General features: G+C 41.4%; 1 protein-coding gene and 1 long non-coding RNA gene across 3 annotated transcripts in view; one reads left to right on the forward strand and one right to left on the reverse strand.

The window, feature by feature from the left end:
- Nucleotides 1-3,545: 3,545 nt before the first annotated feature.
- LOC132406975 (TSC22 domain family protein 2-like) lies at nt 3,546-94,332 on the reverse strand. Of its 2 annotated transcripts, XM_059993152.1 has the most exons (4): nt 91,149-94,332; nt 58,424-58,495; nt 11,116-11,167; nt 3,546-5,221 (listed from the first exon to the last, which is right to left on the reverse strand). In XM_059993152.1, exons 1-4 carry the CDS (start codon nt 93,014-93,016, stop codon nt 4,946-4,948), a joined length of 2,268 nt encoding a protein of 755 aa, XP_059849135.1. In that variant the 5' UTR covers nt 93,017-94,332; the 3' UTR covers nt 3,546-4,945. The 2 variants fall into 2 exon arrangements, with proteins under 2 accessions (XP_059849135.1, XP_059849142.1); XM_059993159.1 differs by lacking the exon at nt 58,424-58,495 and having other exon boundaries at nt 91,149-94,330.
- Nucleotides 94,333-141,009: 46,677 nt separating this feature from the next.
- The window catches only part of LOC132404412 (uncharacterized), a 44,530-nt gene continuing 41,360 nt past the window's right edge, over nt 141,010-144,179 (forward strand). Inside the window, exon 1 of the long non-coding RNA XR_009515529.1 lies at nt 141,010-141,053. This is a non-coding gene — a long non-coding RNA (uncharacterized LOC132404412). The remainder of the gene's footprint in view (nt 141,054-144,179) is intronic.

The following is a 144,179-nucleotide window of genomic DNA, read 5'->3' on the forward strand; positions in this document are numbered from 1 at the left end:
ATGTTCTAGGGAATAGAACACTGAGGGGAGATTTGATAGATGTATACAAAATTATGAGGGCTAAGGTAAATGCAAGCAGACTTTTCCCGCTGAGATTGGGAGAGACTACAACTAGAGGTCATGGCTTAAGGGTGAAAGATGAAATGTTTAAGGGGAACATGAGTGGGAAACCTTCACTGATAGGGTGGTGGGAGGGAGCAATTGCAAAAATTTAAGAGTACATGGTACATGGATGGGAGGGGTGCAGGTCAATGAGACTAGGCAGATTAATGGTTCAGCATGGAGTAGTGTTCTATGACTCTAAATAAAACAAATAAAATGAAATACAACCATAAAAAGTTTTGTCAAAATGGCTTAACAAGGATAGACTATAGGGAATCTTGTGATGTATTTGAACTTTCAGAAGGCCTTCAATTAATGTGACGAACAAGTTCCTCAAACATAATTAGAGCACATAGAATTGGGAATAACATTGACAAGAGGACTGGTTAATGGACAACAAGCAGTAGTCAGGGTAATTAGTGAGGTGCTGCAGAGATCAGTGCAGAAGCCCCAGCTGTTTGCAATCAATAATGTTGACATGGGCAACCAACCAACATAATACATTCTAGTTCAGAATCAGAATCACGATTTAATATCACTAGCATATATCGTGAAATTTGCTGTTCTCTGCACCAGTATAGTGCAATACATAAAAATGTATACATTACAATAAGAAATATATATTTACCAAATATGCACACATATATAATTAAGTAATGATCATGGGGGTGGGAAGGGGGAGAAAAATTTGATGGCGGGGGAAGCAGTTCTGAAAATGATAAGTGTGTCTTCAGGCTGCTGTACTATCTCACTGATGGAAGCAATGAGAAACAGGCACGTCCTGGGTGATGGGGGCCCTTAAAGATGGATGCTGCCTTTTGAAGACGTCTCCTTGATGCTGGGGAGGCTGGTGCCCATGATGGATTTGGCGGAGGACAAGTTTGCTGATGAGACAAAGTGAGTATTTAGTGCAAGTTCAGGCCCTGGAGAGGGTCCAGAGGAGATTCATAAGAATAATCCCAGGAATGAAACAAACAAGATGATAAGTGTTTAATTACTCTGGGCTTGTACTCAGTGTACATCAGGATATGGGTGGATCTTGTAACCTACCGAGTACTGAAAGGTCTGGATAGTGTGATCATGGAGAAAATGTTCCCATTAGTAGTTCGGTCTAGGATCCAAGGGCACAGCCTCAGAATAAAGGGATGTCCCTTGGAAACTGAGGTGAGGGGGAATTTCCTCAGAGGGTGGCGAATCTATGTAATTTGTTGCCACAGAGGATAGTGGAGGCCACGTCATTGTGTGTACTTAAGGCAGATATTAATAGGTTCTTGATTAGTAAGCAGGTTGAGTGTGACAGGGAGAAGGCAGGAGAATGGGGTTGAAGAAAAAAATGACCTAGTTCATGGCCTAGTTCTGTTCCAAAATCTTTTAGTTTTTGTCACCTAGAGAGTACCTTAGAAATTCTCTACCCAATAGGGCATGGAGGTTCACTTAGAAGCATCTTCAACTTAATTTGGTATGGTTCTGCATATTACAGAGCTCGAGGGATTATGGGGTAAGATATTAGTGATGAATGGTGCAGGCACAAAAAGCCAAATACTATATTTCTTCTATTTCTAAGTATGACAAGCACTTACCCTGCAATATTTCCAGTACAGGTATCTGCTGGGAGATCGATGTACTGATCCTGGATGGATTGTTCCTCCTGCCCTCACCCACCCCCATGTAAAACTTAAATCAAAAGGACTGAACGTGGCTATGCTATAATTAGCGAAACGCAGGTGAACACAGAATGTTGTGTCTAGTTTCAATTCAGATAGTAGGAGATTCTACAGATGTTTAAAGAAATAAGAGTATGGAAAGAGACTGGCAAATTAATGACAAAAACACAATTAACTATATAAAATTGCATGTTAGTGCGAGTTAACGATGCAGAGAGGCTTTGGGGAATGTCTGGCTAAATTATGAAGTAGGTGTCATGTACTATAAGGAATTTGAAAGGCAGTTCACTTGCAGAAACTTTAAAAGAGCACAGCATTTATGAATGGTGAGGTGTTGGTATTCAGAAGGACTTTGACGCCATTTGTTCACAACTCTCTTCACATTCAGAAATTGGGAAGGGAAATGTATCGCACCCAGTAAAGGCCAGAGTATTAAGTTAACAAACGAATCTTACAGATATTATGTAGGGTCCTAATGAGAGCACCTGAAGAACATTATATTAACCAAGTGCACAGGTAAACACTATGTTGTGTCTAGTTACTATTCAAATAATAAGAGTTTCAACAAAACACAGAGTCAGCAACACACACAAAATGCTGGAGAAACTCAGCATGTCAGGCAGCATCTATGGCAATGAATAAACCAATCAACTTTTCCAGCCAAGACCCTTCTGCAGGACTGAAAAGGAAGGTGGAAGATGCCAAAATAAAAAGGTTGGGGGGGGGGGGGTAAAGGAGGATAGCTAGGTGATAAGTGAAGCCAGGTGGGTTGGAAAGATAAGGGGCTGGAGAGGAAGGAATCTGATAGGAGAGTAGAGTGGACTATGGAAGAAAGGAAGCAGGTAAAAAGTAAGAGGTAGAGTGAGAAATAGAAGAAGAGCGGAAGGGGAGTGCCTTTATTTTAAACCGGAGATTTCAATATCCATGCCACCAGGTTGGATCCAGATGGAATACAAGGTTGTTGCTCCTCTACCCTGAGAGTGGCCTCATCTTGGCACAAGAGAGACCATGTACCAATATTTCAGAATGGGAATGAAAATGTTTGGCTGCCAGGAAGTTTGTGCTCGACGAAGCGGCCCCCCAATTTACGATGGGTCTCATCAATGTAGAGGACCTCGACAGAGAGCCAGGCAAATAAATAACTAAAATCAAAACAACAGCAATTAACCAGGAGTCTTGCACCAGAGTTCATTATAAGGCTATAAGCAACTTCTCAGAAGTGGCCCAAATTAGAAATTAGAAGTGGGGGGTGGGGGTGGAAATCAGGACAGTGGTGCTGAGCAAATTGTTGAAGCTAAACTGAAAAATGCTGAGAGTACTCAGAGGGTCAGGCAGCATCCGTAGAAAGAGAGCCTGAGGTAATATTTTGATTGATAATCAGGAACTATGTGACAGAACTCACTTCCTTAGTTAATGGTGGAAGCAGAGTTTTGATTTTTTTTAAGGCGGATATATAGATTTTGATAAACAAGCGGGTGTAAGGTTACTACTTTAAACAGTAATATTGAGGTGAGGTTACAGCGAGTTCAGCCATCACTTATTAGATGTCAGACTTCAGGAGCCGGGTACCTAAATCTACATGTTCATATCCCTTTCCCACTTTACAGCCCAAAGACAGTCTACAAAAGCCCAAATACCACCTTGCAATCTCATTTTACAGGCAGTCAAGTTCCAGTAGTCAATTTTGAAGTTAGACACAAGGAGAGATTTGATTTTTTTTTAAAAACTACTGTTGCAATTTTGTACATTTTAATTTAACCACTCAGGACAAATTGCACATCTGAATCGGCACGTTGCATTTATTAAATACAATAAAATCTGCAATGTAACAAAACTTTATGCATATGAAATTCAAAACACCATTTAAACAAAAGATGGCTCACTCCAATTTTTTTCTGACTAGCACTTTTAACACTAGTTCGAATCCAACAGCTGTTTTTTATAGTTTTCATTGGACATTGTTCACAGACTAAACTCGTTACAGTAAGAGTGCTCAGTAAAAACATGAGGTAAGAAACTGGTTTGACAAAGGGGTCATGCAGAACATGCTGAAGATTAAAAAGAAAATAAAGGATGCACATTATAGGTCAAGGAAAATAAAAATATAAACTAAAATATGTTCAGAATAGGCGTACAAAATAAATGAATTCAGACACGGCTTTGCTTCTTTGGTTACAAAGTAGGTTGAACAATTTCACAGCTTATTATTCCCCCCAAACATACTGAGGAAAGGAGAAAAAAAAATGTAGAACTATCATGGCAATTCCCCCCTCCCTCCTTAGCTTCAGATAGAAAATCAGCAACAGAAATGAGCACAGTTTATTTTTCTTTTATCAAAAAAAAGCCCAAATATCCTTTCAAGGTCTTAAGTCACAATGTCTGGTGCCTACTTGTACACATCTGCTATGGTCTTCCTTACAATACTTACACACTATACAAAATTTACATTCAAAACTTGGGATTCAACTATTACAGAAGAAAATCCCCGCGGTAAAACTGCCATTAGTGTTAGAACTCAGGCCAGGATATTTTTTTTGAATTTTATTATTGCCTATATTTTTTTAAACTAATATATGCAATCCCAACTATCGCTTGCTTTTACCAGTAATCTTATCTTTTAATTTCAAACTTACAAAAAAAAGATTCTGTGACATTGTTCATTTACATATGAAAATAGCAGCCCTGTAATAAATAAAAACAAACAGTAAATGAAAATTCATGTATGCAAAAAGTTACTAGAACAGTGGCTCTTTTCGAACAGAGCTGCTAACAGGATCTTGATGTTAGACAGGAAAAGGCTCGTAGCCTGCAGATTCCTATATGTTTTATATATATATTTATTTATTTATATATATATATAAAAACCTTGGTAAGCCAGAAAGACTAGGTACCCACTTGTCTGTAAACCTGGTGAAAATCAGCTTTCCTCCAAGAAGTTACAGATCCTTCAGCCACCTCTCACTGTGCAGTCACACGCTTGATGCCGGCTGGGACATCACACGCAGAAAGCTCTTGCAGATGATTGTCTAATACTGAAAAGGCCAAGGAGCAAAAAACACATTGAAGCATGGCTATTTGCTGCATCAAGGTAGAGTGGTAAGAACACCAGTGGCACACAGAGACAGGATTTTTCTTTTGTTTTTTTTTTCTGAAGTATTTCCTATGCAGGCGAGCAGTTTTCATGCAGAAGGAACATTAGGTTGTGGAGGCGGCTGCGTCTGTTGTGTGCTTTGTTGAGGTTGTGCTCCTGCAGTCGGCTGCTGTGGTTGTGAAGTGCTACTGAGACTGGTCACCTGGGTTTGAAGCTGAGACAGCTGGTCATTGTTTGCTAGTGATTTTAATAGTGAATTCTCCCGTTCAAGTATGCAGTTCTTTTCAATCAGCTCTTTGATCTGCTCCTTTAAGACTTCCACTTCTTCTCTCACTGCATACATCAGGTGGCTTTTCACCAAATCCTGTGATAAAAACATGTAATCAATAAACATGCGTACAGTGAAACAGATTTCACACTGATCTGAAATCCTTCTGCAAAACAGAAATGGCCCAGCCTGCTATCAAGGTAAAGTGAAATCAAGGCAAAGTGAGGGCAATATTCTTTTTGTTTTTACACAACTTGCATCAAGAAAAATCAATATATTTAATTGAAAGAAAATAATTTTGTTGCCAAGACAGTTTTATAATGGACATCAATGATTACATCTCTTCCATAACCTCAGCTCCACTGCAGTAATCTGAGATCATGATTTCAGGCTGCCCTCTAGTCAGAAATAAATGGAATTTTTGAAGCCTGTAAGTATTTATAAATGTTCAGAGTAGAGTTCCTCCCATATTGCACCATCCAGTCTCACAACAGATAAGAAAGGCCAAGATGGTGTGGACGTGGAGAGGATGTTTCACATTGTGAGAGTCAAGCACCAGAGGGCACAGCCTCAAAACAGAAGGACATTCATTTAGAACAGAGATGAGGAATTTCTTTAACCAGAGGGTGGTAAATCTGTGGAATTCATTGCCATAGATGGCTGTGGAGACCAGGACATGTGTATATTTAATGTGTGGTGATTAGTCAAGGTGTGGAAGTTACAGGGAGAAAACAGGGAAATGGGGTTGAGAGGGAAAGTAAATCACCCATGATCAAATGGGTGAAGCATACCTGATGGGCTGAATGGCTTGGTTCTGTTCCTGTGTCATATGGACTTACGGAAATATTTTATCTTTATTTAGAACAATTATATTTCCTTAGTTTAGAGGGTTACCACAATTATACTTACAGATATTCTCAAATTTACCCATTTTAAAGACACTGTTTGAGATGATCCACAGGATGCATTCTGCACGGAAGCAGGTCTGCATCCAGCACTTGCAAGCATACAGTGGAGGACTTCTTACTAGTAAAGAAAACTCCCCTTGGTGGCAATATCTCAGACAACGTATGGAGTCAAGTATTAAATATCACAAAAGCATTCAAAATGACCCACCTGGACAGCAGTACTGCTGAATTATTAATTGTATTAATCTCAATATGACAAATTTATTCCTCAGTATCTGGGGTAATGTTGACGGGACCAGCAATCATAGCTTATCCCTAACTGCCCTGGAAAGGTAAACAACTTCTTTCAACCACTGCAGTTCCTTCTGGTGAAGGTACCCCCAGGGTATTGCTGGGGAAGAGAGGTCAAACTTTTAGAACTAAAAGATTGGCGATATTTTCAAAGCAGGGCAATGCACAACTTTGGAGGGGAACTTGCACGAGGTGGCATTCCCTTGTTCAGATCACAGATCTGAGCAGTGCTGTTAGAGAGAAGCCTGGGCAGCCGCCCTGTAGTCGAAGGAGAGAATGAATGCCCAGGGTGGTTCGGTTCATTGGATGCCAACATTGCAACTCTGCATGACGTTGATTTCTTGGAGGTGCACTCACTGAGACTAGTGGAGAATATAGCATACACCCCGAGCAACTACCCTGCCTACAGTTGTGGTTGACAGGCAGCATGTCACTTGCAACAGAGACCAGTCTCCTGACCTACCATAATTACCTATAGCTTGTCTACATTAGTTTCTGGCCAGCATTAAAGAACACATGAACAGGCCATTCTGCTCACAATGTTGTGCCAAACCGAATAAATCAGTAATCAAATGGCCACTAAACTAAATCCCTTCTGCCTACACGGTGTCCATATCCTTCACTTTTCCTCATGTTCATGTGTCTATCTAAACATCTCTTAAAAGTGCCTAATGTATCTTCCTCTACCACCTCCCCAGGCAGCACAATCCAGGCACCCACCACTCCCTGTGTAGAAAACTTGCCCCTCACATCTCCTTTGAACCTACCCCTCTCACCTTACATGCTATTAGACATTTCAATTCTGGGAGAGAGATACTATCTGTCTACTCTATCTATGCTTCTCACAATCTTATAAACTGTTTGTCCAACCTCTCATTATAGCACATCCACTCTAATCCCAGCAGCATCTTGGTAAACCCTTCTGCACCCTCTCCTAAGCCTCACCATCCTCCTAAAATGGGGCAACCAGAACTGTATGCATACTCCAAATGCTGCTCAACTTGAGCTTTATAAAGCTGCAACATAACTTCCAAACATTTGAACTCAATGCCTCAACTAATATGTCTTCTTAACTTCTTAATCACCCTATATGTTCACCCATAGGGAGCGATGAACTTGAACCCCAGGATTCCTCTGCTCATCAACACCTAACATACGGCCAGGCTAAATTACATCTGCCATTTCGCCGCCCATATCTGCAACTGATCTACATCCTGTTGTATTCTTCACCAGTCTTCTATACTCTCTACAACACCGCTAATCTTTCTATCATCTGCAAACTTACTAATCCACCCAGCTACATTTTCAGCCAGGTCACTTATATGTAACACAAGCAGCGGAGATCCCAGTACAGATCCCCGAGAAACACCACTAATCACAGACCTCCATTTGTGAAGATGACACTAGCGAGACATGGTGATGCTTTGCCAGGCAGCAAACAAAACTAGCGTTAATTCTACAAAATATACTTTTTCGAAACTATGATCATTGCAATTTGTAGTTTGTAGTTTCCTGCAGGGAGGTGTGCTTTTCAACTGACTCCACGACCTGCCATTTTTGTGGTGTCCTGAAATATTCAGAGAAATGGGCCTTTGAGGAGGTGTGCTCTCTAATCTAGTCAGCTCTAAATTGCACCCTCTCATTTCTGTCCTGTGAAAAATGAGCTGGCTGTTAATACCTCATCTTTCACACATTAGATACTTGGATGACAAGCTCGAACACATCTAGTCTCAGGAACGTCTCTAAGATAAGTAGGTTTTACAAGTCAAACTGACTGTCTTTACGATGGGCTACGAATGTTATGATAAAGAAGGTGAGAAAAAACAAGTCATTTTAGTTATCATTTTGTTTTGCAATTTCCAGCAGTAAATCAATTTGCCAGCAGGAACTCCTGTACCCCAAAAAAAACCTTTCCAGTACCACAGCATTTCAACTGAGTATCAAAAAGGGAATCTAATTTTGCCATATAATTGCCAGGAAATGCCTACTGCCAAGTGTCTCAGCACCTATCCTTGGTATTCACCACCATGTCCTGCATCCGTGTCTCCATGGTGATGGTGCAGGATGTAGTAGTAATGGACCTCCCTGACCAGAAACTTAACTGGGCCAGATATACAACAGCCACAAGCACAGCTCAGAAGGTAGGTAACCTCCAGTAACTGCCTGACTTCTACCAACCTAAAGGCATTCCATCAAGAATACTGCATGTCATAAATGTGTACAGTTAGCCTGCCCTCACAGTAGTGATGCCCAGTATGAAGGTCAAGAATTAACACTGCTGCAGTAAAACTTTAGTTAGGCCACATTTGGCATACTGCGTGCTGTCGTGGTTGCCTGAATTGGGAAGTATCTAAAGTACAAGGTTGGACAAACTTGGACTGCAGTCACTAAGGCCAACCTGAGAGAATCACATAACAGAACTGCAGTTAGTCAGAGATTTTCTAGTGTGGGAATGTCAAATACCAGAGGTCATAGCTTTAAAGTGAAGAGAAAGTTGAAGGGAGATTTACACTGATTGGGCACTTTATTAGGTACAACTGCACACCTGCTCAGTAATCAGCCAATCATGTGGTAGTAATGCAATGCATAAAAGCACGCAGACATGGTGAAGAGGTTCAGTTGTTGTTCAGACCAACATCCAAATGGGGAAAAAATGTGATCCAAGTGACTTTGACCGAAGAATGATTGTTGATGCCACACAGGGTTGTTTGAATATCTAAAAAAAAAACAGCAGATTTTCTGGGATTTTCATGCACAAGAGTCTCTAGATCAGGGGTTCCCAAACTGGGGTTCATGGCATTAAAAAAAAGGGTTGGGAACCCCCGCCCTGCTCTAAAGTTTACTGAGAATATTGCAAGAAACAAAACACATCCAGTGAGCGGTAGTTCAAATAACCACGGGTCACAACAGTGGTGTGCAGAATGATTGTTGGTTCCACACGGGCTGGCTTGAGCGTCACAGAACTGCCTGATATCCTGAGATTTTCACACACAACACTCTAGAGTTCACTGCGAATGGTGCGAAGAACAAAAACATCCAGTGAGCGACAGTTCCGTCGGCAAAATGCCTTGTTAACAAGAGAGGTCAGAGGAGAATGGACAGACTAGTTCAAGCTGACATGGCGATGGTAACTCAAATAACCACAAGTTGCAATGATGCTGTACAGGGAGAGCATCTCTGAATGCACATGTCAAACCATGAAAAGGATGGGCCTCAAACATAAACTCAGAGGTCACTTTATTAGGTATTCTAGGCACCAAATATAGTCACTGAGTATATATGGCAGGTCTACTTTTCAAACAAAGAGTGCTAGGTGTCTGGCACACACTACCAGGGAAGTGGTAGAATCAGATACTCTATGTATCTGAAAAAAGTTTTGGTACCCTCTTTAAAAAGCAAACACGAGGAAATCTGCAGATGCTGGAAATTCAAACAATGCACAAAAAATGCTGGTGGAACACAGGAACACAGCAGGCCGGGCAGCATCTATAGGGAGAAGCACAGTCGACGTTTTGGGCCGAGACCCTTCGTCAGGACTAACAAAGGAAAGATAGTAAGAGATTTGAAAGTAGTGGGGGGAAAGGGAAATGTGAAATGATAGGAGAAGATGGGGGGGGGGGGGGGAGAGGGTTGAAGCTGAGAGCCAGATAGGTGATTGGCAAAAGGGATACAGAACTGGAGAAGGGAAAGGATCATGGGATGGGAGGCCTAGGGAGAAAGAAAGGTGGAGGGGAGCACCAAAGGGAGATGGAGAACAGGCAGAGTGATGGGCAGAGAGAGAACAAAAAGGGGAGGGAAAAAAATAAATAAATCAGGGATGGGGTAAGAAGGGGAGGAGGGGCATTAATGGAAGTTAGAGAAGTCAATGTTCATGCCATCAGGTTGGAGGCTACCTAGCCAGTATATAAGGTGTTGTTCCTCCAACCTGAGTGTGGCTTCATCTTGACAGTTGAGACGGCCATGGATAGACACATCAGAATGGAAATGGGACGTGGAATTAAATTGTGTGGCCACTGGTCACATGGTCTCCCAGTCTGCGTCGGGTTTCAGTGAAACGGTGTCCCAGTCTGTGCAGACTTGGAGACCATTTCGCTGAACACCTACACTCTGTCCACCAGAGAAAGCAGGATCTCCCAGTGGCCACACATTTTAATGGCACACAAGGGCAACATCCTGATAAAGAATTCAGTGGCAGCACAAATACGAAAACAAAATCCAGGTGGGCAACTGGCGTGCAGAGACCTTTAATAAAGTGCAGCTGCACAATAAAGTGGCTTCTGCAAATTTGTCTGTTTATGTGTAGGCAGCATCTATGGAGGGGAATAAACAAGTCAACATTATGGGTTAGTATCCTTTATCAGATTAGAAAGGAAGGGGGCAGAAATCAAAATAAGGTTGTAGGAGGAGGAAGGGGGGATAGGAGTACAAGCTGGCAATTGAGGGGGAAGGTGGGTGTGTGGAAGGCGTGGAGATGAAGTCAGAAGCCGGTAGACTATAGGTGCAAAAGGTAAAGAGATGAAGCAGAAGGAAGCTGATATGAAAGGACAGTGGACCCTGGGAGAAAGGAAGAGGAGGAGAGGCATCAGGGAGCTAATGGGCAGGTGATGAGAAGAGAAAGGGCACGAGGATAACCAGATTGGGGAATGGAAAAAAGAGAGGAAGGAAGCAGAAAGAAATTACTGCAAGTTAGAGAAATCAATGTTTAATTGAATAAATTCAAACTTATTTGAATTTGAACTTGCATAATGCAAATTGGAAACAAATTGAATCTTTAGGGATAATTTGACTCACCATGGCCTGTTCTATTTTGTTGTCGATTGCAACCACATTAGCTCCTGAAGCACTGTAACAGAAAAAGTGCACCATGATTACAGAGTTCAGCATTTCCAGAAGCTTCTAAATGAGACCCCAACCCTTTACAGCATGCACTGTTACAAAATGAGACTAGTAAAACAATGCCTCGAACAGTCACTGTAGATGGTAAGCTACATAACTGTCCGTTTAAATGTGAAGTAAATCAAGCAAAGACTAGATATAGAAATGAGATTTGATGAGTCTCCCACCCCCCCCAATTCCAACAGCTTTATTCAAACTCCACTACAGCCACACTACATTTCTCAGTACACGAGACATCTGAACACCCTGCTACCATCAAGTATACATTACTTACGACAGTACCAGCAGCAGTATACCATTCTATATTTAACTATATTAATGAATTCAGGCCCTTCTGGCCCAACTAGCCACCTATTTAACACAAGCCTAATCACAGGACAATTTACAATGATCTAGCCCGCACATCTTTGGACTGTGGGAGGAAACTGGAACACCTGGAGGAGACAACACCTTACAGTCAGTGCTGGAATTGAACTCTGAACCCCAGAACAACCCGAGCTGTAAAACCGTTACACAACTGCTTCACTACTGTGGTAGTATAATGTATATTTAACTATGTACTTTATGGTGACCTGTACATGTACAGAATCTATTTATCAATTAATATTAGTGCGTTAATATTATTTTATGTGCTGTGTGTGATACATGTATTGTGTTTTGCACCTTGGTGCTGGAGGAACACTTTCATTTCGCTGCATACATGTGTACAGTTGAATGACAAACTTAATTTGATGTTTCAGCAAACTCTTACCATGTACTGTCGAATTTTATGGCAGTTTTTTAACAAAACTTACGCAAGAACAATACTTCAGCCCATTATATAGGATCTTGCAAATATTGTTTGACTTATTTACAATTCACCAATCTCAGTAAGATAACAAGTTTGTTTTTCAACTTGAGATATACATAGATAGAAGGCAATTGGCAGTAAGCTGTATTACAGCGACACCAGCACAAAGCAGTACGACACAACATTAAGACCTCAAAATAACATGAATAAATGTTTACTCCAACCATGTACCAGTTTAATTTTGATATAAAAAAGTGATACTGGTCAGATGCCAATATAGTAAATGTTTAACATCTGAGGTAAACTTATCATCAGTTTATCAAAGCTCACGGGAAACAATCTGCGTTTGAGCTGTCACGAGCTGTACATTTATACAAACAAATCATATAAAAGGCAGAAACATTGTTTTCCCCCCACTTTTACCCTCCGTAACGCAAAGTGCTAGAAAAGCTCAGCAGGTCAGGCAGCACCCATGGAGAGAAATAAACAGTTGATGTTTCAAGCCTGAGACCTTTCATCAGGACTGGAATGGAAGGTACACAAGGAGAGGAAGGAGTACAAGCTGCAAGTGATAGGTGGAACCAGGAGAGGGGAAGGTGGGTGAATGGGGAGGGGGATAAAGTAAAAAAGCTGGAAGTTGACAGATGGAAGAGGTAAAGGGATAGAATCTAGTAGGAGAGGACAATGGGCCATGGAAGAAAGGGTAGGAGGGACACCAGAGGGAGGTTGGATAAGTGGAGTTAGGTTATTTCAGATTTCCAGAATCTCCAATGTTTAAGATTAAACCTGGGAAAGCATCAAAAAATTTAGATCAGAGTGATTTTATCTCACACCAGATTAGTCAGCACAGTGCCACAGTGCCAGTCTCTATGATTAATGCAACTTAAATCTTCCACTCCATTGGAGGGTCACTCAAGCACACTTCCTTTAATTGAAAACAAGATTACTGAAAGATCTCAGCAGGTCAAGCATCTTCTACGGAGGCAAAGGGATGGCTGACATTTAAAATCAAGACCCCGCATCAGGTCCAGGAGTGTAAAGGAAAAGTAGACAGTATACAGAAGTGAGAGTGAGGAGGTGAGGCAGAGGTTGGTGGAATACGATGAGGAAGGTATGAAAAGGTTGAAAAAAAGGGAGAGGAAACCTAGGGTGGACTGGTAGGAATGGGGAAAATGAACAATGACTATGGTTTACTTGAAATTGGAAAATTCAGCATTCATATCGTTGGGTTACGGGCTACCTAAGCAGAACATAACATGCTGTTCTAACCCAAGGCAGTGGAGAAGGCAGAGGACAGTCCTGATGAAGGGTCTCAGCCTGAAGCATCGACTGTTTAGTAATCCCTCCATAGATGCTGCCCAATTTGCAGAGTTTCTCCAGCATATTGTGTCCTTATAATATTTCACTGATAGAGCTCATTTCGAGTTTTAAAAAAAAACCCAGAAGTTTAAAGAATCTAAATTCTTAGTCTCAAAACAGCATGGTGTGAAGAGTCACTATATAATCTTTGCTCTCCATCTCGACTCCTACTCGCCCTTAAGATCCCATCAGCACTGCTCCCAACCATTGGAAATCTAGAAGCAAGAACTATGGAACAAAAAAGCAAGCTCAAGCATGTTCTAATGTTTCGGAAAAAACTGAGTCACAACACCGAATATTCAAATCAAAAAGTCAAAATTTTATACACAATGTGGTGAATGTTACGCAGGCAATTACTCTACATAAACTAGGTTACTGAGTGATGGGCAAAAAAAATCAGAGTAATGAGAAAACTAAATTGTGGTTTCAAACTATCCTCCATTTTTCTTTCATCAATATGCGCACCCAAGAGATTTTGAAATGTCCCTAATGTATCTGCCCCTACAACCACCTGACAGTGCATTCCATGCACCCACAACTGTGGGAAAAATACTACCCCTGACATTCTCTATACACCTTCCTACAATCACCTTAAAATTATGCCCCCACATACAACATTTCCACCATGGAAAATATTCTGCCTGTTGTATTCTAACTACAACGCTAAATGTGGTCCAATTAGTCTTATAGAGATGTAACACTACCTCATCGATATTGAACTCAATCTCACAACTAATGAAGTTGAGCAGACCATGCACCTTTTTAACCACCCTATCAACTTGATAGTTGAAGTTATTCCAAATCTTCAATACCCTTCATATAATATGAGAACAAAGAATACTGAGGCTATAAAAGTGGAACCTATGTGTACTAAAGACATGCACTCCAAAACAAGTCCTGCTTCTGACCAAATTCTTCCAATACAACCAATTGCTTAATGTGTAAAATTCCTCACTATATCCCAAGCACAAAGGATAGGACAAATCCAACCTGGCTGCTTCTTGCAAAATTAGTCTACTCTCAGTTACCAATAAATTAATGAAGTCATCAAAGGCAGCATTACAAAACATGGAGGTGAAATCCTGAAGGGAACGGAAAATAATTTTGCTGTACTTAAACCAAGTATGACATCAAGGGGAAAACACCACAATGGCTGGAGTCATAGCTCACATAGGAAGTTGATTGTGATTATTGGAAGTCAATCATCCCTGCCCCACTAGCATTCTTTAGCATAGTTTTCTAAGCCAAACCACCTTTAGATGCTTTGTCAGAAGCGAGAATCTTCACCAATGAGTTTGTTGGGCAATGCCATTCACAGCTCCTCAGCAAATGAATCATTTCATGCAGGCATGCAGCAAGACATTCAGGTAGGAAATACTATATGGCAAGTAACCACAAAAGTGCTACTCAACCACCACCATCAACAACAGAATCTGACTCCCTAAGGGCCAACAATGGTGCCATTACCAATTAAAGTACTGCATTTACACGATTAGAAATTCAAGTGAATCAATGGCCACTAGAGTCCTTCAGTGGGCAGGTATCTGTCACAAACCCCTTATACCTAGTAGTTCAAACAAAAACTTTCCAAGTGCACAAGTGTGTTGGAACACTCTTCACTTGCCAGTATGAATCCAACAAGTAGTTCAGTACCACACAAGAAGACCTTAACACATAGGAGCATAGTCCACCCCGCCCAGAGTCTGCCCTGCCATACTATCATGGCTGATTTTAAATCCCTCAACCCCATTCTCCTGCTTTCTCCCTGTAACCTTTGAAACCCTGACTAACCTAGAGCCCATCAACCTCCTAATTAAATATTATTATACCCAATGACCTGGCTTTCAGAGTATCTGTGGCAATGAATCCCACAGATTCACCAGCCTCGGGATAAAGAAATCCATCCTCATCTCTGTTCTAAAGGGACGCCCTTTGATTCTGAGGCTATACCCTCTGGTCCTATACTCCTCCACTATAGGAAACATCCTCAACACACCCACTCTATCTAGACATTTCAATATTCAAAAGGTTTCAATGAAATTCCCCCCTCATTCTTTTACACTCCAGCACAAGCCCCGAGCCATCAAACCCTCATACATTAACCCTTTCATTCCCAGGATCATTCTCGTGAACCTACTCTGGACCCTCTCCAATGCCAGCACATCCTTTCTCAGATAAAGGGCCCAACGCTGCTCATGATATTCCAAGTGCAGTCTGACCAATACCTTAAAGTTTCAGCATTATTTTCTTTAATTTGCATGCCATTCACTACATTAAGATTGTTTCCTCCATCAACGCTTGTGGCATTTTGTAGACGGTGCAAACCTCATTACAGCTACTGGGCTAGACTGCTCTAGTAACAATTCCCAAACTGGATTCTTAACCACCAAAGGGCAATAGCAGAAAGCATATAGAAGTGGAAAGGTTCTCTTAATTCTCACAACATTCTGACCTGGAAATAACTGTTTCCTATTGCCAATGGGTTTAAATCCAGGAACTTCCTTGGCCAATGGCATTGTGGAAGTACTTTCATCAGGAAGACAATAATTAAAGGTGGCCCAAATCCACCTAGAGGAAGATGATTAATAAATGCTGGCTTTGCCAGTGATGCCTACATCTGTAGAAAGAATTAAACACAAACACCAGAGATAATGAGTTTCAAAATCCTGAGAAATGAAGCACTGGGAAGAATATGGAGCAGGTCCCTGGCTCGTGATGCGGTTTAAGGAAAGCCCAATGTAAAATAAAACAAGGAAGCGAGTCAGTGACTTTAATTCACAGGGACTGAAAAACTACCACAAAAAGCACTGAATGTACAACTAAAATATACAACTGTTATTCAAATATTATGCCTACGTATCTGAATACAGAAAGCTGCACAATTTGGAAATTCTATATTGTTTAAAATGATTTGCAGATCATTCAACCAGGCCAACAGCTGCAAGATTGTTTTAATACTGAAAATGAAATCGGAAGGGCAGAAAGTTTTCCATTCTTCATCAGCAGTGTAGTTGCAATGTACTGAGAAGACAGTTTCCTTTGGTGTAAGATTTCACTAGAAATCCAACTTGAAAACATTTACTAATCAGATGCACATCTAGTAACAAAACTGGGGATAATCTACTATCACTCAATCAATTGCACAGAACAACAACATATTTACAACAGTACAGAACTACAAACACAATTCCCCAGTACTAATGTAGACGCATGTGTAATGGCACACAAGGGCAACATCCTGATACAGAATTCAGTGGCAGCACAAATACGAAAACAAAATCCAGGTGGGCAACTGGCATGCAGAGACCTTTAATAAAGCACAGCTGCACTAAAGTGGCTTCTGCAAATTTGTCTGTTTCTGTCTAGGTACACTCATTTATATAAATATTCATAATTCCCTTTTCTTTCATAAAATGTTTGGAATTCTTGGCTACATGTCCCTATTCCCACTTCTCCTTCAAATGCAATTATTGCTACTCCACAACTCCTTCCTTTCTGCCTCCATCATGACCACTTTCAGTATACTAAGTGCTTAGACACATTTAAAATGAGCTCCTTAAGGTTGTGAAATGACTAGCTAGTGTCGCTTAAAACCAAAACACTCAAACGTGCAGAGCTCCTATAGTACTCCTCTCACATTGTGGAGAAGTTAGAACAAAATAATTCCATAAAATTTTAAAGCTCCCAAATCAAATCTGAGTCATTACACAACACCCAATCCAGATCTGCTTTCCTGACATCTTTCTTTGTCATCTCCTGTTCAATTCAGCACAGGGTCCTGGGCAGGTCTAGCTTAAGGAAACATTGCCATTTATAAAGCTTGTTTGAACTACTGAGTCCCTAACAAAACCAGTTCGGTGGACCCATCGGAGGAGACTGTGCAGGGCATTCCTCTGTCCTAAATAAATCATACTGTAATTTTAAAAATCGAGATTTTGAAGTACCAACTAGCTTAAAGGCTAGTGGAGAAAATAGATTGTAAATAGCATTTTCCTCAAGTTTAGTGGCACTCAACTTGTGGACTCAATGCTAAGCATTAAAACAGCACTTTCCTGGTCCCACCAGTGTAAGAAAAACTCACATCTGTTTTGAACTTGCCCCCTCGCACCTTAAATGCATGACCATATAATGAACACTTACCCCACAGAGTGACTGGTAATTCTGTAACAATTTTTTTGGCAAGTCATTTTCAGAAGCATGGATAATTCTACAGAACAAACTCGACGGAACTCTGAGAGAACAGCGAGTGCTGTCTGACAATTTATGCTATAGCCTTCCGGCTTCAGTAACAGGATGTATCATATGAAAAAAAACGGCAGAGTCACAATCATCAAAAGGCAAGTAGAGACAAAAATTAGCACAGCATTTGCATTGGCACTGATTGAAATCCACCACCTCTAGCTATCTACATCTAGAAACATAAGAAAGATGACACTTATCTAAATGCAAGAATGATTTCTGCCACCTTCACAGGAAACAGGTCAAACTGGACTGTTCAGAAGTAGTTTCAAGAGTTATTCCAAGTAAGTTTCCCATTACTTATATATTTTTAAAAGACGATGAATTCATATCCTCTGAAGTTTAAGCCTCCTGGTGACTCAGCCATCATCACTAATGCAGAGTAATTATTTGTCATCTTGTAACACGTAGCTGACATCTCCAGCTATGTAAAATCTTGGGAAGCATTAGTAATAACCTTTAGAAAAGGTAGAAGCCCACAGGTTAAACAAGGTGCAGTAAACTTCAACCCTTACATTTCCAGAATCATATTATCACTGACACACTCAGAGGCCACTTTATACCCAATGAAGTGGCAACTGAGTGTTTTTCTGCATGTTTGTGGTCTTCATCTGCTGTAGTCCATTCATTTCAAGTTCAAGCTCTTCTGCGCACCACCCTTGTAATGCGTGACTTTACTATCACCCAACTGTCAGCTTGAGCCAGTCTGGCCATTCTCCCTGATCTGTCTCATTAACAAAGTATTTTTGCCCACAGAACTGTCACTCACAGGATTTTTTTTGTTTCTCACACCATCCTCTATAAATTATAGAGACCGTTGTGTGCGGGAGTATTCAAGAACATTTTCAACCTATCACTGCTAGTTCCCACTTGCTTCAAAAAAGCAACAATTATACCAGTGCCCAAGAGTAGTGCGAGCTACCTTAATGACTATCACCCAGTAGCACTCACATCTACAGTGATGAAATGCTTTGAGGTTGGTTATGACTAGACTGAACTCCTGCCTTAGCAAGGACCTGGACCCACTGCAATTTGCCTATCGCCACAACAGGTCTATGACAGACATAATCAATTGCTCTTCACATGGCCTTAGACCACCTGGACAATACAAACACCTATGTCAGGCAAACACGAGGAAATCTGCAGATGCTGGAAATTCAAGCAACACACACAAAATGCTGGTGGAACACAGCAGGCCAGGCAGCATCTATAGGAGAAGCACAGTCGACATTTCGGGCCGAGACCCTTTGTCAGGACTAACCGAAAGGAAAGATGTCAGGATGCTGTTCGTTGACAATAGCTCAGCAATTAAAACCAACATTCCCACAATCCTGATCCTTAAGTTACAAAACCTAGGCCTCTGTACCTCCCTCTACAATTGGATCCTCAACTTCCTAACCAGAAGACCACAATCTGTGCACATTGGTGATAAGATTTCCTTCTCATTATCAACACTGGTACACCTCAGGGATGTGTGCTTACCCCACTGCTCTACCTCTACACCCATGACTGTGACTAGGTATAGCTCAAATACCATCTATAAATTTGCTCATGATACAACCATTGCCGGTAGAATGTCAGATGAAGATGAGAGGGCATATAAGATCAAGATATACCAGCTAGTTGAGTGGTGTCGCAGCAACAACCTGGCACTCAATGTAAGATGAAAGAGCTAATTGTGGACTTCAGGAAGGGCAAGATGAAGGAATATGAACTAATCTTCAGAGGAAACAGAAGTCAAGAAAATGAGCAATTTCAAGTTCCTGGGTGTCAAGATTGCTGAGGATCTACCCTGGTCCCAATATATCAATGCAGTTATAGAGAAGGCAAGACAGCAGCTATATTTTATCAGGAGTATGAAGAGATTTGGTTTTTCAACTAAAACACTCAAAAATATTATAGGGGCAGTGTGAAAAGCATTCTGACCAGCTGCATCACTGTCTGTTATGGGGGGGGGGGGGGGGTGGCTACTGTACAGGGCTGAAAGAAGCTACAGAAGATCATAAACTAGTCAGCTCCATCTTTGGTAATAGCCTTCGTAGTACCCAAGACATCTTCAAGGAGCGGTGCCTCAGAAAGACAACATCCATTACCAAAGACCCCCATCACCCAGGGCATTCCCTCTTCTCATCGTTCCCGTCAGGAAGGGGTACAGAAGCCTGAAGACACACTCAGTAATTCAGGATCAGTTTCTTCTCCTCTGCCATTTGATTCCTAAATGGACATTGAACCCATAAACACTACGTCACTTTTAAAAAATATATATATATTAATTGTTTTTGCACTCTTTAATCTATTCAATATTCATATACTTACTGTTATTTTTTTTCTATATAATCATGTATTACATTGAAATGTTGCTAAGTTAACAAATTTCACAACGCATACCAGTAATAATAAACTTGATTCTGAAAACCCCAGGAGATAAACAGTTTGAGATACTCAAACTGCCCCATCTGGCACCAATAATCTCTGCAAGATCAGTCACTTAGATCACATTTTTTCCCCATTCTGATGTTTGATCTGAACAACAACTGAACTTCTTAAGCACGTTGGCATGGTTTTATGCATTGAGCTGCTACCACATAATTGGCTGGTTAGAAACCTGCATTGACGATGTGTGCAGGTGTACCTAATAAAGTGGCCACTGAGTATGTTGGGAACTTTGTACACAGCAGCACAGTGCAATACTCAAGTTACTCTAGGATACAATAACAATTAAAAATAAATAATACACTAAAGTAGCACAATAGTGAGACAGCTTTCATGGACTGTTCAGAAATCTGCTGATAGAGTGGAAGAAGCTGTTCCTAAAGCAGTGAGTGTCCATCTTCAGGATTTTGCACCGCCATCCTGATGGTAGCAAAGAGAAGCGGTGATACAATCGTTGTTGGTAGAATCTCAGATGAAGATGAGAGGACATACAGGAACGAGATATGGCAAATAGTGGAGTGGTGTTGCAGTCAACTTCAGTAAGACAAAGGAACACATACCAATCCTCAGAGGGATCAGAAATGGAGAGAGTAAGCAGTTTCAAGTTCCTGGGTATCCAGATCTCTGAGGACCTAACCTGGACCCAAAATATTGATGCAGTTATAAAGAAGGCAAGAAAGTGACTATACTTAACTAGGAGTTTGAAGAGATTTGGTATGTCAACAAAAACACTAAAAACATCTATAGATGTACAATGGAGAGAGAGCATTCTAAAAGGCTGCATCACTATCTGGCATGAGGGTGAGGGCTACTGCAGAGGACCAAAAGAAGCTGCAGAAGGTTGTATATTTAGTCGTCTCCATCTCGGGTACTAGCCTACAAAGTACCTAGGACACCTTCAAGGAACTGTGTCTCAGAAAAGCAGCGTCTATTATTAAGGACCACCAGCACCCAGGGTATGCCCTTTTCTCACTGTTACCATCAGGTAGGAGATACAGAAGCCTGAAGGCACACACTCAGCGATTCAGGAACAGCTTCTTTGCCTCTGCCATCCAATTCCTAAATGGACAGTAAGCTCATGAACACTACCTCACTTTTGAAATATATATTATTTCTGCTTTTGCACGATTTTTAATCTATTCAATATTGTAACTAATTTACTTTTTTCCCCCCTCTTCTATATAACATATTGCATTGAACTGCTGCTGCTAAGTTAACAAATTTCGCGACACATGCTTGTTATAATACAGGCCATCCTCGGGTTACCTATGAGTTCCATTCCTGAGTCCGTCTTTAAGTCGGATTTGTACGCAAATCGGAACAAGTATATCCGGTATTATTTAGTGTCAATTAGTCAAATGTTTGTCTTAGTATATAGTATATATTTTACCTTTCTATGCATATAAAACACTTAAGAAACCTATGTATTCCAATAATTAAACTACTGTGTTGCTTAGTAATAATTGCAGTTTTCATCAGGGCAAGGCCTTTCACATGCTCCATTATTCTCACTTTATCCTTTAAAATTGTTCCAATTGTTGACCAACTGTAGCCTAATGCTTTTCCCATGACCGATGGCGTTTCACTTCTTTCCAAATGCTTTATTATTTCAACTTTATTTTCAATCGTGATCACTTCCTGTCAATGGAACAGAAACACTGTGGGCAGCGGGTCCCAAGCTCCGCTGGGTCCTAAGAACCACCGCACTGAGACAGACTAAATGGGACATGTGGGGGCTGTGCTGGGTTTGGATATTTGATCCTCCACAATATTCCGCGTGGAAATTTAAACTAGAGGTGGCAATGTTTTTTTTTAACGAGGTCAAGTTGCGAGCTCGACATCAACCCGGCACGGGAGCAGTCTGTCACTGGATCGAACTTGGAAACCTCCGTTCTTGAGCCCGGCACTGATCTCACTGCGCCACCAGCCGACAGGAACTGGGGGTGGGGGTTCAGGCTGAATCTTACTAAGAAAATTTAGGCCAAATACAAAGTTAAGCACTCAACAGTGTCAATGATTTAAAATGGCAGATGTCATCACGATCCTACTTAAAATGGCGGGCAGCGTTCTCCTTCCTTGGTTCGTAAGTACGAGTTGTCCGTAAGTCGGACGTTCGTAACTCGGGGACCACCTGTAAACCTAATTCTTATTCTGAGGTATCTAACTATCCAAGTACCCATGTCTCAAAAATAGTCAGGACCCCACTTTCAATGCTCTTCGAGGAGGTTCTAAAGACTCTACCCTCTCAGGGAGAATACAGTGATCAGTCTAGATTCTGCAGCCACTTTGTCGCAATCTTTCAGCAACTTCAATTCCCCTCTTCATTTTGTCTAACTCCAGCCTGTCAGGCGTGACTTCAGACAATCCACCAATTCCAAAGTCCAGTAAACCTTCTTTGAACTGATTTTCACACTTTTTTTAAACTAAAGATATTAATGCTATTCCAGAACTATTTCAACAATGGCCTATATAAATTTAGCACAATCAACCTCAGGACTTTTAATCTGATAACTGCTTACAATCCTCCAACTGCGCAAATGTGTTCTGACCAACGCCTTATAAAATCTAAGTGTTACATCCTTGCTTCTATACTAATCCTCTCAAAATGAATTAGCAATGGAGGTGCAGGTGAGCGGAGTTTGGACATTCTCCGTGACTGTGTGTATTTCCCCAGGTGTTCCATTTTCCTCCCCCAGTGTTTGTGGGGCTGCTAGGAAACTCAGAGATGTTAATGAGAACAGGGCAGGCGAGAGACTGGATTACTGGGGTGGGGCACAGAGAGCGGTGAGATTGCTCAGAACTGGCATACAACAGCCGTCTTGTAAATCAAGTAACAGGTTGAGTACCTCTTTTCCGAAATGCTTGGGGCTAGAAGTGTTTTGGATTTTGTATTTTGCAACATATAATGATACAGTTTGAAGTCTCAATCATTTTCAACTCTGAATTTGTATGCAATAGGTAAGTAGTCTTTGTCTTAGCAATACATACAATATGCTGGAGGAACTCAGCAGGCCACGCGGCATCTATGGGAAAGAGTAAACAGTCGACAGTTCAGGCCGAGGCCCTTCATGAGGACTGAAAAAAACAGATGAGAAGTCAGAACAAGAAGGTGGGGGGGGGGGGGAAAGAGGAGGAAGTAGCATAAGATACTAAGTGATGGGTGAAACTGGGAGGGGGAAAGGGTGAACAAGCTGGGAATTTGATAAGTGAAAGAGATAGAGAGGTGGAGAAGGGGGGAATCTGACAAGAGAGGACAGAAGATCATGGGAGAAACCAAAGGGGGAGGATCACTAGTAGGAGATGATGGCCAGGTAAGGAGATAAGGTGAGAAGGGAAACAGAAATGGTGGGGGGAAATGGTCCGGGGAGGGGAGAGAATTACCAGAAGTTCAAGATATTGATCCTTCATGCCATTGGGTTGGAGGTTACCCAAATGGAATACAAGGTGTTGCTCCTCCAACCTGAATGTATCCTCACTGCGGCAGTAGAGGAGGCCATGGACTGACATGTCCGAATGGGAATGAGAAGTAAAATTGAAATGGGTGGCCAACAGGAGAACCCTCTTTTTCTGGTGAACTTTGTCTTACATTTGTTCATCATACACTTAACAGTAAAAAAAATTACATATTATTAATTTAAATGAAAATATGTGTGCAGAGTAACAAAAACAACACAGCAGCGTCGAGAGAATACCTGACTCAGCTGTTGAACAACAACAATGGCAAGATTTCAGTCTCCACCTACGATGCCATGTTTTAATTAAAAGGCTACGACACATGGTATTTGTATTTCACACTTTTAGGTTTTATGTGAAGTATAAAATCAATCCAACACTGCAGAATTCTTCTGGTGCTAGATTTTTGTGATCAGAAGACGCCTTAAAAATTTAATGCTCTTCATTTTTTAAATTTCTGCAACCAGCCTGCGGAACATTCACAATTTCAGTGCCTATAACAAGTATTGACCCCTTGAAGTTTTTATGTTTTACCACATTGAATCACAGTGGATTTAATTTGGCTTTTTTTTGACACTGATCAACAGAAAAAGACTCTTCAGTGCCAAAATGAAACAGAACTTTACAAAGTGATCTAAATTAATTACAAATATAAAACACAAAATAACTGATTACACAAGTATTCACTCTCTTTGAGCGAGTATTTAATAGATGTACCTTTGGCAACAATTACAGCCTTGAGTCTGTGTGGATCGGTCTTTATCAGCTTTGCACATCTGGACACTGCAATTTTTCCCCATTCTTCTTTACAAAACTGCTCAAGCTCCGTCAGATTGCATGGGGATCGTGAGGGAACAGCCCTTCTCAAGTCCAGGCAGAAATTCTCAATTGGATTGAGGTCTTCTCTCCAGCCAGGCTATTCCAGGACATTAACTTTGTGGTTTTAAAGCCACTCCTGTGTAGATTTGGCTTTATTTTTAGGGTCGTTTTGCTGGAAAACACATCTTCTCCCAAGTTGCAGTTCTCCTGCAGACTGCATCAGGTTTTTCACCAGGATTTCCCTCTATGTTGCTGCACTTATTTTATCCTCTACCATTACGAGCCTTCCAGACCCTGCTGCATGATGCAGCCACCACCGTGCTCTCTCATAAAGCCGCAACTGGTGAAGCACCTGGTCAACAGTGTTATATGCGCAGTTTCTCCCATCTCAACCACCAAAGGTTATTACTCCTCCAGAGATGTCATAGTCTCTTGGTGGCCTCCCTCACTAGTCTCCTCCTTGTACAGTCCCTCAGTTTGAGAAGACGGCCTGCTCTAGGTAGATTTACAACGGTACCATACTCTTTCCATTTCATGATGATCACTTAACTGCACTCCACGGGATATTCAATGACTTGGAAGTTTTCTTGTATCCATCTCCAGACTTGTGTTTTTCACTAACCCTTTTGCAGAGCTGCTTGGAGTGTTCTTTTGTCTTCATGGTATATTTTTTGCCAGGATACTGACTCACCAACAGTTGGACCTTCTAGATCAGGCATGGGCAAACTACGGCCCGGGGGCCATATGCGGCCTGTTAAGCTTTTTAATCCGGCCTGCAGAACTTGATGAAATTATATTAATAAACCTTGTTAACGTTTTTTCCCCGCAATTCTGGCGTTTTCCCAATAGATGACGCACTCTATATACATTGACCTTTGTTGAGGTGCAGCGTATTACTCCACATTTGCGCTTTACTCTTTGTTCGGCTCGACCTATTTGTGTGAACAGGCGGTCAGTGTCATGAACATCAACAAAGCCAGCCACAGATCCAAGTTAACTGACCAACACCTCTGATCCATCCTGAGAATCGCCACAACAAAACTAAATCCAGACTTTGATGCGCTGGCTAGAAAGGGAGACCAACAACACTGTTCCCACTGAAATTAAAAATAAGTTTCTTCATTGTGTTATGTAAAAAGTGCATTTGAAAATATTTTTTTCAATAAGCCTTACATGTTACATGTCATTTCTTTTAAGTGATGGACATGAGTAGTGCACAGGTGCACGTACGTTACCAAAATAAAAAATGCGCTCCAGATCAAATAACGCGCTCCGCATACTGGCGCGCTGTCACTGTTCTGTCATTGTGCTGGTCGTTGTTGAGTTTTGGCACAGGGGACAATTGAATAAGAAGGAGCAGGACAAGTAGACCTGCATCCCCTACTGTTTTTGAAATAAAGACAGTCAGGAGGAGAGTGATGATGATAATATCTTGAAGGATAACAGAATTTTCAGTGCTTTAAAGTAATAACCGTTACTATTAAAAAAAGCTGTATTTTATTCATTTAATTTTCAGTGTTTTAAAAGTCATTTCAATAAATAGCTAAATACCATGGGACTTCAAAGACAGATATTTTGTTGTAATGCATTTGTTCATTTACAATTGAAATTAAAGCACATGTTTTCTACATATCCCATGACATTTTATTTTCTCTTATGAGGTGTATTACCAAAACACTCCGTCCATCTGCTCCTGGTCCGGCCCCCCTGTCAAATTTTAGAACCCTTTGTGGCCCACAAGTCAAAAAGTTTGCCCACCCGTTCTAGATACAGGTGAATTTTTACTGCAATCAATTGAAACACCTTGATTGCACAGGTCTCCAAAAACAGATCTCCATTTAGTTAATTATGTGACTTCTAAAACTAATTGGCTGCACCAGTGATTTGGTGTGACATATTAAAGGAAGATGGGGAATACTTACGCAATCAATTATATTGTGTTTTACACTTGTAATTAATTTAGATCACCTTGTAGTGATCCGTTTTCACTTTGACACGAAAGAGTCTTTTTCTGTTCATCAGTATCAAAAAAGCCAAATTAAATCCACTATAATACAATGCTGTAAAACAATAAAACATGAAAATTTCCATGGTGGGGTCAGGTGGGGAGTTGGGAGATTACTTTTTATAGGCATTGCACCTTCAATTTTCAGTTCGTCATGATAGATCTTTGCTTGTTTCATGATCAGCTCACTGTCAAGAGGTGTATGTTCAGTCTGACACAAATGATACATGATCAAGATGTTCATTTCTTACTTATGTAGTGTTTGTCTATTTTTCATTAACTTCTTCTCATTATGTAAATGAGACCACTTCTCAGAACTATCGGTGGTGCACAGAGACATGCACATCACTGTTGTCTATTGTCTCGTGGAATTTTCTATTTGTGACGTCATGTCAGTGCTCAAAAAAAAGAAAGTGGATTTTGGAGTTTTTGGATTTTGGAATTTCAGATAAGATGTACCCAACTTGCATATGTATCCGTTGTCTTTACCAGCAGCATGCATTACTTCTACTTTAACTCTCTGAGAATGTACCCTGAAAGGCCACACACTATAATACCACTACTTTCTGAAAAATCTTACTGTAATCGGTATTTTCAAGGCAGGGGAAAATAGTAGATAATAAGACCGTAAGACATAGGAGCAGAATGGGGTCATTTGGCCCATCAAGTCTATTCCGCCATTCCACCATGGCTGATTTATTATTTCCCTTAACCCAATTCTCTTGCCTTTTCTCCAAACTTTTGTTGGCCTTCCTAATCAAATACGTATCAACTTCGGCATTAAATGTACCCAATGACTTGCCTCCACAGCCATCTGTGGCAAAGAATTCCACACATTCACAATGCTCTTTTATTCAATGGGCTGCAATGAGATTCTTCACACCCCACCCCCCAATTCTTCTAAACTCCAGCGAGTACAGGCCAGATCCAGACCAACACCATGCACCCAAACTGAGGAATTCAGATGATGGCATTATATATTTGACAATTTCTAATAAACCTATAGACAACAGCTTTAAATTTAAAATTTCTCTAATAGTGACAGCTTAGTGTTCAAATTCTACCATGGTTGTAAAGAAACTGGTTAAATGACTAAGAAAAGTATTCAGAAAAGGAAAAACAAGATTAAGTTACATATTCCTCCATCAACTTTTAGTTTCTCCCAAAACTTAAAGCATTCTCTTAACTTTAATACTGTGAAAGGAAAATGTATCAAAAATAATTAGACAGACAGATGATACTTGAAGGTTAACAATTATGCAATGTGTAATGACAGTGGCCCCACTGAGAAGTAAATTACAGTAGGCATTTGAAACAGTGTGACCCTACCTTAGTGCCAATTCCACAAGTGTTCTGGCAATAGGGATTCATCTACCCTGAAAGCCCCACTCTTCATAGAACAGTCATTCCCTTATCAATCATGAGCTTATTATCATTCACATCAGCTCTTTAATTAAAATACCTGAGGTACATGCTCCCTTTAATTTCAGCCTTCTTGTCTAGTTATAATTTATACCACTTGCCCAGCCCAAAGTATGGTAGAAACAAGGCTATCAAACAAACAGCGCTGTCTCTATGGTGCTCTGGCAGTTTCTTATAAAATCAAAGTGTCAGTCCAGCCCTCTCACTTCATTTAAAGTCTCATCTTTGTTGCTCATCATAAAAAAATGCTTACCATTATTCCTTCTCAAAATCTCTGCATTAAGTGACAGTTCTCATTAACTTCAATAATTTCAATACAACATGTACCTCTCCTCAGCAAACTGTCAAATTTCATGGCCACCCTTTTAACTCATTCTCAGATATCTATCTCACCACTTTTCTACTGCTCCACATCCAAGTACCATTTCCTCTCACGACCTGTCTATTTTTGTAAGAGAAACCACAATTCACTTTCAAAATCCCAGGTTTCTAGTCTTTGACCTTGGGTTCTGCAAAATCCAAATAGGTTAATTTTCCACATACTTGATATCTAGCTCCAATTAAATTAGGCCTATACCTTGGCTTCTCCCATTTATCCCTCTTTTCCCTTAAATCAAAAGGAAGTTTGGGGGGGGGGGGTAGGTTAATTACTTTTACAGTCCAGCAGAACAGAAAAGATAAAGGACTATTGTGATTGAAACTATGGCATCATGGAATTTGCCATCAGAAGTCAAGAGCAAAGATACTAAGCTATGCAAACTAGAACAAATCCCCTCTGGTTTGAGTATAGTCCACAAATCTCAACCACTATCAGAATCTCACATTCTCCACCAGTCACAAGACTCTCAATCTCTGCATCACCCATAGTCTTTCACACTTACCATACTGTAACACTGAGTCCCATGTCTTTGTTCTTATGCTCCAAAATTTCCTCTAACCCTCCACCTTTTAGATAATCCTTGAATCCTAAATCACTCTTTCATTAAATGTTTGGATCACCTAGTGTGGTCTTCCATCGGGCCTATTGTGCTTCTTGGATTTATTGTCCATGCTCACAAAAAATCAATCTCAAGGTTGTATATATGGTGACAGGGACTTTCATAATAAATTTACTTTCAACTTTGCTGTCTTACCCTTACTTTGAGAACAATAATTTGGTATTAAATGAAATCCCTCTAACATTACCCTATTCCAAGAAGATAGTAACTTCCTTGTGCTAAGTTCGATAAGTTGGCAACTAAATCAAAGGAACTTAATTTGCAGCATGTGTACAAAACCCACAGAATACCCTTAACTTCAGTATTGATTTCTCCTCCTGGTAAAAATTCCCCTCCCCTCTCCCACTATTCCCTACTTTGGCCTCTCTGGGTCATCCTCCTCCTCTTCTTTCTCCTATGGTCCACCCTCCTCTATCAGTATCCTTTTTCTCCAGCCCTTTACCTTTCCTACGTACTTAGCTTCACCTATCACCTTCTAACTACCCTGACTCCCCCCCATTTTTTTTATTCTGTCTTCTTCCCCCTTCCTTTCCAGTCCTGAAGAGTTTCGGCCTGAAATGTCGACTGTTTATTCATTTTTATAGACGCTGCCTGATCTGCTGAGTTCCTCCAGCATTTTGTGAGTGTTGCTTTGGATTCCGCATCTGCAGATTTTCTTCTGTTTAACATACTGCAAGTTACCGATGCCAATTTTTTGGGATTGTTGCATTTAACCACACTAATATAGTCAAATCAGGATTTTCAGGATACTGGAACAATTAAGAAATGGTAGTTCTTATGAAACTAACATAGAAGTTGGATTATACTTAGCTAGAAATCAAGACCTAAAAATATAACACTGGTTCATCAAATACAGAAGACCTTAATTTTCCAATACGACTCAATCTCAATAAACTTATTCCTAATGTTATTTTACATTTTTACAATGCTCCCTCAATTTTTGAAATAAATATTAGGTGAAAGATACTGGACCACTGCTCTGGGAATTTGATTCTTCAGAGCTTGTAGGTCTTCAATCAAGCAATATTGGTTTTGATGTCAACCCTGAATTAAGTTAAAGAGATACCATGTCAAAATATCAGTGAATGAGGTTGTATAAGGCATTGGTGAGGCCGAATTTGGAGTATTGTGTGCAGTTTTGGTCACCGAATTACAGGAAGGATATTAATAAGGTTGAAAGAGTGCAGAGGTGGTTTACAAGGATGTTGCCAGGAAGGTTCAATAAGTTACGACTTTATTCCCTGGAGTGTAGAAGAATGAGGGGAAATTTGATGGAGGTAAATAAAATTATGATGGGTATAGAGAGTGAATGCAAGCAAGCTTTTTCCACTGAGGCTAGGGGAGAAAAAAACCAGAGGACATGGGTTAAGGGTGAAGGGGGAAAAGTTTAAAGGGAACATGGGGGGGGGGGGGCTTCTTCACACAGAGAGTGGTGGGAGTGTGGAATGAGCTGCCAGATGAAGTGGTAAATGTGAGCTCACTTTTAACACTTAAGAAAAACTTGGACAGGTACATGGATGAGAGGTGTATGGAGGGGATATGGTCCAGGTGCAGGTCAATGGGACTAGGCAGAAAAATGGTTCAGCACAGCCAAGTAGGGCCAAAAGGCCTGTTTCTGTGCTGTAATGTTCTATGGTTCTATGGATGGTTTAATTAAAAGCCTTGGAAGGAATCATAAAAAATACTGATAGTAAGGTGCATTTGGATTTTTAAGTATTAGTTTATTTTAAAAGTATATGGGAGCCTGCTAGAGCTTTCAACCAGAGACAGCAACATATTAATGCAAACGTATGCAAATATCACTCAATTTTTATATCATTCTGCAATTACAGCTGCAAGATGATCAAGAATAAGCTTGGTTGCGGTTAACAGCACAAATGCTCCACAGCTGAGTGGACAGTGTAAAGTGAAGAATGTGGCTACTGGTGAACAATGAATGCTGAAAAATAGCCCAGTTTTCAATGAACTACATTTAAAGCATAAGGTTTCAATCATCCAATTGTGGACAGCAGTTCTCAACACTGGGCAGAATGTAACAGGGAATTCTTAGTCCTGAGTCTTTGTGAGGCAAGACTATGCATCTACATTAAATACAATATTTTTTTTAAAGAATGACTTTGCATTAGTAGCAGCACTTGAATATGTAATGAATTGTCGGCACTAAGAACAAAAACTTATCACATCCACACTGCAGTATCTCCTCTGCACTGCAGATTGTGGCCAACTTATTCATATCTGAATCACTTCCAGGAATACTACCTCTGTATCTTCAGTATTAACCAACTCGAAGTTACTCTCGCATTAACCCCTGGCAACAGCACAGACCCACACACCATTCTGTCAACTTAATCAGAGTGCGCACTTGAGAAACTAAGAAATGGGGATGGGTCAAGTTCCCCATTTCTGTCAGTGGACCAAGGGGTAGGACAGGGGTAAGAAAGATGACAGGAACTTAAGAAAAGAATTAGCAGACCAGCAATTCCCTAGGTGCTCTCCTGAGCACCAAGGCCAGGAAATATTGAATAGCCGGTGAAGGATTAAGACACTATAATATTTGTCATATCCAGATTGCTATAGAATTTTAAATGCATGATTTGACAATTAATGTGTTAGTAGGGAGAAAAAACTCAGAATCCCATTAAAAATTTGCATTTGGAAACTCAATGCATTACTGACATACATTTTTAAGACAGACTGAACAATTTCCAAAGTTCAAAGTAAATTGATTATGAACGTATATATATGTCCATATACTATCCTGATATTCATTTTCTTGCAGCCATTCAAAATACAACAGAATTCATGAGAAACTACGCACAAACATGACTGACAAAATATCAAAGTGCAAAAGACAAACTGTGCAAGGACAAATAATAATACTGAGAATGAGTCGTAAAGTCCTTGAGATAACACCTGCAAAAAAAAACTCAAAAGTTTGATTAGATCAGGGGTTCCTAACCTTTTTACACCATGAGCCCCTAATCATTAGCCGAGGGGGCCTGTATACCTCAACCAGGTTGGGAACCCCTGGATCAGACCATATTCCTGATTTCTGAACTTGAATATAATTGCTGTTTTGGGCTGGGATTGGAACATGTCTGTGGATATGCAGAGAAATGCAGCTGTAATTCAAGAACTTAAAATGCCTGGATATAGCTTACATCAAAACCAACTCAAAATAGGCTATTATGTATAGGTGTAGGATGCATACTGCAAAGGCTGCATAACCAGAGGTGTATGAAAGCAAGCATTGAAGATCCTTTATTTTTGTTTTTTATGATAAATAAAATGCTCAGCACACTGACTCTTCTGCATCCGTTGATTATCCTTGAACTTGTGCACTGACTAAACCTGCAGTCTTCCAAGTACTTTATGTCATGATCACATGTACGAAACCCTCAAGTATTCCAGAATAGTTCCAAATGTGGTTAAGCTCCTATATACTGCATTAAGATCAGCTGGTTTAAGACCACCACTGCCCTCCAGTGGCTGCGGTACATAAACCTGGCATACCCAAACAGAATACATGCTGTGTTATAGGGAAGTCTGCATTCATAGAAAATGGCCCGGATTGTGATGTTTCACTACTTGAATAAAGCCCTTCAATGCATACGATTAGAGATGAGATTGTAGGCTTATTTACTCTATCCACTCCTGCACATAAATTTTAAAAGTGAATTTCTGTTCTGTGCTGTATTACTGTCTCTATCCTATGTCTTTATTTTTTTGGATAGTGAATGCTGAATTCTCCAGGGCAAACTTCCATAAACTAAATGACTGTAATGCAGAAAATGTAAAGAACTCCACACTCTTAATAGTTTATCCTCAATTAAAATGCAATAATTCTTTATTCAAATCTAAATTTATTCTATTATAAAATCCACTCAACTTCTACAAAGCAGATTTCCTTCGACAAAGAACTTAATTCAAATTCTAATGGACAACTTATAATGTGCTTAATCATTTCAAAAGGACTGCAGCAAATTTGCATTGCAGCAACTAATTACTTGTTATGTACATTAAAATTTTCACTTCATTAACCTGGCATGACAATGAGGCAACAAAGCAAAGCATATTTATCTCCAAGGATCTACCTATGGCTGAGAAAAAACTGTTAGCAGGATTTGTTAATTTGAGGCATAAAACACAAATCACATGAAGCTGAGCAGCTTCATATCTCACCTCCTTTAAATACTCCCAACCAATTCAGTTTCTTTGAACACTTTGGAATATTGCTAACAAACCACAAGGCCTAATCTTTGTATATTGTGGTACCATTATCCAAATCTGCACAGCAAACAAGATGCAGCAAAGGCCAAGACATACAAATACATCAAATATTGATGGACTTCAGTGCACCAATAAAAGGCGCAAGGACTTGAAAGCTTTTCCAGATGCATTTACATTAGTTGCCTGTCAAAAAGTAGCTCCCGTTTAGCATGAATTGCTTTTTCATAGTTCCTTTTCAGAAACAGCGAACTACTCAAAGTTGCGGTAGTTCAACTTTGCCTTACAAAAACCTGCTTTACAAATTCAGTTTCCTTCAATAATCATTTTGAATATTGCTAACAACATGCAACTCTTCATAAGACAGGATTAGAAGAATTAGGCCATCTGGCCCATTGAGTCTGCTCCACCATTCAATCATGGCTGATCTTTTTTCTCAATCAACCCATTCCCGGCCTTCTCCCTGTAACCTTTGATGTTATGTCCAATCAGGAACCTATCAATCTCTGCTTTAAATACAGCCAGCTGCATGTAAAAACAAATTCCACAAATTCACCACCCCTTGGCTAAAGAAATTTCTCCACATCTGTTCTGAAAGGGCACCCCTCTTTCCTGAGGCTATGCCCTCTTGTCCTCAACTCTCCCACCATGGGAAACATTTTTTCCATATCTACTCTATCCAGGCCTTTCAACATTCAAAAGATTTCAATGAGATCCCCCCTCATCCTTCTGAATTCTAGCAGGTACAGACCCAGAGACATCAAATGTTCCTCGTATGATAACCCTTTCATTCATGGAATCATCCTTGTGAACTTCCTCTGCACCTTCTCCAATGCCAGCTCATCTTTTCTAAGACGAGGGGCCCAAAATTGTTCACAATACTCAAGGTGAGGCCTCACTAGTGCCTAATAAAGCCTCAGCATCACTTCTTTGCTTTTGTACTCTAGACCTCTTGAAATGAATGCTTACACGGCATTTGCCTTCCTCACCACTGACTCAACCTGCATGTTAACCTTCAGGGTGTTCTGCCTAAGGACTCCCAAATCCCTTTGCATCTCAGATTCCTGGATTTTCTCCCTGTTTAGAAAATAGTCTGTACATTTATTTCACCCTATCTATGCCTCTCATAATCTTGTAGACCTCTATCAAGTCCCCTCTCATTCTTCTACACTCCAAAGAGAAAAGTCCCAGCTCTGCTAACCTTGCTTCGTATGACTTGTTCTCCAAACCAGGCAACATCCTGGTAATCTCCCCTGCACCCTCTCCATAGCTTCCACATCCTTCCAATAATGAGGTGACCAGAATTGAACACAATACTCTATAAGTATTTATTTTATTCCTACTCGCTGCCTCCTACCAATCAGCCAATGCTCTAACCATGTTAGTAACTTCCCTGTAATATCACGGGCTCTTAACTTGGTTAGCAGCCTCATGTGTGACACCTTGTCAAAGGCCTTCATGAAGGTTCTTGGCCCAAAACCTTGACTGTTTATTCCCTTCTCCTGACCCGCTGAGTTCCTCCAGCATTTTGTGCATGTTACTTTGCATTTCCAGCACCTGCATAATCTTGAGTCCACAAATGGAGGTTGTACCATCCTAAATATTGTTTTGGTGGAACTCCAACAGCAGCTTCTTACCGACGTATAGAGCTTTTAGGTTCCTCAACCAGCCTTCTGTATCCATGTGTAAATGGAGTTTGGAGGCAGCTTGCCCTGGGGTTGGGGGGGTGTGGGAGTATGTGTTTATTTGGGGGGAATGGGAGGAGGGTGGGAAAGGGCTTTGCTTTGTTGTTGTTTGTTGTATGTCAGCTGTGTGCTATTCTGCTGAATACTGTGGGCACACCCTCCGACTGTCAAAGTAAAATTTATTACTAAAGTATGCATATTTTACCATATACTGCCTTGGCATTCAATTTTTTTCAGGCATTTAAAGGGAAAAATAATGAATGTATTACTGAAAAACTACATAAACAAATACTGACGAACAACCAATGTGCAATGGCAGGGTAAGTTTTCTTTTTCTCCTCCAAAGGAATTTCACTGTTCCAATGTACATATGATTAAAATAAAATCTAATAACACCAATGAATGCAGGATCTTAATATGTACAAATGAATGGCAAAGAATGTACTCCAAAATGCATTGGATTCGTTGTAAAGTACTCCACAGTATTCTGGAAACCAGGAAAAGAACAATTCTCGTTTCTCAGAATTTCATGCAATGCAAAAGTACAAATTGGTTTCTGTGAATTGGCTGCTTGCTCTAGTGCAATTTTTTCTTTAGTCAGCATAGCAACATTTTCACATTGTTAAAATAGTAACTTTTTTTTACAGTTTAAAAATTTTTTAGTAACATTTCTATATTAAGAGCACCAAAAACTACCCAGTACTGCAAGCGAGCAATCATTTATCATCAGATCTGTGCAGCTAAAGTTCATATTTCCATTAGTTTCAAAGTCAAATTATGAAAATATGTATACTGTATGTTACCAAAGACCATCTTGAGATTCATTTCCTTGCATAAAGAAAATAAAGAAAAACAATTTATGAAAAAATATCCACGAGTAAAAACTGACAAGCAACCATTGCGCAAAGTTAGGGTAAACTGTCTTTTTTTTCCTCTCCAAAAGGGTTTGGCTTTGCTTTTCTTTTATACCTTGAATGTACATCAAAATATTCTGAAAGGATGTCAGTTAATTTCCTCAGAAGGGATAAACACTATAAAGAAAATTATGCACATTAAATATCAAAGGCTTGCTTCTTGGCAACACTAGATACCATTTAGAATGTACAAAAGAATTGGTTAAAAAGGGACCTACCTCACAGGTACACCCTAATTTGTAATAGCTTCCGGGGGGGGGGGGGGGGGGGGTGCTAATTCAAGAATTCAAGTCCGAGGGTCAACTACACAGTGGTCACTTTGTTAGGTACACCAGCTCATTAATGCAAATATATAATCAGTCTGACTGAGGAGCCGGTTTGGGTTTGTAGGAGCTGACTTGGCTGCAGACCATGTCGCTGCCTGCTACTCGGAAGCTATGGAGTTGGTGCAGTAAACTATGGGGGATTATCTAAGAGTTACTTCACTTGTGGTTGCAAGATTCTGTTGGACACTGATAATGTAAGTTATTACAGGCCCGTTACCCTTCTTTGATGGACGGGCAGTCGACATGGGAGTTGTAGAGGGAACTAGGCCTCAAGTCTCTTGGGCTTGCCTGCTGCTGCTGCTGACCAGGTGAGACGAGGAAGTGCTACAGCATAGGTTGAGCTCACCTGGGACCTGGCCTTACCCATTGGTGTTGGCCTCCAGTGTCTAAGCGGTGGAATGACAGGCTGGATGGTGTGTGTCTGCACACTGCCGAGGACTGTACCATTGATTGCTGATCATTGTTTTTTTTTGCGAATACGCTTCTTTACTCAATATTGTGAATTATGTTACTCTCTATTTTTGAATGTTTTGCATCTTGGCACCATAGGAGCGCTGTCTCGTTCAGCAGTATCTTTGTATGGTTTGAAAGATAACTAAATTTGATTTGAGTTTTTGATGGTTTTTCTTTGAAGAAATGCAATTTAAGTGACTTTGGACTGTGAAATGATTGTTGGTACCACACAGAAGTATCTTAAAAATTACTGATCTCCTGGGATTTTCTTGCAAAAGTCTCGAGTTTACAGGCAATGATGCGAGAAACAAAAACATCCAGTAGGTGGCAGTTCTGTGGGTGAAAGTGAGAGGTCAGAGGAGAACAGCCAAACTGGTTCATGCTGACAGGAAGGTGACAGTAACTCAAATAACCATGCATTGCAACAGTGGTGTGCAGAACATCATCTCCTTATGCACGTGACAATCCTTGAAATAGATGGGCTACAGCAGAAGACTATGAACATACGCTCAGTGACCACAGGATGTACCTAATAAAGGGCCACTGAGTCAACGTGGAATTCTTTCACAATGGTTTAGAAAAGCACTTTCAGATACATTCATAGAAAAATCGGTGAGTCATTAATTAAATGATTTCAATCAAATCCGGACAACTTATGCACAAAGTACAGGAAAAGGAAGGGTTAGAATGAATGTTTATGCAGTGAGTCAGTTTACAGATGCTTGGCAGTTCAACCTCCTTGCCTTCAGGTCCTTTAATAGTCACACTCATACTTGCACTTCAGTTTAACACCCAACTTCAACCATTTCTTAATTTACCAATTTTAAGATACGAGCCAGATTATTTTAATAGCAACTGTCACAGGGAAATATTTCAAAACAATATTTCACAAACTGGCACTGGCCACATTTTGGTACAAATATGGGAATTGTTTCAGCTTCAACAGCTGTAACAAGTACAATGTCATCTGACACAAACAGGAGAAACTGGTTATCTGAAATTGTTTAATTCAATATTGAATGAGGATTGCTGCATGCAGTGCTATCCCAAGCTTACATTGGCTTCATGTGAACAGTGAACGAGGCCAAACAGCAGAATTGAGTGGGATGGAGAATGAACATTCGCTTTATCTGCTTCAACTCTTACAAGTTTTCTCATTCTTTCACTCAGAGCAACTGTCCTTGACTTGAAGATGAGATTAATTCTCTTGCAGGCATTCTCATTTGAACAAAGAAAAATAAATGAATAAAAGAATCAATGAAAACTACACATATTGATTTATTGTATTTCTTTGTTCTACTAAGTGTGGCTAGCACTACCCTCATCACTCCCTTTTTCAGACTTCAAGCATCTGCAGGGATTTATTTTTGAGTTTCAATTACATAACTATGACTGTTGTAACCTGCACTGATATAAATTCATCCTCTTAATGCACTAGAGTGATGTCAGGAAGAAAATCAATGTGGCAGCATCACTGTAAATGGAGACTTAAAGTCCTGCTAACAAGATAAAGTAAAGACAGGTGCCCTCAACAAGATTTCAAATATTTTAACTTCAATAATTATAGGGGTCCATGGCATAAAAAATGTTGGGAACTACTGCTCCAGAGACAGTTGTGTGAAAATCCCAGGACATCAGCAATTTCACACCATCCAGAAACAACCATTTCAAGGTCAAGGTCATTTAGAACACATTTCTTTTTCATTCTAAAGATTGGTCCAAACAATTGAAGTTCTTGACTAAGTCTTCATGCTTTAATGCAGAGTTGCATTTTGGGTTTACCAAATAAAGCAGCCTTTCTTAGGAGTTTACGAAGATTCAGCATGACATCTAAAAGTTCAAAAAACGTCCATAGATGTGTAATTGGAGCGCATACTGACTGGCTGCATCACATCCTGGTATGGAAAAAGCAATGCCCTTAAATGGAAATTCCAACAAAAAGTATAAATATGGCCCAGTACATCACAGGTAAAGCTCAATTTACATGGAGGCTTGTCGCAGGAAAGTAGCATCCATCATCAGGGACCCTCACCACCTGGGTTGTGCTCTCTTCTTGGGGCTGCCATCAGGAAGGTATAGGAGCCTCAGGATTCACACCACCAGGTCCATAAGGTTATTATCCCTCAACCATCAGGCTCCTGAACCAGAGGAGATAACTTCACTCACTCCATCATTGAACTGTTCCCACAACTTATGGACTCACTTTCAAGGATTCTACATCTCATATTCTCTATTGATTGCTTATTTATTATTACTAATTCACTTTTTTTGTTTTTATATTTTTACAGTTTGTTGTCTTTTGCACTGTAAGTGTGGTCTTTCTTTGATTCTATTATGGTTATTGGGTTGATTCAGTATGCTGCAAGAAAATGAATCACAGTACATGACAGTGATAATAAATTTACTTTGAACTTCAAAGCATATTTCACAAGTCTAGGGAAACTGCTTCGCAACACAATGTATTTCTGCTCTTCTTGCCCTTCAGCAACTCCAAAAGTGCTGTTAATTGGACAACAGAAAACCATTTCCCTCTACCAATATTGCCAGATCTGCTGAGTTCCTCCTGGAGTTTTCTGCTCTAGATTCCAGAATCTATTCCTAGGATCTCGTCACCTTGTCATGGCGGAGAGGCTTGTTAATTCTTGAGGTCCCAAAAGCAATGCCACCTGGAGCTCAGTTTCTGGTAAGGTCATGGCCAGCAATCCAACTGAGACCTTAACAGGGGAGCTAGTGGAAGTGATAACTTATCACAATGGCAGAAAAGGCAGAGGAAGGCTGCAGCAGTGAAGGGTCCCCAGTCAACTTGCACACCATGCCACTGGACCCCGACCCCAATCTCTCAAGGACCATGTGGTGGCTGCCTGTGCATTGGCCTCCCCACGTTAAAGTCACTCACAAGCGTTCTCCATTAAGGGGATAGTCCCTTGGGAATGACTCGAGTGATCGCACTACTACTACCAGCATCTGCACTCTCGTGTCTAGATTCCTTTTATTCTCTCCATTTCTCATCCTCAAAGGCATTTATTTTATTACTTTTCCAGTTCTGATGGAAGGTTAGCTTAGTATCGTCAGCCATTTGGGTCCCATGCAAATGAGTCCTTTCCACTTTCATTTTAAAAACCTTTGCAAGCGTTTTGATTCAAGATCTATCAACATTGTATTAAACTCAAGTTGCTATATCTGACATAATTAAGCACCCCAGGAGCTGTTTTACTTCCTGAGTACACTATCAGTGGCTTCTCACAATAATTCCAGGAGCTCTGGAGCAATGATTAACAAAATTAAATCTCATTGTAGCAAATGGAGAATTTAATTTTAAACTAATTAAATAATTCTGGAATAAAAACCTCCCATCAGCTATGATGACCATAAAACCACTAGAATGTCATTTAAAGCTTACTCAGTTCATTGATACCATTAAGCATGGAATTCTGCCATCTTTACGAGGCCTGGCCAATTCCAAATGCACAGTAAAGGGGCCAGCATAAACGTCCTCTGAAATGACCGAGCACACTACTCGATATGAGCCTAAGTACAATAAATGCTGACTATAGCCGCAATGAAACATGATAAGTGATGTTTTTAAAATTCAAGGTATGAAGTAAATTATATTGGTAGAGATGGATATCTTTTTTTCCTAGTTGCCAACAGTGATCTAATCTCCAATTTAAGGCAAGTACAAATGGATTGACATTCTGGACTCTATGACAGGCATTACTGGTATCTGCTTGGGGCTGAGATGGAGAAGAGGACAATTTCAAATGAGTAACGATTCCAGCAGATGGGCAAGTAGCTAGAGCGCCCACATCTAAATACTATGGAGCAGGACTTGATGGAATTGCAATGGGTTTATTATTGCCACATACTGTTTGTAGAAATCAAATCATTACACAGTGTAGAGGTAGAACAAGAATAAAGTGCAATAGCTTCAGAGAAAGTACAGTGCAGGTATTCAATAAGGTGTAATTTGATAGCAGTGTAGACTGTGAGCTCAGTGCCTATCGTATGATTGGGTCTCGGCAGCACACCTCTGAATATCAAAGCCCCATATAACTGAAATCAACCACATCTGGTTACCTTGCCTGCTTTAAAGCAGATTACTTAGGCGAGTGGCTTTGGCGACATCACCTCCTAAACAAAGGCAGTGATTTGAAGTTAAAGGCACAACAGGGAAATGCACACCATAGTGTGGAGAAAAACAACATATTTATGTGTGGAGGTTCATGCAGCACAGATGTGGGTTTTGAAGGATAAAGGAAACGTGCCAGGGAATGCAAGAGACAAGGTATATTAAGGAATATTTAGGAATTCATTCAAGTTGAATGCTCATCCACACTTCTATCAACTTGAATGGCCAAATGAATCAAAACTGGGAATTGTGTTCTCTCAAACTACTATTAAGGATTGCAATGTTGGAAATTATTCAGAGCTGGATTACTTGAAGATAGCTCAGACAAGCAGGGCATGCAGCAACTACTTGGGGCATATAATGAGGAAAATAAATTATAAAATCAGTAACAGTACACCTACAATTGCAAGAAGTGTGATCACAATGTGCAACGCACTGTTGGTTTTGATGTTGCCCACATCCAGCTCTTGCACTTTAGCCATCAAACATTTTACCATTCATATTGTGATCAGAAATGGAATGTGTTCACAGAAGCACCATATACAACCTTCCAGAGAAAGTTAAGTACTAAACATGGCCCTAATCCAGCTTGCATAGACAAACAGCACATACCTTGTGGAATTTCCATCTATCCCAAGAGCTGGAAAGGAGGGTTCTAATCACATTGCATTCTGCTAGAGACATGCATATAGATTCACTGAAGGGCCCAGTTTAAGGGCATCGTATTGTCACTAAAGGGTAGGGAAGATGGGCAAAAACTCCCTGAAGCATCTGTTAATGAAATAAAACTAATGACACACCAAAGTAAATGAAAAAACTGCACTTTAATCTACATAGTTTTTGTTCTACCTAAATGCACTGTAATGATCTGATCTGTATAAAAGTATACAAGGCAAGCTTTTTACTGTATATTCGTACGTGATAATATTGTAGCCTAGTATTACCTTTGCAATTATATGATTGACGTACATTTTTGGAAAAAGTTTAGTGAAAAGGATAACTACAGTGTTTTATCTAAATCTGCACCATGGTCAACTTCTGTCCTTCAGTCTTGTTCAGAGCTAAATTTATACTAGAAATTTCACTCTCTGGCCTTTCGCTCAGATCTGTGTGCAGTGGTTCAAATATATACATGTCAGTAAGTCAATTCATTAGACCCATTTCTGTTCTCTCCCAGTAACACGAGATTCTGCATATGCAACACAAGTTCAAGCTTATTGTCATTCAACCAGATACATGTATACCGCCAAATGAAACAACGTTGCTTCAGACCAAGAAGCACAACACAGTACATACAACTCACAAACACAAAATAATATTGCCACGAACAAATTAACTATATATTCCAGAAGACTGACATTAGCAAAAGATGCATTTATGACACAAGTTGTAAAGTAAGCAGTGTGATGCTACTACTACATCCTACTACACACAAAATGGCAAAGCAACTCAAGTCAGACAGCATCTATGGAAAGGAATAAACAGTCAACATTTTGAGACACTTCATCAGTCCTAACTGACCTGCTGAGTTCCTCCAGCACTGTGTGTAACTCCGCCTTCACACTCCCTCAGACAATCTGTAAACTCTTCCATTAATCCTGTCAGACATTTTGAATCTAACTTTGTTTTTCAGATGGCTGTATGTTGCTTCCAAACAGGTTAGAGAAAAAAATGTTTTAAGTTCAGAAATACAAGTAATGGCTGATTTTTCTGAGTAATAAGGCTAGACAAATCAAAACCACTGGCTTAGAAACAATTTATTATTCAATGCCTGGAGCACAGATGATATAACAAAACTACGACAATATCATCCTGTAATCCCTGATGACAATTGCAATTTGTTTGTTCCCATGCTAATTAAAGGAAGGCATTGATAGAAGGCACTGTTACTATCAGCTTTTCCCCACCTGTGTAACTGAGTTTTCAGATCAAATTCTCAAACCTGGCACAAAGTTCACCGTCTACCAGTCAGGAGTGAGACTACTGAGTCACAATCTGCCAATGGCAACCATTCAACACACCAGAGAAATAGCTTCCACAAAACCCTGCTCACTTACTGAAGAATAATCAGAGCTGATGCCTTTCCCTCAGAGCACCATCTCCAGCAAAAAGCTCTGACTGCCTCTGTTAGACAGCCCATGCCAAAACCGAACACCAGAAGATACCACACTTCATCACAATAAGCATGACACTGCACTGACTCTTGGGAGTCCGTGGTCAAAATAAACAAGCTCTTGAGACCAGAGCCTGCTTATCAGATTCACATCGCAAAAGAAATAAGGTGCCAACAGGTTCCCACCACCCTGTCAAGCACTTTGTACCTCACGTGTTGGAGAGTCTGTCCTACCTGGTGCCTATCAACTGAGAAACCAGAAAACAGAAATGCTATTTACCCTCACACAAGGAACTGAGGAGGAAGGACACCTTAGAGGGAAAAGAATCTACTTTATTATTCATTTTCAGGTAAGACAATGCTTCATGAACTCTCTATAATTATGTTTAAACATTTTAAATAATAGTTATATCACTCAAAAAAAGAGCAGAAATGCAAGATTTCAATGAAGATCCCTAAAACGATTCAATAGACAATAGGTGCAGAAGTAGACCATTCGGCCCTTCGAGCCTACACCGCCATTCTGAGATCATGACTGACCATTTACTATCAATACCTGGTTCCTGCCTTGTCCCCATATCCCTTGATTCCCCTATCCATAAGATACCTATTTAGCTCCTTCCTGAAAGCATCCAGATTCAGCAAAATTCATTCAAGAACTTGAACACTGTTTAAGATCAACGTCAAAGTAAAGTTTATTATCAATGTATATAGTATGCTACTATATATTACCTTGAGATTCATGTTCTTGCAAGCAGTTACAGGAAAAGAAATGCAATAAAATATATATTTTAAATTATCAATATAAATAAGGCTCCTTACTACCGTGGAACCTGTATTAACTGGAATATAAAAGCTTACTATGTTGTAATCTTGGAGCAGCAGTGTTTGTCAGTAACTATCAACTAATTAAATTAATAAAAAACCCCTTCCATCTGACAATTCATTTTGCATACTTCATTGTTAACAATGTCCACAGTACTACTACCCAAGGCTTGCTGGTCAGGTCAACCACGGATATTGCACCCTAGCTGTCTACGTGATATGCAAGCCAAGACAGTATGACCTGGAGAAGTTGTTACCCATGCAACAGACTCTCCAAAGAAACAGCAGAGACGAATACAGATTGGCATCAGCAAAGTCACAGCAATTCCCCAGTCAGAATTGAACTCTACATAGGACTGTCTTAGGAACTCTGGCTCTGGATTTTTCACCTGTGGTTTATTACTAAAGCCTTCCTCGAGTCGCCACAAGGCAGCAGATTTAAGAGTTTTCCTTTTCCTAGATGAGCTGCCAACCACAGTTGGAGCCCCATCTGCCCAAAGTGACTGGTTTTAAGGCGTCAGTAATCCACTTTTGCCCCATTTTCTGTCAGAAACAAATCTGCCAGACTTAGTAGTTAGAGGCTATTTGAGACACGTTATTGGTAGCATTTAATTGAGAGTGGGAGCTTATTACCATCACCCCTCTCTCCACCCCAGCTATAAAAACATTAAGGATCTTAATTATTCTAAAACCACTATTCTAAAGTACAGTAAAGGGCAAATACTTTGTGCATTTGACAATTTATTACCTCAGTCACATTAAATCATTTATTAATGCATTTCACATTGTCCATACATGCTGGTATTAATACACATTTTATTAAACATTTGTACTTTAACTTCTAACTTTATTTTTATTTAATTCTTTATAATTGTTGAATGTTGGTATTTTTTGTTACATGTCATACCAATACCACAGCAAATTCCTAAAACATGTAAATATATATGTTGAATGAAGTTGACCATTGATACCTGGCAACTTGTTCAAGAGGAATTTTGTAACTGAATTAGGTAATAATTGTGGACCAGCTGCTTCCATGAGTATTACAATGGTGTCAAAGCTTTTTTTTTGACCCAAGTTCAATCCTGAACTCCAGGGCTATCCACATGGAACATATGCACATTCATTCTTCAGTGACCTTTTCTATGTTCACGGGCCCTTAGCATTAGCCAAGGGATCCGCAGACCCCACATTGGGAACCTCTGTCTCTAGACTACCGAGTTTTCCCCAAATACTTTGGTTTTCTAACATACCCCTAAGACATAGACTGGTAGCTTAATTGGGCAGTGTGAATTACTCTGGCTACGTAGATAACTGGCAAAAAATATTTTGGGAATAAAGTCAAATTCTCTATCTGGTATGGGAGCAGTCAAGCATCGGACCCAAAGTCCCTGTGAGAATAGATGAGAGGATTACAAGGGTCTCCCTACTATTCATCTGAGACATTTATCAGGAGTGCTGCATACACCCTTAGTATTATTAAGGATCCCACCAACCCATCCATCATCCTCTATCTTTCTACCATCAGGCAGGAGATTGCAATGCATAAAAACAAGTTTACACTTAGCTTCTGAACTCCCAGCTGCATCATATTTGAAGCGTTACTGGTTAACCCATTCCGTACCTTGCAATATTTAATATTAATTAGTGCACTTAAGTTTGTTATTTACACATGATTCATCTGTAGATTTTATCCTTACCTTCATAAGTTATGTGTTATATACTTTACACCCTGGTTTGAAGAAATGCTGTCTCATTTCTATATACATTATACACATGTGCAGTTAAATGACAATGAACTTCACTTGACACTTGAATTCATGCAGGGTTTGTACTAATGGATGCTAACAGTGCAGACCACATACAGGGAAATAGGAATGACTACATAACTGAATCACTGCTCAAACTGACATAGTTTACAATATTTAAGCTTCAATCAAGTGATACAATGTCTTTGTGTTAGAAACAAAATTTGTCAGTGAATTCCAGCTTGAGACACCAGACTAAACAGTTCACAGCCTCCTTCTTCCACAAAGCAAACTTGCTTCATAACTCAGCTTCTAAACAAGCAATGAAGCCTTCAATTCAGAATGGAAAGTTTAAGTGAAAATAAAACCAATGCCCAAAGTTTAACTATTAGCCTTTTTGGCAAAAACCAAAGTAATCTTGTATGTAATAAACTTTTGCTCGGTCTTATAAACAGAGGAATTTTACCCCTTAAAGATGAATAAGCTTGAGAGGGCACAGGCCAGGCTTAGCGTAAGGGATAGAAGGGATTTAGAAATCTGAGAAGGACTTATGCCCCGTCGCCACCCGACCCCCCCCCCCCAACAAGAAAAAGGCAAGTACCCAAAATGTACTGCCAGAGAGTGGTGGAACCAGAGGTGCCAAGAGCATTCAAGAGACGTCTGAACCAGCACCTGAATCACCTAGGCATTGAAAGCTATGGACCAAGTGCTGAAAGACGAGATTGTCTGCAGGTCAGTGCACATGTTAAGCTGAATGGCCTGTTTCAATGCTGTAGAGCTGACTATGACATTACACTCAGTGCAGTACAGGTGTGTACTTAAAGTGGTGACAGGAGTGGAACCCGGTGTGATTGTGCTTTTTGCTCACTGGTTGTTTGTCCGTCCTGTTGGGTGTGGTCTATTATTGATCCTGTTGTGTTTCTTGGACTTATTGAGTATGCCCACATGAAAACAAATCTCATATAGTGGCATATTTAACTTGGATAAGAAATTTACTTTGAACTTTGGTCTTGGGCTGCTGTAGCCCATCCACTTCAAAGTATGATGTTTTCTCAATTCAGTGATGCTCTTCTGCACATTACTGTTGTAGCACGTGGTTATTTGAGTTACTGCCACCTTCCTGTCAGCTTGAAGCAATCTGGCGATTCTCCTCTGACCTCTTTCATGAACAAGGGTTTTTTACCCACAGAACTGCCACTCACAGGACTTTTTTGTTTTCCACACCATTCTCTGTAAACTCTATAGAAACTCAAGCAAGGGAAAATCTGCAGATGCTGAAAATCCAAGCAACACACACAAAATGCTCAAGGAACACAGCAGGCCAGACAACATCTATGGAAAAGAGTACTGTTGAAGTTTCGGGCTGAGACCCAAGGTCAACTGTACTCTTTTCTATAGATGCTGTCTGGTCTGCTGAGTTCCTTGAGCATTTTGTGTGAAACTGCTGTGTATGTAAATCCCAAGAGATCAATAGTTTCTGAGATACTCAAAACATTGTCTGGCACCAACAATCATCCCGCAGTCAAAGTCACTTGGATTACATTTCTTTCCCATTCTGATACTTGGTCCGAACAACAACTGAACCTCTTGACCATGCCTGCATGCTTTTATGCATCGAGTTGCTGCCATGATTGGTTGATTGGATACTTGGATTAGCAAGGTGTGCAGATATACCTAATGAAGCGGCCACTTGGTGTATATCTGTATCCTAATGTACTTACAAAATTTCCTGCCTCTCGTCAACTCTGACCACCTGTGTATGTTGCACTTTATTTACAACAGAATGGAATCTAGTGTACTTAACAGTTTGAGCATCAAACTCCAGAATTCCTTAAGCAAGCTTTACCTTAGAGCCTTCCTCAATCATTTGTTCGTTATGTGCCGTGTGTCATACGAGAGCAATCGTGGTCTTTCCATGACCATAATTGTTCTTGGCAAATTTGTCCACAGAACAGCTTGCCATTGCTTTCTTCATGGCAGTGCCTTTAACAAGTTGCCGACCCCAGCCATTATCAATACTCTTCAGAGATTGCCCGCCTGGCGTCAGTGGTCTCATAACCAGGACTTGTGATATGCACCACCTGCTCCCGTGGCTTTACGTGGTCCTGATCGGAGGGGGCTAAGCAGGTGCTATACCTTGCCCAAGAGTGACCTCAAGGCTAGCAGAGGAAAGGAGTGCCTTACACCTCCTTTAGAAGAGAGGCCATCTCCACCCCTTAATACCGACCTTTAATTAGGTTTCAGACACCTGTAATAATTGACTAACTATTTTCACATGTTTTGGGATACAGTGAATTCAGATTCAGCATGTCATCCAGATGTATGATCCATACACAAGCATAGAAGTACTACCAAAGGAAACATACAACAGGATAGAAGCTGCCCTTGAATCTAATGGTATTTGTTATCAAACTTTTCTTCTTCTGCCTGAATGGGTGGGGATTAAGAGAGAAAGACTGGGTGGGAGGGGCTCTTGAATATGTTTAGCTACTTTTCAAGATAGCACAAAGTGCAGAGAGTAAATAGCGGAACTCAGTGTGGGTTGAGCAGCATCTATCAGGGAGGGTGAACTGTTTGTTGACGGTTCAGGTTGAAATTCTGCATCAGGAGTTTTGTTACTCTATTCTTGTGACTCAATGGAGGGGAGGCTGGTTTGTGGTAAAATGGCTTTGCTCACAACTCTCTGCAGTTTATTGCAGTCGTTTGCACAGCAGTTGTGATGCATCTGGATAGGATGCTTTCTGTGGTGTCATCTATAAACAGTGGCGAGGGTTATCTGGGACAAGCTAAATTTCTGTATCCCGAATGTTGTTGATAGCGCAACATCAATTTTACTGAACCATTACACCAACTGAAACATTACTTTCCTAATTTAAAAAAGTGACTCTCAAAGTGTTGTTTGAGTTCTTGCTGAACTTCACTCAGGCAAAATGAATCGCTTTGCACTAGGAATAATCTCCTTCACTCAGGAACAGAAACCAATGAGTGTGATGGCTGAAACAGTTCCAGGAAAATTCAGTCTTCAAAGTCCACTGAATCAGCCAAGAACTTTTTCCCCCAATTTGAAAAGACATCCCTTCTTCTCACGATGATAAAGAGGTACTAAGTTTACCTCACCATAATGCATTCATAATTTTAGAATAAAATATTCTGCTGCCCCAGCAACACCACAATGCCAATTAACCCTAACCTAATCATAGGTCAATTTACAAAGACCAATTAGTCTACCCAGTCACTCTTTGGACTGTGGGAAGAAACTGAAGCACCTGGGGAAAAGCCAAGCATTCCACAGAACTCCTTACAGAACAGCACCTGAACTGAATGGTAAAATGCCCCGAGCTATAATAGCATCAAGCTAACTGCTACACTATCATGGCACCCCAAATAAAACGGCATTCATGTAGGAATGCCCATTTCAAAATAAGAGGGCACAAGACTAAAAAAAACACACAAAAAAAACATGTGCACTGGTTTCAGTCAGTAGCACAGTACCTCCCAATGCAATGCAATTGGACAAGCTCCATAACTACTTTAGACTGGCAGAATTCTCAAGCAAACTCCTCTTACCCACTCCCACCTCAGCTGGTCATAAGAAATGGAGAATGTAACAAATACTGAATTATCCAGAAACACTGCTCTGCATTTACAGGAGGCAGAGAAGTTGCCAGAGTTGAATGACTTTCCCAGTCCACTCTGCCCATTCAATAAAAACAGCTGATACAACTGAATAAATGTAAGATTTCATCCCAGTATCAGGCACCCTAGAAATACTCCAGGACGGTAAGGGAATTCTGCATTTTGAGAATTAATTTCCATTTACTCCAAACAAAACTAGGCGGGGAGGAAAGAGGAAGGTGATAATGACTTTGTAAATGTCATGAAGGGCACAGAGTTATGCAAATTAGCTTAGATTGTGTTTTATTCAGTACCTGCCACTCCATTCTTTATAAACCTAGAAGACAAACACAGGAAGGTTATCACTTCCATTAAGAGTACAGTTTAATTGTCACTTTTAATATGTACAATTACTCAAGCTTCATTGTGGTTGGGAGTAGTGAGGCAGCAGGAAGAATTTTAAAATCTTGCAACATTGTTAAATATTCTCATGCCACATCTTATAGTGGTTTGCCCAAGTATTAACAATTGCCACAGATCATTAGTTATGCAACAGAAAGTTACAACAACACTTTATTGTAGAGCTTAGTGCAGCCATAAGTTTTCAGTAACAAAAGCTCTATGCAATACAGAATAGGATGTCCCTTTAGTTACAGAGATGAGGAGGAACATTTTTTAACCAGAGCACGGTGAACCTGTGTAATTCATTGACACAGACAGCTGGAGATCAAGCCTGGTGGGAACACAGTATTTCTGTGTGCCCTCTCTCCACACCCACATTTTGGGGTGGGTTGAACCAAATGAAGTTGGGAGTATTGACAATTGCACTCGCTCACCCAAGCCTGAGTGGCTGGCTCCTGCTTAATGGGGTCCTTCCATTAAGAAGTCCAAGATCCAGTTGCAGAGGAGTCCCAACGAGGAAGATTACCCGCCAGCTTCTGAGGGATGTTAGTGTTAAAAACTGATTGATGAACTGCATCCTGGGGTATGAGATACCATTTTCTAGCTGGGACACGACAGAGTGGAGGGCTAAGGCTATGGTATCATCAGTGCACCAGTCTATGCTGTAGAAAAACTGGAAAGAGTTCTATGTAGCTGGAAGATGCCATTTTATATGATCTATTACCAGCCACCCAAAGCACTTCATGAATGTTGAAGTCATTGCTACTAGGCAGTAATCGTTCAAGCCAGGGTGGACTTGTAATCTGTTGTGGTTCAAATACCCTGCCACATGTACTGCACGACCTGTTGTCATGGAGGTGCCTGAATTTTCTGTAACACATGAATTTTCTTAAAGCACAAGAGCAACCTACAGGTCTAAGTAAGCTTTGGTCTTGAAACTTGGGATAGCATATTTTTGGTAGGGAGAAGGGGATTTGCATATTACCTCGGAGAAGCAAAAGATTCTTGGAATATACATACAAAGACTAAATAGTGCACCACGGGTTAGCAAAATATTAGAATAATAAACAGAAATAAGGCACACTGGGGCTTATTTCTAGAGGGATACAATAGGAAAATTAAAACCTTTGGTGAACCATAAAGGAAGGGTACTGCGAACTTTTCTGGTTGCCACATTATATAAAGGAGCAAAAGACACAAAAGATGATACTGGGGACTTTCACAAAGATGCCAGAAATTGAATGATTTAAACATCAAGACAGTCAAACTACAAGAGAGAGAGTCAAAGGGCATGGGGAGAGAGGACAGGAAAGTGCCATTGTAGACAATATTACCCATGAATGACAGGAGAATCAAAGGATAACCTGCTACTCCGACTTCATTTCTGCTCTAACAGATACTTTTCTCTTGAACAAAGGTAGCTGAGGGGGAACCTAATAGGTCTATAAAATTACAAATGAATGTGTCCACTTGTGATAAGTGGAAAACTAGAGGTGAACAATACAAGATAGTAACCGAGTAATCCAAAGGCAGTTCATAAAGAAGCTTCAGAGTGCTGAGAAGATGGAACTCGTCACCGACAGAAAGCAAATAGTATAGACACACTTGAGGACAGGCTAGATGAGCTTGAAATAAAAGAGAACAGAGGGCTTAGATGAGGAAGATGAGCAGAATGCTAACACCAGCATGGACTTGTTAGGTCAAATGACCCTTTTCGATGCATACATTCTACATAACTTAGAAGCGTGCTGGATGGCCAAGTCATGACCTGGCTTTGCAGGTTGATTAAGCTAATATTTTTCAAAGCTTCCAAATGCCCTTGCTATAAAGATTTAAAGGCCAATAAATAGAAAAACAAAAGAAAATAATAAGTTATCTTTCTTCCCCACTGCTGTTACAAAGCTCACTTAAAGTTATATGTTAAGTGATATTTAAAAAGTTCAATGCCAACAGTTCCATGAGGAACAGTCGGCAAAGCACAAACTACAAAACATTATATTTATAGTTAGAGGTTTCCAAATGTGCACACCTACAGTATTATTCATACATTGTCATCTCAAACTGCAAATTTAAGCGTATTCAAAGGTAAAAATGCTCTAGTGTACAATTAATCACCATTGTTTGTTTCAGTGCATTTACCCACCCACTTTGCAAACCACACCTCCACCTGAAAAGAATCTCCCAAATGACTACATCTTGATGAAATATAAAGCAGTATTCAGAAATGCAATACAAGCAATGATAATTCCTAAAAGCTTACAACTACTAATTTAAAAGCAGACTTGAAAGAACACCAACAAAGGCAGTAAGAAACTATTGTGACCAAAGAAACAATTTACTTAGGTGAAGTAACAGTAAGAGTTGTAATGAATTTGCCTACTGCCACAACTTGATCTACCACAGATGCAATCTCACTGGCTCTCAACTTGGTCATGGACTACCTGACAACAGCAAAAACTACATCAAACTGCTGTTTATTGATTAGAACCAAGCCTTTAACACCATGGCCCTCTCAGTACTAATCAACAAGCTTCAAGACCTGGACCGCTATTCCTCTCTTTCCAACTGGGTCCATGACTTCCTCATCAGGAGACCAGTCAGTGTGTATCAGAAATAATATCTCCTCGCTGACCATCAACACCAGCACACCTCAAAGAAGTGTGCGTAGCCCACTGCTCAACTCTGTACACCATGATTAAGTGATTAGGCAAACACAAATGCCATCTAGAAATTGCTGATAACACAACTGCTGTGAGCAGAATTTCAGATGGAGATGAGAAATTGTACAGGAGTGAGATAAATCAGCTGGTTGATGGTGTCACAACAAGAATCTCATGCACAATGCCAGCAAAGCCAAAAAACTGATTGTGGACTTCAGAAAGAGGAAGTTGAGGGAACATACCCCAGTCCTCATCAAGGGATCAGTCATGGAAAGGGAGAACAGCTGAAAGTTCATGGGTGTCAACATCTCTGAATATCTATCCTGGGCAGAACATTATGACACAATTATGAAGATGGCATATCAATGGCTATATATTTCATTAAGAGTTTGTGATTTGGTATGTCAGAGCATTCTAACTGATTGTATCACACTATTGTACTGAGGTGCCAATGCAAAAGATTGGAAAAGTCTGCAGAGGGTTGTAAACTCAGCTAGTTACATCATAAGCACCAACCTTCTAACCTTTGAGGACATCTTCAAAAGACAATGCCACAAAAGGGCAGCATCCATCATTAAGGACCTCCATCACCCAGGACATGACCTTTTTTTGATCACTACCAGACAGGAGGTGCAGGAACCTGAGGACACACATCATTTTAGGAACAGTTTCCTCCCCCTTTGCTATCAGATTTCTGAATGATCCATGAATCTATAAACACCATTTCATGATTTCGCTCTCTTTTTGCACGTTAATATTTGTGTACAGCAGATTCCAGTTAATTCAGGGTAAGCTTCATATTTGAGACAACTCTTAAATACATATAGCCAAGATTCCCTTCCTTTACTTGGGGCACCATGTTGCTTAATTAGGACAGGAGAATGCTGCTGAACAGTTTCTAACTAGTGTACTAATGTGGCCATTAGACATTACAACATGCTTCAAGCGAAAAAAAATTCAAATTGGCGTCAGTTGCATGTGTTTGTGTTCAAAACCCAGTGATTTTTGCCATTGATAGTTGACGAGAAATAAGCAAGTCAATTCAGAACTATTTTGCTCACTACAATTCAAGCTTGGAGATGCCAGAAACATCCAGGAGTAAAATGGAACAACTTCACTACTTCAGCGAGTTAGGAACTATGAAGAACTAGAAGGTATCAACAATCATCTTGAATGTTACAGTGTAAGTGAAGATTTGGTGGACAGAATTGACGACACCGTATGAAGAGAGTTCATTATCTGCACTAGGTGTCCGTGCTGATTTTGTTTATTTACAGTCATCAAAAGTATGTGGCAGCATACACTGGATGAATTCCTCCATCAGTAACTTATGAACTAATAGTCTTATAGTACCGCAGCATTATTTTGTAGTCTTCTAATTTGCTCTGTATTTCATTTAAATACATAATTTGTTACTCAGTTAGATAGTAGTTTGTCTTTTTAATATTTTAACTATTTCCATGAAATGTCCCCTAATTGGGGCAGCTGCTTAATTGGGCTGAAGTGTACTGGCCCAGCTGTGTCCCAATTAACCGGTATCCACTGATTTTCTTCTTGTAACTTATAGTTTCTTTTATGTATTTTACTATACTGCTGCTGCAAAACAACAAATTTCACACGTCAGGAATAATAAAGCTGACACTGATTCCCACATAACTCAAGGCATGCAAAGGAAATATTCAAGTTACAATCTATTTAAATCCTTAGATATATAAATCTTTTATTCAAAACCAGTCACCTGGGAAGCAGATACCAACAATTTGCATTTATAAACACGAGATTCTGCAGATACTGAAAATCCCGAGCAATACACACAAAATGGTGAAGGAACTCAGGTCAGGGAACATCTATTGAAATGAACAAACTGCTGAGGTTTCAGGCAAAGACACTTTCTCCTCTTGCCAGGGAATAAAAAGGGATAAAGTAAAATAATTCTCATCAAATATTGAAAGGCCTAAATAGACTGGATGTGGCGAAGATGTTTCGGATAGTGAGGAGGTCTAGACCACAGTACAGCTTTAGAACAGAAATGAGGGATAATTTCTTCAGCCAGAAGGTGCTGAACCTGTTGAGTTCATTGGTCTACAGATGGCTGTGGGGGCCAGTCATTGGGTATATTTAAAGCAGATAGGTTCTTGATTAGTAGGGTGTCAAAGGTTACAGGGAGAAAGCAAGGGAATTGGTTTGAGAGGGATATTCAGCCTTGGAATGGTGGAATAGACTCCACGGGCCGAATCGCCTAGTTCTGCTCGTGTCTTATGGTCTAAAGGTACAGTCGGCCCTCCTTATCCGCGGGTTCTGCATGTGCGGATTCAACCAACCACGGATCGGGAAAACCCGGAAGTTCTCTCTCCAGCAGTTGTTGTTTGAGCATGTACAGACTTTTTTTTCTTGTCATTAATCCCTAAACAATGCAGTATAACAACTATTTACATAGCAGTAAACATTGTATTAGGTATTATAAGAAATCTAGAGATGATTTTAAGTATACAAGAGGATGTGTGTAGGTTACCGCAGATTGGGATCAGAAAAAAAATCCCGGAAGTTCTCTTATTAAAGTAAGTCGGAAAAGGTATATCCAGTATCATTTAGAGTCAGTTAGTCAAACATTATATTATATATAGTATATAATATATATTTTACCTTTCTATACATATAAAACACTTAAGAAAGGTATGTATTTCAATAATTAAACCACTGCGTTGCTTAGTAATAACTGCAGCTTTCATCGGGGCAGGGCCTTTCACATCCTCCATTATTCTCACTTTATCCTTTAAAATTGTTCCGATCTGTTGACCAACTATAGCCTAATGCTTTTCCAATGACCGATGGCATTTCAGTTTTTTCCGATTGCTTTATTATTTCTACTTTATTTTCAAACGTGATCATGATTATTTTCATGAACAGAAACACTGCGGATTCAGAGCTCTGCCGGGTCCTAAAGTCTACCACACCTAGACAGGTTAAATACGGTCTGGAGCTCTGCTGAGTCCTAAAGTCCATCACACTGAGACAGGTTAAATAAGGGGCTTAAGCATCCGTGTTTTGTTGTATCCACGGGGGGGGGGGCGGAACCAATCCCCCACAGATAAGGAGGGCCAACTGTAGTTAGAATTCAGGTTTAGTGATTGAACCACAATGCAAAATTTGTCCCCTTTAGCTTTCCAAAATGAAGTTCAAAGAATTACTTTTATTCTACTGTTAATTTCATGTCCTATTATGTAAAATTATGGTAACCATGGACAATATTATGTAGTATCATCGATGTTACAACTCAATTCATATAGATATCAATTGATAAACAAAATATTTAATGAACCAGAAAGATCAACTTCCAAAAGCATGCCCCCGGTATAAATAATTATGAAAACAGTCATGGAAGTATAAACTTGTAAATTTTAAACTACTTCACTACCTCACCCCTCCCAATTGCTGATCTCCTCTAACAAGAGCATCTTAACCATAATACCCTAATCACTCCACTGCTGGTGCTTATTGCCTCAGCTGTAATGGTATCAAGCTCAAAGCTCCCCTACATGTCCCCATTTCTTAATCCATACAACAGGTTGATCAAATGTTTGAGAATTGCCTAATATCCATACATGGTTCAATTTGAACAATTTGCAAAATTAAAGAAGCATGGAAAAAGGCATTCTAACAATGACCAACTATTTAGAGATACAGCTCAGTAACAGGCCCTTCTGGCCCCATGAGCCCCCAACAACCAATTGCATTCATATGAACAATTAACCTATTAACCTGTATGTCACTGGAATGGCGGAGGAAACCGGAGCAGTAAAGGAGAGAATGTACAAACTCCTTACAGACAGAGGCAGGAAATGAACCCAGGTCACTGGCACTGTAATAGTCTTATGCTAACCACTACACTACCGTTCCCCCAAGCACAATATCCTATTGTGTTTTAAAGCTATTGCATTTTGACTTGGTACAATTTGTAATTGGTTCTAGTTTCACTCCAGAAGCATGGAGAAATAATCTAGGCTAATATTCCAGTGCGGTGGCAAGAGAGCGCTGTCAGAAATGCTATCTTCCCTTTGAACTATTACCAAGGCCACGTCTTGTCTATCAGAGGGTAGGCAACATTATACAGTAATATTCCAAAAAATGGGGAGAATTAACTTGCTGTTTAATCTAGTATTAATTACTCAAAACAAGTAATCTGTCATTAACAGATTGATGTTTGTGGTAGCTTGCAATATTCAAATTGGTTGCAGTGTTTCCTCCATGATCATACTTCAAAGCGCTTCATTAGCTCACATCACATGGAGATCTCACTGATACCATCAAGGTGGTGGTACAGACACAAACTCAAAAGTTTTAACAACAGCTTCCCTTCTGCCATCAGATATAAATATACACACATTAAATGTACATCCGTTCAATCTTTTTTTTTACTGCCTCCTACCCAGGATCAAATATTTCACTGAACTTAATTGGTACTTTAATAAAATATAATAAATATCATACTTCAGCAATGTAAACATTTTCCCTCCATTATTGATGGTGCTGATATAAACTGTTACTTTGCCTCAAAATAAATGAAAATCAATCTTTTGCAAAAGGATTGTACAACTCTCCATTGAAATTGTTTTCACCTTACAGCACATGGTGCTCATGATAACATTTGTAAAAGTCAGACATGGCCAGCAATTTCAGAATAGTATTAATTGGATTGGCAATACTTTTGAGATGGCTGATAGGCTGGATGGTTTCCCTTGCTGGGGAACCAGGTTCTAGTCTGTCCAACAGGTCAGCCACTCAGGACAGAATTAAATCTACATTAAGAGGCAGCAAATCTTTTGATTTCTCTATCCAAGTATATATACTGAGAGATTTGTATTAAATAGAACCAAAGCTCATGGGTTCATAGAGTAAGGTGGTGCTCAGGCACTAAATTGTGGAACAGGCACCAGGGATCAAATTGCTTCTATTTATGTTCTTTCTTGATCTTAGACAACAGCAGCAAAACCACAGGAGAAAACGTTGCATTACTGAGGATACCAGGCTCGGAGCTGGATATCTAATATACCTTGCTTGCCTTAAGTGGTAATTACTCGCCTTCTTGAGAGGCAGCATCTATGCAGGGAGCAGCTAACATTCATGATCCATGAACCTGTTGCCCTGATATTTCCCAACATTTTCTCTTATTCTAGAATGTGAGTATTCACAATATTTTAACTGCAGTAACCTCTTGTGGCATGTTCATTTCTGTTGACGTCTACAGAAAGAGGCAAACGTTGAACTCCACACTCTTAGAATAGATCTTGAAAAATACTAAATCAATGCAGTTTCATTCATTCTAACTGCAAGGTGAAGACCTAAAATAAAATGGATCTAGTCATTTAGTTACACTCAAAAATCAACAACAAATACAAACAAGTGGAATGAAATATTATAGCTTTAACATCTTCCAGAAAATGATATTGTGGGGAAAAAAAAGATGGTGATAACTTTAAAAAGTAACAGATAACACTGCAGTGTTGCAACAGATTTTTAGTGGCATTTCAAGTTTGTGTGCTCTGTGCCTTAGACAAGCATTACCAGGCAGCAAGGAAAAGCAACATCCACATAAACATAATGTTATTTATCACAGTGCACCTTAGAAGCTGTAATGATGATGGCAAGAGAGAGAAGCTCAAATGTAAGAATTAGCAGTGCAGCTTTTCAACGGGTAACTCAAAACATCAGATTAGCTCATGTGAAAGTAACACTCATTAAGAATGTTTCTCGCCAAACTTTTGAAATAACGTTGAAGACAATTATAATTGAGGTTGGAGACTGTTTTTGTTTTAAAAAGGCCAAATGCTGGCTTTCCTAACAGAGTAGAAGCTAGTCCTCACAGAAGTTACTTGACAGATCAGCAGCCACAACAGAAGATAATTCCAGGCATCCTGACATGTAGGTTTTGAGCAAGAATATTCAGTATCGTATCTAATGAGCAGATGTGTCTCTCTAGCTTGGGGAGTTGGTGTCTGCTGTCTGAGGTGTATATTTTCCTAACAGCATCAGGTTTCTGCTTATAAGCACTTGGCTACTTTAACAGGCTGCCAGTTTATTAATGCAGTAACCATAAAATGGTCTGATCTCTGCTCATTTTTTTTCCCCACCAAATAAAATCATCCTAGCAGGACTTTAAATTGCAAGCTGTGCTTCTTGACCTTCCAGTAATCCTGCTTTTATTATTGCTTAAATGGTAGTTTTAAATGTAGTCTTATGATGGCATCGTATCTGTCAAAGATTATGGTACTAAAGAGGGCTGAAACAAAGTTTTTCCTCTCCTCCCATCCAAACACATTGTAATGTTCTATATAAACTCTCTCTTAATGAGCATTGCACCCCAGTGTGAAATTACCTTACCTGAAATGATTACTCAAGGTTGTGTGGAACTTCTACTAGTATTTTGAGGGTTCTTGAGGGTATATACCAATACACCCAAGATAATTGAAATGACTCCATGTGTGGCATAAATTGCACTTATTCTTTCTAAATGGTTGACGAGAAACCAGAACAGTGCGAAGCAAATACATGCATACTACTGCTTGTATGCATTTCCATGTACAGTCATACCTATCGTAGAGGGTCTTTGCATCCCGAGACTTGTTTACAGGAAAAGCTCGGTAGAAAGCAGCAGATGGATTCCTATGTTTCAACAATCAAAGATGGAGACAAAAGAGTAGTAAATAAACATTAGAATAAGCAGAAAATAGATCAGATATATCTTATCCAGAATTAAACTGAACAGCATATTTGTTGGAATAGAAAGTGTCATCAGAAACAGAACAACCTGCTTGACGGGAAGGGAGTGTTAGTTAAGGTGTTCACAGAGTAAGAAATTGGTCACTAAATTCTAAATTCATATTTTCACTCAGATGTCCATTTAGCTTAGAAGAACAAAGTATTTCAGCCATCTACATTTGTCAATTTAAAGGGTCAAACTTTAACGAAAATTCCATCTTCCTTGGGAAATAAAAGGAGCAATCTTTCAGCAAATATTGGAGCCAAGCTCAATGTGGAGTTGCTTGGTAGCATGAATCAGTGTCATACTTTAGACTAACAGAACACTTATCCTGACATGCCTTCGCCATATCATACCCCCCCCCCCCCAACAAGTAAAATGGCGCTTAGAAATCAAATGCCTCACTAGTTTTCTAAATTTCAGGTCTCCACCCCAAGATTAGAAGCAAACATGAATGAACTAGCACAAGAGTAAACTCGTGAAGGTTTATTATTCATATAACCAATGATCAGAATTATGTTAAACATCACCTTTGTTAAGGCAACTTCAACAAGCCCTACAGTCAAACAATCAGTGGTCACTTTACGAGGCACACCTCCTCCTTAATGCAAAAATCTAATCAGCAATTCACTGTAGAAAAGCATGCAGACATGGTCAAGAGGTTCAGATGTTGTTCAGACCAAACATCAGAATGGGGAAGAAATGTAATCTAAGTGACTTTGACCGTGGAGCTCTAGAGTTTACAGAAAATGGTGTGAAAAACAAAAAAAAATCCAGTTGAGGGGTAGTTCTATGGGCGAAAACACCTTGTTAATGAGAGAGATCAGAGGAGAATAGCGAGGCTGGTTCAAGCTGACAGGAAGGCGACAGTAACTGAAATAACTACACATTACAACAGTGGTGTGTGGAAGAGCCTCAATGCACATGTTGAATTTTCAAGTGGATCAGCTACAGCAGAAGTCTATGAACATGTACTCAGCGGTGCAAGAGATACCTAGTAAAGTGACCACTGAATGCATCTACTGTAGCTGTGTGGAGAAAAACTCACGAAGAACTAAGTATTTCTATATGGTTTTAAAAAGAATTACAATTTATAAAATTATAGCTTCAGCTGGGAACCCAACATTGCAGTTAACAAGGAGCTTCAACAGTTCTGTAAAGCTGGCTGATAAACAAGGCAAAAGATCAGGCCACTAGGAAGGAAATGGTCGCAAGATACAGAGAAGTGTGCGCCAGTTGGTGTTTGAAAATGGGAAGCCGTTGCTGGCATCATATTGAGCTCTATGTGAAAAGGTAGCAATTCTTGTTTTTTTTTGTAAATAGTTGGAATTCCTTGTCATCCACAACCTAACCTCCTAAATGTGTAGAAGCAGAGTATCCATAGAAGCAATCATTCTCACTCTGTCCATACCAACGCTTCCCATAATAGAATACAATGTACAAGATTTGCTTTGAATTTTTTCCAGAAAGGCAAATTATATTCCAATAACTGGCATCTCTCTCAGATTGATATGTTATTAACCAATGATTCTAGGCCACAATTTAAAAAGATATACAATACTGTGCAAAATTCTTAGGCACATATAAATAGCCAGGGTGCCCAAGACTTTTGCACAGTACTATAATAATTTTATGTATTGAACTGTTCTGCTTTCAAAAAAAAATCAAAGACATGTGAATAATGATAAATGTGCTTCCTATATAGGTCTCTATTACGGGAAGGGAGGCAGGGGGAGGGGAATCAAAGTTGGGAAAAGGGGAAGGGAGAGGGGAGGGAGCAGGAAACACCAGAGAGTCATTCTGTAATAATCAATAAACTAACTGCTTGGAATCACGTGACCTTACCTGGTGCTTCAGGGCTGGGTGTGTCTGCAACCGCACTATCTCCCGCCTAGCACTCCTCTGCCACCTGTCTCACCCTCTTCCAACAGCACTCCAGCCTTGCCATTTCCAATATCCTTTGCTCCTGCCTGATTTACAAACTCTCCCTGCACTCCATGTTAACAAATACAGTACTGTGCAGAAGTCTTAGCAAGTCTTACAGAAGCCTGGCAAGCTATATATGTGCCTAAGACAATTGCACAGTAGCGTATCAAGTCAGTCTACAATCAATGCAGGGCATGTTATACTTGGGTCATGCTATGCCCTAGTCTCACACTTAAAGTATTATTTCAATGTAGTAAAACACAGATTAAAACTAACTCAAATGATACCCATGAACAATACTAATGCAAGACGAGTAGCTGAGTATATATAAAGGAAAGCTGCAAGAGAGTGGTGGTAAAACACAAAATGCTGGAGAAACTCTGCAAGTCAGGCAGCATCGATGGAAATTAATGAACAGTCCACAATCAGGCTGAGACCCTTCATCAGGACTTCAGGTGGGTGTCTGGAATGCACCAACTGGGGTGGTGGTAGAGGCAGATACAATGGAGACTCTTAAGCAACATTTCGACAGGCACATGAATGTGAGGGAATTGGTGGTATATGGACATTGTGCAGGCAGAAGGGATTAATTTACTTGGCCATTAGATTTAAATAGTTCAAAACAACTGTGGCTGAAGGGCCAGTTCCTGTGCTGTACTGTTCTATGTTTTAATAATCACCTTGTAACCATAGTTACCTACTGCTTCTGTTGCATGTTGTCTATTTTTTTTAAAGTCTTAAATATGTTTTTCAAAAAATTCAAATCAAAATAATGTTCACATGATCAAAATAGATCTCCATGCTGAGATATTATCATGAGATCTCTCTTAAGACAATGGCTCAATTCAAGCTCTCATTTTAGGGAGGAAAAGCAATTATTAGATTGTTCTGTGGAATGATTTCAGTATCCCGTAAACACAGTCAATCAAATAGTCTTAAAAAACTGGTAGTCCTTACTTTGTGTATCCAACAGTACCACTCAAAAGGATCAAAATAACAAAATGAACTTGAGTACTGAACTGGGTCCTTCCCCAGTTTACAGTAGGGCACTGTTCTTAGACCTTAAACCATAGGAACAGAATTAGGGCTTTCAGCCCATGAAGTCTGCTCTGCCATTCCATCATGGCTGATTTATTATCCCTCTCAACTCTATTCTTTAGCTTCTTCCCGCAACTTTTAACACTCTGATTAATCAAGAATCTATCAACCTCCCTTTTAAATATACTCATAACCTGGCCTCCACAGCTGTCTAAGGTAAACCTCTGGCTAAAGAAATTCCTCTTCATCTGTTTTAAATGGACATCACTCTATTCTGAGGCAAACATCTCTGGTCCTAGATTACCCCCGCTATAGAAAACAAGCACTCACATATATTATCTAGGCCTTTAAATATTCAATAGGTTTGAATGAGATGTCCACCCTTTCTTCTAAACTCCAAGGAGTCCAGGCTCAGGGTCATCAAACACTTGTACGTTAATCCATTCATTACCAAAATCATTCTCCTGATCCTCCTCTGGATCCTCTCTAATGCTTGCATACCTTTTCTTAGATAAGGGACTCACTATTCGCTTTCCATCTATCTTCATATCATCCACAAACCTGGCCACAAAGCCATCAATTCTGTCCCAATGAAGGGTCTCAGCCCGAAACTACAACTGTTTACTCTTTTCCATAGATGCTGCCTGGCCTACTGAGTTCCTTCAGTATTTTGTGTGTGTTGCTTTGGATTTCCAGCATCTCCAGAAAGAACCATATTGATTAAAAAAAAGCTCTAATAAGATCTTCTGGAAAACAGCTCAGACCTGTATCTTAACAGGCAAAGTATTTTCATTCATTTAAGATACCAAGCGCATTACAACATTTTTAAAAATAGCAATTACTCAAACCAGATGCTACATAATCATTCAAAGCACTTGCAACAGCTCCTTGCTAGGAATAGCTTTTTAGAACAGAAATGGTATAATTATTTTATGTTCAAAAACTGAGGCAGCAGAATGGTATATAACTTCACAACTCATTTCAGTTTGGGGGGAAGTGGCCATTTTGCATTTCATTTCCAGTGCGGTTCCCCTCCTCCCCCAAGAAAGAATTCATTCTGTCCCTCCGAGCTATCAGCATGCACTGTTAAACCAAGCAACATCTTTGTTCTACCAGATTTTCGCACATTTTGCTATTCTTGTAACTGCTTTGGAAAACCAATTCCACTGTTATCCATACTGCTTCATTAAAATTATTGGATAATTCAACCACTTTGCCACAAACACCTGAATGTCATAAGGGATACTCAGAGGAACTGTTACACACTGCAGTAAGGCCCAAGGCCTCATGAAAACCATTATACAAGATGGTGGCCTTGACATACTACCAACCACTTTTCCTTGAAGTTATCCTCACTGTGCCAGGTTATTCTAACAGTTCTTTCAAGAACAAAAGGGTAGCCAAAGCTGCTTTATACTGGTGAGGCTGATGTCAGTGAAACATCATGGTTCCAGGTGACAAAGTAACTTTGAAAGTATTGACAGGTAACTGTGGCCTGAATATGAGTGGTATATCTTCCAGAATCTGGCCCAAATTTAAATGATTAACTAAAAGCATTTGAGATCAGTAACTTAAAAACTGTCCTCCTAAGAATAAGACTATAAGATTGAAGTAGACCAGAAGCCCTCTCAAGCTTTCAGTCATTAACATCCTACCTGATGTTACAGTCAAGTCCATTTAGCCTGAATGCTTAGCCTTTATTTTAGCAAAAAAAAATCCTCTCAAGTGCAATGACTTAGAATCAATATGTACAAACAGTTTTCCTTGAGGAGGTACTGAGCAAAATGAATAAAGGGGAACCACTAGCTATACCAAAAGGCATTGTAAAAGGAGGCACAAGGTAAGAATTCAAGGCACTGGGTCAAATATATGATGACAGAGGATAGTCTAATAACAGTAAGCGGGAGAAATAGCCCATTTTCAGGTTGGCGAGCCATTGTGCGACGCCACAAGGAAAATCTGTTTGATGGACTGAAACTCCAGAATATTACTTTATGGAGATCAGAGTGATGGATGAAATAAAGATTTTGCATTTAATATGAGTTATTCATCCTTTGCACTACATTTTTGAAACTACTTTGTTAGAAGCTTGCAAAGATTCAGCATGACATTTAATACTTCGACGAACTTCTATAGATGCGTGATTGAAAATCCTACAAAAAGTAGTGGATATGGCCTAGTCCATCTTGCGTAAAGCCCTCTCCACCATTGAGTGCAGATACACAGAGTGTGGTCACAAGAAAGCACCATTTATCACCAGGGATCTCCACCACCCACATCATGCCCTCTTCTCGCTGTTGCCATCACATGGTATAGCAGCTTCACGACCCACACCACCAGGTTCAGGAACAGTTGTTACCCCTCAACCATCAGGCTCTTGAACCAAAGGGAATAACTTCACTTTCCCCATCACCGAACTATTCCCACAACCTATGGATTCACCATCAAGGACTTTTCATCTCATGTTCTTGATACCTATTGCTTATTTATTTCTCTTTGATTTGCATAGTTTTTTGCACATTGGTTGTTTGTCCCCCTTCCCCCGGGTTGGGTGCGGATGTTCACTGATTTTATTTTGGTTCTTGGATTTATTGAATATGATCACAAGAAAATGAATCACAGGGTTGTACATGGTGATGTGTGTACTTTGATAATAAATTTACTTTGAACTTTAAATTAGCAATTTTTATGTCTTGCACAAAACACTTCACGACGTGGAAATAAACCTGATTCTGAAATAAGGGAAACAAATGATTAATTTCATTACCAGCAGATGGAGCATAAAAGGCTTGAAATAGAGTACAATGAATGTAAAGATCAGATTAGTTGTCATGCCCTGGGCATAACAGAGCAAACTCACTGGGCTACCTGCTATTACAGTTCTGTGAAAGAAAACTCCTTTCACTCCAAAATGGTTGACCTCTTACTTTAATTTCTAGTACAGGAATCTTGCTCAACTTCTAGTACAGAGTACCCCTTACATGAAATGCTTGGGCCCTGAAATATTTTGGAACATATAATAATATAGCTTAGGATCGCCAGCATTTCTGAATCTGAATTAATGTGCCACCAGTAAGAAGTCTTTGCTTTACACTTGTTCATCACACATACGTACTTAACAGTGAAAATTATTCCACATCATTAATATAATGAAAATATAAGTAACAAAAACAGCACGGCACCGCCAGGAGAATACCTGAATCAGTTGTTGAACAACAAACAACAGCAGAATTTCAAGTTTCCACCTAAGATGCTGTGTTTTGAGTAAAAGGTTAAAGTATACTATTTATATTTCACTTTTTTAGGCTCTATGTAAGGTATAAAAACAATTAACATTGTAGGCTTGTTCTGGTGTAAAGACACCAATCAGTGATGATCTACACAAACTTATCAATTAACTTCTTTACTGCTTCATGATCAGTAGACACTATCTTTAAAATCCTTAAAAATTTAATGCTGTGCCTTTCCTTAAATTTCTGTAACCAACCTGCTGAATTTTCACAATTACCTTCAATTTTCAGTTCATCGTGATAGATTTTTGCTTGTTTCATGAATCAGCATACAGAGGCATGCAAAAGTTTGGGCACCCCGGTCAAAATTTCTGTTGCTGCGAATAGTTAAGTGAGTAGAAGATGAACTGATCTCCAAAAGTCATAAAGTTAAAGATGAAACATTCTTTTCAACATTTTAAGCAAGATTAGTGTATTATTTTTGTTTTGTACAATTTCAGAGTGGGGGGAAAAAAGGAAAGGGGCACCATGCAAAAGTTAGGGCACCCCAAGAGATTTGAGCTCTCAGATAACTTTTACCAAGGCCTCAGACCTTAATTAGCTTGTTAGGGCTATGGCTTATTTAGTCATCATCAGGAAAGGCCAGGTGATGCAAATTTCAAAGCTTTATAAATACCCTGACTCCTCAAACTTTCTCCCAACAATCAGTAGTCATGGGCTCCTCTAAGCAGCTGCCTAGCACTCTGAAAATTAAAATAAATGATACCCACAAAGCAGGAGAAGGCTATAAGAAGATAGCAATGCGTTTTCAGGTAGCCATTTCCTCAGTTCATAATGGAATTAAGAAATGGCAGTTAACAGGAATGGAGGAGGTCAAGTTGAAGTCTGGAAGACCAAGTAAACTTTCTGAGAGAACTACTCGTAGGATTGCTAGAAAGGCAAATCAAAACCCCCATTTGACTGCAAAAGACCTCCAGGAAGATTTGGCAGACTCTGCAGTGCTGGCGCCCTGTTCTACTGTGCAGCGACACCTGCACAAATATGACCTTCATGGAAGAGTCATCAGAAGAAAACCTTTCCTGCGTCCTCACCACAAAATTCAGCATCAGAAGTTTGCAAAGGAACATCTAAACAAACCTGATGCATTTTGGAAATAAGTCCTTCTTGAATAGAACTTCTTGGCCGCAATGAGCAAAGGTATGTTTGGAGAAAAAAGGGTGCAGAATTTCATGAAAAGAACACCTCTCCAACTGTTAAGCATGGGGTGGATCGATCATGCTTTGGGCTTGTGTTGCTGCCAGTGGCATGGGGAACATTTCACTGGTAGAGGGGAGAATGAATTCAATTAAATATCAGCAAATTCTGGAAGCAAACATCACACCGTCTGAAAAAAAAAAGCTGAAGGTGAAAAGAGGAAGGCTTCTACAACAGGTTAAGATCCTAAACACACCTCAAAATCCACAATGGACTATCTCAAGAGGCGCAAGCTGAAGGTTTTGCCATGGCCCTCACAGTCCCCCGACCTAAACATCATCGAAAATTGTGAATAGACCTCAAAAGAGCAGTGCATGCAAGAATCTCACAGAGCTAGAAGCCTTTTGCAAGGAAGAATGGGCGAAAATCCCCCAAACAAGAATTGAAAGACTCTTAGCTGGCTATAGAAAGCGTTCACAAGCTGTGATACTTGCCAAAGGGGAGGTTACTAAGTACTGACCATGCAGGGTGCCCAAACTTTTGCTTTGGGCCCTTTTCCTTTTTTGTTATTTTGAAACTGTAAAAGATGAAAATAAAATAAAGTAATCTTGCTTAAAGTATTAAAGAAATGTATCATCTTTAACTTTATGCCTTTTGGAAATCAGGCCATCTTTTACTTGTTTAGCTATTCACAGTAACAGAAATTTTGACCATGGTGCCCAAACTTTTGCATGCCACTGTATAGCTTAATGGCACATATTCACTCTGACGTTGACAAGTTCATTTGTTCAATACGCAAAAGAGATCTTCAATTTTTGCTTTATGCAGTGTTTTTCCATTTTCCCATCAACATCTGTTCATTACATATGTGGGGTCACTTCTCAGAAACGTTTGATACACAGATCTGCACATCACCTGAGAATCTTCCCAGTGCGTTGCGGAATCTTCTGTTTGTGACATCATATTAGTGTTCAATAAAAAATTTGTATTTCAGATAAGGGGTACTCAACCTGTATTTCATTCCTTAATTTCATACTATTCTGTATCTGCATCACTTGCTTATTTATACCTTGCACTATCATGTCTTTTGTCAATTGATCACCAAAGCCCAGCATCCTATCATAAACATCGTGTTCTGTCCACCTGTGGTTCTGTGTATCAAAACTTTTAATTAAATGCTCTTACACCTTAAACGTTAATTATCCTTTGTCATAAATATTGCCTAATCAGAGAAATTCCAGCATCTCCAGTTTCTCTGCAGGTGCTATTCTAGCTGAAGTCTCACCAAAAGATTAATTCAGAATGACTTGCTCAGTCTTTTATAGGTAAATCCCCTTGCAATAACAGCTAACATAACATTTCCTCTTTCTACATGCACCAATATCCTTTGAACACAAATGTATTTAACTTTTTTTTAAAAGATCTGTATTTAATAACCATGAACAACCTTATTTCCTTCATTTAACCTCAAATCCCTATGGTTCAGTAGCTCCCATAGTTGGGCATGTTTTGAATCTGTAGAACAGATCTATACTAAATCACTAATTCTAAGTTCTGTAATAATTTAAAGTGCTAGTATAACTTTTGCAAACTCAGCCCACAGCTTCCCAACTTACAGAAACTTTGTATTACAGTTCCCAGAACTATTACACAACCTGAGTGCTTATAACTTAAAAAGTTCTGCTCAGAAGATGACAACCAGGGATTATCTCTGAGATGGGCACCAGTCTGGTCCCAACGGTGCCAGACCAGACTTTCAACCTGTGTAATCTTTTTCATTACTGAATCACACCTTTCAGCTGTGCTTTAAAGTCTCATTCACTGCCACACTCTACAATTTGTCTTGTTTTCCTTCGACTTAGCAGTTCTGATTATTTCAACCTTTATCACAATTTTCTCTGCTAATCCAACTTCATAACCTTTCCACCTTCTCTATACCTGTCCTTTTAAGGTCACACCATTGCACTTGCCCTCTCAAACACATGGTAATTGCAATACCCTCAACAACCAACTCATTATATGCCTTGTCTTCCATTTCTGTAATGGAAAAACCAAGCTTTCTTGAAGGTACAGAATTTAGCAACCAGTGAATAACAAAAATCAGTTCTCAGCTCCAAAATCCCAGTTGGAGATTTTCTTCATCTTTAACCTGATAGTTACCAATTTAAAAGAAGAAAGTTTAATCCTATGTAAACATTTCAGTGTAATTTCTGGAATTTTCTTTCTCGCTAAAATTATTGTGTGATTCTATGGTGCCTAAGCATGCTTTCGATTTAAGCGAATTTAAGGCTGGAGGCATATACAAGGCATAATGGAACGAACACAGGAGCATGTTGTCTGTTTCAAACTACAGACATACCAAGTTCAGTTTGGGAAAAGTCTCTTTTGTCATCTACACCCAAGTATCAAGAATCTGTACTATTGACAAATGACCATTTAGAGGGAAAGCCAGATTTATCACCCTCCTAAAAGCAGGAAACAAAGAAGTGGACAAGAGACATGGGTACAGTCCAATCTTCAACAAGAGATCATCTTGCTTGAGGCCTGAAGATGGTAACTACAATGCAAGATTTATTATTGCATTTGATCTATAAGTCAATTGAGCAAGGTGATTACTCAGATAATTCTACTTTTGCACATAGCTTGATGAAACAGAACAGAATGAAATGATGCATTAGTAACTTTGAGCATTGCTCTGCATACTTCCTGGTTGTGAAATAAGAATTTCAAGATTTATACTGAACCTCAAAAGCATTTCTGTCCATTCCCGAATGATTACAAATATACACAAATAGCCTATCTGATATGATTCACAAGGCAAGATTGTTACATATATAGATCAATTAGATAGATGGAGATGCAATATCCATTAAAGTATTTTCTAGGACAACTACAGCAAGCTGTTAGAACTGATGAAAGATTTAAACACCAAAGAGAATATTTTAAACATTTTAAAAAGTTACCCTGTTAAAGTCATTTCCTCATTGCAACTTTCATTATAGCCACCACCATTCATCTCACATGACTTCACAAGAAAATATTCTACTCAGCATGTTCAAATTTAAAGCAGAAGTCTAAACTGTACTAGAAAAGGGTCTTTACACACACCAATGGAAAAGTGGTGTGCAGATTGAACAGCAGATAAGAAACAGGTTTCTCAGTCACCTCCTCATTAGAATGTACCCATCAATTCTTGGCATAAAGGTAAAACTAAAGAATCCACTTCTAGAGTAAAGCATTCAGACAAGTAGGCTGCCATTTCCTCTTTAACAAACCTACATTTTGTAAAAACACTACACAAGATGACAAATTATGAGATAATGATTCAAAAACCAACAATTCTGAATCAGTCGAGGGATATGGGCCAAACACAGATCTGGAAAGATGGTGCCCAGTGCTAGCAGCTCTGGTGGGAATCAATTATTCTTGTTTAGGTCTACTGAAGCTGAAATCCAGTCATAGCTGTGGGTACTTCAGTAAGCAAAATTATTTTAAGACTTTCGATTGATACTGAAAAATCAATGGATCCTATACTGCACACTTAGGTTGAGTGTAGTTCCCCTTTAAGAAAATGAAAGCATGCAAGAATGCTGGGCTGAAAGTAAGAATGAAATGCAGACCCGTCACCCCACTCCCGACTATCCTGGCTGGTGAATGTAGTTTCTGGAAAATAAATCTGAAGACCTCAGAGCAAGATCGCTGTCCCAGATGAACACCATTGACTGATGTGTACTTTGCTTCAAGGAAACATGGCTATTGTCCACCATTTTGGGAGCAGCGTTACAGCTCAATGGCTTCACTATTCACCATAAAGACAGGACAGCTCAGTCTTTCAAAAGTAGATGAGGTAGCGTATGTTTTATAATTTGCTCATCATGGTGTGCAGACATGGCACTTCTGTCTCAGTCCTACTCACCCAACCTGGAACATCCAACAGTCAAATGTCTTTCTATTTATCTGCCAAGGGAGTTTTCCGACATCATACTGGTACAGTGTACATTCCACCTCAGACGAGCATTGAAGGAGCTATAGCACACCTGATGCCTTCCCCAACATTAAGGAAGATTTCAACCAGGCCAGCTTAAAGTAGTCTCTGAATAACCAGCAACATATCACCTGTGGAACCAGGGGAGCCAACAGATTTGACTACTGTTATACCACCATCAAGAAATCTTACTGTGCCACCCCACATCTGGCTGTACTTCTCCCAGAGTACAGGCAGGGACTGAAAACTGCGGCACCAATGGTGAGGACCAAGATATGGTCAAGGGAGGCAGAGAAGTGGGTGACCTAGACAATATTCAGGAATTCATCCTCAAGTCTGAATGAATATACCATAGTTGTCACTGACTTCATCAAAACCTGTGCGGATGATCATCTGCTTTTGAGAACATACCGGACATACACAAATCAAAAGCCACGGATGAACCAGGAGATTCTGTGGATTTCAAGACAAGTGATCTAGAACAATACAAGTAGTCCAGATACGACCTACAGAAGGCCATCTTAAGAGTGAAAAAACCAATTCCAATAGAGATTAGAGATGGAATCTGATACATGTCAGCTGTCGTGGTTTGCAGGCCATTACTTCCTACAAAGTGAAACCTAACATTATGAATAGCAGTAATGCTTCACTCCCAGATTAACTCAATGCTTTTTATATGTTTCAAAAGGGAGAATAAAACAACATCTATGTTAATCCCTGCAGCATCCAATGACGCTGTGATCCATCTCAGAGACAGACATTAGAACATCTTTCAAGGGACGAACATTCCTCAAGGCATCAGACCCTGATGGCATACAAGTAGGACTCTGAAAACCTGTCAGCCATCTGGTGGGAGTGTTCAAGGACATCAACCCCTCACTGTTTCAGTCGGATAATCCCACCTGCTTCTAAAGGGTGGCCATCATACCAATGCCCAGGAAGAGCAGGAGGAGCTAGCTCAAATGACTATTGGCCAGTGCGAGTCACATCTACCATGCTTTGAGGCAGGATTGGGAATTGGACCTGAAATGCTGGCACTACAAAGTGTTATGCTAACCACTATGTTACCATGCCGCCCCATTCACAGTGTATTCAAGACAATGACTTTTCTAGAGTCACAAAATCTATCAAAGTAGCAGGTTGAGTGAGTGAATACGAGGATAGCCTTAGCAAAAAGGAGGCTTCCTCTTTAAAATCTTGCAGACATCTTTGTGCCATGTCAAAATTGTATTTATCAGTTCAGTTGTTATAAACTACAAATGCTGATCTGTTTTAAATATGAAATCTGAACAACAGGAAGAGAAGAGAAAGATTGTTACACAGCAAATGCAACAACCAGAGAGTTCTGAGAAGGCTTTGCAAGATATGAGCCAATGGGACTAATTCTGTTTAGCAGCTTGGTGAGCATGTAGGAGTTAGGCTAAAGGGCTTGCTTCCTTGATGAAAGGCTCTATGAACCCAATTCTGAGTTGAGTTATACAACACAAACAATTTCAGATTGCTTGTGCTCTCAAGATTGCAAGGGCACTTTTAATGTCATAATGCAGCTAATCTTTAGCGATTGATCCAATTCTACGTTACTTCCACTTGCATAACCAGGTTCAGTATGCTGTGCAGAGATGCTCTTCTGCATGCCACTATTGTGACCTGAGGTTATTTGAGTTACTGTCACTTTCCTGTCAGCTTGAACCAATCTGGCCATTCTCCTCTGACCCCTCTTATTAATGTGTTTTCGCCCACAGAAATGGATTCTTCTTTTGTTTCTCACACCATTCTCTGTAAACTCTGGAGACTGTTCAGCATGAAAATCCTAGATCAACATTTTTTGGAAGTAGTGAATTCGTATCATTTTCACTCCTGGCCATTTCTGGCGTCTCCAAGCCTGAAAACATGAAACTGCAGTGAATGAAACAGTTCTGAATTGTTGCAATGTTCATCTTTCACCAACTGTTAATGACAAAAATCACTGCTTTTTCAAGACAAACACATGCAAGTGACGCTGTTTAAAAACTGTTCTCTCTAAGCACAGTGTAGTGTTTACTGGCTACACAAGTGCATATGACTGGCCTTAGTTAGAAATTTCAGCAATAATCTCCTGCCCCAATTAAGCAGCATAGTGTCCCAAATAAATGAAGGGAATGTGCTATTTTTGGGTTGAGTTTTTGTTCTTTAAGAGTTGTCTCAAAAAAGTGGAATCCACTGTAAATCCATGCTTCAAATGTAAGCACTAAATTACTGCTTGGTTAATAAAAAATGTTTTTAATAAATCATTTCCACATATATACACTTAACGATACCAACATTGTACATCCTTGACATTAGCAGGAATCATTACAAAACAAGCATCTTAAGACTCAAAGAAATGCAAGTGAATTAGCATTTTGGAGAAGATGTTGGTCAGTAGAAACCACAAGATTGCATTGATTCCAAAAACATTATAGTCTTGCTAGATTGTTTAAAAAGACTCCACATCTTTCTCTTCTTACATAGATGAGAAAAGCAGTGATCATTGGTCTTCAACTGCTATTAAATGGAGAAAAAACAAGAATTAAACAAATGGAACAAGAGGAGTAGGCCATTTGGCCCTCTGAGTCTGCTCCACCATTCAACATCATGGCTTATCTGGCCATGGACTCGGCTCCCCCTACCTGCCCTTTGCAGTTGGTCACAGGTTGATAGGTTTTGATTGGTCAGGCTGTCTCAAAGGTTATGTACGAGAAGGCAGGGGAATGGAGTTGAGAGGGATAATAAATCAGCCATAATGGAATGGTGGAGGAGACTCACTTGGACAAATAGGCTAATTCTGCTCCCATGTCTTATGGTCTAATTTCTATAAAATGCTTAATTCCCCTGTGACATAAAAATTGGTGTCTTAAATATATCTAATAAGGTTGCCTCTTCTGCTTCCTGGGCAGGAAGTTCCACAGATTCATTACTTTCTGGGAAAAGCAGTTTCTCATGTCCATTCTAAATCTGTTACCTTGAAGCTTGAGGCCGTGTCCATAGCTCTAGTCTCACCAGTAAAAACAACTTTCCCACCTCTATCTTATCTAACCCTTCCATAATTTTATATGTTTCTACAAGAAACCCTCGCATTCTTTTGAATTCCAGTGGGTATAGTCCCAGGTGACTCAATCTCTCCTCATAGGTTAACCCCCTCATCTCTGGAATCAACCTAGTGAACTTGCTGTGCCTCTACAAAGCCAGTATGTCTTTGCTCAAGTAAGGAGACCAAGACAGGATGCAGTACTTCAGGCGCAGCCTCACCAGTACCCTGCAGCCTAACCTCCCTTCTCTAAATTCAATCCCACTGGCAATGAAGGCCAACATTCCATTTAGCTTGATAACCTGGTGCTAGCAGTAAACAAGTCAGAAGAGACAAAACGTCCATATACACATTATGCATTGCTGATAAGCTAAATGTTCCACATTCTTGAATCTGATAACTAAATATCAAGCCTTTGGCCAGCAACCCTCAGTAGAATAGACTGAAAAAAATTCAAAGATACTGAATTTGTTTGACAACCCCACAAATTTCTTCACATTGCTCATTTGTACAGGATACACAAGATTATACTGTGACATGATAATGTATTGTGGATTCAGATTTGAGTGCTGGGAAATTAAAGAAATCACCACAAAGATGGCTTCACGCCAGTTTTAATTTAAAAAAGGCTTTACAAATGTTAAAGGCATTCTTAAAATTTTAGCAGAAATTCAACAGCATCACATCATAAATCAGGCCACAAGTCATGATTAGGGATGCCCCCACCCCCATTCTTCGAATTAATATTACTTTATGCAACTTCAAATGCAAGACTGTGAGAACATGAGCATAAGTGAACAAAGAAAGTTCAAAATTAATCTGTAGAGAGGACCTGTATGGTTAATGGTAGATTTTAACCATGTCTATAAATTCTGCTGCATTATCATGATACAAAAAATGCAGTTATATTTATTATATTAGGTTAATTAGTCATTATAAATTGTCCTGTGATTTGGTTAGGACTGAATTGCTGTATGTCAAGAAATACATATATCCAGTCCTCTTGAAATGAATGCCAACATTCCATTTGGTTTCCTTACCACCAACTCAACCTGTTAGTTAACCTTTAAGAATTCCTCCACAAGGACTCCAGCCTTTTTGCACCTGATTTTTGTATTTTTTTCCCGGTTAGAAAAGAGCTTCCATCTTTATATTCCTTCTACCAAAGCAATAACCACACAACTTTCCTCCACTATATTCCATCTGCCACTTCTTTACCTATTCTCCCAATCCAAGTCCTTTTGCAGACTCCCCGCTTCCTCACTACTACTTAACCCTTTCACCCATCCGTGCATCGTCTGTAAACTTGGTCACAAAGCCATCAATTCCATCATCTAAATTGCTGGCTTATAACATGAAACGAAACTGTCCCAATACCAACCCCTGGAGAACACTCATCACCAACAGATAACCAAAACAGGCCCTTTTATTCTGTCTCTGCCTGCTGCCAATCAACCAATTTTCTACCTATGCTAGTTATCTTTTCTGTAATACCACGAACCCTTATTTTGTTAAGCAGCCTCATGTGCAGCACCTTGTCAAAGGCCTTCTGAAAATCCAAGTAAACAACATTCACTGACTCTGTCTATCTTGCCTGCTATTTCCTCAATGAATTCCAATAGGCTTGTCAGACAATATTCCCCCTTAAAGAAACCATGCTGACTTTGTCCTACTAAATCATGTGGATGAATGAGTTGGCACCAGAAACGTGGTGTCCCTTATAGACTGCCCCCAGCATTAGCTTGGGCAATGGTGGTCATTGATACATTTCTCTTCGTGTTTTGATGCAAATGTGACAAATAAAGCTAATCTATAAATCACGTTTTCTTTAATGGACTGATATAAATATAATTCATACAAGTCATTCAATATACGTAAAGCAGAGGACAATCAGCTCTTGATAAGTAAGGGCATCAAAGGTTACAGTGAGAAGGCAAAATGGGGTTGAGAGGGATAACAAATCAGCCATGATGGAATGGTAGAGCAGACTCGATAGGCCGAATGGCCTGATTCTGCTCTTGTGATTCTCTGTCAGAATCAGAAAATGCAAGCTATTTTCATCAGGAGAGAAGGCAGAGATAGATGTGTTGAACAAGGAGAATGTTTGTAATGGGTCACCAGCACATTAAGCTTCTTGGTCAGTGTAATGAATTTTAAAGGGCAAGGTGCCAGGGGTAAGACTTATAAAAATACAATTACAATAAAACAACATGGTTTTGGCCCAAAATGTCAATGGCATTTTTGTCTATAGATGCTGTCTGGCCTGCTGAATTACTCCAGCATTTTGTGTGTTACTTGGATTTCCAGCATCGGCAGATTTTCTCATTTTTGGAAAACACTAGAACTATGCAGGAATTATTGATGGAAAGAGAAAGTAAAGTTTCATTTGCGAGGCCCTTCCTCAGGCCTGAGAAATAAATGTTCCTACCCAGAGCATTCCACGCACCTAGAACTGCGTAAAAAAAACCCTTAACCCTGACAACCGCCTATAGTTTCTTCCAATCACCTTTACCCACTTTTGCCCTGGCTATCTACTCAATCTATATCTCTCATCTTGTACTCCTAACAGGTCACTTCCCATCCTTTGCTTCAAAGACAAAAGCTCTAGCTCGCTCAACATATATGCCTATAACATGCTTGCACAGCTGGCAACTCGCCCAATGGGAATAGAGGTAGATTCAATGGTCCTCAGCAGCCAAGCAGGGTTAATGGGATTGCAACCTTGGTATATGGGCTCTGAAACCTTGTTGTATTACTGTTATAGTCCTACACATTACAGTGCTTCTTCAGACCTGTGCTAGTTTAAGGGGCTAACCACTAGTGATGGAACATGCTCTTAACAGTCCTATCAAGTGACAATTATCACCAATGTCCAGACAGTGTTCCATCAAAGTTCCCCAGACTGCATAAATTGTAGATGGTTGAAACAAAACTCATGTAAAACTGAAGTCAATGAAGATTAAATGAGAAACATTCCGGTGACCCCCTTCCCACCCCCAGAATATCACTATACGAGTTCCTCAGGAAAGCATCTCCGAGTAAATCGTTGTCAACTGCTTCAATGCTCTCCCATCATGAGGAGAGAGTGGGGGGGAATTAGCTACTGTCTGCAAACTGATCAATTCCAATTGTCAGTACTTAGTAAACAAAGCAGCAAACACTTACGGCAGAAGAACGAGACAACATTCAGACACAAGCTGATAAGCAGTACTTTAACACCTCGAAGAAGAGTATGGCATTACCACGTCCCATACCAACTAAAACCCTCAAGGGCTTTTGGATGGAGGGGACTAAGGATCACTACACTCCCGAAAGTAGAGTAGGTCAGTGGTTGAGTACTGTGATGCAAGTAGGCACAGTAACAGTGGTTAGCACAATACTATATAGTACCAGTGGCCTGGGTTCATTTCCCATTGCTGTCTGTAAGGAGTTGGTACATTCTCACTGCGAGTTTCCTCCGGGTGATCCTGTTCCCCCCCAACAATCTGAAGACATACCAGAGGGCAAGTTAATTGGCCATTAGAAATTGTCACTTGATTAGGCCAGAGTTAAACTGGAGGTTACTGAGTGGTGCGGCTCCTCACTATCTCTCAATAGTTTAGGAGAATGGAGTGTCACAGATGGGAGTAAAATTCAATTTTTTCATCATCTAACAATGTCAGTGAAACCCACATTGTCACTATGGTGACTGGGTAAAAAAAAATTTAACTCTGAGGATGGGTAAGTATGTAGGGGATTAGTGGAGCAAGAAACTGACTGAGATAAGCTGGCATTAAATTAGAGCCTTTGCCATTTGATCCATGTATAGTTAAACATAAACTCAATGTAACATTTAGTATTAGAATTAAGTTTGCCTTTCGTCTATACGTATTGGCTTCGAAATTCAATATGAATTAGAAGCAAGAGGAAACTATCTGGATCTTTCAGCCTATTCACCCATTTAATAACATCCTGAATGATCTCATTACAGTATAATCTTAATGTGAATGCTTATACCTGCAGTAACCTTTCACTGAAGAATTAATGTATTTCTGCCTTAAATATATTCCATGACTCTGCTCTCAACATTCTTATCGAAATGGAGAAGACTCACAGACCTTAGCTTCAATTGGTGGCCTACATTTTTTCAATATTGATTCCTAGTTCTAGGGCAACACAAAATGCTGGAGGAACTCAACAGGTCCAGTACCATTAATGGATAGAAATAAACAGTTGACATTTTGGGCTGAGACCCTTCATCAAGACTGGTCTTGGTGAAGGATCCTAATAAAGAGTGGATCTCAGCTTTATTCCTCTCTACAGATGCTGCCTCCACCTGCTGAGATCATTCACCATTTTATGTACATTGCTCTAGATTTCTGTTTGATTCCTCCTCCAGATGGTTTCACAAGAGATCGGATCCTCTCCGCGCCACCGTGTAAGCCCTGAGAGAAGCGGTTCCCAACTTGGTGCGCTCCCGGTCAATGGAAGGGTCCATGGCATAAAAAAAGTTGGGAACCCCTTTCCTAGAGGATTTTACAAGTCCCTAGCACTCCCCCACCCCCCAACCCACCCACAAAAGACAACACTGGTTTGGTGCAAAATAAACCCCATCCCACTTTTCACACTTTCCCCAAACTCACATTCAACTTAAAAGAAAATAAAATCATTGAGATTTTAGCCAATGATCACTGAAGGGGAAGTACCCAAAAAAATTTCTACAGCATTTTTTAAACCCAATGACTAATACACACCCTTCCTATGGATTTAAAGTATAAACACTACGCTAAGACTACCGGGAGCTCAAAAAAAAATGGAAGTGTTTTGGGTCCAGATAGTTTCAAATTTCTGCTGTAATTAATCCAAAACTACAATGTACTTAAAAGCCACATGAATTCAATTCAAATCATTAACAAATAAACATGCATGGACTAAAACAGTATAGCATAGAAACAGGCCCTTCACTCCACTTGTGTCAATGCTAACCATGATGCCAAACTAATTCCATCTGCCTGGATGTTGTCGATCTCTCTACTCCCTGGCTATTCATCTGCCTGTCTAAATGTTGCTATACTGCTTTAGCCACCTCCTCTAGCAGTTTGCTTGAGACACTTGCTCAAGAACTTTCCTTGCAAATCTCCTTTAAATGCCTCCCCACTTCACATTTCCACCCTAGGATACAGACCATCTATTTGATCGATGCCATATCCATTTAAGCTTGACGTTCCCTTGTACTTACTTTTCATTCCTCAAAAGGAATTTCTCTAAAATTTTTAATCTTGAAACTACCTAGACATGAATTATTTACCTTGATAAACTTGTCTCAAGTTTCAGAATTGCCAATAAAACAGTGCATGTGCCCGCTGTACACTTCTTCAAGATACAAGGCTTTAGATTTGAAGTTCATGGAGCACAGAAAATTAAACATATTTTCCATACTTGCTTTGTCATGGAGTTTAATTTTAGAATCCCATGACAATGACACAGGAACATTCCTCTTTCACATTCAATTCAAATCATTAACATATACAAACAGTACAGCACAGACAACAGGCCTTTCAACCCAATATTTCTGTGCTAACCATGATGCCATTCCCAAAGGTCACTAAAGCAGCTAATTCCATCCTCATCTACCACCATCTAAACAGCTGTTTTAACTTTTCCAAAATATTATTGGTCATATTCAAGCTCATTTGGAAAGAAGTCAGCTACCATCATTTCCCACAGAGCAAAAGTACAAAATAGCTACCCATTAAAATCTGATTTATAAAATGAACTAGCAGTAATTAACTTGAAGGGAATTATTAATGCAGAAGGTTCAACACAAGTAGAGAAGTACTGGATACCTAATGTTTGGTTGAAGCTTTAATTTACATATGACAAATGAGCACTGAGAAGCAATGCAGAATCAGTGGGCTGCCTTCAACATGCAGGAAGTGTCATCTTTGCCAATAATTAGTTCTGCCACAGGAACACCGTGTAGGAGGTAATCAAATATGGTAACACAATCAAGGAGAAGTCCCACTTACAATGACACCATTGCATTTTTAGCTCAAACGATGACTGACCGGGGCAAACCCGCCCTGGAAGAACACAGGTCATATCCACCTATTCAACTGGATGCAAAAATCCTTTGTCATTTATTCAAAGATAGCAAGGTGTACGCTCCTGGCCAACACTAGTCCCTCAACAAAAACATACCTCAGACTATAATTTTATTGCAGTTAAGATACTTTAAGGTTTGATAAGACACTGTTAGATCATCATGGCCTGATGGTGGCATAAAGTTAAAAACACAAGATTGAAAATAGATTAGTACATAATTAGAAAATAATAATTAGTACTTCCGGGGGGCGGGGGAATGTCCTGGATATCAACTCCAATCAATTCAAGTTTTTCCACACAAGCTGAAATTAATTATTTTCCATAGATGCTGCCTGAGCTGCTGAGTTCCTCCAGCATTGTGTGTTATACTCTGGATTACCAGCATTTGCAAAATCTGTGTTTGGAATTAATTTCCAGTGGGATTTATATGGAAGATATGTTAATCAGTACTGGAACAAAAGACTATGTTGAAATGTCCTAATATTTTGTAATTTGATGCTACTGCTGCCACGAATATTTGTCACATTTTTCCTATACCAAATTATACACAAGCAAGATTGGAAATTAACTAAATACTGCCTTCAGTTCGGTTTTAAACAGCAGGAAAATTTAGCCAAAAACGAAATAGCATAGAGTTCAAGCTGCATTGCAGATGCAACAGGAAAGCAGAGAACAGTAAGTACTGCAGAGCATAGGAAAACCATGAACCAGTCATGGTCGCAGAATAACAATGGATAAGGAAAGCTTAGTTCATCCACATTAACAATCCCAGTATTAAAACAGACTTCACTACCTTAACTTGCAATTCAAAGCATTAATTTGCTCTGCAATAAAGCCAGCTTCAAGGTTGCCTTTCACTAGTTTGAACATACGACCATCACATAATTTACTGCATTTTGCTTTCCTACAGATTTGAACTCAGGTGCTCGTTTCAAAATGGCACCATTTGGCCCAGTATTAAGCAGTCCAAGTATACTACTTTCTTAATTCTCTACCGTCATGGTTTTCCTTTATAAATGTTAAGGACATGCAAAACTCAGCTGCAGGCATCCTAACACATACCAAATCCTATTCAGCCTTCACCTACGTACTCGTTATTCTACATTTACTCCAGATTGAGCAAACACTCAAGATAAAAGCTCTCGGCCTGGAACATCAGCTCCTTATTCATCTTCTTAGATGCTGGCTGACTCTTTAGATATCTCCATATTTCTTATGTTCTCCAGCATTTTGTGTGTCACTCAGGAAGAAAATTTGCACTTGGGTTCAAATCTCTCCATCCCCTAATCCCTACTTCAGCACTCTCCAGATCCACAATTATCTGGGATAACTGTATCTCATCCCTACTGGCATGCTATTATCACCAAATTTAATTGATCTATCAGACACACACTTTATTTGGTACACCTGCTCGTTCATGCAAATCGAATCAGCCAATCATGTGGCAGCAACTCAATGCATAACAGCATGCAGACATGGTCAAGAGGTTCAGTTGTAACGAGATGGGAAGATATGTGATCGAAGTTACTTTGACTGAGGAATGATTATTAGCGCCAGATGGGGTAGTTTGAATATCTCAGAAGCTGCTGATCCCCTGGGATTTTCATGCACAAGAGTTTCTTTGAGAATGGTGTGAAAACAAAAAAAAAAATCCAGTGAGCTGCAGTTCTGCAGAGGGAAAATATCTTGTTAATGAAAGAGTCAGGGGAGAATGGCCAGACTGGTTCAAGGTGACAGGAAGGCGACAGTAACTAAATAACAGTGGTGTGCAGAACAGCATCTCTGAATGCACAATACATCAAACTCTGAGGTGGATGGGCTACACCAGCTAAAGACCACAGTTATTTTATGAGGTACAGGAGTTACCTAATAAAGTGACCACTGAGTGTAGGCATCTTCACCATCAGTTGCCAAACACCTCCCCAATCCCTTCTACCTGCTTTAAATGTTACTACTCTTTCACCAAAATTTTGGTCCTTTCCCAATTCCTCTGTAAGAGGCTGTGTCAACTTCTATTTTGTCATGCTCATGTGGAGTACCTTACATTAAAGGCTCTAAATAAATACAAGTTGTTGCCGCTGTACACTATCCAGGCTTAAGTGAACCCCTTGAATACTGGCAAACACAAAATCTGAAGTGTGGCACAACACCCCTGAATTCTTTTATTTGCATTACAATTACACTTCCTGCCAAGCACTCACTTTTATTTGGAGTCTGGTGCCAGTTGGGCTGTATCATTTCTTCCTCTTTCCCATTCAAGTTGCTAACAAAAGTGGGGAACAAAAGCAATAGTTGATTTTCAACTGGAATTCTCCTCTAAAGACAGTTCCAATCCATGTTGAAGATCTGCAAATGCACTAGCCCCAAGCGGTTTGCATCTTAAGTTATTTTAGTACCCACCCAAAAGTCCCACTGTGAATTTCTGTATTGAGAATTCAAAACTAATGTTAAAAATCAAAATCAGATTTATTACCACTGACATGAAATGTTTTTTTGTTTTATTAGCAAAACAATGCAAGACAACAATTACTGCAAATTAAAAATTACATAGTGTAAAAGAGAAATAGCAAGATATGGATTATATAAAAATCTGTTGGCAGAGGGGAAGGTGGTCCTGAAATGGTTCTAAATCTAAATCCAAAAGGCAGCCTGTCTGTAGTCAACATCAAATCAAAAATCAAACCACAGTAAACATAACAGCCTATTTGCAATGGTGACCTATCAGTAACGATTCAGAACAAATTACAAAACTTATTGTTCCGTGTGAAATGCCAGAGTGAAGCAGTACTATCCATTTTATTTGGCTCTAAAAGAATTAAAATACAAGAAAGTTACCTGCTCAGTAAGCACCTCAGTGATTTAAATGTTCATTAAATAAACTACACACTTGTTAAATGAGTTAACTACCCTCCACTTTAAATTCACCAAGACAAAATGCAGAAGCTAATGAAACCATTTTTTTTGTACACTGAAGCATTGGTCAATTCTTAAAAGTACTTTCAAGAATCTAACAAATTTCTTTCTTGCTGAATCCACACCTGCTTTTCTTCAGGTATTGGGCACAGTACAGAGAATAAATGCAGAAAAGGGCAAAGTCATCACATGCTACGGTACTGTTGTCTGGGCTATAGTACCTTTTGCAACTCAACACTAAATAGCTTACTGGAATACCAGGTATAATAAAAAATATTCAGGTTACAAATTTCAAAATTAATAGTAAATGACTAAATATAGACTAATACTAAATATTCAGACAATGATAATGTATATTTGACGAAGTCTAATGAATCTATGGACAACTGCTTTAAATTTAATTTCTCTAATAGTGACAGCCCAGTTTTCTAACCATTGTGATTCTGTTGAGCTTCCTCAAATAGGATTGGTTTATAAATCCAAACTACTGAATAGACAAACAGACCAATGCAATAAAAAAGGTACAAATCAACGAAGACCATGAAGATGCTAGGTTAATGATACATAAGAATACAGTGCAAATAATATCAGACGTTCTGGCATGGGGACTAAGTACTAAATCGGAATTGCTTCTTACAGGTCACGATGAGCAGTGTAAAATGTTAACAAATTAATCAGTTAATATTCACAGCAAAATCAAATGTGGCTAGGTACTAGATTCAAATTGACCAACTTTAAAAATAATAGAACAGGCTGAACTTAATACATTTTATAAATTTCCAAATGACTTGCAATATTCACAGCATATCTCTGCAGTAGACAAACTTGCCTTACTTAAAACTAAACTGCAGCAAAGTGGCATCATTCCAGGCTGTGTTGGAGTCCAGTGTTGGGCTTATCTGACTCAGAAGATGCCTTTTAAGTTTTATAAACTTGCCATTTTATAATGGTATTGGAATCTTCTAAGGCAATGATATCTGAAGGATTATTCTCCAATCAAAATGGTTCAATTTGCAAATGTCTTTGTCATTTTCCATCCAACAGCTTGTGGGTTCAGAAGAGTTCATCTAAACAAGTGGAATTTACAGACTGAAGGCAAGAGCTAAATAGTAATTGAAATTGTCAGGTGCCATATTTCAGTCTGGAAATTCATGAACAACTGTTATTTAACTTCTTCCACATACATCATGAATCTAAGCTAAGCTCAACCCAGCTACAATTTGATGAAGGGACAATGTACAAACATAAAATTGGGATCAAACTTTTCTATTCGAGGTCAGAATAGACTTGTTTAGGTTAAAATTTCAAATTGTTTAAGAATTCACAAATTCATAATGCCACTCTAAAGCAGTTCCTACTACATACCAGTTTTTGAAATCCGTTTTCAATCCTCATGACAGGGGGCCTGATATTTAAAATTGGACAAAGCCAGGATAACAAAATAACCATACAAAATGCCCGAATGACTCAGTAGGTCAGGCAGCCTCTATGGAAAGGAATAATCAGGCATCCTGACAAAGGGTCTCGGCACGGAGCGTCAATGCCAGTTCTGGTGAAGGGCCTTTACCCGAAACATCAATGTCAACCTTGACGAAGGGTCTCAGCCTGAAGTGTTGATGCCAGCCCTAATTAAAGGCCTTTGCCTGAAACATCAATCGTTTATGCAGTTCCATAGACACTACCTGACCTGTTGAGCTTCTCCTGCATTTTGTATGATACTTGGATTTCCAGCATCTGCAGAATCTCTATGTTTATAGTCACTGCCATGTTTTAAACTGCAAACGCTTTGCTCGACAAGACCAATCTGCTCTCATCTCCATCATTAATATTCAAATTCAGCATGTTCAGCCAATCACAAGACTAAGTTTTACAAAAATAATTACTCTAGTTGAGGATCTTGTATTCAAAACATTCAATGCAATTATTCTCACTTGCCACTATTCCTAGTGATGCCTGCCACAAGGTCATTCCAGTGTAATGAACCTAAGCACAAATGTCTGGAAGGATTGCAGCCTCCCTTTCTGGTGGTAGAACACTTATCCTTGGCTCTCTGGAACTCCCTCAGAAACACTCCCACTCGAACCCCAACCTTATACTACTCCTTTGGATTGTCTTTCCTTCTAGATGCTGTGCTGGTTGCTGTAGGCTTCTTTGTCAAACTAATGCATCAAGTGCTGCCAAAGCAGTGAAATACCAAGCCAAAATAAAGTTGCTTAATGTGCAAATGAAAATTGCTTCACCAAGTGTCCTGCAGAACAAAGTCTTTGAGACAGTTGCACAACTCGACGGCGATGTTAAGGCTAGTTTTAAGTAACAAAACTGCTTATGGGTGTTGCCACAGACAACACAAGTAGCTGTTAATCGTAAATTTGACAATCTAGCAAAACACCTGTAGTCCGTAGTATCTAACAGAGGTCCTTGGACTTCTGGCCTTTGGAACATACATTTGCGCAAAAGTCACATTAAATTCTATTAATTCACAAACTATAATAAATCATAAAAACATTGTTTTACTCATGTGCAAATATGTCAATGTAGCAAATAATCCTAAAGGTGCCACAAGAACGATTAAGAAAAATTTGGAGGTAATAAGATGAAAAAACTTAGTCAAAAACAAAGGGACTCTCAAAACAGCAAAGAGCAGGAAAGGCAGAGATGGGGAAGGAGTTTTAACTAGCAACTGAGAAGTATTTGAAAAGTGGGATGAATTGGAGCACAGATATCCTGGCTGACATGGTTCAAGGAGGATTTTGGAGAAAGGGAAAGGCAAATCAAGAAAGGGACTTCAAAATTCATGACAGTAGAATATGCTTTGGTTCAGCCCCAGCAGATGTAAAGGAATGGGTCAAGATTTCAGCTGGAAACAGGGCAGCATCGGATGATGCTATGGAGACAAGTTTAGTGATGGCACAGATCTGGTGCATAGCTCATCCAGTTGGGCCATCATATCAAGAGTTAGAATTGAACCTTCGAATGTTTTCGATCCTGGCAGCTAGAAAATAGACTAAAAATGATTTTTATTGCTCCAATATTCACTGGAAACTTGTATTCAACCTGGTACTAGAGTTTGGGCAAACAGCTTGACAAATTAGGAGCAGAAAGGGAGATCAAGGAAGATGGTTGTGAAATGAAAAGGTTATTGCTAAAGCTACAACCTTAACAACAAACAAGACTAGAAAACGCCACGGAAAGTTCCTTAAAGAATACCAGAAGAAAGCGTTGGGAACAGGAAGGCGGCCATTACATAAGATTCTTCACAAACAAAGGAGCCAGGTTAAATTAAAAAAAACTACAAAGAACAATCTGAAACAAGTAGAGCAGTGAAACTCTTCACAGCAACCTTACTCTTCTAAAAGGAATTATATTTGCAGGACCTTCCACTAGAAGCAATGATAAATTTTATAAATAAGTTCTTTAGCAGAACTCCACTGAAACAGCAACACATTTTAAGGAAGCACATATAAAACATAGGAGCTGAATTAGGCCAGTTGTCCTATTGAGTCTATTTGGCCATTCAATCATGGCTGATTTATTACCCCTCTGAACTTCATTCTCCTGTCTTCTCCCTGTAACCTTTGAAGCCCTTACTCATCAAGAACCTATCAACCTCTGCTTCAAATACATCTAATGATTTGGTCTCCAAAGTTGTCTTTAGCAATGAATTCCACAGATTCTACACCCTCTGGCTAAAGAAATTCCTCATCTCCATTCTAAAGGATTTCTTTGTATTCTGAGGCTGTGCCTTTTGGTCCGAACACCCCCCCCCCCCCCCCGACTATAGGAATCATCTTCTCCACATCCATTCTATCTAAGCATTTCAAAATTCAATAGGTTTCAATAAGATTCCCTCATCCTTCTAAACTCCAGTGGGTACAGGCCCAGAGCCATCAAAATGTTCCTAATATGTTAACCCTTTCACCCCCAAAATCATTCTCCTAAACCTCCTCTGGACCCTTTTGAATGCCAGCACTTCCTTTCTTAGTATGCTACATACGCATTCCTCATCCATGACCAAACACTTCATATTAATATGCACACTTAACTCCGCCAAGGACAGTCCCAGATGTGAAAGGAAGGGAAGGCAAGGGACTAGCAACCCCATCCCATAAAAAAAGGTTCAGAAACACCAACAGAAGCTCCAAAACCTTACCCTGTGAGAGAAAGAAGTGTTGCCTAGAAGACACCTGGGGACAACAAAGATTAACACAGGGTAGAGGACTTTGGTGAGCTGCTATCTGCGGACTATGCTTTAGTAGGGATGCTGAGTTTGAATAGTATAATTTCCTTGCATTAACTTGCAATCTGGTTCTTACTTATTGACTTACAGAAAAGGACACAGCATTTACCTAGGGCAACTTAGTTCCAACAACCAAAGTTAAAACAAACCAAACCAATTTAGAACTGTTACCTAGAAATTTCCAACAGAATGTGCAATTAGGTGAATATTCAGAAGTGAGGACTAAGCTAAAGAATGATGGATCCTCTGTAACACAGCCAGCTGACATTCACTATTTAAGTGACAAAGAACAGTTGGCATTGGAGATTGAATCAGCAAGGGGAGAAGGGGATGAAAACTGGACAGTGGGATTGGAAAGAGAAAGACAGCACTAGTTCCAGGAATTTTGGATGGACTTATCACCAGAAGTGGCCATAAAATTCAGAAAAAACTTAACTTCAAAGTGAAAAAGAACAAATTTTTCCAGGCCACCCATGATCAGATATGAATCCTTTATGAGTACACAGTAATGTTTACATTCCTTCCTTAAAAAATATTATCCGAGACTTTTGAATCAACCCCTTACAGATGAAAGGCAAAAACATAATTTCTAAAAAATTGTGACCATGCTTTATTTTCCAGAGATGTTCGATGTCAAACTGACAATGCATTTTGTGCACTGCTGGTAATTTATAGAAATTACTCCACTTAGTAACTTCTAACTGGAAGATATAAATAGGCCAGAGATTTTCATGAACACTCTGCATTTGTTAGAGTGGCTTCACAATTGCAACCATCCAATGTAATCTTGGAATGCAGCCCAGAGTTCACGGAGGCTATTGAGCTCCATAAAATTATCTATACCATATCCTTATCTCCATGTGTTGTATCTGCCAGACGATAGCAGCTATTCAGACATACATTTCACAATTGAAATGACTGATGCACATAACTGCTGTAAAATGTAAACCTTAAGTTTACAACCTTATAACCTCTAACTAGGATGAGAATAAGAAATAGCACTTCCCTTGGGGGAATAAGATGATATACAGTACCTTCCTTTGCCTGAGATTGCACCACATTCAAGATATGCAATTGTTTCCATTTCAGAAAAAGTTACAGCAGGGAAAGTACTGGCCAAGACAATACCACTGGCTCCTGTCTCAGAGAATGGCACCGCATGACCTTCAGTATTCACAAAATAGAAAAAGCAGTGTTTTATCCACAATTTGCTGTCCCAAACCAAAAAAATTATTCTATGCACAAGCTTAAATGACCAAAAACAGGTTCTTCAATATCTCCCCTCTCATTCTCACTAAATTAACACACTCCGAACACAATAATACATTCAGTGAAAGGAAACCTATTACTAATAACTAAGATCTGTACCTTGTTTCAGTAAACTGACTACACTAATCATTTTGATGCAACTCAAAATTACTTCTTAAACATTGTTTACATTCTTCTATAGATAGTGCAAAGTTTATATATTTACACCAAGCTACACCTTGGGTTTATCAGATGTAGTCAAAACTACCAAAAGCCTAGAACATGCTGGGGTACTTAACGAAGGACAGAGTCCATGGACCTGTGAAGGTATTCCAACGTTGGTGACCTCTCTCAAGTAAAATCAAACAAGTAAGGAAGCTGGATTCTTACACTATCCATTGCACTAAGCAGTCGTACTCTCCAATGCTGACACACCGTGATTGCAATGTACTGTAATTTACTTGCCTGGGTTACTCAACAGCACTTCAAAAACCAACGAACTCCAACACAGGAAAGATGACGGCAGAAGGCAGAGGGGCCTAGCACTCCCTGCCAACTCAAGCTGCACAAAATCCTGACTTGGAAATACATTTAGTGGACACTTTATTAGGTGTCTCCTGTAGCTGAAGTGTCCAAAGTGTATGCTCATGGGTCTTCTGCTACTGTAGCGCATCCATTCCAGGTTTAACGTGTTGATCATTCAGAGATGCACTTCTGCACACCACTGTTGTGATGCATGATTATTTGAGTTAGTGTGACCTCACTGTCAGCTTGAATCTGTCTGGTCATTCTCCTCTGCACTCTCTCATTAATAAGCAACACATACAAAATGCTGGAGGAACTCAGCAGGCCAGGCAGCATCTATGGAAAAAAGTACAGTCGATGTGTCAGGTTGAGACCCTTCTCCAGTCCTGCCAAAGGGTCTCAGCCATAAATGTCAACTGTAATTTTTTGCTCACAGACACTGCCTGGCCTGCTGAGTTCCTCCAACATTTTGTGTCTGTTGCTTGGAATTCCTGCATCTGCAGATTTTTTATTGTCTGTCCGTAACAAGGCATTTATTCCCACAGAACTGCCACTTGCTTACATTTTCTGCACCATTCTCTGTGAAGTCTAGTGACTGTTGAGAATGAAAATCCCAAGAGCTCTGAGATACTCAAAACACCCCATCTGGCACCAACAAATCATTTCAGTCAGTCACTTAGATCACATAGCTTCCCCATTCTGATATTTGGTATGAAAAATCCGAACCTCAACCATTTCTGTATGCTTTTATGTAGTGAGTTGCTGTCACATGATTGGCTGACTAGATATTTGCATGAACGAGCATTTACCTAATAAAGTGGCCACTGAATGCATACCACTATTTCTTCAGCATCACAGTTTAAACATAGGAAATGCCTAACCAAGCACTGTGAAGTGTATTCAAGAGGACTGCATGTTGCTCATCGGCACTTTCAAAAGGAATTGCTAATATACATTTATCTTCCCTAAACACTCACAATCCTGAAACAAGTGCAAATTAAAAAAGACAATACTAGTCTCCCAAAAAATTTTTTTCTCGCTTATCTGCTAAATTGTTTCGCAGTTTTAAAGCAACACTGCTTTAAAGACTATAGTAATAATTGATTACAACTTAATAAATTACAATATACCAATTACCCTTTTCCAATGGACATATGCAAAACAAGGGTTCTTACCAAAACTGCACGGCTGTTTTAATGCCAGCAGACAGCTTAACTAGGTCAGAAGACCAACTATTAGCAATTCTTTAGTTTTATAGATATTCAAAATCCAGTGCATATATGTTTGTACACAGAACACATCTGATACAACTGAAGTTTGCCCTTCACTGGTTCATCCTGTTTTGAATGAGTATTGGCAGTCAAAGTACAATTTTACTCCAGAAATAATACTTCTCCCAAACCAGACAAGTCTGTTAATTATGGAGGTCTGTTAAAAACTATGTCACTTTTCTCTGCACATACAAGCCAATGGCGCTGAAAATTAACACCTTAGTTGAATGCACTAAAAGTGGGTAACCACAACTGGTAACCCAACAGCATACTGGCAGTCTGTTAATGACTAGAAATATGGAAGATCACAGTCATTGCAAAATGAATGAGTCAAAGGCAAAATCCAGACTAAAGATTAGTTCTAAATGTGATAGAGCTAAGAGATGTGAATAAAATTCATTCTTTTTTCTCGTGTGGTGGCAGTGGAATCATCTTATATACATTAAATTTAAATTTTAAATTGCAACAGTAGAAACTTAGAGAATGAGCATGAGAATGGCTTTGGGGTATCTAGGCCTGAAGATCAACGTATTTAAGTGCCTGGTTCAAATGTCTGCTTAAGAAGAACAAAAATGAATTCAGCTAAATTTGAGCCTTAAGAAACTGGTGTTAAAAATTCTAGCACACAACAAATAATCAACTCTTAAACAAAGGCCAAAGTATCACAATATACCAGCAACAAATGAATACAAATTTTAAAACAGATTTTTTTTGTGTTTGATTATCCAAGGTTTATAGATTAATGAATTGTTACCTCAGGCCTAAAGCTTCCTGTTTACTTTTTTGCCATACCATAAGGAACAATTATCAAAAAATGATTCCCTAACCAACAAAAGAAAATGTTCAAAATGAGGTTCATGTATCAGAATCATGCACAATTGTTTAAAATAATGGACAAAATTGAATAAATTATCTTTCTGCAACAAAATGAAATAATGTCAATTACCAGACACTAAAGTCTAGAGAAACCAAACCAAAATCAATACCGTGACACTCAGATGTAGAGTAATGCATCAGAATGTCAGATTAAATTATTGCCATACGAAGTTGCTTAATTAACTAGATACAGCACCATGACCTATATTTAAAATCAGTCTAACAAATTTCAAATTTTAACAGCATAAGATGTTTACATATCAAGTATACCTCACAGAAGCTCTAATAGCTAGATAAATATAAAAATGTTGGATTTTAACCATAACTGTGGTTCATATAGTTATATATATATATATATTACATAGATCAAAGCTTAAATATTTCAATCTAAAAATAACAATAACATTTTTGAAGTGATTTATTCCCTCCACAAGTGAATAAAGTCTTTTTTTAAAGCAAGGCAATATATCTACTGCGCACTCCATGCAATTTCAAACCATAAATGGAATTGGACTTGGCTCTTGAAGAGCCTGGCACCTGCTTGTGTAGACCATCTGATATCAGTCCCAAAAGGTGGTCATTAGACAAGATTCACTGTGATAATCAATTTCCTGGATCTCTCCTCAATCAACATAGGCACAAAATGCTGCTAGTTCATTTCAGAACAAGACATCTTTGATCCCTTGTCTTTGCGGTTTAAGTCAGGTGGCAGCGTTAGGTACTAAATCTGCCTCTACATATCCCAAAGGGAAAACAAAGCATTCCCACTTCTGTAGGCTGGAAAATACAGTGACTAGGCTCAGCTGTGAAGACTTCTATAGACTCACAATCCATCCCCAAACACAATTCATGTAATCCTGAACAATCAGAGTACTGGTACACATGAAATCACAGCCCAACACAAATAGGTAAACATTACATTTTCATTCAACATAGTATCCTGATACAATAAGAACAAGTGTTTATTCAGAGAATAACCATACCTGTCTTCATCTCCATCAATTGGTATTGGTATTGAGAACACAGAATTTGTGAGGCTGTTCATTGGACTGGCCACTTGCAAATTTAAAGGGTTACCAAGAATTTCTGGAATTAGAGGCTTCATGAAGGACTTGCTTTCACCAGACTGAGAAGTCTGAAGTACAAGCTGTTCTGAATTCCGTCTCTCCTCTAGGTGACCTGTACCTTGCTGTGTCTGAAACAGGTTGGTCTGTGACATGATTGAAGATAAGTTGATTGAACCTTGCATCACAGGCGGAAGCCCAGGTTGTATTAGCCCAGTACTCCCAGCCATTGGTGTCTGTGTACTTTGCTGGGACTGAACCATGGTTGCTGGAACACTTGGCATTGTAACAGACGCAGCGCACACATTAGGCGTCACACCAGGCACACTTGAAACGCCAGTACTAGGCACATTTTGGATGCCAGCAGCCACAGTGGGTAACCCAGGCACCTGACTGATCATTCCAGGCTGCAGACCCAGAGCCTGATGCTGTTGGGTTAAATGTTGCTGAACACCTGACGACCCCAAACTTGGCTGCTGCAGGATCAGACCCTTTGTAGGACCCTGCCGAGTATTCTGTTTCCCTTGGCCACTCTGACTGTCCAAATCACTGTTCTGGGGTAGCACTGTTGCAACCTGAGATCCACTGCCTGGTGACTGCATGGCTGGTGAAGGACCCTGACTTGTCACATGACCAGCTGGAAGGCTCATAGCCGCAGTGTTCTGAATTACTGTACCTGGCGAAGACTGCTGGATAGTTCCCAGACCCTGCATGGCAGGCAGATGTTGCACGTATTCTGCGTGGCTGTTGGGAACAGTTGATTGAGACGGTAGTAAATGTGGTACGTGAGAAAACTGAAACTGTTTAGCTTGCGAAGCGTGTACATTAGCAGCTACATTAGTCTGGGAGCTTGAGGCGCTGACTGACTGGATGGCCATACCATTAATCCCCGTTTGCAGAGCACTGAGCTGCCCCAAGCTGTTCTGCGAAAGATGTTGCTGAGCGCCCACCGCAGGCGTATAGATTTGAGTGCCGGATGCAGCTTGAGTCACTGGAAGCCCGCTTGGAGGCTGCTGGCCTTTCACGAAACTTTGACTCTGGTGAAGTACATCAGTCTGAGCTAACTGCGCTACCGTGACACTGATGGAAGTGTCAGCCTGGGAATCGGCGACGTGCATGGACTGAACGGAGCTGACCGTGGCGCCCAGGCCACTGTCCCTGTCGGCGCATGACTGCTCCAAGGCAATGCTGCTGCTGCTGGCGTTGGGTCTGATGTTGTCGGCCGACCTTGCCAGCATCGTGCTGTCCGAATCGCGGTCATAAAACTCGGTGCAAATCCACCGTCCCCGGCGGAAAGGCTCGCCCGAGCCGTGGTCCAACTTGATCACCCTGAACCGCGAGGTGCAAGTTACCGCCGGCTGCATGGCCGTCCCTCCGGCGGAGGCGCCGCTCATCGACGCGGAAGCGGTCGGCGTGGGTCCCGAGGCCGTGGCGGGCCCGCTGGCAGGGAGCGGTGCAACCGTCCCGCCGCCTCCTCCTGCCCCCATTGAGGGGAGCCGGCCCCCGAAACTCTCCCGGTCGTGAGGGATGTTGGGCGAGAGCGCCCCGGGGGTGTCCGCCTCACCCACATTGTTGAGGGTCTCGTCGGACGAACTGCGGTCGCACACTTCGGCGTGCTCGTAGTCCGTGGCCCGGGACGATACGTCAAAGATCTCGGAGGAGATGTCCTCGGTGCGGGACTCGTCCGGGTCTTCCAGGCTCTCGGTATCCTCGGTGATGCTGCTGGCCGCCACTTGAGCCGTGGTCACGCTGGTGATCTGGAAACCGCTCTTCTTTTTAACCGGCATCGTGAAACTGTAAGAAATACCTTCAGGACCGCTCCTCTCACCTCGTCTTTCGCCCCTCCGCCGCTCGAAAGCTGGAAACACAACCACGAGTATAAATTCGACGGATCTGCTGTAAGTGTTGCTGAAACACTCTTCTATAACAATTCACAGTCGGTCAGGGAAACCATCTTCTCGTTGCAGTGGAAATATCCCAGCAGAGTGAAAATGATAAATAGGCAAATAAATCTCCGAAAGTCAGTAGGTTGTCCTGTAGGCGAGGGGGTTAAACTGCCCCGCTCTCACACACCTAAAATACTGCGACAGCCGCGGAGAATAACCATGTCTGCTGCTCCTCTCTTGGTTTCGCTCGGATGAGGTGTCTCTCGTCCCGGAGTCCCACTTCTTGCTGCGGCAGCTCGGGCAAAGCGTATGTGGGTGACTCTACAGCTCGTCGTTAGTCACACGGCGCTTTCACCGTCTATCTCACGGGCTGGGCTCCCCTCCCCACCTTCTGGTCCGAGAGGGAAAGGAAGGGGAGGGGAGGAGGAAGGGGTGCAACAGCCGGGCTCCGTGAGCCTGCCCTACCCGGGGTGGAATTCAGCCGCTGCTCTCTCGCTAACTGATCTCTCTTCTCCCCCCAACTAGCAATAAAAAGAATGGAAGGCCGGGCCGGTGTCGCAGATGAAACACCGCCTACCCCACTCCTCCCTCCCCCAGAACTAGAAGCGTCTTCCTCCTCCTCCTCCTATCCGGGGACAGGGGAACTCAGGGGCCCCCGGCTGACTGGACTGGAGGGAGGGAGGGCGAGCCGGCCGGCCGGCGAGCGGGGGGGGGGGGGGGGAGTGGACAAGAGTGGGGCAGAAGAAATGGAGGGGGGTAGGTAGGTTCTTGTCCTGACTAGCCGAGCGGTGCCATCGTCCACCACCTCCCTCTGCCGTGCAAATGGGCCGGAGACGGTGTGGAATGGGGAGAGAGGGAGGGAAACGACGGGGTGGTTGAGGAGGGGAACGAGTAAAGTACCTCCCTGCCCGGAGCCAGGGCCTTCACCTCACTCAACCGGACACACGCTGGCTGAACCCACCCACCAACCCCGGCAGCCGCTGCACAGGCCGTTCAGGCGGGGAGAGGAGGTTAGAAACTCGGGGGAGGGAGGGGCTTCTTTATTTATTTATGGTGGGGAGTGGGACAGCAGAGCCCACCCCGCTGACTCTCACGCAGCGACCCGGGTGCAAGCCGGCTGTTTCTCGCCCTCTCCCTCTCTCCCTGCCCCTCTTACTGCAAGATGGCTCGCCGCCTGCCGCACGGCACCCTGGGAACGTCCTCCCGCCCACCCCGCCGCCGTGACGTCATCGCGCAGACGTCCCTTCCTCATTGTGTCCTTTTGGGGCCACGCGTGGCGGGTCCGATTTGGCGCTGGCTGTTGCCTTCTGAGATCATTTCATTCTTATCAATGTACGCATAGCTTTATCATCATCCCTTGACTCACAAGTTGCAACATTTCGATCCTCTATTGTTATTATTTCTTAATAAACTCATTCCCTTAACATTGCTGCCCTTCCCTAATTGTTCCTTAGAATAAAGAATTTTGCAGGTGTTGGGAATTTTGAACAACACACAAAATGCTGGAGGATTTCAACAAGTCAAGGGAGGGGAACAACCAAGGTTTCGGGCCAAGACCTTTCACCAGGACTGTAAAGGAAGGGGACAGAAGCCAGAATAAGAGAGTGGGGGGGGGGGGGGAGGAGTACAAGCTGGCAGATAATAAATCAAACCAAGTGACAGGGAAGATGGCAGGTGTGGGGGGGGATGATGGGTGGAAGAGATGAAGAGCTGTAGAAGAAGGAATCTGGTAAGAGTGGACAGTAGACCAAGGAAGAATGGGAAGGAGGAGAGGTCCAGAAGGAGACAATGGGTAGGTGAGGAGCAGAGAAGGGTTGAGACCGTAATGAGAATGGGGAATGGAAAAAGAGGAAAGGTGAGTAATTAGTGAAAGTTAGAGAAATCAATGTTCATGCCATTAGGTTGGAGGCTACCCAGACAGAATATGAGTTTGTCACACCCCATCCTGAGTTTGGCCTCGTTGTGGCATGTAGGCACAGGTGCAATACAAAACTTACCAGCAGCATCATTGAGATGCAGCATTCACAAGATTATTGGTGAAAGTGGTCCCATACTGGCATTGAACACTTAGGCCCAGTTATGATGAAGGGATTATTCCAAATGGTTGCATTATTTGTCGGTGGTGTTACTCCCCAGTTCCTGCTGCCTTTATTCTCCTTGCTGATAGGGACTGCAAATTTGGAAAGTGCTGCCAAAGCAGACTTGGTAAATAATAAAAGGAGGAGACTTGATGGGATGAAAGGCCTAATTCTCCTCCTATGTCTTTTAGTCTTAGTCTGACATCGATGGTGGGGAATGCTAGAGTCGGTTATCAAAGATGTGATAACAGCACATTTGGAAAGAGGTGAAATCATCGGACAAAATCAGCATGGATTTGTGAAAGAAAAAACATGTCTGACAAATCTTATAGAATTTTTTGAAGATATAACTAGTAAAGTGGATAGAGGAGAGCCAGTGGATGTGGTATATTTAGATTTTCAAAAGGCTTTTGACAAGGTCCCAACACAGGACATTATTGTGCAAACTTAAAGCACATGGTATTGGGGGTATGGTATTGATGTGGATAGAGAATTGGTTGGCAGACAGGAAGCAAAGAGTGGGAGTAAACGGGACCTTTTCAGAATGGCAGGCAGTGACTAGTGGGGTACCGCAAGGCTCAGTGCTGGGACCCCAGTTATTTACAATATGTATTAATGATTTAGACGAGGGAATTAAATGCAGCATCTCCAAGTTTGCAGATGACATGAAGCTGGACGGCGATGTTAGCTGTGAGGAGGATGCAGAGTGACTTGGATAGGTTAGGTGAGTGGGCAAATTAACGTGGATAAATGTGAGGTTATCCACTTTGGTTGCAAGAACAGGAAAACAGATTATTATCTGAATGGTGGCCGATTAGGAAAAGGGGAGATGCAACGAGACCTGGGTGTCATTGTACACCAGTCATTGAAAGTGGGCATGCAGATTCAGCAGGCAGTGAAAAAGGCAAATGGTACGTTGGCATTCATAGCAAAAGGATTTGAGTACAGGAGCAGGGAGGTTCTACTGCAGTTGTACAAGGCCTTGGTGAGACCGCACCTAGAATATTGTGTGCCGTTTTGGTCCCTAATCTGAGGAAAGACATTCTTGCCATAGAGGGAGTACAGAGAAGGTTCACCAGATTGATTCCTGGGATGGCAGGACTTTCATATGAAGAAAGACTGGATCAACTAGGCTTATACTTGCTGGAATTTAGAAGATTGAGGGGGGATCTTATTGAAACGTATAAAATTCTAAAGGGATTGGACAGGCTAGATGAGGCATGGGCAAACTACCCGCGCCATATGCGGCCCGTTAAGCTTTTTAATCCGGCCAGCAGAACTTGATGAAATTATATTAATAAACCTTGTTAACATTTTTTCCCCGCAATTCTGGCGTTTTCCCAATAGATGACGCACTCTATATACATTTGTGGCAACCCATTTCCTGACACATCTGAACTGGCTCACAATTAGCCAGCGTTCCGGCTAAGGGAGATAGCCTGCGGGGATTTGCGAGCACAGAGCTTTGGAGCCTCTGCGCCACTGGTGGCAGGTTGAGGGAGGCTTAAAAGTGAGGCTGGGGATTTCGAATAAAGTTTTTTTCTTCGACTGCAGTTACCGACTCCGTGTCGTAATTTTAGCGCTGCATGTAGCACACCGCTACACATTGACCTTTGTTGAGGTGCAGCGTATTACTCCACATTTGCGCTTTACTCTTTGTTCGGCTCGACCTATTTGTGTGAACAGGCGTTCAGCGTCATGAACATCAACAAAGCCAGCCAAAGATCCAAGTTAACTCACCAACACCTCAGATCCATCCTGAGAATCGCCACAATAAAACTAAATCCAGACTTTGATGCGCTGGCTAAAAAGGGAGACCAACAACACTGTTCCCACTGAAATTAAAAATAAGTTTCTTCATTGTGTTATGTAAAAAATGCATTTGAAAATATTTTTCTCAATAAGCCTTACATGTTACATGTCATTTCTGTTAAGTGATGGACATGAGTAGTGCGCAGGTGCACGTACGTTCTCAAAATAAAAAATGTGCTCCAGATCAAATAAAGCGCTCCGCATACTGGCGCGCTGTCACTGTTCTGTCTTTGTGCTGGTCGCTGTTGAGTTTTGGCACAGGGGACAATTGAATAAGAAGGAGCAGGACACGTAGAGCTGCATCTCCTATCATTTTTGAAATAAAGACAGTCAGGAGGAGAGTGATGATGATAATATCTTGAAGGATAACAGAATTTTCAGTGCTTTAAAATAATAACTGTTACTATTAAAAAAGCTGTATTTTATTCATTTAATTTTCAGTGTTTTAAAAGTCATTCCAATAAATAGCTAAATACCATGGGACTTCAAAGACAGATATTTTGTTGTAATGCATTTGTTCATTTTCAATTGAAATTAAAGCAAATGTTTTCTACTTATCCCATGATATTTTATTTTCTCTTATGAGGTGTATTACCAAAACACTCCATCCATCTGCTCCTGGTCCGGCCCCCCTGTCAAATTTTAGAACCCTTTGTGGCCCACAAGTCAAAAAGTTTGCCCACCCCTGGGCTAGATGCAGGAAGATTGTTCCCGATGTTGGGGAAGAACAGAACGAGGGGTCACAGTTTAAGGATGAAGGGGAAGCCTTTTAGGACCGAGACGAGGAAAAACTTCTTCACACAGAGAGTGGTGAATCTGTGGAATTCTCTGCCTCAGGAAACAGTTGAGGCCGGTTCATTGGCTATATTTAAGATGAAGTTAGATATGGCCCTTGTGGCTAAAGGGATCAGGGGGTATGGAGAGAAAGCAGGTACAGGGTTCTGAGTTGGATGATCAGTCATGATCATACTGAATAGCGCTGCAGGCTCTAAGGGCCGAATGGCCTACTCCTGCACCTATTTTCTATGTTTCTATGTTTATGAACAGCTTTGAGTGAGACTGTTTATAATAGATAGCTTTGCTTTGCAGACCCACAGACATTGACAACTGAGTTAAGAATGCCAAAATATAGGTAACATTTTTCTACTTAAAATTGGAGTCTGTCTTGTAAACTTTGGCTGGACTTTGTACGGAGATGGATTTAAAAAAAGTTCTAAAACATAAACTAAGCATAACAAAAATATTTAAGAGAAGCAATTCAGATGTCAAAAAATGCAGGTACCATTGCAAAACGTAATATTTTTGGAAGATCTTAGCTGACATTAACTCGTTTTAACTTTCTTAGAAATTCACACAGATTCAGCCTGTCATCTAAAATTTGGGGAAAAAAATAATAAATGCACAATTGAGAGTATCCTGATTGGTTACATCACGACCTGGATTGGAAATATCAGTGGCCATGAATGGAAAATCCTACAAAAAGTGGTGGATACAGCCGAGCCCGTCACAGGGGAAGTCCTCCCCTTCACCAAGCACAGCTACAAGGAGAACTGTCGCAGGAATGCAGCAAAGACCCCCACTACCCAAGCCATGCTCTCTTCTCACTGCTGCCATTAGGAAGGAAAAGCAGGAGCCTCAGGACTCACACTACCAGGTTCTAGAACAGTTATTACCCTTCAACCATTAGGCTCCTAAACCATCATGGATAACTTCACTCACCTCAATTCTGAATAGATTCCACAACCTGTGGACTCACTTTCAAGGGACCTATAACTTATGTTCTCAGTATTATTTATTGACTTTTTTAAAAGAAAGTTTTTTCTCTATTTGTACAGTTTGTCTTACAATATAAGAATGTAAGAAATAGGAGCAGGAGTAGGCCATCCGGCCCATCAAGCCTGCCCCGCCATTCAATAAGATCATGGCTGATCTGTCCATAAACTCAGCTCCATCTGCCTGCCTTTTCCCCATAACCCTTAATTCCCCTACTATGTAAAAACCTATCTAACTGTTTCTTAAATATATTCAGTGAGGAAGCCTCAACTGCCTCTCTGGGCAGGGAATTCCACAGATTCACCACTCTCTGGGAAAAACAGTTTCTCCTCATCTCCGTCCTAAATCTTCTTGCCTGATTCTTGAGGCAATGTCCCCAAGTTCTAGTCTCACCCACCAATGGAAACAACTTTCCTACTTCTATCTCATCTATCCTTTTCAAAATTTTCTATATTTCTATAAGATCCCCTCTCATTCTTCTGAACTCCAGAGAGTATAGTCCCAGGCGACTCAATCTCTCCTCACAGGTTAACCCCTTCATCCCTGGAATTAACCTGGTGAACCTCCTCTGCACCGCCTCCAAAGCCTTGTTTGCACATTGGTTGTTTGTCAGTCTTTTTGTGCGTAGTTTGATTCTATTGTATTGCTTTGATTCACCTGAATGCTTGCAAGAACTTGAATCTCAAGGCAGTATATTTTGATAATAAATTTCAAAGTAAATTCTAAAGTTATCTAAAGTTAAAATACTTTAGCTAATTCGTCATATGTGGTAGGGATTGGCATAACTACAAGGGAAGAAACAAATCCCATACTTGTTTCAATGGGAAAGGTGCCAGAGTTTAAAAGGTTGGGGGAGAGCAAGGGGGTTCATTGGAAGGTGATAGGTGAAGCTAGGAGGATGGGAAAGGTCAAGGGCTGGAGAAGAAGGAATCTGATAGGAGAGGAGAGTGGACCATAGGGGAAAGGAAAGGAGGAGGGGACCCAGGGGAAAGTAATAGGCAGGTGAGGTAAAAGGTCAAAGTGGGAAATGGGGGTGCGGGGTATTTGTTTACTGGAAGGAGAAATTGATATTCGTGCCACCAGGCTGGAGGCTACCCAGACGGAATATAAGGTGTTGCTTCTCCGCTCTGTGGCTGGTCTCATCTCGGCACAAGAGGAGGCCTTGGAGCAACACATCAGAATGGGAATGGGAATTGGAAGTCCTGCTTGTGGTAAATGGTGTGGAGATGCTTGACGAAGTGGTTCCCCCAATTTACAACAGTCTCAGCAATGTAGAGGAGGCCGCATCGGGAACAGCGTCACAATAGATGACCCCAGCGGTTTTACAAGTGAAGTGTTGCCTCGCCTGGAAGGACTTTTTGGGGCCCTGAATGGAGGTGAGGGAGGAGGTAAATGGGCAAGTGTAGCACTTAGGCTGTTTGTAGGGATAAGTGCCAGGAGGGAGATTAGTGGGGAGAGATGAATAGACAAAGGAATTGTGGAAGGAGTGATCCCTGCAGACAGTGGAGAGGTTTGAGGAGGTAAAGATATGTTTAGTGAAAGGGTCACTTTGGAGATGGTGGAAGCTGTGGAGGATACTGTGTTGAATGTGGAGACTGATGGGGTGGTAAGGACAAGAGGGACTCTATCACTATTACAACAGTGGGAAGATGGGATGAGCACAGATGTACGGGAAGTGGGGGAGGTGTGGGTGAGGGCAGCATCAATTGTAGAGGAAGGGGAACCCCATTCTTTAAAGGAGGACACTCTGATCTCCTGGAATAGAAAGTCAAGTCCTGGGTACAGATGCAGCAGAGGTGAAGAAACTGAAAAGAGGGAATAGCATTTTTACAGGAGATCGGGTGGGAAGAGGTATAGTTGAGATAACTGTGGGAACCAGTAGGTTTTTTAAAGATGTCGATTGACAGTTTGTCTCCAGAGATGGAGACAGAGAGATCAAGAAAGGGAAGGGAGGTGTCAGAGATGGACCAAATGAATTTAAGGTCAAGGTGCAAGTCAGAGGCAAAGTTGATAAAATTGATGAGCTCAGCATGGGTGCATGAAGCAGCACCAATGCATTCATCAATGTAGCGAAGAAAGAGCTGGGGACTATAACCGGAGAAGGTTTCGAACATGGACTGTTTTTGCTCTACGTAGCCAACAAAAAGGTAAACGTAGCTGGGGCCCGTTTTCGCCACCTGTTAAAGGTAGCAGTGTGAGAAAATACTCTGCCTGTCCCTGGATGAGAACAAATCATCCACAGTGGCAAAGTAATCTTCCGCTTTACAGTGCCAGCAGTCCAGGTTCATTTCCCACTGCTGTTCGCTTGTTCTCCCTATGACCACATTCCGTGTATTTAAGGCAGAGATAGATAAGTTCTTGATTAGCCAGGGGCATCAAAGGGTATGGGGAGAAGTCAGGGTAGTGGGAATGACTCGAAGAATTGGGTCAGACCCTGATTGAATGGCAGAGCAGATTCGATGGGCCGAATAGCCTACTTCTGCTCCTATATCTTATGGTCTTAAAACCATAAGGAGTGCTGTCAATTATATGGCCCCCTGGGGAGGTACAGTATAATTATTGAGGTGTTTCTTTACCCATTCCGGCACCTCATTTTACAGTGGCAGAAGAAACCATGAGGTCCTTTCCCATTGAGCCCTTTTGGTGACTATATCAAGGTTCAGTGTGTCCCTCAGCATGTACTCCTGCAGCCTGGAAAGTGCCAGTACTCCACACTCCCATACGGACATCTCGCTGTGCTGGTAGTTGACAAGTTTCGGACAGACCAATGGGCATCTTTCATTGGGTTGGCGATCTGCCAGCAGCACTTGATGTCCGTCTCTGGCTGAGTCCCTGGGAACAGCCCGTGAATCAGAGACTCACAGCTGCTCAGGACGAACTGCGACACAGACCCTCGCATCTTTCTCCGCACCCTCTTCACAAACCCACAGTCCGCAAAGAGGTGAGCAACCATCTCGTCCCCACTACAGTCATCCCGGGCGCAGGGTGAGGCAGAAGTGATGGTCTGGGCATGCAGGAAGAACCTAACTGGATTCAAGTTCAAGTTAGTTGTCATCTGGCTGTACCTACCGTATTTTCAACCAAACCAAACATCGTTTCTCCGGACCTCGGTGCACCCACACAACTTGTATCACAAACAGCACATAACCCAAAAATATAATTCAAGGTGCACATTGTGCACAGCACAGGTAAACGGTAAAGTTTCCTAGTGACGAGACCTTGGTGGTGGCAGGGTATTCATTACTCACAACCTGAGGGAAGAAAATGTAACCCAATCTGGCTGTCATAGCTCCTGTACCTCCTTCCTGACGGTAGTGGGTCAAAGAGATTGTGGGATGGGTGGTGGGGATCCTCAACAATGCTTCAGGCTCTTCGTCTACAGAACTGGGAGGTCTCCTCTCACTGCCAATCAGGCACAGTCTTGGCTAATTCTTGGAGCACTTTACCCAACAGCACTGTTAGAGCAACTTCACCCAGAAGGACTTTAGTGACTCAGGGAGTGTCTCGCCTCTACCACCTCCTCACATACAAGACGTTATTACCATTGACAGCCTCATCACTAAATATCAATTCACAAACATAGCACTTTCTTTCTATTCCTAATATTTATAGAGTTTAAAGTCATCTTTTGATTCTGCCCCATTAGTTACACAGTTAATAACTCACAAAATGCTACAGGCTTAGCAGAACAGGTAGCATCTATGGAGAGGAATAAATAGTCGATGTCTCAGGCTGAGACCTCTCTGATAACTGGGGTGGAAGGAAAGGCTCTACAAACGGGTAGTCAAAACTGGCCAACTCATCCCAGGCACCACCTTACCAGCCATCAAGAACATACTGTGTATACAGAAAGGTGTCTAGCGTCACTCTATGGACATACAATTAATCTATGTATATAAACTATATTATGTATTTATATTTATTGTGTTTTTTTAATTATTGTGTTCTTCATCTTATTGTTTTATTTTTGTGCTGCATCAGATTCAGAGTAACAACTATTTAATTCTCCTCTTCACTTGTGTACTGGATCTGACATTAAACGATCTTGAATCTCGAAGAGTCCCACGGAAGGGTCTCGGCCCAAAGTATCAAATGTTTGTTCCTCTGCCTGACCTGATGAGTTCCTCCTGCATTTTGTGTGTGTTACTCTAGATTTCCAGCATCTGCAGAACCTCTTGTGTTTGTGAATAACTCAGTTATATTTAGATATGAGGTTTGACAGCCCAGATGGGCAGATCATTTGACAGTGTGAGGCACAGTAGTCAAGCCCTTTCCCGAGGGCAGCACATACATTTCAGGCAGGAATCACTCCAAAGAAGTCGAAAGTGAAACCCTGACTGATTGTATGACATTCTTAATGCTAAAGTACAGGGGCTAATTGTAGCTTACTCAGCTGCAGTGCCGGCTGAAATTAGGCCTCTAGCCACAGACAGCAGAGCTCATCCTGTGGCCTTTTGATCAGTATGATTCCAATATTCACTTGATAAACTTAGAAGCCAGTCAGGCTTTTCCTACTTAGGCACCGACATGGAGAGGAGTCAATTGAACACAAGCGCAATGTAACTGGAGAAGACTCAACTCCCCCCTGAGCCTGTTCCACAAATATGCAGAAACTTGGCTAAATTTCTTCCTGACCTCAACTTTCCCATCTAATTCCTCCCTGTCTTGATCCACCATCAATCTCAGCCCTGGATGTACTCATTGACTCTGGGGCAGAGAATTCCATAGATTCACAACAGTCTGCGTGATGAAATTCCTCCTGACCTCAATTCCAAGAATCCAATCCCTTATGCTGAGAGAATATCTCTAGTTCTAACCTCTCAATCCAAGAGAAACACTTCTCAGTACCCTCTTTGTCAAGACCTTTCAGAATCTTACATGAGATATACTTCAGGATTTAAACTACTCCTGGTTATTTATTTTAAAAGGGTTAAAGTTCCTGTTTAAATAACAATGACAGGAATTTTCAGATTAATCCAATAGGTGCTCTTATGTTTGGAGGCCTGGTTTTTATATGCACCAGATGTGATTCTCTGAGACTTAACCAGATACTGTAAGCAGAATCTCAGTTTTCAGTGGCTGTTTAATTGGGATAATTAGTATCAATATTATTCCAGTTATTATTAGGTAATCAAACATTTGATGTTTCTTTTGTCCGGAATAGAGATTACTGAGGTGGAAGGGAGGGGGTGAAGATGGAAAGGTTTTATATGGTTAATCTAAGTGCATAACATGGGCACATAAATAAATCAGATAGAGATCTCAGAATTGGTTTATTTTGATCAAATCTGATCAAATTTATTTGACCAACGAATGGTTGAAATGGTGGGATTTGTTGAGGTAAATAGAATTGTTGCATTTCAGTGAAGCTAGTAACCACTTGAGGGAAAGAGAACCAGAAGAATACTGTGAGGATCATGTTTTTTGATTTCTCAAGTGCCTTTAATACCATACAGTCCTCATTGCAGGGGGAAAGCTCCGTTCAATGCAGATTGTCACTTCCATTGTATCCTGGATAATGGGCTACCTGACTGGGAGACCACAGTTTGTGCAGCTTCAGAGTTGTGTATCAGACACGGCTATAAGCAGCACTGGGGCCCCACGGGGGACTGTGTTGGCTCCCTTCCTGTTTAGCCTGTATACCTTGGTCTTCAGATACAACACTGAGTCATGTCATCTGCAGAAATTCTCTGATGACTCAGCAATAGTTGGGTGTATAAAGGGAGGATGAATACAGGGCCCTGATAAAGAACTTTGTCAAATGGTACAAGGTGAATCATCTGCAGCTCAACATCAGTAAGTCAAAGGAAATGGGGATGGACTTTAGGAAGACTAAGCCTGCACTGCTCCCTGATACTATTGGTGGTGAGGATGTGGATGTGGTGAGAACCTACAAGTACCTGGGGGTGCACCTGGATGACAGGCTTGAATGGAGCACCAACACAGAGGCTGTGTACAAAAAGGGCCAGAGTCACCTCTACTTCCTGAAGTATGCAGGCCTCTCCTTCACATGTTCTACCAGTCTGTTGTCACCAGTACAATCTTCAATGTCGTGGCAATGACATCAAAACAGGTGATGCCAACTGACTCAATAAACTGATCAGAAAGTCTGGTCCTGAACTGAACACACTGGAGGCTGTGGTAGAACAAAGGACTCTATAGAAAACCTTGGCAATCCTAGACAATGTTTCTCACCCTCTGCATGCCACCTTGGCTGAACAGAGGGGGTCTTTTAGTAAGAGACTAAGAGAACTGTGCCTCTCCAAAGAGCATTATATGAGGTCATTCTTGCCCTTGGCCATTAGGCTCTATAATGAGTCAACCTATCGCCGTGGAAGTCCTGCCAAATGACCTTGGCCCAAAATGTTGACTGTTTACTCTTTTCCTTGACGCTTTCTGGCCTGCTGAGTTCCTCCAGCGTTTGTGTGTGTTTCCAGCATCTGCCGATTTGCTCTTGTAAGCGATGACCTCCTCCTGTTAGACTGCTCAAAGTAACTTTTTAAAAAATTCTTTCTTACTTCTCTTCTAATATTTGTTTATGAGTTTATTGTGCACTAGTAATGTTACTATGACACTGTAATTTCCTTTGGGATCAATAAAGTATCTATCTGCCTATCTCAATGAGTGGAGGCAGAATCTGAATATTTTAAGACAGCGGTAGATAGCTAGATAAACAAGGGGGTGAAAAGTCACTAAAGAGAATTGCACAGCTGAGATTACAATCAGATCAGCCATGATCTTATTAAGTAATGAAACAAGCTTAAAGAGTCTAATGACCTAACTCTTAAGTTCTTCTGCATCTACAGTACATATACACTTCCCGGCTGGGGTCGATGACCATCGCACAGGCAGAGAAAGTCTGCCTAATTTTCCTTCCATGTACTGAATCTGGAGCTTTCTTTTTGACTAGAAGCTGCTCTTTAGAGGGGCTCATTAGGGTTTTTTTTCTCGTGACAGTTTTGGGATCGCACCTCAATTATTTCCACGGACCATACTGCAGTACGTCAGGGAAAGAATAGTTTTGTTTGGAGACATTGAAGTTTATTTCCTGCTTGTCAAGTTGCCAAAGGTCCCACTTTGGCTTTGGTTTGCAGAACGTGACATTGGGGAATATTAGAGTTGATCAGACTGAGTTGAGTCCTCTCAGGTATCACTGATTGTTTGTAAATTGAAGCCAACTCCTTAGTGAGAGGTCTAAATGGCCACATGCTAGAAAATTAGTTTCATACTTTAAAAAAGATTAGGCTGGTTATAATGTTACTAGCCAACAAAGAACACCTGGCAATATTTACTAAATAAAGAGAGCAGTTGGCGATTATTGACCAACAAAAAACATCAACTTTCAATCTTAGATTTAATGTATTCTGCTCTGGGTGGTTTTAGAAACAGTACTGTTAATGTATGAACAGGAACCAGAAATGGGAAACAATTGTGATCCCTTATTATGAGCATTTACTGCTTATTCCTAATTTCCTTTAAGTAGGTGGTAATGAGTAGCCTTCTGGATATCTGGAAGCATTGCTAGAGGTGCTGGGTGGAATCAGATACAATCACTGATTGAAATTGAACACTGATTTCTCTAAATCCCAGTAATTTCTCTCTCCTTCCTATTCCTTATTTTTCCATTCTCCATTCCTGCTCTCCTCTTACCCCTTCTCTTCTCTGTATCTGCCCATCGCCTCCCTCTGGTGCCCCTCCTCCTTCCCTTTCTCCCATGTTCCACTCTCCTCTCCTATCAGATTCCTCCTTCCTCAGCCCTTTACCGTTTCCACCTATCACCTCCCAGCTTCTTACTTCATAACCCCTCCCCCACACACATTCCCCCCAACCTATCACCTGCCATATTGTAATCCTTCCTCTCCTCATCCCAGCACTTGGCTTCTGCCCCCTTCCTTCCAGTCCTGACAAAGGGTCTTGGCCCAAAAACTTCAATTGTTTGTTTCCCTCCATAGGCGCTGCTTGACCTGCTGAGTTCCTCCAGCATCTTATGTATGTTGCTCTAATTTCCAACATCTGCAGAACCTCTTATGTTTCAGAGGCATTTAGGCTATCATTTAAATAGGCCCAACATAGAAAGATATAGTACTAATGTGGGCATGTAGGTTTGGTGTAGGTTGGTATTGAGATAATGGGCCGAAGAGGGCCTTTTCTAAATTGTACAGCTCTATGAACTGATGATGTCCTTAGTCACGTAAGATATAACAATAAACAATCTGGATAAACTCAGTGGGTTGAGCAACATCTGTGCTGGCAAAGGAATCATTGCCCTCTCAGGTTAAAACCCAGCACTGATTCAATCTAAACCATCAGCAATTCCTTCCGCACCCCACTCCCTGCCCCAGGTGCTGTCCCATCTGCTGCGTTCCACCAGCAGTGTGTTGACAAAGACATACTGGAGCGTGTTGCTCCAGATTCTGGCATCTGCAGCCTCTTGTGTCTCCAGTCTCCTCCGGTGTGTTTGGGCCGGGAGTTCATTGAGATCCAGCTGCACTGAAGGCAACGAAACGTGATTGCAAGTGAGGCTGTGGTGCGGTTCGGGGGAAACTTACCAACAGTGGTTTTCTCCTTATGTACCTCGGTTTTGGAGGCCAAGCATTTGGAGACAGCTGCAGAGAACCTGCAATGCATTTTGTAAGTGGCACACATTGCAACTGCAGAGTGCTGGCGTGAAGGGGGAGATCATTAATTGCATGATAAATTAGGAATTAGTGGATGAAAAATCTAAAATGTTGAAAAAGTGAAATGGGAAATTGAAAATGTTGGAAATTGGCAGTATCCAGGCCACGTTCTCTTCTTGCTGCTACTATAGGGAACAAGATACAGGAGTCTTAGGTCCCACACCACCAACTTCAGGAATATTTATTACCCTTCAACCATCAAGACTCCTGAACCAATGTGGATAACTTCACTCACCTCAACAATGAACTGATTCCACAACCTACACACTCACTTTCAGACTCATGTTCTCTGTATTATTTATTTTTTAATTGCACAATTTGTCTTCTTTTGCACACTGGTTGTTTGTGCATAGTTTATTTAGTAAATTCTATCAAATCTCTTTATTTTCTCGTAAATGTCTTCAAGAAAATGAATCTGAAGTTAGTATATGGTGACGTGCACTCTATGTACTTTGATATTAAATTTACTTTGAATTGAACTCTGAAAAGTGGTGATTAATGTAAATCCAAAAAAAACCTGCGTGTGTTGGCACAGTCAGAGATTAATGCTAACTCGGTTTCTCTGCAAGAAGTTATCTGTCCTACCAAGTTCTTCCAGTGTTTTCTGACTTTTATTTCAAGTGGTTAATGTGTCAAGATGAATTGTTTATCAGGTCTTGAACTCGCCTGTTTTCCAACAGGGGACTGCACTTCATGGCTGCTTAATTGGCTCCAAAGCAGTTTGGGAGGTTCAGGGGTTGTGGAAAGCTTTGTAGAAAATTCACGTTTTTCTCATTTTCATTCCGTGTCCTTGTTTAAATCAGTGTCGACCTTTGGATGCTCCGTATCTCTGCCACAGGCACAGAACTGCGTCATGGATAATTCTGGGAATAGAGGTGATGAAGTGGTAAGGTCACATTGTCTTGGTGCCTTCTGTCCTCGCTGCCTCAGTAAAGTAGCCAGCATCATCGAAGACTCCACCCGACTGGACATTTTCTCTTCTTCCCTCGCCCGTCTGGCAGAAGATACAAAAGCCTGAAAGCATGTACTACCAGGCTCAAGGGCAGCTTCTGACACACTGTTTTAAGACTATCGAACAGCTCCCTAGTACGATAAAATAGATTCTTGACCTCACAATCCACCTCTTTGGTTTGGTGTGGGAAGGGATGGGCTGAGTGTGAGTAGTTTGAGAACAGTTGGAGTTGTTGTGATGTGGATTCGAAAGAGCAGATTGGACAGTGCTTGGAGTCTGGGAGTCAGCTTCACATTCTAACCACCCTTGAAAAACCAATTTTCCTCTGAATTCTTTTTAGCCTATGAAACCCCTTTTTACCGGGCATCTCTAGAGACGTGGCTCATTAACCCCTCGTTAACAGCCACTGGACTCAGTGGCGAGAAAACTACCTTTCAGAGACTCGTGTGTCTAGGGCCGATATGACTTGAGTTCCAGCCCAAACCTGGGGAGGTTGGGATGCATTGCTGACCCAAACCCTGACCGGTGTGAACATAGCTTGCTGCCCCCATGCAACCACCCATCGGCAAGAGATAACAGACTGTACACTGCATGCAATCATGAAGAAAGTATATTTACAAACTTCAGCTTTATCAAACAGTTAGTAGGAAAAAGAGAAGGAAAAAAATCAAAAGGGCCCATTACAGTTAACCCAGTCCAAGTGTATACAAGTTGGAGCTCATGTCAAAGTTGCCTTTAACTCACGTGCTGGACCCTCGGTCTGCGTGAAAGCAGGTACCACCTTCCGAATGTCCATCCATCCAAACAAATGGGCTCCGCCACGGGAGCATTGCTCCTCCCTCGTTGGAGCCAGTCAGCTGTACAAAGCATCTTGTGCAACAGGGGCGGCCCCTCAGCCATCTTCCTTCCTGTCGTCTCCCAGCTCCCACCAAAAAAGACCTCGACCTACAGTAGTGTCCATCACAAACACCTCTCCACCCAGCGTTCTCTCGGGCCTTCTCCCAATTCCACTATCCTGATTGGATGCCACTGCATTCCTAAGCATGAATATCACAAACCCTTATCTTTAGTTCAAACCCAAACATGCTGAAAGCAGAACAGACTGCTCCTACAGAACTGCTGAAATGAAATACCTACAGCAGAGCAGCAGAAATCTTAACCAGGGCATCAGACTTATTTGTGGCCAGAAGTTTGGATATCAGTGAAACAGAAACGATGTGCTCCAAAGTGATCATAGAGTCACAGAACACTACAGCACTAAACAAGCCCTTTGGCCCATCTAGTAATGCCAAACAACTGGACTACTGAGTCCCATCAACCTGCACCTTTGAAGGGACAATACCGAAACTTGAATAAGTATCAGAAAAAAATTTATAAAAATTGCATTGGCAGTAGCTAAAAAAGTTATTGCAGTTACTTGGAAATCTGATTTATATTTAACTATGAATCGTTGGAATAATGAAATATATAGTTGTATTCCACTTGAAAAAATTACATATAATCTAAGAAATTAATATGATATATTTTTGAAAATTTGGCTCCCATACATACAAAAGATGGGATTAAATATATAGGTCCTTTGAAGATAAAATTATAAAGTAATTGGGGAAAGTAAAAATAAATATTAAAATTATTTTGAACTCTATGGAGCATGTGGGGATCCTCCGATATCCAGGCAATCTTTTTTTTTCTTCTTTCTTTCTTTTTTTTCTTTCTTTAGATAAGGGTTAAGGGGGGAGGGTTAAGGGGAGGGGGGAGGATCAATATTATTTTTCTTTTTTTTTTTCATTACATTTATTCTTTGTAATTTTCTAAAAATTTAATTAAAAGAAAACCTGCACCTGGACCATAGCCCTCCATACCTCTCCCATCCATGTTCCTATCCAAATTTTTCTTAAATGTTGAAATCAATCCCACAATTACCACTTCCACTGGTAGTTCGTTCCACAATCTTACCTCCCTCTGAGTGACGAACTTCTCCCTCAGGTTCTTTGAAATGTTTCACCTTTCATCGTTAACCTATGACCACTAATCTCACCCAACCTCATTTACTGTTTGCATTTACTGTATATATATACCTCTCATAATTCTGCATACAACTATCAAATCTCCCCTTCTTTTCCTAAGCTCCAGCGAATAAAATCCTAACCTATTCGAGTCCTCAAGTCCTGGCAACATCCTCGTAAATTTGTCTGTACTCTTCAATCTTTTGATATCTTTCCATCATTGATGAAATGTACAATTAAAATATTCACCACATTCAGGTCATTCACAGAGCGGCACAGCAGTGTGGTGGTTATCACAATGCTTTACTGTACCAGTGAACCAGGTTCGATTCAGAATCACCAGCATGTGACGGTGAAATTTGTTAACTTAGCAGCAGCAATTCAATGCAATACACAATCTAGCAGAGAGGAAAAAAATAAATAAAACAATTACAGTATATGTATATTAAATAGATTTTAAAAGTGCAAGAACCCGAAATACTGTATATTAAAAAGTGAGGTGGTGTCCAAGGGTTCAATGTCCATTTCGGAATTGGATGGTAGATGGGAAGAAGCTGTTCCTGAGTCGCTGAGTGTGTACCTTCAGGCTTCTGTATCTCCTACCTGATGGTAACAGTGAGAAAGTGCATGCCCTGGGTGCTGGAAGCTGCCTTTCTGAGACACCGCTCCCTGAAGATGTCCTGAGTACTTTGTAGACTTGATGCACTATCAATAACTCCAAAAGACTGGAAGTAGAGTAAATACTGAAAGGCTTTTATTAGCAGTAAAACGCAGCACGTCCATGCTGGATGACTGTGGGAGGAGCAGAGACACAATCACCTTTATCCAGGGGTCTGTGGGAGGAGCCACAGGAGCAGTCAGTAGAGGGGCATGTCCAGACAGACATACATGGTTTACCACAAGACTAATACCCAAGATGGAGCTGACTAGATTTATAACCTTCTGCAGCTTCTTTCGGTCCTGTTTGACTTGAAGAAACCATGCTCACTACGGTCTATTTTATCATGTAGCTCCAAGTACCCTGAGACCTCACCCTTAATAATCGACTCCAACATCTTCTCAACCACTGAGGTCAGACCTACTGGCCTATAGTTTCCTTCTTCTTCCTTTCCCCTTCCTTGAAGACTGGAGCGACATTTGCAATTTTCTAGTCTTCCAGAACCATTCTGGAGTCTAGTGATTCTCGAAAGATCATTACTAATGCCTCCATGATCTCTTCAGCCACTTCTTTCAGAACTCTGGGGTGTACACCATCTGGTCCAGGTGACTAATCTACCCTCAGACTTTTCAGTTTCCCAAGAACCTCCTCCCTGGTAATGCTACCTTCACACACTTCATGACCCCTTCCATTGCCTGGAACTTCACCCATACTGTTAGTGTCTTCCACCATGAAGACTGATGCAAAACACTTATTCAGTGTGTCTGCCGTTTCATTGTCCCCCATTATCACCTCTCCAGCATGGTTTTCCAGTGGTCTGATATCCACTCTTGCCTCTCTTTTACACTTTATGTATCTGAAGAAACTTCTGTTGGTTTTTAAAAGCTTTCCAATTCTCTAACTTTCCACTAATTTTTATATGCCGTCTCTTCGGCTTTTCTGTTGGCCTTAACTTCTCTGTTAGACACAGCTGGGTCCTCTTTCCTTTAGAAAACTTCTTCCTTTTTCTGATGTGTATATCCTGTGCGTTCCGAATTGCTTCCAGAAATTCCAGCCATTGCTGCTCTGCTGTCATCTCCATCAGTGTTCTCTTCCAATCAATTCTGGCGGGCTCCTCTCTCATGCCTCTGTAATTCTGTTTAATCCACTGAAATACTGATACATCTGACTTTAGCTTTTCCTTCTCAGGTTTCAAGGTGAATCTGATCATATTATGATCACTTTCCCCTAAGGGTTCTTTTACCTTAAGGTCTCTAATCAATTTTGGTTCATTGCACAACACCCAATTCAGAGTAGCTGATCCCCAAGTGGGCTCAATCACAAGTTGCTCTAAAAAGCCATACTGTAGGCATTCTAGAAATTCCCCCTCCTGGAATCCAGCACCAACCTGACTTCCCCAGTCTACCTGCTATTGAAATCCCCCATGACTTTTATAACATTGCTGTTTTGGCATGTATTTTCTATCTCCCATTGTAATTTGTAGACCACATCCTTACTACTCTTTGAGGGTCTGTATACAATCCCATCAGGGTCTTTTTACCCCTGCAGTTCCTTAGCTCTATCCACAATGTTTCAACACCTTCCAACCCCATGGCACCTCTTTCTAATGATTTGATTTCATTTTTTTACCAATAGAACAATGTTGCCCCTCTGCCTTCCTGCCTATTCTTTCAATACAATGTGTATCCTTGGATGTTAACCTCCCAGCTATAATCTTCTTTCAGTCATGATTCAGTGATGCCCACAACGCCAATCCACAAATGTGCGGCAAGTTCATCTATCTCATTCTGTACACTGCACACATGCAAATATAACACCTTCAGTCCAGCATTCATTTTTTCAGTTTTGTCCGCCTTTCACATTGCAACTCATCCTGTTGACTGCAATTTTGCCCTATCAACACCCTCTCTTCACTACACATTGCCTTCATTTGTAAACCAGTTACCTCATCTTCAGCACTATCATCCATCTTTCCTATGATACTTCTTGCATTGGAATATTGGCAGCTCAGGACACTAGTCACACCATGCTCAGCCTTTTGATCCCTAACTTTGTCTGAGGTCTTCCCAGCATCTGCCTCCACAACTCCACCAACTGTTTTGGCACTCGGACTCCCATCCCTCTGCAACTCTAGTTTAAACCCCACCATGCATCATTAACAAAATTTCCCACTAGGGTATTAGTTCCCCCTCTAGTTCAGTTGCAAACCATCACTTTGGTACAGATCCCACCTTCCCTGGAAGAGAGACCAATGATTCAAAAATCTTATGCACTCCCTCCTACACCAACTCCTTGGCCACTTGTTAAACTATATGATCTTCCTATTTCTAGCACATGTAGCAATTCCAAGGTCACAACCCTTGTGGTCTTTCCTCTTAACTTAGCACCTAACCCCTTGAACTTGCTATGCAGAACCTCATCACTTGTCCTACCCATGTCATTGGTACATACATGGACCACATGTTCACCCTCAGACTTAAGAATGCTGAGGACTTGATCCAGATATCCCGGACTTTGGCACTTGGGAGGCAACATACCATTCGGGAATCTCGTTGTCACCTACAGAACCTCCTGTCCATTCCTCTAACAAACAAGTCCCTTATCACCACAGTGTGTCTCTTCTCTCCACTCCCTGCTGAGTCACAGAGCAGACTCAGTGCAAGAGATCTGACCTCTGTGACTTTCCTTTGTCAGGTCATCCCCCTGACAGTATCCAAAGTGATAAACCTGCAGTCGAGGGGGATGGCCTCTGGATCCCTAATGCCTTTCCCCTTTCAGACTGTTTCTTGTGTCCTGCACCTTGGGTGTAACTACCTCACTATATATACTCTCTTTCACCTCCCTTCAGCCTCCCCAATGATCCAGGGTTCACCCACTTCCATCTCCAACCCCTTACTGCGGTTTGTTAGAAGCTGCATCTGGATGCACTTCTCACAGTTGAAGTTGTCAGGGACACTGGAGGTCTCCCTGCTTTCCCGCATCCCACAAGAGGAGCATTCCACCATCCTGCCTGACATCTCTGTTGTCCTAGCTGAGCAGATATAAAGAAGAGAAGGAAAAAAAAAACAAGCTTTCCTTTCTTTTGTTTTCTCTGATTGACGACTCTCTTCACTGAAGCCTGGAAGAGCTGAAGCCTCCAGCTCACTCCTCTATGTCTACTCAGATGACAGCTGCCGCAACAATGGCTGCTGTGTTTGCCCTGCTCTCCTTTAACTTACTCTTGCTAATCAATCCCAAACGCTGATTGGTCACTGGTAAAACTCTTTTTCACTGTACTGATCTACTGCTGCCTTCTATCCTCGGGCAATGGACCTGATCGAAGTCCCCTCCCCTCCAAACTTCTGATGTCTTGGGTGCTGGTCAAAGCTCTTTGGCAGTAATCAATCTTCCTTTCTCCACACATACATAAGGAAATGCCCCTAAGTATTGGAAGTTTCAGAGGTAAAATCATTAAATAAATCTGGGAATTTAGTTGATTCTACGATACTAAACTGGGTGGCAGTGTGACATGCGAAGAGGACTTTAGGAGAATACAGGGAGACTTGGATAGGCTGGGTGAGTGGGCAGATACTTGGCAGATGTCATTCAATGTGAATAAATGTGAAGTTATCCACTTTGGAAGCAGGAACAAGAGGGCAGAGTATTGTCTGAACGGTGTAGAGTTAGGTAAGGGAGAAATGCAAAGAGACCTAGGAGTCCTAGTTCACCAGTCAATGAAGGTGAATGAGCAAGTGCAACAGGCAGTGAAGAGGGCAAATGGAATGTTGGCCTTTGTAACAAGGGGAATTGAGTACAAGAGCAAGGATGTCCTTTTGCATTTGTACAGGGCCCTGGTGAGACCACACCTAGAATATTGTGCACAGTTTTGGTCTCCAGGTTTAAGGAAGGACATTCTGGCAATTGAGGAAGTGCAGCGTAGATTCACTAGGTTGATTCCTGGGATGGCAGGGCTGTCTTACGCAGAGAGATTGGGCTTGTACACGCTGGAATTGAGGAGATTGAGAGGGGATCTGATTGAAACATTTAAGATAATTAAAGGATTTGATAGGATTGAGGTAGGAAAAATGTTCCAGATGTTGGGAGAGTCCAGTACCAGAGGGAATAAGAGGTCAATTATTTAAAACAGAGTTGAGGAAGAGCTTCTTCTCTCAGAGAGTTGTGGAGGTGTGGAATGCACTGCCTTGGAAGACGGTGGAGGCCAATTCTCTGGATGCTTTCAAGAAGGAGCTAGATAGATATCTGATGGATAGGGGAATCAAGGGATATGGGGACAAGGCAGGGACTGGGTATTGATAGTGAATGATCAGCCATGATTTCAGAATGGCGGTGCAGACTCGAGGGACTGAATGGTCTACTTCTCCACCTATTGTCTATTGTCTATTGTCTATTGATTCAGGAATACTAGCGGTGTCCAGCCAATTTGTCGATCAATCACAGATTATTTGTATGGACCTGACAATGAAAGGCTTTGTACAGTATTTTCTTTTGAAGGAATAAAATCCCTTATAGAAACATACCAAAAACATAGAAAATGAAATCTACAGCACATAACAGGGCCTTCGGCCCACAATGTTATGCTAACCATGTAACCTACTCTAGAAGCTGCCTAGCATTTCCCTACCTCATAGCTCTCTGTTTTTCTAAGCTCTATGTACCTAAGAGTCTCTTAAGAGGCCCTATTGTAGCTGTCTCTACCACTGTCACTGGCAGTGCATTCCACACAGCCACCACTTTCTGTGTGAAAAACTTCCCTCTGACATCTCCCTTGTATCTACCTCCAAGTTCCTTAAAACTATACCCCCTCATGTTAGCCATTTCAGCCCTGGGAAAAAGCTTCTGGCTATCCACACGATCAATGCCTCCGATCATCTTATACACCTCTATCAGATCATTTCTCATCCTCTGTTGCTCCAAGGAGAAAAGGTTGAGTTCACTCAACCTGTTCTCCCCAATCCAGGCAACATCCTCGTAAAACTCCACTGCACTCTCTCTATAGCATCCACATCCTTCCTGTAGTGAAGTGACCAGAACTGAATGCAATGTGTTAAATATTAATCGTTTGGAAGGTGGGAGACAAAAAATAGCAGCAAAGAGAAAGCAATCTATTTGGTGATTTTGTGAAGTTGTGGCTTATCAGGAATCTGCACCAGGAAGTTGAAGCAGTGACTCTGAGGCTGCAGCTGGGGGCAAAAAGTAATCATTGGGTAGGTAAATGGCCAAAACTGAGGCAGATGAAGTTTAACATGGAGAAATGGAAATACTGAAAGTTGAGAAAACAGAACCCCTATTTTTCAAATGCTAATGTGAAGAATTCTATCTGATCAGGTTTCTAATACAGGACCAGGTCTCCACTTTGTCAGGTTCCCTGGACATACCAACCATGCCCTAACCCCATTTGACTCCCTGTTTAACTCCGCAACCCTAACGATTGCATCATCTTCAGTGATTCCTGCAGTGTAAATAGTACAATCCATCAACTACATTTAAAATATTATTACTGGTTAAAAAAGGATTAAAATTACTCCCATCATCTCCAAAATATATACTACCAGAGTCGTGGTTACTTCGGAATGATTTAAGACTGTAATCACTGTGATCTCTGAGGTTCTGGTGTAATTCGACCACTATAGAGATTGTAACTTTGTAATGGCTTGGGTTATCATTATTCTTTATTTATTCTTCAGAGCCTCGTCAGTAATTGCACTGCTCAAAGGATCAATATGTTATAGCTGCCAAGTCTCAAACAGCTCGAACATGAAATAGCACTTAATGACAACAGCATTCAGTGTGCTATAATGTCTCCCAGCAAAGTTTTAATTAATTTGTTGAGAAGCAAGAAATACTGCAGAAGACTTAGGTCCCACACCACCTGGTTCGGGAGCAGTTATCAGAACATAGAACAGTGCAACACAGGAACAGGCCATTCAGCCCACAAAGTTGCTGCAAACCAGCTAAAAAAAATCGAAAACTCCCGAATGCTAATCCCTACAACACAGCAGGCCAGGCAGCATCTGAACATTGACTTCTCTAACTTCCATTAATGCCCCTCCTCCCCTTCTTACCCCATCCCTGACATATTTAGTTGCTTGCCTGTTCTCCATCTCCCTCTGGTGCTTCCCCCCGCCACTTCTTTCCCCCTGAGGCCTCCCGTCCCATGATCCTTTCCCTTCTCTAGCTCTGTATCACTTTCGCCAATCACCTTTCCAGCTCTTAGCTTCATCCCCCCACCTCCGGTCTTCTACTATCATTTCGGATTTCCCCCTCCCCCCACTACTTTCAAATCTCTTACTATCTTTCCTTTCGGTTAGTCCTGACGAAGGGTCTCGGCCCAAAACGTCGACAGCGCTTCTCTCTATAGATGCTGCCTAGCCTGCTGTGTTCCACCAGCATTTTGTGTGTGTTGTTTGAATTTCCAGCATCTGCAGATTTCCTCGTGAACACTAATCCCTCCTACCTACACAGTATCCATATCTTTCCACCTTCCTCATACTCATGTGCCTATCCAAATGTCTCTTAAAAGCCTCTGGTGTATTTGCCTCTACCACCATACCAGGCAGCCACGACTCTCTGAGTAAAAAACTTACCCCTCACCTCACTCTTGAACCTACCCCCCCTCACCTTCCATGCATGCCCTCTGGTATTAGACGTTCCAACCCTGGGAAACAGATACTTCCTGTTTACTCCATCTATGCCTCTCATAACCATATAAAACGGCATCGGATCTCCCCTTAGCCTTTGGCGCTCCAGAGAAAATAACCCATGTTTGTCCAGCCTCTCATGCCCTCTAAACCAGGCAGCATCCTGATGAACCTCTTCTGCACACTCTCCAAGCCTCGACACCCTTCTTATAGTGGGATGACCAGAACTGTATGCCATACGCTTGATGTGGCCCACCACATCAGGCTCCTGAACCATCATGGATAACTTCACTCACCAAAACTCTGAACTGATTCCAAAACCTACATGTTCACTGACAAGGATTTTAAAATTGATGTTCTTAGTATTATTTCTTATTTGCACAATTTGTTTCTTTTGCACCTTGCCAGTCTTGGTTTATGTATAATTTTTCATATATTCTATCGCACTTTATTTCCAAACATTCAACGTACATTTATTATCAAAGTATATATGCAGTATACAACCCTGAGATTCGTCTTCCTGCGGACAGCCTGCAAGAGTGTGATCCTCAATGTAGTATATGGTAATAGATACAGTACACAGGTTGATAATAAATTTTACTTTGACTTTGAATGTATGTAATTTAGTTCATTAAACTGAATCTCCGTTACATATATGAGTTCCAAAGCAGGAGGTGTAAAAGTTGAGTTTATTGTCAAATATAAAAATACAGTGAGGTCCAAGTACCTGTTACTTGCAATAATGTAAAATTGAACATGAATTGAATCAGAATCATGTATTTGTCACTGCCATAAGTCATGAAATTTGTTGTTTTGTGGTAACAGTACAGTTCAGGCATGACAAATTACTACAAGTTAAATTTTAAAAATAAGTACAGTAAATAAGTAGTGCGAAAGAGAAATAGCGAGTCATTCATGGGTTCATGGACTGACTGCTCAGAAACCCGATGTTGGAAGAGAAGAAACTGTTCCTAAATCTTTGAGTGTGGGTCTTCAAGCTTCTATATCCCCTGACTGCGGAAGTTTTGTGACTGGTTATCAAATCTGTCCATACCACCCTTTGGCTTTAACAGTCACATTCTTACAGATACTAACTGTACCATTTCAACAGTAAACCCAACAATCTTCCACAGGCACAATTAGTCAAATGACAAGTTACCGTAGAGACATCTCCTTATATACCCTTTGAGTGGGCAGGGCGAGGGCTCATTGCTCAAACCTAATTGTCTGGATCTGAACTACCTATTCCTGTTTGGTTAGTTTGAACTGGCCTTGATCTGATTGGTTGATTTTTTTTCAGGCCAAACTCTCTTTAGAAACATGTGGTCTGAGATTGGAGCAATCGCTACACTCTTAAAAGCTACATTTAGGTCCCCCACGTGCTCCATTTCTAGTGAATCCCTAATCTTCGTCTTGTAGCTATTCTCTTCCTTGCCAAGGATGTTGGCCTCATCAAACCTTGGTCTACATGAGCATGATAGTCAGTGTTCAGCAATCTCACTTTGTTCTGCTCTCAAGTTTTTTAAGGCACTCTTTTTTAAGGACTTTTTATCCACACTTTGATAGGGAGAACCATGACACACCCACACGAGCCCCCATATCATAATCCCGGTCTCAGAGGCTGACCTCCGGGCATCCTTCAAGAGAGTGAACCCACAATCGACACCGTATCTGGTTGAGCGCTGAAGATCTGTGCGGACCAATTAGCCAGAGTATTCAACTTCGCTTCTGCAGCCAAAGGTTCCCACCTGCTTCAAAAACACTCCTGTTCTATTGTACTGGTGCTCAAGAAGAGCGTGGTGACCTGTCTCAATGACTATCAACTGGCAATACTCACCTCAACTGTGATGAAATGCTGTGAGAGCTTGGTTATGGTGCAAATCAACTCTGGCCTCAGAGGTGGCCTGGATCCACTACAGGTCACGAGCAGATGCAATTTCTCTGGGTCTTCAGTCCGCCCTGAAACAGATGGATTGCAGGAACTTGTACGCGAGGCTGCTGTTCATGAGCTACAGCTTGGCATTCAACACAGTCAGACCGTCCAAACTCGTCAGCAAGCTTCATGATGTATCTTCCTCATTGACACACCTCGATCAATAAAGCTCAATGCACATTTATTATCCAAAGTATGCATACCATATACAACCTTGAGATTTGTCTTCTTTCAAGAAGCCACGAAAACAAAGAAACATGATAGAACCCACTTTAAAAAAAACGCTTAACAAAGGCCGTCAAACACCCAATGTGTGAAAAAAGAACGAAGCATGTAAACAACAAAGGTAAAAATAAAACACAGAGAACGTGAACCACAGAGTCCCTGAGAGTGAGGCCACAACCACAGTGTCAGTTCAGCAGTATTGCAGCCCATCCAGGAGCCCTGGCTGTGGGCCACAGCCATGGGCCGTGTTTAGTGCTGCAGCCCATCCAGGAGCCCTGGCTGTGGGCCACAGCCATGGACCGTTTAGTGCTGCAGCCCATCCAAGAGCCCTGGCTGTGGCCACAGCCATGGACCGTGTTTAGTGCTGCAGCCCATCCAAGAGCCCTGGCTGTGGGCCACAGCCATGGACCGTGTTTAGTGCTGCAGCCCATCTAGGAGCCCTGGCTGTGGGCCACAGCCATGGACCGTGTTTAGTGCTGCAGCCCATCCAGGAGCCTTGGCTGTGGGCCACAGCCATGGAACCAGTTCAGTGCTGAGGTGAGAGCCAGTGGTTGCAGGCCACAGCCATGGAGCTAGCTCACCTCTGAGGTGTGGAAAGCCTCATGGAGTAATGAGCTCAACACTGGTTCGACCTTCAACCTCGGCCTTGACACCTTGATCTTTTTAATCTAGTTTATTGCTTAAACCGGCTGAACATCATTTCATTTTCTGCTCTTGGGCCTGGGCCCTGCCACTTCAATCTGGCCCGAAAATTTCAACCCAGCCTCAGGGCTGCTCCAGCAATGGCCGCTTGGCCATACCCGCATTTTCGAAAGTCCAGTTCACTGAATATTCAGGATACCAGTAAAACACTAGGTCATGCAGACGGTTCAAAAGCACAACTTCCAGAGGGAAATTACAGGCTGCAGATTACAGTTCAGAAAAAATATAATTAATAGAATAGTTAGTTGCTTTGGTTGCTGCGCACAAATTGTCACCATACCTCGCCAGTACCATCTTGCCATTGTTTTAATAAGGACTGATCACAACCTCTCCTCACTGACCATTAACATGACTGCCTGTCAAGGCTGCCTGCTTACCTACCCCCCACCCCCTCACTCTACTCCCTATGTACACATGACTGCAGCCCAGCACAGCTCCAAGGCCAGGTACAAGTTTGTTGATGACACCAATGTTGTTGGGCAAATCACAGGTGGGGATGACTCAGCTTACTGGAGCGAGATCGGATTGAGTGGAGCCACAACAACAACCTCTCACTCAATGTCAATAAAGCTAAAGAACTGATTGTTGACTTCAGGAAGGGAAAGGAAGCTGAACATGCACCAGATTCAGGAACAGTTATTACCTTTCAGCCATCAGACTCGGAACCAGCGTGGACATCTCACTCACCGCAACACTGAACTGTTCACAAAACACATCCTATGGGCTCACTTTCAAGGACCCTACAACTCATGCTCTCGGTTCTTTCTACCTATCCAACTATCTGGCTATCTATCTACTTGTTTGTTTATTGCTTGTTTCTTTTTGTATTTGCACAATTTGTCAGTCTTTGTGTGTAGTTTTTCATTTCTTCCATCATAGTTCTTTGTTCTGCTTCGAATGTCTGCAAGACAATGAATCTCGGTAGTATTTTGTGACATATATGTACTTAGATAACAAAATTAGCCTTGAACTTTCATTAACTTTGTTTGCACTGTGGGATCAGCGGCGGAAAGAAGCAGCTATAAATTCCTGCACATTGACGCATTGGATTACCTTTTATAGCAGTGTGAAGGAACAGAGGGATCTTGGGGTCCACATCCATAGATTCTCAAAGTTTCCTTGCAAGTTGATCAGAATTAGGCTGTGTCGTGAAATTTGCCTACTTAACAGCAGTACAATGCAATACTTGATTATATAGAAAATAATTAAATAAATAAACAAATAAACAACAGTAAGTATTTATATATATATTGAATAGATTAAAATAGTGCAAAAACAGAAATAATATACATTTTTTTAAAAAGTGAGAATGCGTTCATGGGTTCAATATCCATTTAGGAATCATATGACAGAGGGGAAGAAGGTCCTGAATCATTGAGTGTGTGGCATCAGTCTTCCTGATGGTAGCATTGAGAAGAGGTTCTAGGTAATGGGAGTACTTAATAATGGACATCGCCTTTCTGAGGCACAGCTTTTTGAAGATGTCTTGGGTATTAATGATAGGGTCTTTAGGAAGGCATATGGTGCATTGGTCTTCATTAGTTGGGGGATTGAGCAAGGCCAGTGAGATAATGTTGCTGCTCTACAAAACTCTGGTAGACCACAGTTAGAGTGTTGTGTTCTGTTCTGGTCTCCTCATTAAAGGAATGATATCACAACTCTAGAGAGGATGAAGAGGAGATTTACCAAGACGTTGCCTGGATTAGAGAGCATGTCTTATAAGGAGAGGTTGATAGAGCTTGGGCTTTTCTCTTTGGAACAAAGGAGGGTGAGAGGTGACTTGATAAAGGAGTACGGAATGGTAAGATGAATAGATGAAGTAGATCACCGGAGAACTTTTCCCACGACGAAAATTTCTGATTCGAGGGAGTATGATTTTAAGCTAAATGGAAGGAAGTATAGGGGGAATGACAGATGTATGTTTTTTACACAGAATGATGGGTGCGTGCCGGAGTCTGAGTTTTTCTAGCCTCTATCCATTGCATTCAGGAGCTTTGCACTGCTAAAAGTATTAAATCAATACCACTCAGGAAAAGAAGATGTAACTTTGACATTGTTTGTCCTGTTTATCTATCGATGTGCCGTGAAGAATATGCTGACTGGTTGCATCACCACCTGGTAAGGAGGCTGCAATGTGCAAGGTGAAAAGAGGCTGCACAGGTTTGTAGACCCAGCCAGTTCCATCACGGTCACAACTTCCCCAACTCTGAGAACATCTTAAAAAGGCAGTGGCTCAGGAAGGCAGCACCTATCACTAAGGGCCTTCACCATGAGAATCAAGCCCTCTTCTCAGTGCTGTTGTCAGGGAGCAGATGCAGGAGTGTGAAGACACCACTCAGCATTTTAGGAACAGCTCCCTTCCCTGTCTCTTCAGGTTTCTGATCAGTCCATGAACACAACCTCAATATTCCTCTTTAACACTATTTATTTTTATTGTAACTTATAGATTTTTTTAAAGTCTTGCACTGTACTGCTGTCACAAAACATCAACTTTAACAACATGTAGCCATAAGACCACAGGAGCAGAATTAGGCCATTCAGCCCATTGAGTTTGCTCCACCATTCCATCTTGGCTGATTTATTATCCCTCTCAACCCCATTCCCCTGTTTTCTCCTGATAAACTTTAACACCCTGACTATTCAAGAACCTATCACTTTCCACTTTAAATATACCGAATGACTTGGCCTCCACAGGCATCTGTGACAATGAATTCCACAGATCACCATCCCCTGGCTAAAGAAATTTCTCCTCATCTCTTCTCTGAAGGGATATACTTCTGTTCTGAGGCTATGCCCTCTGGTCCTAGACTTCCCCACTACAGGAAACATCCTCTCCACGTCCACCCTATCTAAGCCTTTCAATATTTGGTAAGTCAGTGATAATAAACCGGATTTTGATCTTTCCTTTTAAAAGTTGAATAGTGGGGTTTGAAATTCACTGGTAATTGCTTTATTATTGTCACTTGTGCTAAGGTACAGGGAAAAGCAGTTGTTTGCCTGCTGTCCAGGCAGAGACCCCAATGCATCTGGAGTGCCGAACAAGGTAACCCTCGCACTCCACTTCATTGTGTGTTCCGGAGAATGAGGCGAGCTGCCAAACAGTGCTGGGATGGACCCATTTCTGTCTCAGTGAGTGGGGATGACAACACCGGGGGGGGGGGGGGTGAACATTGGAGGAGTCTGCTGAAGCTGAAATAACATACACACAGCTGGGTTGATCACCTACCTCACTGTTTAATGAATAATATTGGGAGAAACAAAAATCAAGAAAGGAATTAAGCAGGTGCTCAAGTTCCTCGTGACTCATAACGGCTTGAAACTGATTCTATTGTGGTGACACTTAAAACAAACTCTTCTTCCCAGAACATAGGAGAGTACAGCACAGGACGAGGCCCTTCAGCCTGTAATGTCTGTGTTACTCACACAGCCGAGCCAAAATGAAGATCTGCCAACCTGTGACCTCTGTCTCTCGATTTCCTGGCTGCTCACAGGCCTGTCTAAGTGCATCTTAAATGTCACCACTTCCTCTGGCAGCATGTTCCTGGCACCTGCCATCCTTGTGCAAAAAGAACTTCAAAGGTTCGTTTATTATCAAAGTACACATCTCTGAGATTCTTCTTCTCCCGATAGCCATGAAATCTGGAACAGAAAGAATGGCAACACAATCATCAACCCCCAAACCTCCCCTCGCCTGTCCAACAAAAATTGAACAGGAACATTGACAATTTTATCAATTATGCTATTGTTTGCACTGTTGTAACTATATGTTGTTACTATGTGGTGTTGTGCAGGTCTTGCAGCTTTAGTTTTTGGTCTTGTTTTGTCTGGTGGATTTGGAGCTAGACAGTAGCGCAATATTAATACGCGGCAGCCTCTCTGGACTCTGGATTGGGGATTGCCAAATGTTATGTGGATTTTCTGGTGTAGTCTGTTTTGTCATATGCTTTTGTAATATCATTCTGGGGGAACGTTGTCTCATTTTTTAACTGCATTGCATTTGTGGTTTCTAAATGACAGTAAACTGAATCTGAAATAGGCTCCCCTCTCCAGCAGCAAAGCAATCCCACCTGCGATTCAAAGGCCTCTATGTTTCAATTACCCTCATCGCATTAATTGGTGATTAGTGGAAGCTTTAGTTGGTGGAATGGAGTCGAATGTCAGCTTGCGACCTGTCCTGTGGGCCTTATGCCTCGAGGCTCGTGCTCACTGCCTCCTGGAGTCCTCTCAGAGTCAGCCAAGCGCTGGGTCGCACAAATGATCTCCAAACTGCAAAATACAGGCTCCATCAGTTCCAAAAGCATACTCAGGATGCAAAACAAATGTAAAAGACATAAAGGAAGTGAAATAAATACTTTCATGTTCTATCCAGAAGTTGTCGACTGTGCGAGCATTTTGCGCAGGTGCCATCTTGACCGGAAGTTACCCAACTTGCTGCGTAACTCTCCTAAACTTCTTCACCCTCTCATTTTAGAGCAGGGTTCCCAACCTGTTTTATGCCATGGAGCCTTACCACTTACCAAAGGGTCCATGGACCCCAGTTTGGGATCTACTGCCTTAAAGCCATGCCCCTTGTTATTTGATAGTTTTACCCTTGGTAAAAGACTCTAATCTTCTACTAGGACAAGTCAAAGTCAAGTCAAGGCAGATTTATAAATCAAAGTACATATATGTCACCATATCCTACCCTGAGATTCATTTTCTTGTGGGCATACTCAATAAATCAAAGAAAGACTGCACCAACTTGGGTGTTCAATCACTGTGCGAAAGATAATAAACTGTGAAAATACAAAAAGAAGGAAATAATCATAATAAATAAATAAGCAATAAATATCAAGAACAAGAGATGAAGAGTCTTTGAAAGTAAGTTCATTGGTTGTTGGAACATTTCAACGATGGGGCAAGTGAAGTTGAGTGAAGTTATCCCCTTTTGTTCAAGAACCTGTTGGTTGATGGGTAATAACGATAAAGAGAAGGGATTGAAAGATGAATGAATCAGGACTGGAAAGGAAGGGGCAAGGAGCCAGAATGAAAAGATAGGGGTGAGGTGAGGAGTACTAGCTGGTAGGTGATAGGTGAGTCCAGGTGAGGGTGAAGATGGGAGGTTATTCCGGCCTCTCTGCCCCCTTCCCTTTCAGATTCCTTCCTCTCGAGCTCTTTAACTTTCCTACCCACCTGACTTCACCTATCACCTTAGACTATAAGGCATAGGAGTAGAATTAGGCCATTCAGCCCATCAAGTCTGCTTCTCCATTGCATCATGGTTGTTGCTTGATCCCACTCAACCCCATACACCTGCCTTCTCATCATATCCTTTGATGCCCTGACCGATCAGGAAACTAGCAGCCTCTGCCTTAGGTATACCCATGGACCCACCTTCTCCCCTCCTCACCATTTTAATCTGGCGTTTTGCTCCTTCCTTTCCCATCCTAAACAAGGGTCTCAGCCTGAAAAGTCGTCTTTTTATTCTGCTCCATAAATCCTGCCTGACTTGCTGAGTTCCTCTAGCATTCTGTGTGAAATACTCAAATCCTTTTTGGCAGATGTGCTGTTATCACTCTACTGGGGCCTGTGTTTTACTGTTGAGTGGCTGGAAGGAAGAAGCACTACCATCGGCTTTCATATCTACAAGCTAGCATGAGTAGACATTAGCCTGAGATCCCACACCTGGCAGTCCTCCAGAATCTCAGCTGATTAATATGGATTAGTCAATAGGGAAAAACACTGATTATGACATTCCTCTCTTTCTACCAATGATGACAACTCCTTCTCTGATAAAAGTAAAATTAGAGTTGATGTACTGACGGAAAAGTTATCAATAAAAAATACCCATCTTACGAAATTGGAAGACAATAAGTAATAGGAGCAGAATTAGGCCATTTGGCCCATTATGTATGCTCCTCCATTCCAACATGGCTGATTTATTATCCCTCTCAACTCCATTCTCCTGCCTTTTCCCCATAACCTTTGACACTCCTACTAATCAAGAGTCTATTGTCCTCTACAGCTGTCCTTAGCAATGAATTCCACAGATTCACAACACTCTGTCTGAAGAAATTCCTCCTCACCTCAGTCCTCTCGCTCTGGCAGGGTGTGGTACCAAGCTGCTTCAAGCAGGCATCAAGCATAGCGGCAGCCAAGAAGAGCACGGTAACTTGTCTAAATGACTATCGCCCAGTGGCACGTACGTCCACGTTGATTAAGTGTTTTGAGAGGCTGGTGTCGAAGCATATCAGCTCCTTTTGACTGAAATGTCGACTGTTTATTCCTTTCCATAGATGCTGCCTGAACTGCTGAATTCTGCCAGCATTTTGAGACTGTTACTCTGAGAGAGAAAGGCAGGTTTTATGCTAATGATGTATACATTATTGATACTGAATTATTTTTTCATCAGCAATTAAGAGCTATTTAGGCTATTCAAGCTGTAGACTTCCCACTGTGAGCCATTCCATCTCTCTCTACCCATTGGGCATTACTACATCTTTGACCAAAGGCGTCCTGAGTCTCACATTTTGTCAAATAACACTGCTGTGAACATCTTGAAGTGTCTGACTCTGTAAAAAGCTGGTACATATATGCAAAAACAAAAGAATAATGGAATTCAAAAATTAAAGCAGCAAGTAAGTGGAGGCACTCAGTGAGAAAGGCACCATCTGTTTAGAGCGAGGCCGAATTACCGTTTCAGGGCAATGATTGCCATCAAAGTTCAATGTAAATTTATTATCAAAATATGAATACCATTATACAACTTTGAGATTCATTTTTCTTCAAGCACCCATAGCAAAATAAAGAAATACAGTAGAATCTATGATAAACCACAGAAAACAAAGAAGGACCAACATTGAATTTGCAGAAGTGGACAAGTCGTACAAATAATAAAGAAAAGTACACAAACACTGAGAAGCTGGGCTGCAGAGTCTCTGACTGTGAGTCCACAGGCTGCAGAGTCTCTGACTGTGAGTCCACAGGCTGCAGAGTCTCTGAACGTGAGTCCACAGGCTGCAGAGTCTCTGAACGTGAGTCCACAGGCTGCAGAGTCTCTGAACGTGAGTCCACAGGCTGCAGAGTCTCTGAACGTGAGTCCACAGGCTGCAGAGCCAGTTCCGAGCTGAGGGAAGTGAAACTGTCCACGTGAGTCTGGAGCCCAGTGATTCTAGAACAAGAGATGTTCCTGATAGTGACGGTGTTGAACCTAAGCTCCCATTTTAATTCCAGTTCCCATTCCAATACTTCCATCCATCGTCTCTGCCAGTGTCGGGATAAAGCCACACTTAGGCTGAAGGAACAACACCTCATATTGCGTTTGGGTAGCCTCCAACCTGATGGAATGAACACCGATTTCTCAAACTTCCAGTAATGCCCCCCTACTTCACCATTTCCCATCCCCTTGTCCCTCTCTTGCCCACCCATTACCTCTGTCTGGTGCTTCCCCCTCCTTTTTTCCCCTGGCCTTCTGTCTCTTTCACCAATCAACTTCCCAGCTCTTTGCTTCATCCCTCATCCTCCAAGTTTCGCCCATCACCTGGCGTTTCACTGTCCCCTCTCTCCACCTTTCAAATCTACTCCTCAGCTTTCTTTCTCCAGTCTTGCCGAAGGGCCTTGACCCAAAACAGCGACTGTATTTTTTTTTTTCCGTAGATGCTGACTGACCTGCTGAGTTCCCTCCATCATTTTGCATGTGTTGCTTGGGTTTCCAGCATCTGCAGGTTTTCTCCCGTTTTGTGGCTGATTAGATATTTGCATGAACGAGCAGATGAGCAGGTGTGCCTAATAAAGTGGCCACTGAGTGTATGTTGCAACCACAAGGAGGAACAACAAGGGAGAGCAACCTCTAGAAGGTAGTGTAAGCGTAATCAAGAAGTGTGCGTGGAAACATGACGCACTGCTAGTTGGGAGAGGCAGTGAGATCACTGTTATGACTAGAGGTTAAAGGCATGCTGCACTGATTTTAATCTCTGTTTGGAAGTATAAATACATTAAGCTTCTATCTTCCTTTATAATCTTGTTTATTTTGTGTTTATTTCACCTGTTACGTGTCCCTTGGAACATTTGGGAGCTCGTCACACTGCCAATTAATTTTGAAGTGTAATTATCGAAGTGCAAAGTAAATTTACTATCAAAGTACAGGTCTGTCACAATTTTCTTGTGGGCATACTCGGTAAATCTATAATAGAATAATAAGCATAACAGAATCAATGAAAGATCTCACCAACCGAGCATTCAACCATTGTGCAAAAGACAACTGCAAATGCGAAAAGAAAGAAATAATAGTAATAATAATAATAATTATTATAATTATAATAATTAAGCAATAGGTATCAAGAATATTAGATGAAGAATCCTTGACAATGAGTCCATTGGTTGTGGGAACATGTCAATGATGAGGTAAATGAGGTTGAGTGAAGTTCTCTCCTTTGGTTCAGGAGCCTGATGGTTGAAGACAGTAACTGTTCCTGAACCTGGTGGTGTGAGTCCCGAGGCTCCTGTACCTTCTTCCTGATGGCAGCAGTGAGAAGAAAGTGTGACCTGGTGGTGGGTGTCCCTGATGATGGATGCTGCTTTCCTGTGACTACACTCTGCGTGGGGAGGTCTTCATTCGTAATGTTCATTTAAAGCAACTTAATTATGATCTGAAGGGAATTACAGCAGCTGTTCTGAATCACTCCACAGAGAGCAATGCACTGAATTGCTATTGTACCAGTATGCACATTTTTCATGGTCTTATTTCAGCAAAGCTTATCAGTTGCATATATTTAGAACTTTGGAATGTAATGCGGATGCCATGGTCTCGCAGTGGTTAGCATAATGCAATTACAACTCGAGGCATCTCAGAGTTCGAAATTCAATTCTGGTGCCAACTGTAAGGAGTTTGTACATTCTCCCCGTAAATTGCATGGGTTTCCTTGGGGTGCGCTGGTTTCCTCCCACAGTCCAAAGCCACACTGGTTAGTATGTTAGTTGCTCTTCGTAAGTTGTCCTGTGATTAGGCTAGTGTTCAGCAGGTGGGTTGCTGGGAGGCGCAGCTCATTGAGCCTGAAGGGCCTGTTCTGCACTGTATTTCTGAATGAATGAATGAATGAATGAATAAGTGAGTAAATGAATGAATGAATGAATGAATGAATGAATGAAGCAAGCATGTGAACAAGGAGGTGGAATATTTTCCATACTAGTGCATCTAATATATTTCCACTTTTTCCTCAGTGGAATGGACTATTCAATTGACCTTTTAACTTTATTTGCATATGTACAATGATATGGGATTAAAATATCAGCTATGATAAAATGGCGGAGCAGACTCAATGGGCTGACTTGCCTAATCACACTGCACTTTCATATGGCCTAGTATATTTAAAGTGGAGTTTGATAGGTTCTTGATTAGTAAATATGTTAAAAGTTATGGAGAGAAAACAGGAAAACAGGGTTGAGAGGATGATAAATCAGCCATGATGGAATGGTGGAGCAGACTCAATGGGCCGAATGGCCTAATTCTGTTCCTATGTCTTATGGTCCTACATTGAAGCGTCAAAACATACTGTAAATTTCGACATCTGTGTCAATGCCCCATGTAGTCTGGGGGCAGCCCGCAAGTGTCGCCATGCTCACAGCAGCAACTGAAATTCCAGTGAACACAGGCCCAAAGTTGCCAAATGCTCCTCATATGTTAACCTCTTCATTCCCAGAATCATCCCTGTGAACCTTCTCTGCACTCTCCAATGACAACACATCCTTTCTGAGATACGAGGCCAAAAACAGTTGACAATACTCCAAGTGTGGCCTGACTAGTGTCTGATAAAGGCTCAATATTGTCTCCTTGCTTTTATATTCTATTCCCCTTGAAATAAATGCCAACATTGCATTTGTCTTCTTTACCACAGACTCAACCTGTAAATTAACCTTCTGGGAATCTTGGAGAATGGGCAAGGAAATGGCAGATGGAAGTGAAGTGAAGTATATGGCCATGCACATTGGTAGAAGGAATAAAGATATAGACTATTTTCGAAGCAGGGTGTAAATCAGAGGTGCAAATGCACTTGAATGTCCTCATGTGGCATTCCTTAAATGCTAACATGTGAGATGAGTCTGTGGTGAGGAAACCAAATGCAATGTTAGCATTTATTTTTGGAGGACTAGAAATTGAGAGCATACAAGACAGGATAGCACATTAGCTGCAACAAGATCAACCAAAAAAGCACTTCAGCGAGTGATAAGGACTGCACAGGACATCATTGGAACACAACTACCAGATATGAAAACCATCTTGCGACTCGCAATGTCTATGGTGGGCGCACAAGATGGTGACGGACTCATCCAACCCCAGTAATCACCCGTTGAATCTGCTACCATCCTGCAGGAGAAAGAGAAGCACCTTTGCACAGACAGCTGGGCTGGAAAACAGCTTCTTTCCCCCCACTGCTGTCGTGCAACTGAACAATGCCCCATTTTAGAGCTGTTTGTCTTTAACTCAGTTGTAACTTACATGTCACTCCAAATAACTCAGAGATTATTTTAAATATAGTCATTGTGATTTTAGTAATTTAGTATTTTCCAAGATGGTGGCGCAATGCAGCTTGCAGTGGCCACTCCGGAGCTGATTATCTGTTATTTGTGAAGCGGGGTGCCGCGCGCAATCATAATCGATTGAAAATGGACGTGGGAGCATGGAGGAACATTGGGAAATCTCCAGGAAGACCTTCTTCGTTGCTGCTGCCGCTGTGAGGTCCGGGACTCTGCTGGGAAGAACAGGCCCCCAGTCATTGGGGTCGTGTTGCCGATGGCCGTTGGCAGGGGCATCTTAATACGCTCGGCAGAGGATGGTGCTCGGAGAAGCTGTGCTGGAGGGGATGGTTGTCAGCTTGGAGGTTTGGCGGACTCGGAGTTCACTGCGGTCAGGTCGCTTTCTGCGAGGCTGAGTCGGGTGGCGTCGTGGAAGGCCGTAGCAGGGGTACTCCCTTCTGACGCTGGCGTGGGATGGCGAGTCTGTCGGGACCCTGAGGACTTGTGGAAACTGTGTGGTGATTTCTTTTGAACTTACAGTCCTTTAACATCTTTGGACTATTTTTACTGTGCCCATGGTCTGTTTTTTATCAATTATATTATTGTTTGCACTGTTGTAACTATATGTTGTAACTATGTGGTGTTGTGCAGGTCTTGTAGCTTTAGTTTTTGGTCTTGTTTTGTCTGGTGGATTTGGAGCTCCTTTCCAGGGAACGCGCTAAGACAGTAGCACGATATTAATACGCAGCAGCCTCTCCGGACTCTGGATTGGGGACTGCCAAACGTTATGTGGATTTTCTGGTGTAGTCTGTTTTGTCATATGCTTTTGTGATATCATTCTGGGGGAACGTTGTCTCATTTTTTAACTGCATTGCATTTGTGGTTTCTAAATGACAATAAACAGAATCTGAATAGCCAGTATGTTATTCTGCACTGAATGGAGTAGCTCTCCAATCTCATTGTCCTCAGCTATGACAATATAGCTCGAACTAATAAAAGCAAGGATGCAATGCTGAGGCTTTATAAGGCATTGGTCAGACCACACTTCAAAATTCAAAAATTCAAACTAGGTATCAAAGTACATATATGTCATCATATACAAACCTGAGATTCATTTTCTTGTGGCTATACTCAATAAATCCATAAAATAATAATAACCTTAACTGTTGTGTTTTTAATATTTGCATCATCTTGAATATATATTGTTTGATTAAGCATTCTTGTTCAATTAAATAATTAATTCCAGGTTATATGTAAAATTATATTAATTGCATATGTCATCACACTACCACATAATACATGTGTTCCTCACTTACAGTAAACTCCCACATCTTCTTTTGAAATAATGTAATGTTTTTGAAGTTACAAAACATAACACCGGTGACAAGGTAATTTTAAAACGAACCTGAGACTGGTACCATCCTGTTAGAGCAGAGATGTTTGAACGTTAAAAAAACGTTGCGAGCTACGACAACTAATAAGAAACAAATAGCACATGCACAGATGGGTCACTTTTTTTAAAAAAAGCAGCGTTCTTCCGAAGGGAAGGCACAATTGAGTTTTTTTTTTTAAATAAACGCCATAAATGGAAGATTTCAGGGTTCATAAAGATTGAGTACAGGGTGATAATAATCATTCAAAAAAATCAGAAATGACTGGCTAAATTGGAAAGATCGATGAGTTTGATTATACAAAGGATAACTGGCTCATGTATACCGAGCTATTAGAACAGTATTTTAAGCAAATGAAATAGCCAATGAGAAGCGAGTGCCAATTTTGCTAAGTTCATTGGATTTAAAGGCATACAGATTGCTTCGAAGTTAAACTGCTCCAACAAAACCATCAGAAATGAGCTACGCTGCTACAGAAAAAGTAATGCAGGAACATTTAAAGCCAGAGCTATTGTTGATTGCAGAACTCTTTACATTTCATAAGTGGAATCAAAAAGAAGGGGAGTCCATTTCAATGTACATTGCTGAACTGAAGAGATTGTCCCAGCATCGTCAATTTGGTAATGGGTTTAATGATATGCCAAGAGATTGTTTAGTTTGTGGAATCTTACAAGGAAGCATTCAAAAATGGCTCCTAACTGAAGCACAACTAATGTTTAAAAGAGCAGTGGAAATCGCTGTTTCAATGGAAACAGCAGACAGAGACACAATTGAGGTGTAGTTAGGAATGAAAGTGAATGTGTACAAAATTGCAATGTCTAAACCAAAACCAGCCTGGCTGAACAAATTGTGTTAACACTGTGGCAGGGGCTCACATTCACCAGACAAATGCAGGTTTAAAGGCAAAACTTGTAGAACACATACCAAGAGCATGTCAGGCAAACAAAAATAAATGGACTGCACAGGGAAGAGAAAATGATAAAAAGTCAAGTTTCAAAAAGAGCACTAAACTGCATGTTGTTGATGAAAAATCTGATAAGTGATTGACACAGGATTCTGTAATCTTGAGATCGTTCTTGACAAATTTTTCTAGAGAAGTGGTTGCCTTCTTTTGACCAGTGTCTTTACACGACAGGAGACCCCAGCCATTGACAATCCCTTCAGAGATTGTCTGCCTGGCATCAGTGGTTGCATAACTAGGACTTGTGCTATGCACCAGCTGCTCCCATGGCTTCACATGACCCTGATCGGGGGCTAAGCAGGTGCCGCACCTTGCCCAAGGGTGACTGCAGGTTAGCAGAGGGAAGGAGCCCCTTACACCTCCTTTAGGAGAGATGTATTTCCACCCGTCACATAAAAATAATAATGAATAAATAAGTAATGAATAATATTAAAAACAGGAGCTGCAGTGTCCTTGAAAGTGAGTCCACTGGTACTTGAATTAGCTCAGTGGTGGGATGAGGGAAGTTATTAACTACTTCAGCTCAGGAGCCAGAATGTTGAGGAGTAATAACTGGCAAGATCAAGCATACTGATATTTTGATCACCAAATTCAAAATGCTGGAACAATTCAGGAGGTCTGGCCCTAGGGTGATTAATCTGTAGAATTCATGCCACATTTACCACTCTCTGTGTAAAAAAAAAACCCTACTTCTGACATTCCTCCCCATAAAGTGGAGGAAATGTACATACATCAGTAAAATAAAATGAGAAAAATGCTGCAGATGCTGGAAACCTGAGATAAAAACCGATGACACGAGAAGCACACAGCAGGTCAGGCAGCATAGGCAGAGAGAATGAAATAATTAATGTCTCGGCTGTAAAGATCTTCATCAGGATTGGATTGGGTGTAAAATCTGCAATGTCATCTTTGGATTAATGAAATTTTAATTCTGTTTTTCACTCCCCAGATTTCTGACTACTGAGCATTTCCACTTAAGGCAGGATCTCAGTGCAATGTTCCAATGTTCCATCCAAAGGTTGTGATGGCATAATCACAAAAATAATTTTGTTTTAACATTCTATTTGATTCATTTTTTTTTTGGTTGAACTCCATCAATGACTCAATCTCAGTATGAAGAAGCATTCTAGCTGAGAAAAGGTGCCAGATGCGGAGGAGGTGATGGCTAAGGTTGTTTTCCTATTTGCATAAGTAGTTACATAAACTACTCATGGGCTGCGCCAACTAATTTTCACAACCAGTTGGGGAACAGATGTCATGTTTGAAGACAAAATCCATAACCCTTTCTAATTCCAGCCATTGCCATTGGGAAAAAAAAGTAGTGAAGGTGGAAATTGTCATTTAAATGTACTTTTAGAGGGAGGGGGCTCCCAATCTGGGGTCCACCAACCCCTCAGTTAATGGTAGGGGTCCTTGGCATAAAAAAGGTTGGGGATCCCTGGTTTACAGGGTACCATTTCTGTTTCGGACAAGGCTCTGAAAGAGGGAGTTGCCCAGCTCGCCAAGTAGATGATCTCCTATCAATGTCATAATTTGAACATGGGACATGGGCCAGGGAATCAGAATCAGGTTTATTATCATTGATATACACTCAGTGTTCACTTCATTAGTTACCACTTTTCCCTAATAAAGTGGCCACTGAGTGATCTTCTGCTGCTGTGGCCCATCCTCTTCAAGTTTTGAAGCTCTGTGCATTCAGAGATGCTCTTCTGAATACCACTGTTGGAACACGTGGTTGTTTGAGTTACTGTCACCTTCCCATCAACTTGAACCACTCTGGCCGTCCTAATTACCAAGGCTCTTTTGCCCAAAGAACTGCCGCTAACTGGATGTTTTTTGTATCGTCCTCTGAAAACTCTAGAGACTGTTGAGCATGAAAATCCCAGGAGATGAGCAGTTTCTGAGATACTTGAACCCCTCTGTCTGGCGCCAACAATCATTCCACGGTCAATGTCACTCAGATCACATTTCCTCCCCATTCTGATGTTTGGCCTGAACCTCCTGACCACATCTGCACATTTTTATGCAGTGAGTTGCTGCCCCAGGATGTCTGATTAGGTATTTCCATGAACAAGCAGGTGTTCATGGGTGTTGCTAACAAAGTATACCTAAATAAGGTTAGTGCAATCATTTTCCAGCGCCAGCAATCATTGCTCTTGTTGCTGCCTTACAGTAGTGACTGTTCATGGACATGGTGGTCTGGGTCTTAAGGCCTCTGTTCCTCCTGCAGAGAGAAGAGAGCTTGGACTAGATGGGGGTGAGGGGGTGTGGTGAACTATGTGCCTGTCGGGACACGCCCCTGCTGACTGCTCCTGTGGCTCCTCCCACAGGCCCCTGTATAAAGGAGACCTGCGGCCTGAAGATCGGCCTCAGTCTCCAGGACCTTGTATGATAGACACTCACTCCTGGTTCCTTCTTCCAGTCAATAACAGCCGATATCTCGCCTACGTCTCAGTGTGAGTTATTGATGGTGCATCAGGGGGTGGGGGTTGGATCTTTAAAGATGTGTGGCAGTGCTTCATGTAACCGTGCTCAATGATGGGAAGGGCTTTGCCTAGGATGGACTGGGCTGTTTCCACCACTTTCTGTAGCCCTTTCCGTTCCTGGGCATTGGTGTTTCCAGGCCATAATGTAACCTGTTGGGATATTCCTAACTGATATTCTGCACTGCGCATTCCAGAAAAAGTTCACAGTTCAAAGTAAATTTATTGTCGAAGTACATTTATGTTGCCATATACAAATCTGAGACGCACTTTCTTGTGAACAATCACAGAAGAAGCACAATGGAATTAATGAAAAACTACACATAAACAAAGACAAACAACCAAAGTGCAAGTGCAAAAAGAGAATCAAAACAAAAAATAATAAATAAAACCGAGAACATGAGCTGTAGAGTCCTTGAAAGTGAGTCGATAGGTTGTGAAATCAGTTGAGGTGAGTGAAGTTATCTCCTTTGTGTCAGGAGCCTGACGGTTGAAGAGTAATAACGGTTCCTCAACCAGGTGGTGTGGGATTGAAGGCTCCTGTCCCTCCAGCAAGAAAAGAGCATGGCAGATGTGCTCAAAGGGGGGCAGGGCCTTGCCTGTGATGAATAGGGCCATATCACTACTTTTTGTATCAATGTAACATTACAAGGAACAAAGGACCGAAGAGCTTAAAAAGCTCATGGGTTACATCAAGTCTGAAGAAAATTCCTCCATTTAACAATCCCATTGATTTTATTATGCATCAGAAACAGAACGGACTCGCTGACTTGTGACCATGACGTCAGTGCTCAAAGATAGCTTACAATGGATTACTGATTACTTAGCAATTGGATATGTAAACAGTCATATGCACCTTGAAATTTATTTAGGGATGGTGGAGAAGCCTGTGACGTTCTCAACGGACCAGTTGCAAACAATATTTTCATCAGGAGATTTACCGTGGAGTTAAAATGCCCCTCCCTTCCAGTGTGACCTCTACTTGAGGTAATTTTTCCTTGGCTTTTGATGTAACAGCCATCCATTTGAAGGACTCACCTCTCATCTTATCACAAGTTTATAATCAATTTTGTATAAGATGTGTATATTTTACAGGACAAAAGAATGTGACTTTCAATTCATTGTCTGACTCAGATTGTTCCACATCTATGATTTTATGGATAAGGCTTTAGCTTAGACTTTGTTTACTTGCTGGAAAGGTAAATTTGAACTGCAAGAGCTATTATAGGAACAGAGTGAAGGAATCCAACTCCATGTGCTCATTTGACTAAAGACATACTGTACAGTTAATGGACACCAATAGATAATGGCTGCTTCTATTTATTTAACAATACGGTGTGGAGAAGGCCCCACTGGCCCTTTGAGCCACACTACCCCAGCAACCCCTAACAACTACGATTTAACCCTAACCTAATCACGGGACAATTCACTATGAGCAATTAACCTACCCCAGTACATTGTCTGGACTGTGGGAGGAAACCTGAGCACCCGGGGAAAACCCTTGCATTCCATAGGGAGGACGTGCAGACTCCTTACAAATGGTGGCAGAACTGAACTCCGAACTCTGACGCCCCGAGCTGTAGTATTGTTGCGCTACTCGCTACGCTACTGGGCGTCTTCTTAGACAGCTGTAGGAAATCACTATGGCCAATATTTATTGATCAATTCATCGGGTCTTTCAAGCCACCGTAAGACTGGTTCACTAACGAGGCTGACAGCAGAGGAGCTGCACGGTCAAGGAACTTTTTGCGATGTCAGCTTTTACAGCCACCCGGAGAGAAGGTGCTGGTAGTACTGTGCGAGAGTGTTCTGGAGTCTGTGCCAGGTTAAGAGCCTAGTCCCTGCAGGCTGACTCTCCTGTCAATACTACCCTCCAGTATTTACTCCCCGGAAGACAAATTGGATTATCATTGCCTGCGGCTGACCCAGCACGAGGTGAGGAACTGCTGTGTGCTTATTTTTACGGAAACATGGCTCTAGGATAACATCAATCTTCAGGCCTTGCCAGTCAGGGACTTATGCTAATGTTATTTGGTGACTGTTTTGTGCTTTATTGAAATTACATGTGCTATATGTGCTGTGTGAGGCGATATGTACTGAATTTTGCATTTGTACCCAGAGGGGCAATTTTTCATTTATCATGTGTGTGGTTGAATGACAATAAACTTGAACTTGATTCACAGTCATTTTTGATAATGTTTTCTTTTTTCCCCATAAAAGTCCTAATAAGAACATCAGAACATACGAAATAGGAGCAGGAGTAGGCCATCCGGCCCATCAAGCCTGCCCCGCCATTCAATAAGATCATGGCTGATCTGTCCATAAAATCTGTCCTCAGCTCTAAAGTTCTCATCCTTATTTTCAATGTACTCTATCCTATCTCTAGCCCCATGTGAATTTCCCAGTTCCAACGTAGTCACTATTTCCATCACTCTGCCACCTGCCTCTCTGAATCTCTTTACCTCTGTTTCCCCTCTCTTTATCACCTTTAAAATGCCTCAGTAAGATTACCCCTTCTACCAGTTATAGGAATCAGTGTCAAACTTCTGTTTGCAAATGGTTAACTTTTTTATTTTATTGAGGTACAGCACAGAACAGGCCTTTCCGGCTCTTTTAGCCTCACTGCCCAGCAATTCCCTGATGTAATCCTAGCCTAATTACGGACAATTTACAATGACCAATTAGCCTACCAACTGGTATGCCTTTGGACTGTGGGAGGAAACCGGAGCACCCAGAGGAAATTGACAGGGTCACACGGGAGGACATATGAAGTCCTTAATTGAAGCTATTCCAAAAGAAGTTAACAACATCTTGAAGAAAATTTTGAGGAACTTGGCAGAATGCCTCCGTACAAAGTACATTTTGGGAAAATGCTACAGGCACATTGTACCTTCTAGATGAATTAGACCCTGACAAGGTTTGCATTACATTACTGGGAAGTTTTCGTTCCTTCATCTCCAGTTATTCACTCAGCTACAAGCCTTTCAATATCGGGATTCAGGACTGAAATGTATTTGTCACATGTACGTCAATGCACACAGCGAAAAGCATCGTTTGCATTAACAACCGACGCACCCAAGGGTGTTCTGGGGGCAGCCCGCAAGTGTCACCACACATTCGACACCAACATAGCTTGTCATCAAACAGAACACATCAAGCAACTATACAATCACAGCAAAACAATCCCCTTTCCTCCTTACAACCAACCAACCCACCCTCACATGGACCGTCCTCCAACCCCAGCACAGGCCTGTGGGCCTCTGGGCTCCAGTCTCCAGGTTTTGGACTGTGGGCTAGCCGATGACGTTCTGTTGAAGTGAATCAGTTAGCTGCAGTATTGAGTTGACTTTATTTCTTAACGTTCTTCACATACGTGAGGAATAAAATTCTTTCCATTATGTCTCCGTCTGAATGTGCAATATGCAAATTACAGTAGTTTGTAATAAACAGTATGTACAGTAAGATATACAACAGTCAATATAGCTTAGAAATACAATTGTGTCAGTGAGAATTAATCAGTCTGATGGCCTGGTGGAAGAAGCTGTCCCGGAGCCTGTTGGTTCTGGCTTTTATGCTGCGGTACCGTTTCCCGGATGGTAGCAGCTGAAACAGTTTGTGGTTGGGGTGACTCGGGTCCCCAATGATCCTTTGGGTCCTTTTTACGCACCTGTCTTTGTAAATGTCCTGAATAGTGGGAAGTTCACATTCTCAGATGCGCCGGGCTGTCCGCACCACTCTCTGCAGAGTCCTGCGACTGAGGGAGGTACAGTTCCCATTCCAGGCAGTGATGCAGCCAGTCAGGATGCTCTCGATGGCTTCCCTGAATCTTCCAGCTGCTCCCTGCGAACGGTTCACAAGTGAAGCTGCTCCTAGGGGTCAGGGTTTCTACCTTGCAATAATGACACTTGAAGAGGACACAGCCGGAGAGAGGTAACATCTGCGACGATGTGACATCAGACAAACAGGTCAGTGGTCCTGCGCTTGCTTAAAGGCGTTTTCAGATGAGAATGCGGATGGGTTTTCCACCTGGTTCTGCAAGTCTGAATTTATGCATAGCTACAGCCCATTGTCAGTACATGATTCTCATTTCAATTGCTGTGCTGTTGAGTGTGAGCGCGTAAGCGGGCTGTGAAAGACTGATTGAAAAAGATGGAAAGCCCTGGCATAAAGAAAGTACTTGAGCAAGCGTTTTCTCTCAGGGAGCCTCTGCAAGTCTGGATGCTGCCATATCAACAGAGACGGTTCAAACCCATTTTGAGGCATTAATATGCATACTTCATACTCAATGCAGTCTCTGACTCATTCATAGAGGGGGATACAGTGTGACGACTTCTGTTTATTCAGGGTATGCAACCTTGGCCCTCCAAGGTCAAGTAGCTTACTGTGGCTGAATTCATAAGCAAGGCCCGGTTTGTTAAAAAGTTGTCTCCTGCTGAACGTGACACACACACACACAGTCGGTGCAATGCTGTAACCCTGAGTTACAGACAATAATCTCACACTACACCCCCACCCCCACTTCTGAGGATAGTCCAGACACAAAGCAGCACACACACACACACACACACACACACACACACACACACACACACACACACACACACACACACACTCACACTCACACACACACACACACACTCACACACACACACACTCACACACACACTCACACTCACTCACACACACACACTCACACTCACACTCACACTCACACACACACACTCACACACACACACACTCACACACACACTCACACTCACTCACACACACACTCACACTCACTCACACACACACACACACACTCACACTCACACACACACACTCACACTCACACACACACTCACACTCACACACACACACACACTCACACTCACACACACACACACACACACACTCACACTCACTCACACACACACACACACTCTCACACACACACACACACACACACTCTCACACACACACACACACACACACACACACACACACACACACTCTCACACACACACACACACACACACACACACACACACTCTCACACACACACACACACACACACACACACACACACACACACACACACACACACACACGATGCTGGAGGGACTCAGCGGGCCAGGCCGAGACCCTTCCCCAGGACTGGAAAGGAAGGGGAAAGAGGTGAGAATAAAAAGGTGGGGCGGAGGGCAAGGAGGCTAGCTGGAAGATGATAGGTGGGGCCAGGTGGGTTGGAAAGGTAAAGGGCTGCAGAAGAAGGAGTCTGATAGGAGAGGAGAGTGGACCATCATGCTCAACCTCTCTCCCTTGAGTTCTGACTCAGTTCATTCAGTGAAGAAAGAACAGCAAAATAGTTCCAGGTCTGGATGATACTGGCTTATGTACCGAGATTCAGTGAAAAGTCTGTGCTGCATACTGTTCATACAGATTAAATCATTACATTGGAGGTGAAACAAAAAGGCAGAATAAAGTGTAAAAGCTCCAGAGAAAATGCGGCGTAGGTAAGCAACGAAGTGCAAGGTCATTACTGCATAGATTGTGAGGTTCAGACACTTATTGTACAAGATGTTTGTTCAAGAGTCTAGCAGCAGTAGGATAGAAGCTGTTTTTGAGCCTAGTGGTACGGGCTTCTGGGCTTTTATATCTCCTGCCTGATGGGAGAGGGGAGAAGAGTAGCTTTGCTGAGGCAGCCTGAAGTGCAGACCAAGTCTTTCGGAGGGAGGGAGGTTCCTGCGATGTGCTGAGGTGTGCCCACAACTCTGCGATTTATCGTGATCACGTGCAGAGCAGTTACCATACCAAGCCGTTATGCATCCAGACAGGATGCTTTCTTCGGTCATCGATAAAGGTTGGTGGAAGTTGATGGGGGAGCATGTCAAATTTCTTTAGCCTCCCGAGAAAGCAGAGGTGTTGATAAGCTTTCTTGGCCAAGACATGAATGTGGTTGGACCAAGACAGTCTGTTGGTGATGTTCACACCTAGGAACTTGAAGCTCTCAACCAGGTTAGTGACGGTGAAGGAATTTGCTGGCACGTGGGTTCTCAAGTATTCCAGATAGTACAGGTGGGTCACCTGGGTGGTAATGCTGATGTACGGTGTCTACAGTGAGATGTCCTACACCCAAGCTCCTAATGCTTAGGCTGGCTTTCGGAAACTATAGATCCCCAAAGAAGTTTTGGAATAAAATTTAATTTATGCAACAAGCTAAAATGCAGCAGAAATCTGAAATAAAATCAGAAAGTGGAAATAAAGGCAGGCCAGACAGCATCAGTTGGGGGATTGAGTTCAGGAGCTGAAAGGCATCTTGCTTCATACACCGGTGTGTTCTCTGCAGTTACCTAATGAGGTAACCATTGCCTTTGGCCAGGAGCAGATGTTGTCAGGTGGTGCTCAACTTTCATAGAGTGGTTCGACCCTTAACCACTACACTCTCCAGTCAGCAGTGTTGGGCAAGTCACTGCCATCTGCTCCTCACTTTCAGCTCAACTCCTGTCGCCTACTCCAAATCCAGCTAGAGGCTCTTTCTGCTTCCTCCCCCATCCTGCGAGCTGCTTGGCTCTTGCTCTTTTTCATCAGGGCCCAGCGCAGACAGCAACCTCCAGGCTGACCTTGCCAGGAACCCATTTCGTCCAGGTGCCCTGTGACCCCAAATGCACTGCCTTCGATAACTACATTTCGTCCTCACGGTTCCGTACCTCTGCCTGGACCATGTCACGCCTGTGCCTTGTACTTGCATTCCCCCATTGTCGGAAGTGTGCAGAGCCGAGGCCTTGCATCCCAGGCACGGGTTGCCGAAGATGTCTGTCATTTGCAGAGAACTCACTGCCCGGTCTATGGCTGGGTTGATGGCCCACTTTTGGCCTGATCTTGTTGTGACTCCCACTTGGTTTATTAGTTTGTCATGGGAGCCCCTCGGTGTAAACACAACTCTGCACTTTGCCACCTTGAATTCTTCTACTTGCGATGACAACGGGAGCCGTAGCTGGCCTGATCTTATGTAGCGCCCCACTGAAGAAAAATTTGGGGGGGATCCCCAGCCACCTATGAAGGTGCTTGTTAACTTTCCTCTCAAAGTGGTCAAGGGGAACTCGTACACTGTGAAAAGCCAGAAAAGCCTCTATCAAGGCCATGATAGAGAACCATGTTGATACAGTCATGTCTTAAGGTTACTAGGAAGTCTGGTTTTGTTCAGCCACTCTTCCAGTCTGCGTTACAGTCCCGGTAGTGTTGGCGCTGTCTGTCTTTGCTGCGCTAAACCACTTTCCAAGACACTTTACTGGGTTGCCCTCCATGGATAGAATGACTTCTCCCTTGCCCTTTTGATCACCATGCACCTGGACTTCCTGGACGAAGTTCGTCCTAGCCCAGGTAGTTATGTTATCTAGGTTTCCAATACCCACCTTGCTTGGACGTGGGTTACAGCAGTTACCGTCATGTTATCCATGAACCCCCGTATTGCAGGTTGTCAGACACTGGGCCTCGGGTTACGTCTGGTGCTGCTGATATGAGGAGTTCATTCCCATGACAAACAATTTGGGGGAGATGGTACAGCTGGTCGGAATGATTGTTGGTGCTAGATGGTACCTCAAACGCTGCTGATCTCCTAAGATTTTCATGCACAGCATTCTCTAGAGTTTAGAGAGAAAAGTGCAAATAACAGAAAAAAACACACACATCCAGTGAGCAGCAGTTCTGTGGGAAAAGAGGCACCTTGTTAATGTGAGAGGTCAGAGGAGAATGGCCCAACAAGTTCAAGCTGACAGGAAGGTGACAGTAACTCAGAGAACCACACGTTACAACAGTGGTGTGCAGAAGGGCATCTCTGAACACACTACGCATCGAACCTTGAAGTGAATGGGCTACAGCAGCAGAAAACTGCAAACATACACTCAGTGGCCACTTTGTTAGGTACAGGAGGCACCTGGTCACCTGATAAAATGGCCACTCAGTATATGTACTGTATGTAGGGAGAAGCAGAGTTGATGCTTAGACCATATGGCCACATGACAGAGGAGCATAATTAGGCCATTCGGCCCATCAGGTATGCTCTGCTATTGCATCATGGCTGATTTATTAACCCTCTTAACCCCATTGTCTTGCCTTCTCCTTGTAACCTTTGATACCCTGACTAATCAAGAACCTTTCAACCTCTGCTTTAAATATTCTCGATGATCTGGTCTCCACAGCTGTCTGTGGTAATTAATTCCACAGATTCACCACCCTCTGGCTAAAGAAAATCCTCCTCACCTGTGTTCTAAATGGATAGCCCTCTGTTCTGAAGCTGTGCCC

Source organism: Hypanus sabinus, chromosome 2, assembly GCF_030144855.1.
Source record: "Hypanus sabinus isolate sHypSab1 chromosome 2, sHypSab1.hap1, whole genome shotgun sequence".
Classification (NCBI taxonomy): domain Eukaryota; kingdom Metazoa; phylum Chordata; class Chondrichthyes; order Myliobatiformes; family Dasyatidae; genus Hypanus; species Hypanus sabinus.

What these genes read in the sequence shown, in the direction of transcription:
- LOC132406975 (XM_059993152.1), bottom strand. Translation starts at nt 93,016, where the DNA reads ATGCCGGTTAAAAAGAAGAGCGGTTTCCAGATCACCAGCGTGACCACG. An exon ending in ATTGATGGAGATGAAGACAG is followed by an intron (nt 58,496 to 91,148) that starts GTATGGTTATTC and finishes GTTGAAACATAG; the next exon opens with GAATCCATCTGCTGCTTTCT. An exon ending in ACAAAATAGAACAGGCCATG is followed by an intron (nt 5,222 to 11,115) that starts GTGAGTCAAATT and finishes TTTTTATCACAG; the next exon opens with GATTTGGTGAAAAGCCACCT.